This window comes from Capricornis sumatraensis, chromosome 18, assembly GCF_032405125.1.
Source record: "Capricornis sumatraensis isolate serow.1 chromosome 18, serow.2, whole genome shotgun sequence".
NCBI lineage: Eukaryota > Metazoa > Chordata > Mammalia > Artiodactyla > Bovidae > Capricornis > Capricornis sumatraensis.
This window is the reverse complement of record NC_091086.1, coordinates 28,858,035-29,002,213: the sequence shown is the minus strand read 5'-3', so window position 1 is coordinate 29,002,213 and position 144,179 is coordinate 28,858,035. Positions and strand designations below refer to the sequence as shown.

Below are 144,179 nucleotides of genomic sequence, written 5' to 3'. Positions count from 1 at the left end.
TGTCCCTTACAAGATCAAGAAGGAATGTTATCTTCTAAGGAGTTATTTTGTTGGAACTGCGAGAATGTTGCTCCTTATGGTTGAGAAAGTATTCTTGCTGATGGGAAAGAAGGTCTGGTTGATACTTAAAATGCAAACACACACTGTATAGTGGGAGAAAGGAGGCCAAAGGGCAGAGAACTTTATGTTTAAATTTTTTCTTGTCATGCCATAAAATATGAGTTTATTTCACATAAAGTTTAAACAGGTATAGCTAAGCTGTGGTGTTAAAGTCAAGAGATTACTTTGCAGGGTAATTGGGAAGGAATATGAGAGGGGCTTCTAGGCTGTTAGCAATATTCACTTTTTTGACCTGGAAGATGGTCAACTTTCTTTTGTGATAATCCAATAAACTGTTCTCTGATGGCTTGTACATTTTTCTGTATTTATTATTTCAAAAATATTTTTAATTTTTAAAAGCAACTTCATTAAGAAATAATTAGCACACAATAGAATCTACCATTCTATTGTTCCTTGACTCAGTTCCTTGAGTTTGAAGAAATATATACAAGTTGTGTAGCTACCATTACAAAATCAAGATACAAAACATATCCATCACTCTCAAAATCTTCTATCAACCCCACCTGCTCCTTGGCTCTGGGCAACAACTGACATGAGATAGATTAGTTTTAGTTTTATGGAACTCCCAGTATGCACCATGTACTCTTTTGTGTCTGGCTTCTTTCACTTAGTATAATGTTTTTGAGATAATCCCATGTGATAGCGTTTTTCAGCAGTTTGGTCCTTTTCACCTCTAGGTAGTATTCCATTGTATGGATGCACCACAATTCATTGATCTTTTGATTTATTGACAGACATTTATTTCCAGTTTGGAGATATTATAAATCAAGATTCTCTGAACCTTTTTACACATCTTTGTGTCAACATATATTTTCATTACTCTTGAGTATATGTTAACTTTTTAAAGTTAAAAATAATAAAAAGTAAAGTAATTCAAGTGTGAAAAGGCACAGAGGGCTAAGAGTGGTGGGAGAGACTTGAACATGTGTAAATGTGGCTGGAGGCAGCCCTCTTTGCATGGAGAGCAGCACCTGTCTCATAAACACTGCTGATATCTCCACTGATTCATCCTGTGACACTTGGTGACATTGGGTCTCAAGTCCCTCCTTTTTGAAATGAGAGTGATAGCAACCCTTGACCTATTCACCCGACAGCTGGAGGAATCAAATAAGTATGAGAAACTGCTGTGGAAATAGAAGGTTTTACAGTGCTACACGAAAGTGTCAAGTTTAGCATCTGTTTTCTTCAGAGGGTTCAAGTATAGAAGCAAAAGCAGGAACAGCTTTGGATGGGAATGCAGAGTATATGTGACCTTTGAGGCCCTGTCGTATCTGTAACTGAGGCCCTGAACCAACAAATTACTTACGTCTGACACAAATTAAAACAGTTTTGACAAAATGTGCGTCAACTAGCAAATGACAAAGCTGTGCTTAATATATTAATACAGTGAATCTAGAGGTAGACTGAGGTCCAAGTATACTCACTCTTTTTGAAAAATTATAAAAAAACCATAGTTCTTATGATTTTTATAAGGTACAGAGCTTAGCAAGCTTTTAAATGTATTTTCATTTTATTCAACCGAAGTTCCACTCTGCTGAACTTTTCTTGATGCAGAAAATGGACTGTGTTGTAGAAAAGGCTATACTGAGAAACTCAAATAAGAGGACTTCCCTCGTGGTCCAGTCGTTAAGAATCTGCCTGCCAATGCAGGGGACTTGGGTTCAATCTCTGGTTGGGGAACTAAGATTCCAGAGGCCAAGGAGCAGCTAAGCCCGAGGGCCACAACTAATGAGCCCGCACTCTACAGCCCATGCTCCGCAACAAGAGAAGCCGCTGCAATGAGAAGCTGGTGCACCGAAAGGAACTAGAGAAACCCCACACGCAGCAGTGAAGACCCAGTGCAACCAAAAATTTAATTAAATACATACATCTTAAAAAAAAAAAAAAGTACTACCAAAACACCAGACTTTCTTATACCCCAGCAAGCAACTGAAATTGCCTTCTTAAGAGTCTGACTTGAGCAAAGCCACCACTGCAGCAAACCCACTCACCTCGGTGTCTTTCTCACAGTTTCAGGAAAGCAATTTATAATCCGTCAGAGCTCATCTGCCCTCTGTGAGAAGTCAGCCCTGGATTCCGGAACTAGCCCAGGTCTGGATGATCGTGGTCACAGGTTTTCTTTAGCAGCGCATTTTCCATTCTCACTGGCGTTTGTCACAAGGTCCCATCCAGCAGGAATGGAACTGGTCTTCCGGATGTTTATCCTCCAAGGCTTCAGTCTAGAGGGTCATGGTCTCTTTTAGAAGCGTCATTCAAAGGGTTTTGCTAGGAATTCAAAATTGGGGATCCACATGTGGTAGACCCAGCCATCCCCTGGAATCTAGGCAGTTGTCCTGGTGGGACCTGCAATCCTGGCTCGAGCGTCCCTCCCATCAGGCAGCAATGCCTGTCTTTGAGTTCAAAACTCCAAAATATTTAAGAACAGGGTGAAATATATGCCTTTTTCCTTCAGGTGACCCCACAGCCAGGGTGCACATATCAGCATGCAGGTATCAGCAGGGGAGATGCCTTTGACCAGAGCTGGGCCACATTGATGAGGAGTCGGTGAGCCAAGATGGGGTGTGGAGGGGCACTTGACCTTGTGCCCGGAAACACTTAACAGGGGTTGTGGGGGAGGAGACATGTGACCCTGAGATTGGAGGCCAGGCAAGCTTGTGACCTTGGAAGCGGGGGAAGCGTGCTCTGGCGCACATGTGCCTATGTGTGTAGGGGGGCGTGAGTGGGGATGTCATGTGCCCCAAGGCCAGGGAGGCACGTGACCCTCAGAGAGGGGTGGAGGGTACATGACCTGGAGGCAGGGGTGGCGCGCGTGACCGGGATGCTACGTGGAATGTAATCCTGAGACGGGCATGGGGAGCACGTGACCTGGAAGTTGGAGGTGGAGGAGTAATCTGGAGGCCAAGGGGCCTGTGACCCGGATATAGGAGTGTGGAAGTACACAACTCCTGGAGATTGGAATCACGTAACACAGACCCCAGGGGTACATGACCCGGAGATCGGGGTGTGGGTGCACATGACCTAGAGACCAGGGAAGCACATGACCAGGAGAACCAGGTGAGCATGCAATCCCGGAGCGAGCAGACCTGATTGGGTGGGGGCATGAAGGTGAGCCGCACTGGGGATGGAAGCGTTTAAACTTCGATTCTCCCCCAAGAAGTCCAGGAGCTGGGATATTTATTATGTGGAAAAATGAGTGAATGAATGAAGAATGAATGAAGAATGTCACTCCTTTTTAGGATGTGACTGTTATGCTCCAAGCCCGTATCTCCGAACCGACCGAGAGAGCAAGTCCACCACAGTATTGCATACGCAAGAAGGGAGTTTGTTTATTCCTAGCGCGCTAGGGCCCAAGTCTCATCCCATACAAGGGAATCTGACAAGAGCCACGAACAAAGGAGTATGGCAGCTTATATACAGGCAGTTCTTTGTCTCAGTTACAGGAGTAGCTGGCGTTACATGATTGGCCAGGCAGGATGAGCGCATATCCTGTCTCTTTCTGGTAAACATGACTCAGGTCCTAGAGACCGTCGTTTGGTCCCTAACAGTGACATCTCCCAAATTGCTATTGAGTCTAGTAAAGAAGTCAAAAATTGAAGGGGTGATGATAACCACCTTGATTCATAATGAATTTGATTTCATTTCTGTTCCTGATGGCAAGTTTATGAACACTTTGCAGTGGTATGAGAAGTAATGCGATATACAGTTATCCTTCAGTTTATGCCACTTAGTACAGATTTTCGATAACTGAAAGAAATCCGATGACAATTTCCTTTTACATGAAAAAAAATAAAAAAAGACAAAAATAGCATTCAGCGTTTGCTTTGTGGCAAGCAGTGCGCCCCCAGCAGCTAGAGTGACACCACCAGACTCATTCCCGGGAGCTTACATTCATCATCTCAGCATCAAGCCGCCCTAGCTTTGAACTGTGTCTGTGAGCATCTTTGCTTTTTCTCCACTTATTTTGTGCATCCTTTAGCAAGATGTGAAGTAAGGTAATTGCTTCTTCACTTTATGCCATTTCAATTTAGGAAAAGCTTCATAGGAACTCTCTACTTGTGGATAGCAAGAGAAACTTGTACACAGGAAGGAAATCAGTGCTTGTTTTATGATTGCTTGGCTAAGACAATTGCCTGTCTGGAAAGAGAGATGCTCTGGGTCTCAGCTTCAGTCTGGGCTTTGAAGCCTTCTCATCTGTCTTTTCTCCCTGAATTGTCTCAGTCCTGCCAGTGTTTCCAATTATAACCTTTACATGGATATGCCCCTCTCTATGAAGTCACTAACTTCATCTACTCTCTGAGCTATAGACTTAATGTCACAAATAACCTCCTGATTATAGGGTGACCAACTATCGCATTTTGCCCAGGAATGAGGGGACTTCCAGGACATAAATTTTCATTGGTAAAACTAGGCAAGATCCAAGCAAACTAAGATAAGTTGGTCACCTTACTATTAAATAACTCGAATGACTTTGGAGGCACCTAATACTTAACATCAGAGAAGGCAGTGGCAACCCACTCCAGTACTCTTGCCTGGAAAATCCCATGGACGGAGGAGCCTGGTAGGCTGCAGTCCATGGGGTCGCTAAGAGTCAGGCACGACTAAGCGACTTCACTTTCACTTTTCACTTTCATGCATTGGAGAAGGAAATGGCAACCCACTCCAGTGTTCTTGCCTGGAGAATCCCAGGGATGGGGGGCCTGGTAGGCTGCAGTCTATGGGGTTGCACAGAGTTGGACACAACTGGAGCGACTTAGCAGCAGCAGCAGCAGCAGCAATACTCAACATAGCTGAAATTCATTGATCTTCCTCTTCAATATGATTTCTTCCAGTATTCTTTCTAGCAGTGTGCAGCATCATTGTCCACACTGACTACCATGTCAGAAACTTCGGGGAGTCCACAATCTTTCTCATTTACCTCTCCCACTAAATGGAGTCCTCTTTATGGCTATTTTAGAAACTGTATCTTTTTAGTTGGTTTAACTTCATCATCTCTTTCACGGACTCTTGCAAAGGTCTCCTATTATGAAATGATACCAAAAATATTCTCCCTAGCACATCTCATTACTTATATTATTTGATTGTGTTTATTAATAAAAATTATTAATATATCTTGATTTCAATGAAAAGTTGAAGAAGTGTTCCAGAGTAATGTGACAGGACAGAATTCTAGATTGGGGGAGAGGGGAGTTGCTATTAAGGATAATATTGAAACAGTCAGCATAAAGTGAATATGGACATATATTAGATAATAGTATTTTATCAACATTAAAATTTCTTGAGTTAGATCATCACCCTGCAGTTATTTTTAAGTGTTTAGATTTTTTTCCCCAGTTAATTAATTTATTAACTGCAACACACAGAATCTTTGTTGGTCATGCCAGATCTTTGGTTGCTGGATACAGACTCTCTAATTGTGGCACAAAGGCTCAGTAGTTGCAAGTTAAGGGCTTAGATGCTCCAAGGCATGCAGGATCTTAGTTCCCCGACCAGAAATCGAACCCATGTCCCCTGCATTGTAAGGCGGATTCTCAACCACTGAACCACCAGGGAAGTCCCCACTCTGCAGTTTTGTATCTGAATGTTCTTGTTCTTGAGATTTACTATCAGTGGGAGGAGGGGATAAGTCAGGAGTTTGGGTTTAAAATATACACACTACTCCAGAGTGTAGATAGCTGATGAGGACCTACTGTATAGCACAGGAACTATATCAGTATCTTGTAATAACCTATAATGGAAAAGAACCTAAAAAAGAATATATCTATTCATATAGTAAAAGAATCTATATGTGGCTAAATCACTTTACTGTATACTTGAAACTAATCCAACATTGTAAATCAACTATATTTTAATAAAAAAAATTTATGAAGATATACTAGCTGAGTGACAGGCCATGATCTCAGCAACTTACTCTCATATTTCTAGCAAAATAATAATAATAATTGGAATAAGAAAGGAATAAAATAGAAAAGGGTATCTTTGGTGTGTGTAAGTGCTTGGCGACATGGGTGAAACATTAATCACAAACTAGTTAGTGCCCAAATGTCTTGTGTCAGGCAGTGTGTTCAGAGGTCTCACTCGTGGCAAATGCAGTGAAGATCTGAGGTCTAGTGCCAGATCAGCATAAGTGATAAAGTCAGAGGTATACCATAAGGCTTTCCTGGCCTAAATGGGGATGTTGGGGGTCCCATGAGCCAAAGTTCTGTGGAAGAACAAAGGGATTTGCCAAGTAAGTGCTTACCAAAGTGAAGCTTAGAAGGATAAAATAAAGGCAGAAGTGGCAGATGTTGTCTGTTGCAACACTGCCTTCCACTTCCTATTGCATCCATTCACCATTGCAACCCAACTTACTGCTTTCTGAATTTTTTTAGAATCTTCGACACTAAGAAGTGAAATCTTAAAAGGGTGAATCTAACATATAGGGTCAACTGGCTTTATGTCTTAAAGAAACCAGAGCAGACAACCTTGCTAATAATACAGCACCCCTGAATCACTGAACCATTGACTAGAGATCAGTTCTCATGGGGCTGACCCATGAGAAAAGTACCTGTTTTGTGAATCTGAGGCCTTGAACAACTTCCTGCACAGAGAGTCACTTTCTAAGATGTGGGGCTGGAATGACAATGTGTCATCCTGACACTGCATTTGAGTTTCTCTAAAGCCCAAGTCCAAAACCTAAATGGTCTGCTGCCACATTCAAACTCTGAATAACTCCACTTTGAGCTCTGTCCTATGTCTAATCTCTATGCCTACTATTGCTGCAAATATAGCTTAACTTTCAGCCATATCTAAATACCCTGCCCAACACTTAGCCGTTTATGGCCCCATACTCTTACTGCCACTGGATCACCCTTGTCCACCAGATATGCAAGAAACCTCACTTTGCTTGAAGTTTATCCCAAATACTTTTTGTCTTTGAAATATATTTTTCTTTTTTTTTTTTTGGCTTATTTTTATTTTTTATTGGCCCCACGGTGTGGCACGTGGGATCTCAGTTCCTCAACCATGGATCAAATCCATATCCCCTGCATTGAAAGCGCAGAATCTTAATCACTGAACTGCCAGGGAAGTCCCCTGCTTTTGAAATCTTTACTAAACATTTTTCTAATTCTTCCAAACAGAGGTTGACTCTCTCATACAAAATTTTATACAAACTTTTATTAAAATTTTTCTTTTGTATTATTGTAAGTTTTCATGTCTGCCTCCTTTGATAACTCCTTCAAGGCCCAGACTGGGTCATAGCGATTGTTCGGGTCATTTCCATTCCTCTCCTACAGCACCTTTAACCTCTCATAGCTCTGTCCTTATACTGATACAATGCCAGCTTTCCAGTGTTTTGTCCTGCCCACTTCAATACCCATAGCAGTCCTTTTCAGGGGATTTGTTCTCTTCTTATCCAGATCTGGTGTCTTACTAGCTACTGACCTCCATACACTTAGCGTGAGGGAGAAACAAGTATAACTCCGTCACTCCAGGTAGCCGGGAACCTCCCTGGTGTGTGGTACACTTTCCTTTAGCATCGCTCAGCCTGAAGGTTCTCACAGTTCACTGACTATTGCACCAGGTGTCTGTGGTGCTTAACACCCAAGCTGGTGTGAAACCTACCCATTAGCAGATTGGATACTCTGGGTGTGGGATGGACCCCCTCTGTTAGATGAAGCCATAAACAAGTGCAGAAATGCAAATAGAAGTAGAGACTGTAAGTAAAAGACCATTGTGTAATCAGTTTGACTGCTGGGTATGTACAAAACCATGCATGAGACTGGTTCAATCCGTAGGACAGGAAGATACCCTGGAATAGGAAATGGCAACCCACTCCAGTTTTCTTGCCTGAAAAATCCCATCCGCAGAGGAGCCTGGTGGGCTACAGTCCATGGGTCACAAAGAGTTGGACAGGACTGAGCACAAGCATGAGTCACTGCCGACTGGAAGAGACAAGAGCCATACCAGCCCATCACCCCCACCCCACCCCACCCTCCCACCCCACCACTGCATGTTGCTTGGACTAGACTTGTCCCTCGCTGTCTCTTGCAGTCACTTGAAGGATGGTCCGTGAACCTTATTGTGCAGCTTGAGTTTTCTCCAGAAACAGATTAAAGGGTGGAGCTCTATGGAATGGAAAATACTGGGATATATGCCATGGTTACAGTTAAAGGAGTGTCTGGTTTGGGGAGTAAACTATACGGCAATTCTGCCATGGGTGTATGGATAACCAGTTTTCTTGGCAACAGATGGAAGAAAAGAATAATCAGTTCTTATAGTATACCAACCCTTTGCATTCATGACCTGATTGAATCCTCAAAATAGTCCAACAAACCATGAATTATTTTGATTTCACAGATGTGGAAAGTAAATCTTAGGTCAACTTATTAATTATTCTAACAGCAAATTAGTGATAGAGTCAACACTGAAATTCAGATTCATCTAACTCCAAAATCACCATGATGTAATACCCTGAAACACATATCCAAACATAGTTTATTCATTTATTCAAAATACATTTGTTGTGCTCCCTGCTGGCAGCAGGTACACACTGGGGACTTAATAATAAGGTAAAACGAAACAAAAACATACTTGTCCAAATGAATCTTACAGCCTAGTGGAAGAATACACATTAATCAAATCATCACACAAATAAAAGTATAAAATTACAGCTGTGAATAGTACCAGAGGAAAAGTCCATAATGCCATGAGTGTGTAATAAGATTCTAACCTAACAGAGTAAATGTTTATCTTCACCCCTTCAGCAAGCCCTCTTCTAGAAACTACCCGTCAATTTTCTTCTAGAGAACCTTTCTTCCTCATCTTCCAATGGCACTTCAGGTGGAACTGACCTCAACACTGACTTCACTGATGGTCACATGACCCCGTCCTAACTAATGAAAGTGGAAGTATATCACATTTTAATGCCCTTCACTTTATAGTGCTTCCAGATATTGCATTTTTAATAAACTGAAAACTTGTGGGAACTCAGCATTGTCAGGTGATGGTTAGCATTTTTCAACAATAAAGTATTTTTAAATTAAGGTATGTACATTTTTTTAGACATAATGCTATAGCACACTTAGTAGCCTACAATATGGTATCAGTTCAGTTCAGTTCAGTTCAGTCTCTCAGTGTGTCTCTGCAACCCCATGGACTGCAGCATGCCAGGCCTCCCTGTCCATCACCATCTCCCAGAGCTTGCTCAAACTCATGTCCATTGAGTTGGTGATGCCATCCAGCTATCTCATCCTCTGTCGCCCCCTTCTCCTCCTGCCTTCAGTCATTACCAGCATCAGGGTCTTTCCCAAGGAGTCAGTTCTTCATATCAGGTGGCCAAAGTATGGTATAAACATAACTTCTATATGCACTAAGAAATCCAAAAATTCACAACTTGCTTTATTGCAATATTTGCTTTATTGTGGAAGTTTAGAACCAGACCTGCAGTGTCTTTCAGGAATGCCTATACTGCACCATGACCACAGTGACTGGTTCAAAAATGCTACATGTGCGCTGTGGTTCATATATACAAAGGAATACTACTCAGCTATAAAAAAAAGAACACATTTGAGTCAGTTCTAATGAGATGGGTGAACCTAGAGCCTATTATACAGAGTGAAGTAAGTCAGAAAGAGAAAAACAAGTACTGTACATTAACACATATATATGGAAATCTAAAGATGGCGCTTATGAACCTATTTGCAGGGCAGCAATTTGCAGAAACACAGACATAGAGAACAGATTTACGGACAAGGGTGGGGGAGAGGAAGGAGAGGGTGAGATGAGTGGAGAGAGTAACACGGACGCATATACACTAACATATGTAAAATAGAGAGCCAGCGGAAATTTGTTGTATGATTCAGGGAACTCAAGCTGGGGCTCTGTGACAACCTAAAGGAAAGGGCACATATGTATCAGTTCAGTTCAGTCGCTCAGTCGTGTCCAACTCTGCGACCCCATGGACTGCAGCACGCCAGGCCTCCCTGTCCATCACCAACTCCCAGAGTTTATTCAAACTCATGTCTGTTGAGTTGGTGATGCCATCCAACCATCTTATCCCCTGTAAATCTGTATGCAGGTCAGGAAGCAACAGTTAGAACTGGACATGGAAAAACAGACTGGTTCCAAATAGGAAAAGGACGTATGTATACCTGTGGCTAATTCATGTTTATGTATGACAAATCAATATTGTAAAACAATCATCAATCAATTAAAAATAAATATAATTTTTTAAAAAATATTTCATGCAACTCAGACCAAGAGCACTGGGACTTTCCCTGGAACCATTAAGAATGAGACTTCTTCAACGACCAGCAATGTTAAAACAAGGCATTCGGGGACGTCTGTGGCCGCCACATGAGGCAAGAAACCTGAACATGAGGCCTAGACCTGAGGATGAAGCTAGCTGAGGAGAGCAGAGCCAAGAAAGTGAGATTCCAAAGATACTAGTTAAACACATCGACCTAGCATCGCATCAGCTACCAATAAAACAATAAGCAGTTTAGTGGTGTGAGCCAACCTATTGCCTTCTTCCTGCTTAAGCCAATTTCACTGAGTGACTGCTCTTTCTTTTTTTCTTTCTCTCTCTCTCTCTCTTTCTTCTTTCCTTCCTTCCTTCCTTTGTTTCTTTTTCTTTTTTTGGCACTTGGAACTGGAAAAGTGAAGACTCCTAACGGGGTAGTCAGGGTGGAACGAAGGAGATCTGATATCTGAGATCTGAAGAAGTAGACATGAATTAGACAAAGAAGAAAAGGAAGAATGTCCCACTCAGAGGAAATACCAAGCTGTGGAGCCTTGAGTAAGGAAGGAGCCTATGATTCAAAGAGATGGAGAGACGGTCAGTGTGGGTGGAATACAGTGAACGTACTGAAATGAAAAGGGACTAAAATGGAAAAGCAGTTTTCTGCACACCATGTTCATTGTTTTTGATCTCTGGATTTACAGCCACAGGACTCACCTGAGGGTTTTGAAGTATTGCAGGAGTAGTGTAGTGGTCATATCTGATTTACATATTTTTAAAAGTCACTTGGATGTTATCTGGAGACTAGCTTACAGGGTATCAAGAGCAGAGTGAAGGTAACATTTCATTTTTATGCTCTTCCCTCAAAGAATAGACACAGTAAAGCAAATTAGAACACCAATATCATCATCGAGTGAAGGGACAGCCTGGACTCGGGGAGTGGCAGTGGAAAACAAATAGGTTTATTTTTAAAGGGACTGATGAAGTAGAATTCATATTTCATGACAAGATGAGAAAAATTTAGGGATAAAAAATTTCTTTGCCTGTTTTGTCCTCCTCTTCCTGTCAGTGTGTATTCTGCATCCACACTAACCAGAGCTGCTTAGGAAATAACATTCCTTCTTAATCTCATCAAGGGTCACAATTCCTTAGGAGATAACCTTCCTTCTTAATCTTCTAAAGGGCCATGATGACCCGTGACCCACTAGCCTCTTTGTACTATAGACCTGGATTATATAAACTGTCAAAAATACATCGTTTAATGTACAGCCCTGTGTTTCAAAAACTTATACAACTGTGCTTTGACCTCTAACAGGCCTGAGCAATTCTTGGAGGTTTCTGAGAGGCTGTTCCCAGATATAATCTAAGTTCAGTTCAGTCGCTCAGTCGTGTCCAACTTTTTGCGACCCCATGGACTGCAGCACACCAGGCTTCTCTCTGCGTCACCAACTCCTGGAGCTTGCTCAAACTCATGTCAATCAGGCAGGTGATGCCATCCAACCATCTCATCCTCTGTCGTCCCCTTCTCCTCCTGCCTTCAATCTTTCCCAGCATCAGGGTATTTTCCAGTGAGTCAGTTCTTCGCATCAGGTGGCCAAAGCATTGGAGTTTAAGCTTCAACATTAGTCCTTCCAATGAACATTCAGGACTGGTTTCCTTGAGGATGGACTGATTGGATCTCCTTGCAGTGCGAGGGACTCTCAAGAGTTTTCTCAATACCACAGTTCAAAAGCATCAATTCTTCGGTGCTCAGCTTTCTTCATGGTCCACTCTCACATCCATGCATGACTACTGGAAAAACCATAGCCTTGATTAGACGGACCTTTGTTGGCAAATTAATATCTCTGCTTTTTAACATGCTGTCTAGGTTGGTTATAACTTTTCTTCCAAGGAGTAAGCGTCTTTTTATTTCATGGCTGCAGTCACCATCTGCAGTGATTTTGGAGCCCCCCAAAATAAAGTTTGCCACTGTTTCCACTGTTTCTCCATCTTTAACTCAAAAATTTCCATTTCTTGGACTAATTAGCTTTTTCATTGACAGTGCTGTTTACAAAGTTGTGGATGTGGGAAAACCCATAAGGGATAGTGTAGTGCTGGTGGCAGCCTGGAGGTGGGTCCCTTATGTATGGAGAACTGAGAGGAGGGAGCATTAACTGGGAGCCAGAGGGGAAAGTCATGTGAAGTTGGCCTCCTTTAGAAAAGCAATGACCTTTAGTGAGGAGCACAGTCAGCTCACCAGGAGGAAATCAAGGGAATCAGTGCCCTGACCCCAGCTCATCCTTTTGTCCTCTTTGGGGTAACCAGTGGCTGAAGCCCAGTGAAAAACAGGCACAGAGCCCATAGTACAGGCCCCATAGGTCTGCCTCCTGGGCACTGAGCAGGGTGGAGAGAGCATCGAGAGGTGCAAGCACAGTATCAAACATGGGCTTCAAGCCTTTAGCATGACCTATGTTATGAGGTTAGAAAGTGAAATAGCTGTCGTGTCCGACTCTTTGCAACCCTGTGGACTGTAGCCTACCAGGCTCTTCCCTCCATGGGATTCTCCAGGCAAGAGTACTGGAGTGGGTTGCCATTTCCTTCTCCAGGGGATCTTCCCAACCCAGGGATCGAATGCGGGTCTCCCGCATCGCAGGCAGATGCTTTAACCTCTAAGCCACCAGGGAAGCCTCTATGTTATGAATTTCACTGCAATCTTGTTACTGAAAGCTCAGCCTCTCTGTATACTGGTGTGGAACTAAACCCTAGAGACAGAATTTTGGGTGAAGTAGAAAAGGACAGTTTTATTGCTTTGCCAGGCAAAGGGAGACATGGGGGCTTCTGCTTTGTAAAACTGTGTCTCACCGCCAAAGAACTTGATGAGGGTTTTTATAACAATGGGTCAAAGGTGGGATCTCTGACAAGATCAGGGCTTGGACTCTAATCTCATCTCAGGTGAAAGTGAAAGTCATTCAGTCCTGTCTGACTCTCTGTGACCTCATGGGCTGTACGGTCCATGGAGTTCTTCTAGGCCAGAACACTGGAGTGGGTAGCCTTTCCCTTCCCCAGGGGATCTTCCCAACTCAGGGATCGAACCCAGGTCTCCCACATTGCAGGCGGACTCTTTACCAGCTGAGCCACAAGGGAAGCCCAAAGATGACCCACCATCTCAGGTGGTTGGTCTTCAAACCTTGATGTTCTTCTCTGGTCCCTCCAGTCTGGCCTCAGGTGGTTTCTTGGTTGTCCTTCCCTTGATTGACAACTGTTCAAACCTGCCCTTTGGAACTCAAGGAGGGTCACGGAGGCCCTTGCCTACAAGAAATGGGGCCAGAAAGGGCTCCATGCCCGGGAGCGCCACAGGGCCCTGCTTGGCTTCCATCTGAATACCATCTATTTGTCTTGCCTCTTCTGGCCTGTCGAATGGGGATGACAAAGGATGTGTGCATGTATGTTAGTCGCTCAGTCATGTCCGACTCTTTGTGACCTCGTGGACTGTAGCCTGCCAGGCTCCTCTATCCATGGGATTCATCAGGCAAGAATACTGGAGTGGTTGCTGTTCCTTCCTCCAGGGGATCTTCCTGACCCAGGCATTGAACCTGAGTCTCCTGCATCTCCAGCATTGGCAGACTGATTCTTTACCACTGAGTCACCTGGGAAGCCAATAACAGGCTATAACAGTGACCGATTCATGACTGCTAATCATACAAGCCTGGCAGGCTACAGTCCATGGGATGGCAAAGAGTCAGACACGACTGAGTGACTAACACACACACACACACACAATCATATCATACAAGAATTAAGCCAGTTAACCTGTATAAAGCATCCAACTTGCCACAGTTCTTGGCAACAATAAGCACTCTAATATATTATCAGCAAACTTTTCTGGACATACTGTCTCTCTGAATTTTTGTTTCTTCCAAAATACCCTAGGAAACAGATCTTTTTTCGTTTTGTTTTGTTATGTTTTGCTTTGATTGATATGACCACCATGCTGAGGCTCCAGTACTTTGGCCACCTGATGGAAAGAACTGACTCATTGGAAAAGACCCTGATGCTAGGAAATATTGAAAGCAAAAGGACAAGTGGGTGACAGAGGATTTGATGGTTAGATAGCATCACTGACTCAGTGGACATGAATTTGAGCAAACTCTGGGAGATAGTGGAGGACAGAGGAGACTATTGCTTCAGTCCATTGGGTCGCAAAGAGTCAGACATAACTACTGAACAACAACCACCACCACCATTTAGCACAGCACCTAAAAGAATAGGTGAACAAATGTTCACTGAACAAGTGTTTGTTCAGTGAATTAATGCTCACTGAGTATCTGTGCAGGCATTTAATCTGCATTATCTCAAAAATCCTATAAGGAAAATGCCATTTGCATTTTACAGATGAAGCTACTAATATTTGAGATTCAGCAATGCTCAAACTTGCCCAAAGCAGATGAGATTCAAAGTCAGGCCAGTCTTACTCCAACAGCCATGCCCTTTGCCCTATGGCCTCTGCACGGAGGGCTTTCTGCACAGAATGACTATGGACCGGTAAAGTGTTACCCTGACCCTCACTCCCCTGTGAATCTCAAAGGATGGGGCAGTGGAAGCCAGGTGACCATATGCTCCTTACCTGACATTAGACTTTTGGGACAGAGGGTGTCAGTCTGAATTATCTTTGGGTCACCCCATTTATTAGGTGCTAATTAATGTCAGTTGAATTAAATAATATAATAAAAGATAGGCCATCTTCTGCTATTGCTGATGCCATTTCCTATGCACTTTGCTCATTCCTGGGGGCCTAGGGAGGTCAGCCTCCAACTCCCAGTCTAGAAGGGCCAGGCCTAACATTCATTTGGGGCTTCTCTGGTGGCTCACATGGAAAGAATCTGCGTGAAATGTGAGAGACCTGGGTTTGATCCCTGGATGAGGAAGATCCCCTGGAAAAAGGAATGGCTACCCACTCTACTATTCTTGCCTGGAGAATTCCATGGACAGAGAAGCAGGGCAGGCTACAGTCCATGGGGTTGCAAAGAGTCAGACATGACTGAGCAATTAACGCTTTCACTAACATTCATTAAGCACTTTCATAGCCGGGCATTGCTCCAGGTGCTTTAGTGGTAACAACTCATTTACTCATCCCGACTAATTTAGAATAAGACTTGTCCTTATCCTTATTTTAAGTTTCAGGAAACTAGTTCAAAAGAGTGAAGTGACCTTGTTCAAGGTTACACAGCTAGAGAGAGAACCAGGATTCTGTATCCAAGCAGACTAATCTAGAACCTGTACCCTTAAATGTTAATAATGAAGAGCTTTCAGTTTTCCTATTGGCATCCTGACCTCTCCTGTGCTGTCCACCTCCTGTAGCTCCACGGCCTCTCATTGCAGGCCTTTGGCACATCCCAGCTCACCATTAGCCTATGGGGCCACCTTCACGTTATCTCTGCTCTCACTTACTGCTCACAGTCAAGAGCAAAACAGAGTAGAAGAATCTTGCCAGCATCTTTGTTGCCCACTTGTTTGACATAGATGAGTCTTCTTCCTTATCTTTGTCAAGCACATTTAGAGATGAAGCTACTGAAAGGGAATTCACTTAATTTTTTTCCCAAAAAAATGTTTGGCCTGGATGCTCCTGGGAACAAACCAAAACCCAAACTTTCATGGCAAAGAGCTGTCGATTGGAGAAAATTGAGGAGAGAAACATAAAGCAAATGGCACAACTGTTAGAATGCTCTGTAAATTTTGCTGAACACAATGTTAATTTTATTGAAATGATCACTGACACACCAAGTTATTTCATGGAACAAAATAGTAACAAACCATTTTAAATTCATGACACTAATTTATGTTCTTTTACAATTCAGTAATCACTACCTATTTTCCCAGTCTATGTCTTCATCTTTCCTTCCTTTTACTCTTTCACTGAATTTATATTACAAAATAAGCATAATTAATGTGGATTTGACATGTCTGTTGTCTGAATGAACGCAGTAAATTTACAATATAATAGTAGCTAATTGACATGGAATCTTTTTCCAGCTGAGTTTCTCAGAAATAGACTCTGTGGCAGAAGTTAGCATGTGATTTCCATGAGGGAGTGCTCTCAGGATCAACACCTGAGGAAAGGAAGGTGGAAAGCAAGATTGGGAAATCTAGCAGATAATCAGGTCCAACAAGGGCGTCAGTGGGCCCTGCAAATTATCCTGTAGCTCGATGGCCCTTGAGGGTTATCCAAAGCTGGGGACAGAGAGTCTGTATGCCCCACATTTCCTAGTCATTGGCTGCAGGGCAGCCCTGAAAGGACAGGTGATCTGAAGAGAGACAGTTTTCTTGAAGTCCCAGCAATCATCAAAGAAGGCTGACAGCCCAGGGCTGACTCCTCCCAACACCCCTGGCAGCTGGGGGAATAGGTCCTTCCTTTCTGAAAGGACTCTTTACGTGTGCATGGCAGTGTCCATTGCAGAAACAATGTAACTCATTGTTTGGTTTCCAAACTCCAAGGAAAATCACACGGCTGCATCTCCTAAGCCACAACACATTTTGTCATTCAAGTCCAGTCAGCCATCATCTTTCAGGCCTGTTCTGAGACCATGGAAGAAGCAAAAATCTTAAGGCGAGGCTCATCCATAAAGCACAGGGAAACGTTTATGACAGTGTCAGGCAAGGCCACTCCCTAAAGAGCCACAGTATAGACAAGGCCAGTTGCTCTTGAGAACAGACAGGAAAAAGATGGATTCTGAATAGAATCCTGGGTTTCTTCTAAAGATGATAGGGTTCATATATATCCTATCACCTTTCGAAGAAGCCCAGAATTCTATTTGCAGGGCAGGAATAGGGATACAAATGTAGAGAAAGGGCTTGTGGACACAGTGGGGGAAGGAGAGGGTGGGACAAATTGAGAGAGTAGCCTGGAAAATCCCATGGACAGAGGAGCCTGGTAGGCTGCAGTCCATGGGGTCGCGAAGAGTCAGACATGACTGAGTGACTTCCCTTTCACTTCTAACTTTCATGCATTGGAGAAGGAAATGGCAACCCACTCCAGTGTTCTTGCCTGGAGAATCCCAGGGACAGGGGAGCCTGGTGGGTTGCCATCTATGGGGTCACACAGAGTCGGACACGACTGAAGTGACTTAGCAGAAGCAGTAGCACCGTTGACTTATATGCACCATCATGTATAAAATAGACAGCCAGTGGGAAGCTGCTGTACAACACAGGGGGCCCGGCCTAGTGCCCTGTGACAAGCTCGAGGAGCAGGATGGGAGATGGGGGCAGCCTCAAGAGGGAGAGAATGTGTATATAGTTACATATATAACTATATCATAACTATATATATATATAGTTAGGACTGATTCCTGTATAGCAGAAACCAACACAACATTGTAAAGCAATCATCCTCCAGTTAACTAAAAAAGATGGCAGGTTTTTGTAGGCAGAAATGAGGGTAGGGAAGGGCATTCCAAGAGAAGGACCAAAGTAAGCACAGCCCTGGGCAGAATGTGAGGGTACATAAAGGGAATGACCATTCTGGCTTTGTCATCGAAGAATATGATATGAGTGCGTTCAGTTAACTGGAGCCTGAAGTGGAGAGGAGGTTGTAAGTAGGACACAGGCCTGACCACAGGGGGGTTAAGTAAGTGAGTGAAGTCGCTCAGTCGTGTTCAACTCTTTGCAGCCCCATGGACGGTAGCCAACCAGGCTCCTCTGTCCATGGGATTTTCCAAGCAAGAACACTGGAGTGGCTGCCATTTCCTTAACTAGGGGATCTTCCTGACCCAGGGATCAAATCCAGGTCTCCCTCATTGTAGGCAGATGCTTTACCATCTGAGCCACCAGGGAAGTTTTTTTAAACCACAGGGGGGTTGCTGCTGCTGCTGCTAAGTCACTTCAGTCATGTCTGACTCTGTGTGACCCCAGAGATGGCAGCCCACCAGGCTCCCCTGTCCCTGGGATTCTCCAGGCAAGAACACTGGAGTGGGTTGCCATTATACCTTTAATTGTGTAACAGGCATGAATCTCAGCCCTTGAACTCACACCTGAAAGATATGTCACAATCCATTAATTTTCATGAATGAATTTAATTATTTCTTCAAGATCAATCATGTTGGGCTGACAAGAAATGAACCTCAGTCGCTCTTTAGTTTCACCTAGGTATATTCAACAAAGAAAGCGCCAACAAAGTCAACACTGCAGAGGTGGAGTAGGGGCCTCTGGTCACTGATTCTCTGTGCACAGACCACAGTGGAGCCGGCCCTTGTTCCTGTCCAAATAGCTTGTTCCCGTCCAGTGGCTTTGTGCAGTCCTGTCACACTTGACATATGGGACTCAGTGGATGATTTTATTTTGGCCCACATAGTGGCATTTAGACATGTGAATGAACTGCAACATTAACAATCAGGAGATTTGTTTTGTAACATCCAGATTTATTGTTTTAATTGAGAGAGATGGTAATTTGGATTCCATATTCTCACATGACAACACTAGGCTGGAGCTAAGTAGTGGCTTCGTGCTTGAGAGCCTTTTGGCTGATTAGTGAAAACTTTTTGGCCTTACAGCTATTTGAGTTTGTAGTCCCTGCCCTACATGTTCCCTGAAATCACTTCTCTTGGAAATCTTACTGCATCCTCTGGAGATGCTGCCTGGGACCACCATGGGGCTCTCTACTACTCAAACAAGCTCCAGAGACGTACCCTCTCTGCCCCGCAGCCTGTGACATCTCTCTGCACCCTGGATGAAGAACCATCTCCTCTCTCAACAGCTTTATCCAAACCCTTTGTCCCACACACTCTTTCCTTTCTACTTCCGGAAAACTCTCAGTTCCTCATGGGATTGATTGAGATTTGGGAGATATACAGGATATCTGATGGGCTTGTGTTTTCTGACCTGTTGCAGAAATGAAGAACCAGCTATCTGCTTGAATGAGGAAAGAACAAGTGGAAAATATGGGGAGAAATTTGAAACCAATATCTCAAAATATTATGAGCTGCCCATATTAAAGAGTTTGGGGACTTCCCTGGTGGTACAGTGATAAGAACCTGCCTACCAATGCAGGGGACATGGGTTCAACCCCTGGTCCAGGAAGATTCTGCATGCCACAGGGCAGCTAAGCCCTTGTACCACAACTATTGAATCCATGCTCTGAAGGCCTGTGCTCTGCAACAGGAGAAGCCTCCACAATGAAGAGCCTACTCACTGCAGCAAAGAGTAGCCCACACTTGCAGCAACAAGAGAAAGCCCACACACAGCAATGAAGGCCCAGTGCAGCCAAAAAATTTGGCTTCTCTGGGGCTTAGTTGCAGCATGTGGGATCTAGTTCCCTGACCAGGGATCAAACCTGGGCTCCCTGCATTGGGAGCGTGGAGTCTCAGCCACTGGACCACCAGTGAAGTCCCTGCTGGCAGCACTAAGTCACTGGAATCAAGGGCCAGGTGAATGTATGTTCCATCACGCCTGATCAGGATGTCAGTTTCAGCCATGTCAATGTTGTGAGGATTTTTCAGAGAATGCTTGATCCAAGGCTTGTTGACCTTGGCAGCTATAGGAAAAACCAGTGTGCTGTTCTCCATCTTTGTGTGTTGTTCCTAGTATATTCCTTGGCTCTTGCGGTTCCTTTAGAGTCACAGTGTGTTATACTTCAAGAAGACCGGTAACTAGTGGCCTTCTGCAGGCTGTGGCTGTCTTTCCATTTGCCTTCTTGGCCTTAAAAGTCCTTGCTTTTGTTTTGATATCATGATAGTCTGTGTTATCCTTTGTCTATGATGTCATCTTTGTATAAAAGCCAGAACTCATTTCAACTTCCATTTAAGATGACTTTCCATTTATGATGTCTTTGCTTTGTTTATAAGAAATGTCCAGTGAGAGAGACAGATGGTGACTGGGGAATAGCCACATATAATGGCCGAACTTTGCTGTGTTCACCACAATCTAGAATTGAGTCCTCAAAAACTCCATCTTTTTGTATATTCCAAGAGAATGAACTTCTCATTCTCCAGGAAATGTACAAAAAGCTAGAACCAGCATCCTAAATGTGCAACTGCCAAATGGAGAATGTATTAATATTGCCTGGACAGAATACTCTGTGTCTTGAAAATATATATGCATAAGTACATATACATATAACTGTTTGAACGTGGTATTAGTAAAAGGGAAATTATATGGTTTTAATATGTATTGTGATCAAGCTGTAAAAAAAACAGATCTGTGAAAGAAAGATACACATATGTATTAAAGACAGATACATCTAGGTATGGAAGACAGGGACAGCAGTCTGCATTATTAGGGGGATCCTCTCAATGGCTAGTGTGCCCTTTTGGCTGCTCAGATATGGAGGCATGATACCCACTTTAGCCCTGAGAAGACAGAATAATTCCCTCTCCAAAGATGTCTATATCTTAATCCCTGGAACCTTTAAGTCCTGTTGTGTTCTATGTAAAAGGGGAATTAAAGATAATAGATGGAATTAAGATTGCTAATCAGTTCAGTTCAGTTCAGTTGCTCAGCCGTGTCTGACTCTTTGTGACCCCATGGACTGCAGCACACCAGGCCTCCCTGTCCATCACCAACTCCTGGAGTTTACTCAAACTCATGTCCGTTGAGTTGGTGATACCATCCAACCATCTCATCCTCTGTCGTCCCCTTCTCCTCTTGCCTTCAATCTTTCCCAGCGTCAGGGTCTTTTCAAATGAGTCAGCTGTTCACATCAGATGGCCAAAGTATTGGAGCTTCAGTTTCAGCATCAGTCCTTCCAATGAATACTCAGGACTGATTTCCTTTAGGATGGACTGGTTGGATCTCCTTGCAGTCCAAGGGACTCTCAAGAATCTTCTCCAACACCACAGTTCAAAAGCATCAATTCTTTGGCGCTCCGGTTTCTTTGTAGTCCAACTCTCACATCCATACATGACTACTGGAGAAACCATAGCTTTGACTGTATGGACCTTTATTGGCAAAGTAATGTCTCTGCTTTTTAATATGCTGTCTAGGTTGATTTTCTTCCAAGGAGCAAGCGTCTTTTAATTTCCTGGCTGCAGTCACCATCTGCAGTGATTTTGGAGCCCCCCAAAATAAAGTCTGTCACTATTTCCACTGTTTCCCCATCTATTTCCAATGAAGTGGTGGGACCAGATGCCATGATCTTCATTTTCTGAATGTTGAGCTTTAAGCCAACTTTTTCACTCTCTGCTTTCACTTTCATCAAGAGGCTCTTTAATTCTTCTTCACTACCTACTATAAGGGTGGTGTCATCTGCATATCTGAGGTTATTGATATTTCTCCCAGCCATCTTGATTCCAGCTTGTCCTTCATCCAGCCCAGCATTTCTCATGATGTACTCTGCATAGAAGTTAAATAAGCAGGGTGACAATATACAGCCTTGACATACTCCTTTTCCTATTTGGAACCAGTCTGTTGTTCTATGTCCAGTTCTAACTGTTGCTTCCTGTCCTGCATACAGAGTTCTCAAAAGGCAGGTTAGGTGGTCTGGTGTTCCCATCTCTTTCAGGATTTTCCAGTTTGTTGTGACCACACAGTCAAAGGCTTTGGCATAGTCAATCAAGCAGAAGTAGATGTGTTTCTGGAACTCTCTTGCTTTTTCAATGATCCAACGGATGTTGGCAATTTGATCTCTGGTTCCTCTGCCTTTTCTAAATCCAGCTTGAACATCTGGAAGTTCACAGTTCACATACTGTTGAAGCTTGGCTTGGAGAATCTTGAGTATTTCTTTACTAGCGCGTGAGATGAGTGCAATTGTGTGGTAGTTTGAGCATTCTTTGGCATTGACCTTTTTTGGGACTGAAATGAAAACTGACCATCTCCAGTCCTGCCGCCACTGCTGAGTTTTCCACATTTGCTGGCATATTGAGTGCAACACTAGTCAGACTGCTAATCAGCAGACCTTAAAAAGAGAGAGAGAGATTATTTCAGATTATCTTGGAGGGCCAATACTCACAGTGTCTTTAAACATGAAAGAGGCAGGTGGAAGTCTCAGTGTCAGAGTGACACAAGGTGAGAAAGACTGAATCAGCCGTTGCTGGATTTGAAGATAAAGGAAGCAGCCACAAGTCAGGGACTGCAAGCAGCTTGTAGAAACTGGAAAAGGCAAGGAAATAGATTCTCCCATGGGGCCTCCAGAGGGAACACAGCCCTGCTAAACATCTTGATTCTGACTCATTTAGACCAATTGGGATTTCTGACCTCCAAAATTTTAAGATAATGTATATGTGTTGTTAAGCCACTAAGTTTATGAAGCAATAGGAAAAAAACCAGTCTCTCTGAACTTTTTTTAACTGATCTTTTATACAGGCAATGCAGACCATTCTGTATATGCTAAATATTTCTTTAGAAAAAAATAAAGCACAATTATACAGCAATAGTGTAAAGTGTCGAACACAACACCTGCACAGGCACTATTAAAAGGTATGTTTCCTTCATTCATTTATTAATTGCACAAACATGAACTGACTTTCTACTGTGTTCCCAGCACCATTCAAGTCACTGAGGTGAGATCCCTGCCCTCACGTAACTTGTGTTCTATAGTGCTTAGCACTATAATTATAATTTATAGCCCATGGCTAGCTGACATATTTTATTTGGCCGAGATAGGCTTCCTTTTTTTTAACTTTTTACTGTAAGAATTTCAAACATACAGAAAAGGAGAAGGGGTATATAGTGAGTCACTGTATGCCCATCACCTAGCTTCTACGTTTGTCAACACTTTGCTCATCTTTGCACAGAATTGTTAAAAGATTTAAATTGGTTAATGATAATTGTCAGGATATTTTAATGAAATTTCAGAGTTAAAAAGTACTAGAGCATTAGACAACACTGGACCCACATTCCTGTACAGCAAAAATTATCTAAACCCAAGAAACCTCTGACGTTAGCTTATCATCAGCTAATACATATGTGTGATTATCTTATTTCTCACTTCTAATTGTCTCTCCTTCACTGAAGTCTACTGACAGGTATAATGTTGTTGTTGTTGCTGCTGTTTTTAATTGTGATAAGATACACAGAACATAAATTTTGTCCTCTTAGCTATTTTTAAGTAGACAGTTTAGCAGTTGGGCAGCTAATCTCCAGAACTCTTTTTATCTTGCCGTTCTGAAACTCTGCACCCATTAAAAACAAGTCCCTGTTATTACTCTCTTCCTCAAGTTCTTGGCAACCACATTATACTTTCTATCTCTATGAGTCTGACTGCTCAAGGTACCTCAAACAAATGCAATGATCCAATATTTACTTTTTGGTGACTGGCTTCTCTTAGCATAGTTTCCTTAAGATTCACCACTGTGGCAGTATGTGTCTGAATTTCCTCCTTTTAAGGCTGAATAATGTTTCATTGTATGCATATACCACATTTTGTTTATCTAGTCACCTGTTGATTGACACCTCGGTTGCCTTCATCTTTTGGCTCTTGTAAATAACGCTGCTATGAACACGGGTGTACAAATATCTTTTGAATGAGTGTGTGTGTGCATGCGTGTTGAGTTGCTAATTCGGGTCTGACTCTTGGAGACCCCATGGACTTAGCCCACCAGGCTCCTCTGTCCATAGGATTTTCCAGGTGATGGTACTGGAGTGGATTGGCATTCCCTCCTCTAGGGGATCTTGCTGACCCAGAGATTGAACCCATGTCTCATGTGTCTCCTGCATTCCAGGGGGATTCTTCATCCTCTGAGCCATCAGGGGCACCCTATCTTTTGAGTGCTGCTGCTAAGTCGCTTCAGTCGTGTCCAACTCTGTGTGACCCTAGAGACGACAGCCCACCAGACTCCCCCGTCTCTAGGATTCTCCAGGCAAGAACACTGGAGTGGGTTGCCATTTCCTTCTGCAATGCATGAAAGTGAAAAGTGAAAGTGAAGTCGCTCAGTCGTGTCCGACCCTTAGCGACCCCATGGACTGCAGCCCACCAGGCTCCTCCGTCCATGGGATTTTCCAGGCAAGAGTACTGGAGTGGGGTGCCATTGCCTTCTCCAATCTTTTGAGTACCTGCTTTCAATTCTTTTGGGTATATACTTACCCAGAAGTGGAATTGCTGAAATCATATGGTAATTCTATTTTGAATTTTTTGATGAGCTATTATATTGTTTTCCACAATGACTCCCCTTTACATTCCTGCCAGCAGTACACAAGAATTCCAATTTCTCCATATCCTTGCCAGCGTTTATTTTCTGCTTCTTAAATAGTAGTCATTCTAATGGGTGTGAAAAACTATCTCAGTGTGGTTTCAATTTACATTTTTGTAACAGTTAGTAATATTGAGTGTTTTTTCATTTACTTATTGGGTTTTTGTAGACATTCTTAGAAATATCTAGTCAAGTTCTTTAAATGAAAGTGAAAGTCGCTCAGTCTTGTTCGACTTTTTGAGACCCCATGGACTATACAGTTCATGGAATTCTCCAGGCTAGGACACTGGAGTGGGTAGCCTTTCCCTTCTCCAGGGTATCTTCCCAACCCAGGATCAAATCCAGGTCTCCCACATTGCAGGCGAATTCTTTAGTAGCTGAGTCACAAGGAAAGCCCAAGTTCTTTAACCATTTTTTTAACTGGATTTTTTGTGTTTTTAAATTATTGTTGAGTTACAGGTTTTTTGTTTGTTTGACCATGCCTCACGGCTTATGGGATCTTAGTTTCCGAGCCAGGGATTGAAACTGGGCCCTCAGCAGTGAGGCCACAGAGTCTTTTTTTTTTTTTCCCCACATTATCTATATGGTGAAATTTTCACTTTTGAACACAAAATGTTATTTCAAGGAAAAAAAGTGTCTCTTTACTTGCTTTAATGTGGCTTCCAGAAGTTTTGAATACACATGAGGCTCTTGTTAGATGCATACTGCACAGCACTGCTCTTACTGCTGCTAAGTCGCTTCAGTCGTGTCCGACTCTGTGCGACCCCATAGACCGCACCCCACCAGGCTCACTGTCCCTGGGATTCTCCGGGCAAGAACACTGAGGTGGGTTGCCATTTCCTTCTCCAACGCATGAAAGTGAAAAGTGAAAGTGAAAAGTGAAAGTGAAATTGCTCAGTCATGTCCGACTCTGAGCAACCCTAATTCTGCCCAATTCCAGAATACACGTGGTGATAGGTTTACAGTACTGGTTTTTCAAAAAGAATGACATTTTATAAGCACATACTGCTGGGATGTCCCTGATATGCCATCCAAATTTACTTTGAGTCTTAGCGAGCTGTAGGGCTCTAATTATCTGCTTCCTTTTGAGTACTTACATAGTCAACTATAACTGTTATCATGTTTTTAGGGCATGAAATGTATATTCTGTCAAGCTAAAAATAGGAAAGGCACCACTCATTCAAGGGTTAATTTAAGACTCCAGAAGAGGCAGCTTCACCATCTGGACCCCAAACCAGAGTCAACCATCCAGGGCCAGACACACCTTCCTCTGGTGAGCCACAAGGGTGATGGTGAAAGTTACACCAAGTCAAAACTTTCTTGTACTTCAAGGAAACAGCATTCACCAATTAACACAAAGTCTGTATACTCCTGAAGATGCTCTTTGCTAAGTTCAAAATGACTTAAGGAAGCACCAGAGTCCTCTGAGGCATTTTATTTGTATGTATTACATCCCTAGAAAAAGAATCCAAGGATTTTCCCTCCTGTATGTTTTCGTCTTGCTACTTCATGGTCCATGATGCCAGCTGAGGTTGTCAGTACAGTGAAACCAAGCTGACAGGATGGCAGCAGGTTATTCTGCCCTTTTTCTAGATCTTTGAGGTGCACATCAAATCTGAGGCTGATACCCCTCCCTTGTTTAGCCTGCCTGTGAGTTTCACAACAATTTTCCCAGCCCTGTGATCATCAATGATTTCAAATTCGCCAATGTAACCATGCTTCTTCATCAGTTAGAAACCTGACGAGGACTTTGGAGCACGGCCTAATAAGGACCTGGCCTTTGCCTCTCTTTTTGGCATTGTTGATACTCTTGAGAGCATCAGCCACCATTCTGGTGGCACAGAAAGATGGCGGAAAGGGGCAGACCACTGGACTGTCAGAGAATTCACAGATTTTTTAAAAACTATATTCTAGATATTAGCCTCATAGAATCTATGGTTTGCAAATATCTCAATCGGTAGGTTGCTATTCTTCAATGACTTTAAAGAATATGAAGCACTTCGTTGCAGCATGTGGGATCTTTAGCTGAGGCATGCAAGCTCTTAGCTGTGGTGTGTGGGATCTAGTTTCTTGACAAGGATGAAATCTGGGCTCCCTGTATTGGGAGCAAGAAGTCTTAGCCACTGGACCACCAAGGAAGCCCCCAGTAGGTTGCTATTTTTTTTAAATTTCATCTTGATTTATATTTATATTAACTGCCTGAGTCTTTATATTCTCTTTGAGTCTTTGAATTTTTGACCCCTAGCTGATATTTTCTGGGTCACAACATTTAACATGCCTTCCTGAAACACAAGACTCTTTGACTGGATTTGGATATTTTCTTAATTCTTCAGTTAATATTAAAGACAATTTCTTTGTTATATCATTTGTACAAGTGGTTGAACTCATCCATTACATTCTTGAATCTACCCAATTTCATTTCTCATTAACTTTAATTTGGGAAGTGCCTTGCTATAATCCCCATGCATATGATATTTTCGCTTCATTGATCTTACTCTACCAGTGCTTTTCATTTTGTTCTAGTTTTTAACCACAGTACTTTCATTTTAATTTTTCTCCCCAAAGGAGAGAGAGATAATTTTCATACTGCAATTTCAGTGATACCTGATACCTGCTCGGTTAAATTTATGTTTATATATTCTTAAGTTATTGGAGAAGGAAACAGCAACCCACTCCAGTATTCTTGCCTGGGAAATCCTAAGGACAGAGGAACCTGGTGGGCTGCCGTCTATGGGGTCGCACAGAGTCGGACACGACTGAAGCGACTTAGCATGCATGCATGCATTGGAGAAGGAAATGGCAACCCATTCCAGTATTCTTGCCTGGAGAATCCCAGGGATGGAGGAGCCTGGTGGGCTGCCATCTACAGGGTCGCACAGAGTCGGACACCACTGAAGGGACTTAGCAGCAGCAGCAGCTGCATTCTTAAATTATAAGCAACTAATTCTTCTGGAAACAAAGCTACATACACAATGGGAAGCTGAAGCCATGAGCTAACAGAACTCTGATGTGCTTTTCATGCTGTCATTTCTCCTTTGAAAAAATTATCTGTGGTATCTGTCCTATAGAAAGCACAGACAAATACACTCACATAGCTCCTGGCCAAAAAGATACAGATTTAAAGCACAATTTGAGGGGGACAAAAACAATTTAGTAGAATAATCAAGGAAAGTAACAAAATTTAAAGAACATTGATTTTGGATCTCATGAGAGATGATAGCATTGGTTCTTTTAATCGTCATAGCAAAGGCATACAAACTTCTTCAGTTGCCAAAATCAGTCTTCAGAACAAAATCCCATTATTAGGACCTTCAGTAGACCTATTTTTTTCCTTTGGAAATAGCCCTAAGAAACACTCTGCATACCATTACAATACTTGCATTCAAGACTGGATTTAAATGAAAGTCTTGGAGTGCCCAAAGATCTTACTTAGATCTCCAGTAAATTTTCCCTCAAGGTATAGCCAATTTATATAGTCATTGTTAGGGCCTGGATTGACAGCAGAAATTGATTTTCTTCACAGGTTGGGCACAGAAGGAAGAAAACCTCTGGGAGAGAATGACTTTCATTCCAACCAACAAAAGGAATAGAGACACTTTGGAGACATTTGTGTTAGGCTGACTAATGATATTTACAGAAAGCAAACCAAAAATACAGTCAAAAATTTTTTCTTAATTTTCTTTGCCTCAGTTTTTCATCTATGAAATTATTATAATGATTATGTCTATTTACAGAGTTATTGGGGGTTCCCTCATAGCTCAGTTGGTAAAGAATCTGCCTGCAATGCAGGAGACCAGGGTTCAATTCCTGGGTCAGGAAGATCCTCTGGAGGAAATGGCAACCCACTCCAGTATCCTCACCTGGAGAATCCCACAGAGAGAGGAGCCTGGCAGGATACAGTCCATGGTATGGCAAGAGTCAGACATGACTTAGCGACTAAATCACCATCACCACAGTTATTGTTAAGAGTGAATGGAACACTACATGTAAATTACTTACACGAGTTGATTTAAAAAAGAAAATATTCTTCAAATTTATTTTGGTACTTATATAAGTTATGGTTCTCACTTAATTTTCACTAGATTATAATCTAGTTGTCTTATGAAATCTTTCTTTCCTTTGCCTTTATTTTGCAATATATTTTTAATTCTATATTTAATTATGGTATGTAATAATGTTCTATTTCTGAAATTTCTATTCACTTATGTGGATCTGTTTTGTGCCATTATATAAATTTTTGTTGTATCATACTATCATTTGCCATCTTGAAAACTACTGTCTTCTCTTTGTTCTTCTTTTTGAAGGTATGTTCTGAGACCTTATGAACTTTCCATCAGCTTTATCTTCTTCTGAGAAAAATCCTATTGGTGTTTTGATTGGAATGATATTAAGCTATAAATTGACTTAGAAAGAATAACATATTTATGGTATTTGTTTGCTTTCTTTTTCCCCCTTCCAAAATCCTTTGGTGCATGTCATCTTTAAATATCCAGTAATGCAGTTTTTCCTAAATATATCTTTACTATGTTTGTTGTAATTATCTATCACTTTTACTGTAATATTTTCAAGGTGGTTATTGCTCAGTAAGCATATGTTTTCATCATTTATCTTCTACTTTCATATTAGACCTCGGTTATAGAAAATTTAATCATACCTCTCAATTCATTGCTTAATATCAACATCATTTATGTAATGGTTATTCCTGGTCTATTTTGTTTTCTTTAACCTCAATCTAAATCCCATGTTCCTCTCCTCACTCTAATGTGTTTAATACAGATTATAAAATATGCATATGTTCTTGTGAAATACATAGTTTTATACAGTATATCTCTGTGTTTTTAATTTACACAAATGATACTTGCTATGTTTTCTGTTCTAGTTCTTTTTTTCCTCAGCATTAATTTTCTATGAGGTACCCATATTGCTGAACATATCTTGCTTCTACCTGCATAGCATTTCAATTCACTACATTTTATGTACCCATCCCCTAGCATACTTCGACCATAAACACTGCAACAAATGTCCCTGGATAACTCTCCTTCAGATCCATGCAAGAATTTCTTTGGTATGTATATTCCCTGAGATAAGTGAGTCTGAGGCATGCACTGACATTTTTACTGAATTCTGCCAGAATGCCTTCCAGAATACCTGCACCAGTTTACATTACTTCTCCGTATCCTTGCCAAACTGATATGCATCTTTTCCAATTTTTGCCAATTTGATGGGTGTAAAATGGTGTATCATTTTTGCTTCAATTTTGATATATCAGCTTACTAGTGATGTTGAGTATCTTTTTATTATTTGTTAGCCCTTTGGGCTTCCTTTACTTCAAATTGCCTATTCATATCTTTTATCTATTTTTATAATCAGTTTCCAATTTTATTCCTGCTGATTTACAGAAACTTTTCGTAGATTCTAGCTTTTCTTTTTTGGCTGCACTGCACAGCGTGTGAGATCATAGTTCCCAACCGGGATTGAACCCATGTCCCTTGCATTGAAAGCGTAGAGTCTTAACCATTGGACCACTGGGGAAATCCCTCTAGCTTTTTTTTTTTTTTTTTCAGTTCTTTTTTTTTTTTTTAATTTTAAAATCTTTAATTCTTACGTGTATTCCCAAACATGAACCCCCCTCCCACCTCCCTCCCCATAACATCTCTGTGGGTCATTCCCATGCACCAGCCCCAAGCATGCTGTATCCTGCGTCAGACATAGACTGGCGATTCAATTCTTACATGATAGTATACATGATAGAATGCCATTCTCCCAAATCATCCCACCCTCTCCCTCTCCCTCTCCCTCTGAGTCCAAAAGTCCGTTATACACAGCTGTGTCTTTTTTCCTGTCTTGCATACAGGGTCGTCATTCCCATCTTTCTAAATTCCATATATATGTGTTAGTATACTGTATTGGTGATTTTCTTTCTGGCTTGCTTCACTCTGTATAATTGGCTCCAGTTTCATCCATCTCATCAGAACTGATTCAAATGAATTCTTTTTAACGGCTGAGTAGTACTCCATTGTGTATATGTACCACAGCTTTCTTATCCATTCATCTGCTGATGGACATCTAGGTTGTTTCCATGTCCTGGCTATTATAAACAGTGCTGCGATGAACATTGGGGTACATGTGTCTCTTTCAATTCTGGTTTCCTCGGTGTGTATGCCCAGCAGTGGGATTGCTGGGTCATAAGGTAGTTCTATTTGCAATTTTTTAAGGAATCTCCACACTGTTCTCCATAGTGGCTGTACTAGTTTGCATTCCCACCAACAGTGTAAGAGGGTTCCCTTTTCTCCACACCCTCTCCAGCATTTATTGCTTGCAGATTTTTGGATCGCAGCCATTCTGACTGGTGTGAAGTGGTACCTCATTGTGGTTTTGATTTGCATTTCTCTGATAATGAGTGATGTTGAGCATCTTTTCATGTGTTTGTTAGCCATCCATATGTCTTCTTTGGAGAAATGTCTATTTAGATCTTTGGCCCATTTTTTGATTGGGTCGTTTATTCTTCTGGAATTGAGCTGCATAAGTTGCTTGTATATTTTTGAGATTAGTTGTTTGTCAGTTGCTTCATTTGCTATTATTTTCTCCCATTCAGAATAGTTTTTTGTTTTTAATTGAAATATTTATGTTAGTTTCAGGTGTATAGCAAAGTGATTCAGTTGTATATGAATGTATCTGTGTGTGTGTGTGTGTGTATATATATATATATATATGCATATATACTTTTATGACGGCTTCCCAGGTGGCTCAGTGGTAAAGAATCTGCCTGCCAGTGCAGGAGACATGAGATGTGGGTTAGATCTCTGGATCAGGAAGATTCCCTGGAGGAGGAAATGGCAACCCACTCCAGTGTTCTTGCCTAGAGAATCCCACTAACAGAGGTGCCTGGTGGGCTGCAGTCTGTGGGGGTCGCAAAGAGTTGGACAGACCTGAAGTGATTTAAAACACACACGCACACACACATATATTTTACAGATTCTTTTCCCTTATAGGTTATTACAAAATATTGAGTATAGTTCACTGTGTATACAGTTGGTCTTTGTTGTTTGTATATTTTAGTTTTAATGCCCTGTAGATTTTAGTCATTGCTGATATCTCCTCTTAGTCATTTGTCTAAGTTTATACTTCATTGAACAGAAATCTTCAAATTTTATGCAGTGACAATAATTGTTTCTTTATCTCATGTTTATATTTTTGGGTCTTGCTTAAAAAGCTTTCCCCCTGGTTCATAGAGTCCTTTCATATTCTATTAGGTTAATAGGTTGTAAAATCCAATTTGAATCCCCTTAGCATATAGTAAGCATGCAGGATCAAGCTCAGTTTGTCTTTGTACAGTGATCCAGCTTTCTCATACTACCTTAGGAACCATCTATCTGTCCATTCCAGATTGCTCTGCGGTGCTGCCTTTGTCAAATGCCACGGTTACATTTTTAAGCTCTCCATTGTCTTCCTCTGCTTTGTCTGTCTGCCTGCACTAATGCTATACTCTCGTTACCATAGATTTCCAGTGAAGTTATGCCACCACTACATTTTCTTTACCCTTGTTGTATTAGGAACACTTTATCTTACGGGGAAGGTAACTGGAGTGATTAGTGTGACTTCTTTAAGAGTAATAGAGAGCAATACGTTTTTTATTTAATGACACTTGTTTTCTCACAAAAGGGAAAAATATTGATTACATCATGAATGTCAGAGAGTCTTCAAATCCATATCAAGCAGCTAGGTTGTTTACTTAAATCCTTTTCACATGGATTTTTCAAGTTTGGGGTTTCTTCCACACCCTTTCTTCTGGCCCCACAACACAGATACCAGGAATATGGATGAGCTTTAACAGGTCCCCAAGGGCAGTCAGCCCTCTGTATCTGTGGATACCGAGGCCAATTGCACTGCAACATTTTATATAAGGGACTTGAGCACCACCAAGTTTTAGTACCCACAGGGGCTCCTGGAACCAATACCCTATGGCTATCAAGTGAAGACTATAATTGCATGGAATTGGTTGATTATCTTACCTATTAGCCTTATTTTGGGGGTCTTGTCTCTACTCTTTCTTTGATCTGCTTTGAGTAAAAGTCTTAGTATGTATTAGTAGTGGTGAAATTGCTCAGTTATGTCGAACTCTTTGTGACCCCACGGACTGTAGCCTACCTCCATCCATGGAATTTTCCAGGCAAGAGTACTGGAGTGGGTTGCCATTTCCTTCTCCAGGGGATCTTCCCAACTAAGGGATCAAACCCATGTCTCCCACATTACAGGCAGACGCTTTACGGTCTGAGCCACCAGGGAAGCCCTTCAGTTCAGTTCAGTCGCTCAGTCGTGTCTGACTCTTTGCAACCCCAGGGAAGCCCTTAGTATCTGTTATTCCCTACAAACTGAATTCCTCTAAGTTTGGGGCTTCCAGACTGAAACTGCCATGTTACTGCAGATACTTTTGTCCAAATGTTAATCTCTTCGCTAGGATGCTCCACTTCTCTCCCAGTGTGTCTTCTTCCCTATTGCTGCTACTGCTAAGTCACTTCAGTCGTGTCCGACTCTGTGCGACCCAATAGATGGCAGCCCACCAGGCTCCCTCATCCCTGGGATTCTCCAGGCAAGAACACTGGAGTGGGTTGCCATTTCCTTCTGCAATGCATGAAAGTGAAAAGTGAAAGTGAAGTCGCTCAGTCGTGTCTGACCCTCAGTGACCCCATGGACTGCAGCCTTCCAAGCTCCTCTGTCCATGGGATTTTCCAGGCAAGAGTACTGGAGTGGGGTGCCATTGCCTTCCCTGTTGCTTCCTACTAAATTTTTCTCACTCTACTTGCCTGGAGCAAAGAAGAAGTAGAAGATTAAATTTACAACCACAATGTAAGAAGGAGAATGTTGTTGTTGTTTAGTTGCTAAGTCGTGTCAGACTCTTTTGCAACCCCATGGACTGCAGCCCCCCAGGCTCCTCGGTCCATGGGATTTTCCAGGCAAGAATACTGGAGTGGGCTGCCATTTCCTTCTCCAGAGGGTCTTCCCAACCCAGGGATCGAATCCACATCTCTGGCATTGGCAGGTGGATTCTTTACCACTGAGCCTCTGGGAAAGCCCAAGAAGGGGAATGGAGCATGGTAAACAAGAACCTTTTTGCTTTGTTGAATATTTCTATAGGTTTGGATATGCAAAAGGGATCTGGACCTTAGCTTGGAAGTAGACCCCAGCCAGAACTGTGTGCTCTGCATAAAGAATAAAGACTTTGCATTGGAGGCTGCAATCCAGGAAGGAGAGGATGCTGAGGAGATAGCACCCAGGGGAGAGGAAGAGAAACAAGCTAGCTAGTGTGTTGCTGAGCCCCTATATGGATGAAAAGCCAATAGAACAATTCCTGGGAAAAGAACTTCTAAGAAGAATCAAGTTTTCAATGGTAGGAGTTCATTAAAATTTTTTTTATATTTTATATTGGACTATAGCTGATTAATAATGTTGTAATAATTTCAGATGGACAGTAGGAGTTCATTTTTGAGCTGTGAATGCTCATACCCCATTTATCACCCTCACTTTGCACTGAATTCTGATAAAAACAAAAATATCTCATGTTAACAGCTATATACACATCTGTGTGTATTGAGGGGGAGAGGGAAATGGTAGTGTTATTAGTATGTATCAACTATGAAAGGGAGCTTCACAGATAGATTTGCCTGGTGCAGAACATGACAACTTGAGTAAGAAATAGTGAAACAATCCGTCATCACAGTAACAAGGGGAAGGATGAAGAAGCAAAAGAGAAGGAGAAAAGAAGATGAAGGAGGGAAATAATGGTCATTTGTAAAATGTGCCAAGATTTGTCCAAATGCTTTGCTTTTCACAGATGAGGGTGACCATGAGAATGTAATACCCAGCACTTGCCTCTTCTCTCCCAGAGATTGCCAGCAATCTCAGAGAGGGATTGGACTTCCCACAGTAAGCAGGCCAATCCTGTCTATTAAATATAGGAGGCCTCAATTAACATCTGGGTCACTTTTAACTAAGCATTAGCCCTTACTTACTCCCAAACATACTCCAAGGGAGCTTGAAGGCCTGGTGCTGTGACAGATCACAACGATCTTCTAAAAGCATCCTCAAACTCATCATTAGAACAAACCTTTGTTGTAATTTCCAGTGTATCATAATGACTGTGAATATTTTTAAAGGAAAACTACTTTATTAAAAAATAGAAAAAGCCAAAAAAAGAACAAGGTTGTGAGTTGATCTGTTCTTCTTGTGGATCTCTTGTACCATCTCTCAGTTGACTTTGATTTAGGCCAGCGACCTTCTGCTTTCTCGCAATCTCACTCTGGGTTACGTGAGCTGGTACCCTAGCTTCCACTACTAACCGTTATTCCTGGTCAAGTCAAGTTGGAGCTCATCAGGCCCCAGACTCTGGGAACTTCCCTAATGGACGAGAGTCTCTTTCACAGTCACCCTCGGTCTCAGCCAAGTCTCTCCTCAGCTCTTGGCTGCCCTCTTCTGGGACAGGTCCCTCAGCCACTGCTGTGGGCCAGAAAGCCCCTTTCTCCCAACTTCCCTCTGACCTGGGACAGGTGGGATAATCACAACCATGTATTTGGACTCTTCTGCTGCCATAAGATCTAACAATGCTATCTTACCTGTATATTCACCTCTTAAATGTTGTAGCTATTTTACCAACAAAGAAGATTTTGTGGAAGAAAAAAAGAAATGCTGAGTCCTCTAAAATAATAAACCATTGTGTGTGTGTGTGTGTGTGTGTGTGAGCATGCTCAGTCATGTCTGGCTCTCTGCGATCCCATGGACTGTAACCTGCTAGGCTCGTCTGTCCGTGGGATTTTCTCGGCAAGGATACAGGAGAGGGTAGCAGTTCCTCCTCCAGGGAATCTTCCCAACCCAGTGATCAAACCTGTGTCTCCTGAGTCTCCTGCATTGGCAGGCAGATTCTTTACCACTGAGCCACCTAGGAATCTCAATAAATATTAAGTGAATTCAATAAAAACAGATAACATTATCTAGTACTATCTGTTATCTCTTCTAAAAATGTCACTTGTAGGTTGCACATCATCACCACTGATAAATATCTGAATGTTTTAAATAAAATAATTTCTTGCATTATTCTAGAATGGCTAATATTTTAAGATTAAATAGGGGAATATGCTCGATGTTTTTAAAGTTCTCAGTTGAGTGGGAACTTTAGAAATATTTGTTCCTAAAGTTAGTTGGCACTATGAGTTATATAATAACACATGAAATACACATGCTCCCTCCATATACACAAACACACTCACTCACACACACAAGTGCACCTTTTCTACATATACACAATGGATTATTACTCAGCTATAAAAAAGAATGCACTTGAGTCAGTTCTAATGAGGTCAATGAAACTGGAGCCTATTATACACAGTGAAATAAGCAGAAAGAAAAACACCAATACAGTATATTAATGCATATAAATGGAATTTAGAAAGATGGTAATGATGAACTTATATGCAAGACAGCAAAAGAGCTACAGATGTAAAGAACGGACTTTTGGACTCTGTGGGAGAAGGTGAGGGTGGAATGATTTGAGAGAATAGCTTTGAAACATGTATATCATCATATGTGAAATAGATGACCAGTGCGAGTTCTGTACATGAAACAGGGCACTCAAAGCTGGTACACTGGGACAACCCAGAAGGATGGGATAGGGAGGTGGGAGGGGGGTTCGGGATGGGGGTATACATGTGCACCCCTGGCTGATTCATGTCAATGTATGGCAAAAACCACCACAATATTGTAAAGTAATTAGCCTCCAATTAAGGTAAATAAATTTTTTAAAAGAAGAATTAAATTGCTTAGGACCCTCAGATTTTCAAATCCTTCTATTCTTAGCCATGTACATAGTTGTTCCTAAATTAAGACCTTTCCTCTCAATTATACGGAAATTATTATGAAGCTGGGGAAGCAAGGAGGCAAAACAAAAGGAAAAATGAAAAGAATTTTTATACATTGCTAGAGTATTTAAAGGAGAAGCCAATGGCACCCCAATCCAGTACTCTTGCCGGGAAAATCCCATGCACGAAGGAGCCTGGCGGGCTGCAGTCCATGGGGTCGCTAAGGGTCGGACACAACTGAGCGACTTCACTTTCACTTTTCTCTTTCATGCATTGGAGAAGGAAATGGCAACCCACTCCAGTGTTCTTGCCTGGAGAATCCCAGGGATGGGGGAGCCTGGTGGGCTGCCGTCTCTGGGTCACACAGAGTCGGACACGACTGGAGCGACTTAGCAGCAGCAGCAGCTTGTGGTGGATCATGGGCTCTAGGCACGTGAACTTCAGCAGTCGTAATGCATGGGCTCTAGAGCCTGGACTCAGTGGTTGTGGCCCAAGGGCTTAGCTGCTCTGTGGCATGCGGAATCTTCCCGTGAGTGAGAGTGAGTGAGTGAAGTCGCTCAGCCTTTGAGACCCCATGGACTGTAGCCCACCAGGCTCCTCCCTCCATGGGATTCTCCAGGCAAGAGTACTGGAGTGGGGTGCCATTTCCTTCTCCAGGGGATCTTCCTGACCCAGGGATCGAACCTGGGTCTCCAGCGTTCCAGGCAGCTGCTTTAACCTCTGAGCCACCAGGGAAGCCCCGGAATCTTCCTGTACCAGGGATCAAACCTATATCCCCTACACTGGCATGCTGTTTACCACTGGACCACCAGGGAAGTCCAAGAGTGTAAAATTATATAACTACTTAGGCAAACTCTGTGGTAATTGCTACTCAAGTACAATATATGCCACTCTATGACACAGTATTTCCCTCTTATGTATTTACCCAGAGAAATGGAAACAAATATCCACACAAAGATTTTTACACAGATGTTCATAGCAGCTTAATTTACAGTAGTTCTAACCTAGAAACAACCCAAACGTCCATTAACACTGGAATGGGTAAACAATTTCTACCTGCAACAGCATGGATGAATCTCAGAAAACATTACGCAGAGCAGACACAAATGAATATACACTATCAGACTCTGTTTTCTCTTTTTCCTTTTTAAAAATAATTTTCTTGCTGTTGTTTTTAATTACTTTTTGTTTCTTTGGTTTTTGTGAAGTTCTAGAAAAGCCAAATAGGCAAAGAACACAAACTTTGAAGAGTGATTGGTGGTTACTGACTGTTAATGGGTACAAGAGAATTTGCTTGGGTGATGGAAACTTTCCATATTGCACCTATACATACATAGTTGGATACATAGGTAAAAAGTCAGTGAACTGTACACTTAAGATCTGTGTTTTGTACTAAATGTCAATGATATTTCAATTTAAACTAGAGAAATAGAATATATAAAGAAACAGAAATTAGAAAATCAAACAGTGACAGGAGTTAAGGGAGAGAGTTGCCAGTTAGCAATATCTAAATTTTTGACCCATAATTCTATTAAATATTCTATCCCATGTTGAAGTAAAATGATTTTAAAAATTTATTTTGATTCCAAATGATGTCCCCAAATATCACAGTAGTTTCCCAGGCTCTTCCTTTTGCTCAGGACCCAGTCAACGTCCTGAGAAGGCTGAATCTGGGCTCTGGAATGAGAGTGGGCTTCCTGGACATACAACCTATACAGTGAAACAGGACAAGGAGCTCAGAAAGAGTTTAATGCTCTGCTGTCACAGTCTTGAAACTCTTAAAAATTTTATCTTTGAACTTGTGTTTTGCAAGAGAAATTTGTTGAGACAATGAAGCCTGTGCATCAACAGAAGAGATATGTACAATAGATGTGTCTGCTACTTGTTGCTGTTCTATTTGCACATACAATTTGTGAGCCCCATGGTCACACAATTTCCGTGGGTTCACAATGTGTGGGAGTTCCATAAGACTCAAACCAAGGGCACAAGATAGCATACTGCATCTATGACTGAGTAAGGAATGAAGCCCTGACAGCCCCCAGGGGCCAGGTTATCTGCTTGAACTGGAGCTAGTTTCCAAAACAGGAAAAAAAAAAAAAAAGGCGGTGTTCTAAGAAACAGTAATCCTTGTATTGTGGTGGTGGTTTAGTCACTAAATCATGTCTGATTCTTTGCAACCCCATGGACTGTAGCCTGCCAGGTTCTTCTGTCCATGGGATTTCCCAGGCAAGAATACTGGAGTGGGTTGCCATTTCCTTCTTCAGGGGATCTTCCCAACCCAGGGACTGAACCCAGAGATTGAACATAAGACAACTCATGTTTTCTTTTCCTTTCCTTCTTAGTCATTCCTTATTTATCAGAAAGCTGCAGGTAGAATGTGTCGATAGACTGTATGCATATCAAGAAGTTAAATAAGGGGCTTGGCTGGTGGTCCAGTGGTTAAGACATCATGCTGCCAGTGCATGGGGTGCAGGTTCAATCCTTGGCTCAGAAACTAAGATCCCACATGCTGAGGGGCATAGCCAAAAGACTAAAAAAAACAATAACAAAAAAATAAAGAAGTTAAATAACTGTGCAGCTAATCTAGTTCTAAGACATTTTTATCATTCCAAAAGAACCTCTGTACTCAGAGAAGTAGTTAGTTAGTAATGACCTCTCTCTTCAGATTCTGCTGTCATTCTGGTTTTTTATGTTCTACAAGATAAAGTTTTATTTTATTTATAACCAGAAAAAAAAAATCAGCAGCACAAAGAGTGGAGGTCATGCTGAAAGTCCACCTGGCGGATTTGAGTCTGTCAGATAAGCATATCATCTCATGCGTCCATTCTGTAACTGTTACTCATTTTATATTACTTGGTAAATTATTAATATAAATGTTATAGATGAACTTAAGATTATAGAAACATGAGTATTATGTTTTTGTCTGCACTTTTCTGTACTTTTACCATCTCAAAGTTAAAAATGAAAACACACAATACCTGTTTATTATTTGAAATCTGGAAGATACAAAATAGTAAAATAATTACTCATAATTTAACCACCTGGAGGTTACTCTTAAATGTCAGTACCCATTTCTTAGTGAAGGGAAAATGGACCAACCATCTAAGCATTTTATGAAGGTTAAAGTGGTGGCATCTGAAAGCAAAATATCAGTACTACACTTGAAAACAAGTGATATCAGATTCTTCAAAGAAAAGTCAGGGACCATAAGTGTACTTCACACAGATGCAGAAGGGTAAAATCTCAGATGAGCAGAACATTACAATACATTGGTTGTAATCTATATGACACTTTTAATTTCATATGACTGTGTTTCAGAACTCTGCCATTCTAGTCAGTAGAACCATTTACCTCAAAAAAAAAAAAATCCATCTCTAATAAGCAATAAGGACCTACTCGTAGCACAAAGAACTACACTCTCAATATTTTGTAATAACCTATAAGGGAAAAGAATCTGAAAAAAAGCATATATGTATATATGTTCTGTATACCTGAAACTAATACCACATTGTAAATCAACTATACTTCAATTAAAAAAAAATCCACTCTCTAAAAATTAAAATACATAAAAATGTGTATATGTATATATATACACACACACACATAAACACTCAAAACAATTTTCCTTTTCCTTTGGGTCTGTAAGTAGCAAAATGATTTTTGCAAATTTATTTATTTACCCAATTTATGAATGATAAAGTTATCTCTAAGAAATTTCTGCCACTTTACTTTCTATTTGGGTTTCTGGTTCTTTCTAGATGGAGGCTTAGAGGTGTCACAAAGAGGAATGAGTGAAATTTGCTGTTAGGTCTGACTCTTTGCTATCCCATGGACCATACAGTTCATGGAATTCTCCAGGCCAGAATAGTGGAGTGAGTAGCCTTTCCCTTCTCCAGGGGATCTTCCCAACCCAGGGATCGAACCCAGGTCTCCCGCATGGGAGGTGGATTCTTTACCAGCTGAGCCACCAGGGAAGCCCAAGAAGAAGGAAAGTGAAAGGGAAGTCGCATCTGACTCGTTGCCACCCCACAGACTGTAGCCTACCAGGCTTCTCCGTCCAAGGTATTTTCCAGGCAAGAGTACCGGAGTGGGTTGCCATTTCCTTCTCCACGATATCTTCCCGACCGAAGGATCGACGCGGGTCTCCCGCATTGCAGGCAGACGCTTTACCCTCTGAGCCACCAGGGAAGGAAGTTTCAAATTGCCTTTGACCAGCTAGCTGGAAGCAGAAGCTGCTGAAAGTTCAGCTCCTGAGGCAAATGCCCTCCAGACCCACTCAGTCCTTGGGCACAGCAACCCTGTCCTAAAACAGGGTAGAGACTGTGGCTTTTGGCTTTAAGATAGGACTCCATTTTCTCTCTCTCCAGTTTCATCCCCTGGAGACCAGACTCAGCTGGGTTGGCATCCTCCTGCTTGGCAGTAGAAATCTTCATTCAGCATTCCACCTTGTCCTCCATAACAGGGTGCCAGGGTGCATGCTACTGTAGAAAGCTGTTGCTTTGGCAGGTGAGAAAAGCAAGGAAATGGAGGGATTATACAACTTTATCTCACTGAGGTAGGAACTTTACCAAGAAACATTCAGCTGACGTTCAGCTGGAGTGATGAATTGGTTAAAGGGTTTGGGGATCAGGGCTGAGGAAAATGAGAGAAGCTGAGAAAATATGCTGCTCCAAGGGACCTGAAATGGAGAGAGGTTAATCTGTAATAAGGTCAGTCAGCATGGTTCTGGGATTTTCTGCAGGAGAGTCCCCAAATAGAGACAGAGAATCTTCTAAAAGCAAAATCACTAAAAAGGGAGGGTTGAGAACCTGAGTGACTTGGGGAGTTTTAGGCTTCCTCTGATGGCTCAGATGGGAAAGTATTTGCCTGCCAGTTTGACCTCTGGGTTGTGACAATCCCTTGGAGAAGGGAATGGCTACCCACTCCAGTATTCTTGCCTGGCAGTCCCATGAACAGAGGAGCCTGGTGGGCTACAGTTCATGGGTCAGACAGGACTGAGGGACCAAGCACACACAGAGCATCTAAAACACAGTCAGGATTTGGCTTTCTGTATAGGATAATCAGATGTCAAGATCTTCTCAATTTTTCTAAAGGAAAAATACTACAAAGTGGTTTCTCTTTAATCCAGAAATTCCCCTTAAACTGGAAAGGTAGGAGGGAGGGGTAGGCAGGAACTGAAAAGGCCGGAGGGAGAAGTGGAAGTAGATGACCTTCGAGGACCCTCCCAGAGCAACAGCACCCAAAGGCAGGATAGTCCCCTGAGGGGGAGCTGGAAATTTGTGAGAGTGTTTTTTGAATGTTGCAAAGGTAGCATTTAGTAAAGCTAAATGTAGTCAATGTTACTTCTTTTAAAAGATAAATACCAAGTATTTCTTGCTTGACTCTAATGTACGTTGAATTTTCTGGGATTGCAGCTACTGAATATACTGAAGGAAAATTGTACCTCCTTTTATGGAGAACTTTACCAAGAAACATTCAGAACTTTTGAAATAATACCAGTAGTAACATGTCAACTAATGTTATTTAAATCAAAATAATACACTTGTTCTAGTCTGCATTTATAGCTTTTGCAGTCAAAAGCTCCACATACAGAAACTGTTAGGAAATTACTGAGCTATATAAAAAATTTTAAGTTTGGGCAAAAAATGCTTAGAATTGGGCAGCATCCAATCTAGCAGATAGAAAGGAGCTCCGAGGAGCTGTACAACATGAAAGATTTATCTGTAGAAGGGTGGAGGAACAAGGAAGTTAGAGGAGGCAAAAAAAAAAAAAAAGAAGAAGCATTTTGTTATTGCAGGGTTACTTTCCTTCAGTTGATGGCAGGAGTCTGTCAAGCAGTTTACCCAACTGGTGCTGATCAGATGATTCTTGATTAGCTAGTTTAAGATTCCGTTTCTGGGAGAACAGAAACTGTAATTAGGTTTTGGTTTGGCAACATGGGCCTTGGCATAACTGATTCCATTTTGGGCCTGTTGTCTTATTTTTTAACACTACAGACATATGACGATTCCATTATGCATTCCAGTAAAACTGTGACTAAGCATTTACACATCCAACTGTGTGTTTTATTACAAATTACTTCCAGTTTTTTTAAGTAAAGGGGGTGACACAGAACATTATTAAAAAAGGGAGGAGGGTGTAGATATGTAGAGCTTAGACCCGTTGGCCTAGGGTAAGTTTTTTTTTTCTTTTTTTTTACTTTGGGATCAATAGACCTTTAAGAGCATCATGAAAACCAGGAGACTTCTTATACATTTACATATAAGCATAAACACTTGCATAAGCACCTTACCCTTTGTATATGCAAATAGATTCAGTCTTAAGGGACATTTGGAAGAGGAGGTACTGGATGAATGTGTGTGAATAGTTTACTAAACTATTAAAATTGGACCAGTGTAAACAGAAAACAACCCTTATTCCTTTGCAGCCTTATGTTTAAACTCTCCTCCTGCTGCGTGCTAGGTCACTTCAGTTGTGTCTGACTCTTTGCGACCCTATGGAGTATAGCCTTTCAGGCTCCTCTGTCCATGAAGATTCCCCAGGCAAGAATATTAGAGTGGGTTGCCATGCCTTCCCCTAAAGGATGTTCCCGACCCAGGGATCTAATCCGCGTCTCTGAAGTCTCCTGCACTGGCAGGCAGTTTCTTTACTAGCACCACCTGGGAAGTCCCTTAAACTCTCTAGAATGGCTCTTGTCTGTCTTAGCATAAAATCTTGGGCATGCTCCGCAGTATTTTCACTGTCACTTTCACATGAGTTTTCACAAAGATTCTCTTCTTGACTACATTTCAGCCAGGCACTTCTGAGCCCTCTCTCGAGTAGGCCTCAACCTTGGCCCGTAAAGATTAGAACAAACACAAACATAGTTTCTAACAGCTCAAGGCCACATCCCTAGGATGAGTCTCACTCCCTTAAAGTGCCTCCCTAGAAAACTCCATGCTGCCAAAAGAATTGACTGTTGCAGCCAACACTTGAAGATAGAGCCTTGCCTCCCTCTCTGTGGGAAGAGAGACTTTGATAAGGGCCAACTAACAAACACAGATGGGATTCACAGGCACCACCCCGCCCTTCTAGCTTTTTATAATTCTTCACTTCCCTGACTCTGCTAAGGCCCTCCCCCTCCCTATTCCATTTTCTCCCCTTTAACTGCCCAGCCACCTCTGCACAAATCCCACTAAAAGTTGGGCTCAGTTTACCCTGGAATCTTCTCCGTATGGCAACAGTGTAGTGCTAACTAAAATCTGTCCTTACCACTTTAGCCAGCATCTGGCTTTGTTTTTCTCTGATAGTTTTTAGGATTCAGGTGACCCACCTTTTTGCTGAAGTCACCCCCCCCTTTCGGGTGATCATCTTGGGCCAAGTCCAGCTCCCTTCCCTACGTCTACATATGGTTTTTGGGTCACTTATGCACCCCCTAACCCACCAAACTTCAGGTTCAGGCCATTCCTAACAGAGTTCTCGTGCTTAACTCTGTTGTCAGAAAAGCAGCTCACCACAACATTGAGACCCTCAGGTCTGAGTCAAGTGTCCTGTCTTCCAAGCTTCCTTCTTGGTTGGTTTCAGAATGGCCTAAGCACCCTCCTGGGATTAGGAGAACATCAACACAATGATACAGTGGACTCTTGCTATTCATTTCTCTTTCCTTCCTACAATCAATTTTTTTAAATTCATCTGGTCTTTATTTAAACTTTTTTCTTCTATGCTTTATTGATATATAATTGATACAGGGTGCTTTGTATGTTTCAGGTGTGCAGCATAATGATTTGAAATGAAAACGAATGTCAGGAAAAGATTACCACAGTAAGTTCAGTGGGCATCCATCATCTCAAATAGAAACAAAAGTAAAGAAATAGATATATTTATAGATGTATAGATATATTTTTCCCTTGTGATGAGAATTCTCAAGATTTACTCTCTTATCAGCTTTTATATATAACGTACTGTTACCAATCCCCGATGGATCAAGGATTCTTTAATTTGGGTCCTTTGCCTGGAGTTGTAAATGCCAATCAAAGGAAACTGACTTTGGTATAGCAGAACAGAAACTTTATTCATTGACCAAGGAATGGAGAAGAGAGAGTTCATGCTCTAAAAACACCTTCTTCCGCAGGAAATTTTAAAGAGTAGGAGGGAGACTTGTCATCAGGGCTCTAATAAAGTGGTGGAGATAGATTTCCTTGAGCAGCCAAGGGCAGCTGGGGCTCACACAGTCTTCCACAATTCTTAGCACATGGTACAAATTGTGCCTAGCAGAGAACAAATCCCTCCTTGGGGAGAGATCTTAGCATGGTAATGAAGCAAAGGTAACTTTTGGATACCTCCAGATCTCATCTGCTCAGGTATGTTTCTGTGGTCAAATCAGAGCCAGCCGGTTCAGAGCAGTTGACCACAGCATTTCTCTTAAAGCACAAGATGGAAAACATCTCTGTCAAATGCCAGGTGCTTTAGAAACAAACAGGGGGATAAATTAACACAAGCATACTTTAGCTCTCAGGGGCTGGTATGGATGACAATGCAGCAGCGTTAATTATGTTTATCATGTTGCACATTACATCGCTAGGACTTATTTACCTTATAACTGGGCGTTTGTTCCTTTTAAGCACCTTCATCCAGTTCACCCTCCCCGCCACCTCCTACCTCTGAAAACCACAAATCTGATCTCTTCTTCTATGAGTCTATTTATTTGTTTTGAAGTACAGTTGACATACAACACTATTTAGTCCCCTGGTATACAACATAGTGATTCTATATTTCTATACATTTCAGTATGATCACCATGACCTTTCTACCATATGAGGACACAGTGAACCAGAAAACAGACTCTCAGCAGACAGTGAAACTTCTGGTATCTTGATCTTGGACTTAGCCTCTAGAACTTGAGTAATACATTTCTGTGGCCTTCTGGGAAGGCCAGCTGGGTGGGCTTCCCTCGTGGCTCAGCTGGTAAAGAATCTGCCTGCAATGCAGGAGAACTGGGTTTGACTGCTGGGTTGGGAAGATCCCTGGAGAAGGGACAGGCTACCCACTCCAGTATTCTGGCCTGAAGAATTCCGTGGACTATATAGTCCACGGGGTTGCAAAGAGTCAGACATGACTGAGCAACTTTCATTTTGACTACTTTCAGTTTATGGTATTTTGTTATAATGACCCAAACAAACTACCGGGATTTCAGGGTTTTTTTGTAATTGTTGAAACTTGCCTGTGATCTAACGCTAAATGCTGAGGATGAGTATATTCAGTTGCTCAGCTGCAGCCCACCAGGCTCCTCTATGGGATTCTCCAGGCAAGAATACTGGAGTGGGCTGTTATTTCCTTCTCCAGGGGATCCAGTGATCAAACTCACTTCTCTTGTATCTCCTGCATTGGCAGGTAAATTCTTTACCACTTAGACACCTGGGAAGACCACTTGATGATTTTTAGTGATGTTCAGTATATGCTTGAAAAGAATGTGTAATACTGCTTTTTTCAGTACAAATTTATATATAAAGATGCATACACAAGTAATCTATTACATATAATAGATCACATAATTATGCATTAAAATACTAGATTATATTATTATACAATATATATTGTATGAAATGTTATATATTACATATAATATGCTGAAAATATCACCACATTAAACTTAGTTAACATCTGTTACTATACACAGATATTACATAATTATCAACTGTATTTCTCACACTGTAAATTTGGTACCCAAGACTTATTTTGTAAGTGGAAGTTTGCACCTCTTAATCTCCCTCATCTATTTCTTTCCTCTCCTCAATCCTGCCTACAATCAAACTTTGATTTTTATAAATATAGAGGGAGTTATGGGTATCTTATTCCTTGTTGCGTCCTCAGCATTTAGCCTCTGCCTAGGTCAGAGTAGGCTTTATAGGACTTTGTTGTTTGTTTTTAATGGATGAATGATTATGGAATTGATATATACATTTTTTGCATGTAAGTTAAGGCAAAGAACAACAAAGAAAATTCTAAATAAGGTTATTTTTCTGTTTCAGTTTTCTTTTTCTCTTATCCAGTTTATTTTCTTATTCCAATTATGCTTTTCTCTCACTCTTTGAGTCACCAACTTTTTCCCCTTAAAGTGACTGCCTTCCTTCACCTATTCATTTTACACACCAGAAGTCTGGCTGAATCCATTCTTTACAGTAGAAAAGAATGCTAACTGTAGGGAGACTTCCCAGAGTCTTTCTCAGATGCCCCTTTCATTCTGTGGAAGTGAAAAGAGTGTCTGCCCTGGGTAATAGAGGAAAATTGGATAGGATAAATTGTTTCCTTTTCAATTTATTTTCCACAAAAGAAATCCTGCTTTAAAGGGAAACTTGTTTATAGATAGGATAAGTGAATTTGATTCTTCTTTGGGTTAGCCACAGTGTTGACACAAAAAGGGAGAAAAACACCGGAATTGTTACACTTACCCCATTGGCTGTTTCAGATGGCCAGTTCCTTTACCAGAAACTGAAGGTCTTTCACAACTGACTTTGGATATCACGGATGAAAGAAAGCATTGCATAGTATCAGCCAGCCTACAGGACAAAGACCCTAAATTCATAGACACTCCTAAACTGAAAGTGACCGAAATGTAACACAAACTAGTAAAGCAATAAAGACAATTTGTTTGCATTACTATAAAGTCCAGGGATGGTCATTATTTCAGGTAGGACTAGATCTAAGGACTGAGAGGACATTAGGGTTCTAACTCTTAGAAGAGCCACATAGTAGGCAGGGTAAGAATTCCAGAGTTTCTGCACTGGAAATTTGCCCTCCCTCCGTTTTTAGTAACCCTAATAGAAAGAGAATGTTTTCTTGATAGTTCCTGTAGAAAAGTCTCAGAGAAGGTTCTGATGAGTCTAGCTTGAGAGTGGTGCCTCAAATCAGCACTGTAGCCATGGAGACAGTATTCCAATTAGTCAGGGATAGGATCCAGCTTTATACCTGTAACTGAGGGGTGGGGTCGGTCCCAAATCATACTACACAGAGTGGGCCCCTTTTGAAACAGGCATTCTAGAAGTTTTCAAAGGAAAGAAGTACTGCCTAGCCCCTACTCTTCCATTAGTATTTTTTTATGGGTCTCCACTTTAAACTTCTTTCAAGTTTGACACTTAAAAGATGGCAATTTCTTAAAAAAATCCTGTTATTAATTCCAATATTTAGTAAATTTTTTTATCAGAAATCATCTCTAGCTCCAATCAAGATTACTCATGCTCTAATTTACTTTTGTGTTGGAATCTTGATAGAGATGTCAAACAGCTATGACAACTTTGTTTTAGTGACTTTATGGCTTGGAAAGAGAGAAAATTAGAAAAAAAAAAAGAAGAGACGCAAATAAAACAGATGCAAAATAACTCCCAAGAGTGCAGCAGCATAGTTATTACTGAGAAAATCGGTAGCCTTAGTTATCACTGGAGTCAGCACAGGAGATCCTGACATTAACTGGGATATAGGGAATTTTATGGAAAGCTAGCTGAGTTCTTATTGCTGTCCGCTGGAGTTTATGATCTGAGATTCAAATTCACAGTAAGTCCCAGTCTGAATTGGGATTCCCATCTTCCACCTAATTTGTTTCTGTGCCTTGATTTCATAACTCAGAAAATGCCACCAGCATCAGCACAGATGACCAAATTAGAAACTAGTTTTTACTTGCCAATCTTCACAAACATATTTAACATAACATTTTCTGCATCCACCCTTGAATCTGTTCGAATCTTTCCCTCTCCATTCACCTACTCCACTCACTCAACTCCTCAAGAAATCTCGAGTCCACTGGGCCAGGTATATATCAAATGAATAGCCATAAAAATAACTTAATAGTTATGATCAGTGCTATAAGGATGAGTACAAGGGGAACAAGGAGTTCAGGGATGACTACCTAAGGAAATGATATTTAAGTTGAAGCTTGAAACCTTGTGAGAACTGGCAGAAAGTGGGAGATCACCTGTGTTCCAGCCAAAAGGAAGTTTGTGTGATGACCATTTACACAGTTGTGATGTATAGAAGGATCATGGAGGAGAATTACGGGGTGTAGGAGAAACTGAAAATGGCCGCAGCAATCTCGAGACATCATTGTCTTTCACCTGGATGATTGCCATAGCATTTTAGCTTTTCTCTTCGTGGACTTTCATTTTCCTAATCTCTTTTTCTTCAGAGGATCACAAGGAGGCTCTTTGTAAAGCATGAATCCAACATGTTTCTTTCTTACTTAAAGACTCTCCAAAGCCTTCGGGATAAACACCTAATCTCCCTAGCACAGAGTCCAGGCCCTTGGGATTTGTCCTCCCGTGTTTTTCTCCTGTTCTCCCTCATGGTTCCTAGCAGTCTGTGTGGTGGCAGTCACTTCATTTGCATCTTTGAAAATGACTTGCGTGTGTTTGTGTGTATGTGTGTTAGTCCCGCAGTTGTATCTAACTCTTTGTAACCCCATTGCTCTGGCTTATTTTCATCTGTGTACCTCTGACTCTGCAACAGATTCTAACTTGAAGGCCCTTCCCTCCTGGAATTATGTTCAACTCATCAGACTGTTTTTTAAAGGTTTCTTCTTGGAAAGCCACCTCACAGCACTCTGCATGCCTCTAACATAACACTTGGCACAAAGTCTTGAGATCCATTCATTTGATAAATATTGAGTGGTTACTATTGCTAGCACTGTTTTAGGCACTAGAGGATACTGTAGTGAACAAAATAGATATTAGGTCAGCTTTACCCCTCAGGTTATGAGAATCTGGAGCACTGATTGTGCCTTAATCATTTCTGTATCCTCAACAGATGTCCAACAGTGCCAAATATAATTAAATCTGAATTGAATTGAGCTAGTATTCAAGTCCAGGTCTGCCTAATTTCAAAGTCCATGATCTTTCCACTACTATGTGGAATCCAGATGAATCCGAGTCTATTAAAGTAAAAATAGTAACACTATTAAAGAAAAATGGCAGCATGGATCATAAGTAACCAAGACCTGGTTCATTTTAAATGCTCAATAAATAATGTTATTTTGCCAAATCGTCCTTTTAAACTACCATCTTTGGCTCTATGAGTCACCCTCTGGCGTATTACCTTAATTTTCCAACACTTCTCTCTCCTTCCTCTCCAGGCACACACTCTAAATTCAGAAACATTTATCACTATACAGTTTAATAGAAGAAAAAATTAGATACAATCTAAATGTTCTTCTATAAGATACTGGTTAAATAAGGTAAATTCTTCCAAAGGATTATTATACAATTCTTAAGTTAGCATTAAGTGCAACTGACAAAGAAAGATGACCATATATTACTAAGTTTAAAAAACAAGTTGCAGAATAATGTGTATAGACCAATTTTATTAAAATATATATATGGATATGATACATACATGAATAAGAAAAAATCTACAAGGATCATAACTGTTCACAAAAGCTGCATTCTGGAGGTATAGTAGGATCTTCTCATTTATATATATTTTTTCAAAACAAACAACTTTTTACTAAAGTATAGCTGATTTACAATGTTGTGTTAGTTTCAAGTATACAGCAAAGTGATTCAGTTATACACATGTGTATATCTGTTCTTTTTCAGATTCTTTTCCATTATAGGTTATTATAAGATATTGAATATAGTTCCTTGTACCATGCAGTAGGTCCTTACTGCTTACATGGTTTATATATAGTAGGGTGTATATGTTAATTTCAAACTCCTAATTTATCCCTCCCCTGTCTTTTCCCCTTTGGTAATTACAAGTTTGTTTTCTATGTCTATAAGTAGGACTGAGATTCTTGGTTTAGAAACACCCCTGACTCACCTAGAGCTTTGTCAGCTGGGCTATGGGGGACTGACTGTGCACCCTCCGACACAGCAGATACCTTTTGCATGTATGTAGAAATGTGCTTTTTCCCCCGGGGATAGTGTACATTATCATCATTAGGTTCTCAGAACGATCCTTAACTTAGGATACATTGAGCCATCTATGCAGAAGATGGATGCTTAGGAAGTCCTCCATGAATGTCTTTTATCTCCATTAGGTTTTTAAATTTTTAAAATGTTTTTTTGAAGTATGGTTGATTTTCAGTTTTTTAAAGTTTTTGGTACATAGCAAAGTGATTCAGTTGGTACGTATATGTATTTTTGGATGTTTTTCCATTACAGTTTATTATGCAGGAGACTCAGCTTTGATCCCTGGGTGGAGAAGATCCCCTGGAGGAGGAAATGGCAACTGGCTCCATATTCTTGCCTGGAGAATCCCATGGACAGAGGAGCCTGATGGGCTACAACAAAGAGTCGGACACGACTGAGTGACTGAGCACAAGATATTGAACATAGTTCTCTGTGTTATATAGTAGGACATGGTTGTTCAATTTATATACTTTTGTATTGTTTGATTTTAGAATAAACTTGTATCATTTTCATAATCAAAAAGGAAGATAAGGGTGAAAATATAAAAGATGCTCTGACAACATAAACTATTACCATATTAATTCCTATGATTTTGTTTTAAGAGCTGGTTAGTTTGAGCACAGCTTCTAGTCTTAGCAAAGTTGAAGTGATCTAGTACTCTTGCCTGGAAACTCCCATGGACGGAGGAGCCTGGTAGGGTTGAAAAGAGTCGGACGCGACTGAGAGACTTCCCTCTCACTTTTCACTTTCATGCATTGCAGAAGGAAATGGCAACCCACTCGTGTTCTTGCCTGGAGAATCCCAGGGACAGAGGAGCCTGGTTGGCTGCTGTCCATGGGGTCGCACAGAGTCGGACACGACTGAATTGACTTAGCAGTATTACTTAATTCTGAAACTTAAATGAGAAACCTTTAGTTTTACTTCCAGATCTGTTTTACTGACTTTTGACCGGCCATTTAGCCTCCAGTCTGTATCCCTATATGTGTATTAGGCAATTAGACTTAGTGTTACAAGTGGCATTAATGCATTTAAGTAGAATTATTTGCCGGGGTGGGGTGGGGTAGGGGGGTGGTGTTGCCACTCATTTTTCCTGGGAAGCTATTGATTCAGTAAACCTTCTAAAGTATGTGATGGATTTCCTTTCACTGAATGAATATTCAGAGCCAAAAGAGGATGGAGCTACCCCAAGATGAACTTGGAAACCTAAGAGGAAAAACACCAGGGAAATTCCATCATGGAGAATGTTCCTAAGCAGTTTCCCACATATTTATTGTACCTAGAGTCAAGAGGTAGCAGAATAGCCCAGCTCTTGACTCAGTTTCTCTCAAGTCACTCAGTCAGTAACAAGGTGCAGGTGATGGTGGCTATTGTATCTCCAGGGCTCCTTATATTTCATTTTCAGAGATCACAGAGGAACATATTGAAATAGATTCCAAGACTTTTAAAAACTCTACAAAGTGTTTTCTTCACTTTATCGTCAGTGATTTACATACATTTACATGCTATAGCTTTAAAATTACAGATACCATGCAAGAAGAGTCTGTGTTTTGAAAGTCACATATTGGAGAGAACATTTAAAAATTTTGTTGACAATTGTGCCCATGCTAATGGTGTTCCTTCATATCTCCTAGAACAAAGAGAGGAACACAGATGTGGAAGTGCCAATTAGCAAAACTGGGCCAACCCATAACTGGAGCCCAGAGAATATCTGTCAATTCACATATATGCTTTGAGTAAGGAGTAAGTGGTCAGTTCTCCAGCAATTAGTTCTATGCTCAGAAACGGCAACCCACTCCAGTATTCTTGCCTGGAGAATCCCAGGGATAGAGGAGCCTAGTGGGCTGTTGTCTATGGGGTCGCACAGAGTCGGACACAACTGAAGCGACTTAGTAGCAGCAGCAGCAGCAGCAGCAGACAAAGAATCTGCCGGACCTGGGTTCGATCCCTGGGTCAGGAAGATCCCCTGGAGGAGGAAATGGCAACCCACTCCAGTATTCTTGCCTGGAGAATTCCATGGATAGAGGAGCCTGGCAGGCTACAGTCCACGGGATAGCAAAAGGTTGGACACGACCGAGTGACGAACACTGTCACAACTGAAAAACTCATCAAAAGGAGAAAATACATGGTAAATTTAAATTTATAATTATAATTTATAATCAAATTTATGAATTGAGTGAAACTTAACAGGAGCAGGAACCTTTTCTAGGGAAAGGTAGGTTAGAAAAGTGGCTCAAAAATAATGGCCATCCTTATTGTGTTAAAATAAACAGATCATAAAGACTAGATATCAAATGTTATGCTAATCCTTAAAATGAACCATAGACAAAAGAATTTTTTAAATGTGGGAAGTTTTGAACATACGGAATAAAAAAGGGATATAAAGGTTAGCTTTACATATACGATGATACAAAGATATACTAAGAACAAGTCCTTGAAAAGAATACATTAATAAAGCTTAAGAGCCATTATTTCTGGGTCGTGGACTACAGGTAATTTTTTTTCTTTATACTCTTCTGTATCTGTCAAACGTTCTGCATGTACAACTTTTGTACTTAAAAACTGTTATTGTGGTGGTTTAGACGCTATGTCGTGTCCAACTCTAGTGACCCCGTGGACTGTAGCCTGCAAGGCTCCTCTGTCCATGGGATTCTCCAGGAAAGAATACTGGAGTGGGTTATAATTTCCTTCTCCAGAGGATCTTCCCAACGCAGGGACTTAATCCGGGTCTTCTGCATTGCAGGCAGATTCTTTACCAAATTAGCTATAAGGGAAGCCCACAAGTATAATAGTATGTGGCAAAAACAAAGAATAAGGCGGGGAAGCCATGCAGTTAACAAATACTTATGCTGTGGCCAAAACTATACTAGTTGCTATGAATAAATATGAAAAACATAATTGCTGCTTTCAGGGACCTTTGAGTTCCGTGGTAGAGACAAGTAAGGAAATCAGCAATTGTAATTACATGTAGAGGGATGATAAGGAATTTCCTAGACACTTTCCAGGATCAAGGTAGAGGTAAAAATGGGTAATCATAGATATGAACACAGGATTGCATAATGGGAACACAGAAAAGGAACACTGGATATAGTTTGGAAAGATTCAAGGTTTCGTACAGAAATATTTTGCTTCCCAACTGCTTTAGATTTTTGGCAATTAAGTTTTAAACATCAAATTATTATAAAATAGTATATTCAAATAGCACAGAAGTGAATAAGACAAAAAAATCTTGATCTAATGAATAGTAAAGTTATTCTTTCATTATTGCTATATAAATATACATACTTTAAAAAAGATTCTGATACTATATGTATATATTGTTTTGTCACATACTTTTACCTCTTAACATATTGAATACCTTTGCATATATTGGCCTACCTTATTCTTAACAGCTATATTCTACTATATGGATGCACATTAATTTTTTAACCAGTACTTGGCTGGTAGGGGCTTCCCAGGTGGCACAGTAGTAAAGAATCCTTCTGCCAGTGCAGGAGATGCAAGAGAGGCAGGTTCATCCCCGAGTTGGGAAGAGACCCTGAAGTAGGAAATGGCAACCAGCTCCAATATTCTTGCCTAGAAAATCCCATGAACAAAGGAGCCTGGTAGGCTACAGTCCCTGGGGTCGCAAAGAGTTGGACACCACTGAGCACTGGGGTCGCAAAGAGTTGACCACTCACACACACTTGGTTGGCAGACATTTAGGTTTTCTGGTTTTCACTGTTACATATAAGTTGGAAATGAATACCTTCATTTACATATCATGTATACTCGAGCTAACATTATTTTGAAGGAAGTTACTTAATCTCTTTATGACTAATATTTATAAAATCACTGAAAGAGTTGTCAAATTTATCATTATTTCTTATATAAAGTGAAGTGTATGTGCATGCTCAGTTGTGTCCAACTCTTTGCAATGCCATGGACTGTATCCTGGCAGGCTCTCTGTCCATTGAATTTTTCAGGGAAGAGTATTAGAATGGGTTAAAATTTCCTACTCCAGGGTAATCTTCCTTACCCAAGGATCACTTTCATCTCCTGCATAGGCAGGCAGATTCTTTACCACTGAGTTACCTGCGAAGCCCTTATTTCTTATACAGTGCTTGGTTAAAAAAGCATTTTTCTAACTATTATGTTATGCTAACTAATAAAATAATCTATTATGTAATAAGTCCTTTGTTTACATTTCACTAAATGAATAAAATAATGGAAACCATATTACTGGTTGAAGACAGATTCTTGTATTTTTTTTCAGTTAGCTTGTTTTTTAATGATTAGAAAAGTAACACAGCCCCTTAACAAGTATAAAGATTCTCTACCTGGAAATAAACATTGGTAACATTTTGATATCTATTCAGTCAGACTTACTTAATCTTTTGATGTAAAGTTTTTCTAGGTGACAGAAAATGGACAATCCTGTAACTGACTTACTTTTCAGTAATGTCTGCTCTGAACATCTTTTCATGTTATCATTTTTTACAAAGAAGTATATCATCATTTTAAATGGCTGTTGTAATGATAAGCAATTTATCAATGGATATCTTTATAAATTGTTGGACACCTTTCCTATTATTTTACTAATAAAAATTCTCAGATGTAGAATAGCTGTTGATACACAAATGCCTATTCCTTATACCTTCATCTAGTTTTTATTCTTTTTAAATCTTTGCCAGTCTGCTAGGTGAAATGTAGTACAGTATGTCACTGTTAGTTTTATTTTCATTTTTTCTGATTTTTAGTGAGGTAGAACATCTTTTCATATAATTACTGACACATACATGAAGTACTTCTTCATGTACTTTGACCTTTTAAGAGTATGGTTGCCTGTTCCTTAATAATTTGTAAGAGCTCCTAATGTATTTATTATGTAAATTAAACATTATTAGATACTTCGGATACTAACCAACTGTATATAAATATTAACACTTTCGTCATCCATGTTACAACTGTTTCTCCATCCACTATTGGGTTTTCAGCTTTATATCTTTTGCCATATGAAAGGTACAATTCGTGTTTTCAAAGCGTCAATATTTTCTTTTGTTTGTTGAATTGACACCATTCTTAGAAATAGAAGCAGCAGCAGGTCTTGTCCCAATACGTGTTATTTCTATAGAAGCAATGTGGTGTGGTGTAAAGAACGTGAATTAAGACCCAAACACATTTGAGTTAGTCTGGTATAGCCAAGTGGCGGCACCCACATTCTATGTTGTGTAACCTGAACCAGTTTCCTCATCTGCAAAAGGACGAAAACACCACTTCAGAGACTAGTATAAGAATTAAGTACTTGGCACAGACAAGGAATCCAGCAAGTGTTAATTCTCATTTCTTTGCACTCACCGAGGCATTATTAATTGCCAAGTGTCCATCTCTCCTACGAAAACGAAAAGATTGGGAGGTGTAATTTTCGGTGAGTTTATATTCAAACATTCTTTCAGGTAGCTTTTAGAAGCAGTTCATTAAACTATGAACCCCATAATGCACATAAAAGAACCATAAAGTTTCCGTGTATGAAATCTTCATGGCTTGGAGGAGGGCGAAGAGCCAAGAATTTTTTCTTCTCTGGTTTTTCCCTCGTTAAGACACCCTTCCCCCACATATTTCCTAAAGAAATACGGTTACTTTTCTTGTGATACCCCTTGAAAGGCTGATTCCACAGGTTTCAACGTTTCAGTTTCAAGGCAAAAAGGTATCGAGATTAGAAAACGCCTACAAAATTCTTTATAACGATTCTTACGAGCTGTGAAGGACCGAGACACCGCTGAAATAATCCTACCGTGCTGTAGATTTAATATAATAAAGAGAAAAACGATAATTAGCACGGTTATATCCAGTAGCCACTTTTATCCCTGAGAATATGGGCTTCGTTCCCAACCAGCGTGTCTCGTCTCCTGTCACTGGCCTCGCGTATATTATTTATGATCGACACTCTAGTATTTGCAAACGACAGTGGATCCACTGCTTCACGGCGCCGGATTAGTCCTGCGCCAACTCCGCCGGCTTCCGCCCGCGCAAGGCTGTGTACCGGCGAGCATGTGATCTCTCAGACTCCCAGGCCTGAGCGAGGTATCTGGCGCATCGCGCCCGCCGCGGCTCCTCAGAACATCCAGCCAGGGTAGACGCCGCGGCGCGAGCCACTCGAGCCGGCGCAGCCGCCTCCCGAATCGGCGTTCCCCTCTCGCCCTCCCGCAGCCCCACCATCCCAGGCTCCCGGGCGGCCGCGGGTGGGGGGAAGGGCGGGAGGAGGGGCTCCTCAGGGAGCAGCGGGGAATTCCCCCTTCCACCGAACGTTCCCGATTGTTCACCATCCTCACGTCAGCAGCAGGGGGTAATCCCCGACTCCAGCTGCTCCTGACGTCACCACGCGGAGCCACCGCCCCCCGCGCGCCCCTGCCTCCGGGACCTCCTCGAAGCCCCTCCCCTCGGCATAACCACGCCCTCTTCCCCTCCCCCAGCCGCTCGACGTAGAGGGCGGGGCTTCTTTGGCCGGGGCGTGAGCGGTTGCTTAGGCCAGAAGGTTCTCTGGTGGAGACGCTCCTCCTGCTGCTCCGCCCAGTAGGTTCGTTCGCACCGCTTCTTCCACACCCTATCTCCCTCCTCCTCCTCCTCGCCCCGCCTTTCCCCTCCCTTCTCCTCAGCCCCTTTAGTTTCTTCCCCGCCTCGCCACCTTCCACGATCTCGCGAGACTTGGCCCAGAACATTGCGGATCGGGTCGGCGCCATTTTGGGACTGAGACTGGTTGTGGGGGAGGGAAAAGCGGCAAAAGGGGATTATTCAAAGTACCGAAAACCTCCTCCCGGGATCGAGCGCAGCGGCACCCCAAGGCCAGGGGCACCTCTGGTGTGGCAGAAGGTAATAGCGTTCTCTGCGCTCTGCGCCAGGGTCTAGGGATGGGAGGGGGTACCCGTGTCGGCGTTGAGGTTTGAGGGGTCGGGAGCGGCGTTGGCGGCGTGAGGTGTGAAGCTGCCCGAGGACGGGGGGAGGGTGGCGGGAGAGCGAGGACAGAGAGGGAAGGACGGCGCGGCGAGGCCCCTCTAGGTATTGACTTGGTCCGGGTGGAGCGGAGGTGGCGGTTGTGGGAGGGGGTGGGTGGCTTAGCCCGGGCGGGTTGAGGGGGGGTGTTGTTTGGCGGAGGCTGGGAATGGGTCCGACGCCTTTCGTGCTCGGTCTTTCTCGCTCTGGCCTCTCGCAGGCGCCCGCCTCCTTTTGCACCGCTGCCACTGTCGGAGGGTTGAGAGAGTCGAGGCCGAGTTGTGGCCTTTGGTTGTTTCTCCGCGCACCCGCTCAGCCCGCCTCTCCAGGTCCGTGGCTGTGGACCGAGGCGAGCGCAGCCTTGCCCCTCTGAGTCCTGTAGGTCTGAGGGGACTCGGTTTGGTTGGGGAGAAAAGCACTCTTAACGTGGTATACGAGAAGGGCTCAGTACCTTCCACCCCCTCAGTGTTGAAAGAAACCTGTTTTCTTAATTCAAGGAAATGGGAACCCTCACATCTCGTGGCTGCCGGGTAAGTCTCACCCTCGGGCGAATTTAAGGAATGTTCTTGTCCCACTTCCCGGCCACTTACCTTCCTACTCTGAATGGGGAAAATGTGCCCCTTTCCTTTGGACATTCTGATTTGGAGGGAGCGTCTTTCTCTTTATATCCCTCATTCGCTTAAGTTGCATTTAGTAATGCTCGGTGGCAGCACACCTGTCTTGGCGTTTTCTTTTGGTAGATTTGAATAGAAAATACGGAAGATCTCTTAGAAGATTGTTTGCTCGTTTGTAACATTTACTCAAAGTATAAGAAGGTTTGCTTATATAATCCCTCTACCTTACATCCGCACACCCTTCCCAGTTGGAATCAGCACTTGTCTTCCATAATACCATCTCCCACCGATTTTTCTCCCCCTCAACATATTTTGAAGTCCTTTTCATACAGTAGACCTTCTTTGGGTGCGGAACTGCATTTCTCTCCAGAGGTTGACTGTTGAGGATGGGGATTAATTTTTAGTTCAAAATTAAAATTCAGTGTGTAATTTAAATTTTTTTATAACTTTTACAGGTGATTGAATTACTCAGATATGAAGATCATCTTCTAGGTTTTGTGTAAAAGGCCCCGGATATTTCAAGTGGCCATTTTGGAATTACAATGTTTTTTGGATAATTTTATCCCAGAAGTTTATTAAAATTGGCAAGAATCATCTCTGAAGTGAATTGATAGTAGTGAACAATTCTGCAAGCTACTTAAAAAGAGATCCAGGCATTTCTTCAGTATTTTGGTTCAAACGGATTATATAACTGGTTTAAAGTGTTTCAGCTGGTGGTATTTTTTGCCTCCCCCCCAACCCCTCCCCTGTGTTCTTCAGCCAAAACTGTAAGATATGTTTGATTTGTGTACTGAGTAGTTTCGGCAGTTTCGAATTACTGTTTAAATATTGCTGAAGTTTCATGGCAGTTTATTTTTACCTTTATTAAAAGTTTTAGGAATTTTTGATCTCAGTCCTTTTCATGTCACAATGGGACAGCTTTTCTAAATGAAGACATTGAATGAATATAGAGTTTTTTTGCTTTTATCTTTTATTTACGTGGAAATTTAAGATGTGGCAGTTTCACAGCAGCATGGTAGTATTGAGATAGCTGTGTCTCTCGTTTATGCTGATGTTTAGGAATGCTCTTCAGATGTGAAATTTTCTTTTTGTTTTTTCTTTTCGACTCATAAATTGGATTATTTCATCTGGAGTGGATAACAGTGACAAGTACATGGAATAATAAAGAAGACTTTAAAATCTTAAAATCCAAGGAACTTGGCTAATTCTGGCGATAGCCATATGAAAACTTTAAAACAGAAGTATGGGTAGCTGACTGAAGTAACTCTATGTCAAATAGCCATAGGTTAAGTGTCTTCAAAGAACTTGGATATTATTTCAGAGGATACAAAATAAAAAAACAAACTGGAAAACATAAAGATTACAGAGACAAAGCCAACACCTTCCTGTGCAGTCCTGTTGGAATTTGTAAGTACTATATGGTGAGCAAATCAAATGTTCATTTGTAAACTGTAATCAGTCAACTTTATCCTATGTTATTCTTTGGAAGCCTTTCAGTTTCTTGCAGTAAGAATCTTTGGCTTCAGTTTCCTGGGCAATCTGAAAAGAACTGTTAGATAAATTGAAATGCAGAAAGAATTGTTAAGAATATTTCAGATGATATTGTTCACATTTGAGGTTTTTGTGCTTCTGAAATAGACAAATCCATACGGTCAGTATGACTTTATGGATTAATAGAAAGGTAGGAAAAAACTCAACAAATAGCCAATTTACTTCCTAAATATGAGTTTAGATTACATTCTGAATGCAGTTTATAGTGTTCCAGTGTAGAATTAGGTAGCTGTTTAAACAAATTACAGGGCTTGACTTTTAATCTGGTCTTTCATGAAGTAAATTGTTTTAAGGGATAACAATTCCTATCCATTATAGAAATTTTTTGAAACAAATTTTGAAGTGGCTTTGTATTTCAGATTGTTCGTTAAGTTCCAGAAAGTTTCAAAAAGTCATTACTAGGACTAGAAACTGAGAGGAAGAGAAGGTACACTAAGAACCTTTAACTTTAAAAAAAAAGAGTATACATTTCTGCCTCCAGAAGGTAATGTTGCCTTAAGTTATAAAGAAATCTTGGTTAAAAAAAAAGGTTGTGAATATTAATTGCTGTAATAAAAATCCTTTGACAAAAGAGTATCATCTTTTAATTGTTTATTTGAGGATTGACTAGTATTATGATTTGTTACTGCATTTAATTTTTTTTAGTGAGTCATAGGCATTCAGTAGAAGTGTTTGTTTTTAAAAAATTGACTAAAATTTATTTTTGAAGCAGTTTATATTAACAGACGAATGTAGCTAAAGTTAAGAGTGTTATTTTTTTTCACTTAATTATCTGAGATTAAAAAATACCGTAATATTTGCACACTTTGCCAGGAAAGCCTAATAACTGGTCATCTGGCTCATTTATTGTTTTGTTGTTGTTATTCTGTTGAATCCTGTTAGCTCCCTTAAAGCAGGAGAGGTAGGAGAGTCCAAAAGATGGTAGGTATTTAAACATACGGGGTATTTTATTTTCTGATACAAAATTGAGATTAGAGTTAAATAAATCTGTCAGAAAAGGATAGGATATTTCTTGTGTTCTCTCTCAGAACTTTGTGTTTTACTTCTAATTGAGTTTCCACCTTGATTTATATAAACCTGTGATGAGAACAACCCGCCTTCTGCCCTTTTCTTTGCTTCAGAGAGCCTGTATTTTATATATTCCTTAAACTTAGTGGGTTTTCAAGGTACTTATCTAAGAACATGCATTTTGAATGTGATTAGGAATTTGAACTGGAACTGAATGGCCTTTTTTATAGAAAAGAACCACATAAGATTTACTGTTTGTGATTATTTTTCTTTAAATTTCTCCTGTTGCTCCAAGCAGTAGTATCAGGATAAAGATGACTCTAGTGACCAGGGTTTTTAACAATTAACTTTAATCCTTGAATAGTAATATTTGCTTACAGTAGTTGTTCAAGGGCAGCTTTATTCAACTTGAGTGTTTGCATAAATATTTCATTATTTTTTTGGCATTGAAATATACAGTACCAGAGTAATTGAAATAATGGCTGGGTTCTCCCCACCCCCCCAAAATACCTCTATCTCCCTTTAACCCATTTTTTTCCCCACTTCTGTGCCTGAACAATATATAGGTCTAAAATAACAATTAAAATGATTATCATTTATAGATGATGATTGTGTGGTACATAGTAGTATATCGTAGAGAAAACTACTGTTAGTTGTATAGGTGAGAAATTAAAAATTTTAGGGAGACTGAGACTGATGTAGGAATCTTGACCAAGTCTCCAAGTCGAACTAGAGAGACCCAAACTTAATCACTAGCTATGTTTAATACTGTCTTCATGTGGATTTTACGTTTATTAATTCAGTTTGAACATTATCACTGATTTTTTTTCTTCTCATTTACTGCTTTTCTTTGGTTAATAATGATTACTAGTGGAGCTTGGAGACCAGCTAAAAGAAGAAAAACCACTGTTTTACTGTTTGTTAGTAGCTATTTGAGTGCTAACTTTGGTTAGCTAAAAATTAAAGTATGGTTTCAGATTATGAAATGAACAGAAGAGAGAAGAAAATAAAATTCAACAAGGGAAGGGAATAAGGATGGGAACCTTTAATCTGAAAGTAAAATTACAACTGAGGATAGAACCTAAACAGGCCAGATTATCTAATTGTCTTTGACGCAACCACTTTTTAATAAAACCGTTTAGATAATTTAGATCCAGTTAGGGGTAGTGATGTAGGAAAAGGTAGTTTTGGGGAGTTAGGAGATTTTTGGTCTAGGATTTGGAATATTAGAAAAGGGTCTTTGTGACCTTGCATATTTACTTAAGGGCTTCCCAGGTGATGCTAGTGGTAAAGAACCTGCCTGTCAGTCAGGAGACCTAAGAGATGGAGGTTCGATTCCTAGACAGGAAAGATTCCCTAGAGGAGGACATGACGATCCACTCCAGCGTTCTTGCCTGGAGAATCCCATGGACAGAGGAGCCTGGCAGGCTATAATCCTTTGAGTTGTAAAGAGTCAGACATGAGTGAAGCGACTTGGCATGCACGCACGTTTACTTAAGCTCTTTTGGCTTTACTTTTTTCATAAAAATGATGGAAATAATGTATGTGAAGGCTTTTTTGTTAATTGTGAGATGTAAAATATAGGTAAAGTTTTATTGTATATGTTACATTTTAAAATTCTGTTTAATATGTTTTACATGTTAAAACTAATATTATGGTCTCTGAAATTATTTCTGTCTCTTGTTTCTGTTAATGGCATTACCTGCATCCTAGTCACACTTTCCTCCTCATTTCCAGTTTAATCTATCGTCCTAGCTTGATCTTTGGCTAAGGAAATACCCTACTTTAGTTGAGTTTGTGTGTGTGTGCTTAGTTGCTCAGTTGTGTCCGACTGTTTTCAAACCCATGGACTGTAGCCCACAAGGCTCCTTTGTCCTTGGGGATTATCCAGGCAAGAATACTGGAGTGGGTTGCCATGCCCTCTTCCAGAGAATCTTCCCAACCTAGGGGTCGAATCCAGGTTCCCCCCATTGCAGGCAGATTTTTTACAGTCTGAGCCACCAAGGAGGTCCTTAGTTGAGTGTACGTCTCTACAAAGTCTTTTCTTGTGGCCAGAGAAATCTCCCTAAATTACAGTTCTTGGTTTTGTTACTTTAGCAGCCTTTCAGCTCATGTCTTTGGAATATTTCGGAAAGAGCAAGTTGCAGAGAGAGGGTTATCTTATGTCCTCCCCTCTTTTAATGTTTCATGTGTGAGGGGCTCCTAACTTGAATTCTTTTTGGCTATGTGGATGGGAGACTGATTTGAGAAGTCTCTGAAATAGATGTATTTGAAGGTGCTTTCATGTATTTTTTTGGAGAGCAGTTTCAACAGCAGGATCATGAGACACAAAATGTTATAATTACTGATAAGACCTTTTATGATTGGATCTCCTTTTCAGTTTTACCTGCCTGCTTTCCCCCTTTTGTTAGCTGCCCCACCCAGCAGAATACTTACAAGCTTTTGTGCTGTATCTTAAAGTAATTGCTGTTTTCTGCATCTTTTTATATAAGAGATGATACTCAGTTTCTTTTAAAAAATTTTATTTGTTTATTTTTGGCTGTGCTGGTCTTAGTTGCTGTGTGCAGATTTTTTCTGGTTGTGTTGCTTGGACTCCAGAGCACTGGTTCAGTAGCTGCGCTCCTGCTGTGAGGCATGTGGGATCCTCCCAGGCCAGGGATCAAACCCAAACCCATGTCCCGTGCATTGGCAGGTGGACCACTGGACCACCAGGAGAGCCCCAGTTTCTTTAGTCATCTTTCTGTTCACAACTTGGGCAGTGCATTGTTTTCATCTTCATTTCTTACCGTTAATTCAGTTTCCAGGTTATGTATTTTTAAAACCGTATTTAGAAGTTGTTCCATACTTTTTTTTTTTAAGCAAGAATCTTAAAAATTCTAGTTAAACGGATTGTTTTGGTTGCACCTCGCAGATACCTTTAGAAAATTACTCAACAAAATTGTCATCTTTTATCTTTACGTATGTATGTATACTAGTAAAAACAAGTTAGCTTTCAGTGAACATGAATAACACAGTTGACTCTTGAATGATACGGGTCTTATAGGCATCTACCTTTGAATTGGAAGATTTGCATATAGTAGGCCAAACGTCTATATCTGAGGTTTCTTAGTATCTGCAGTTTTGCGTGCACAGATTCAACCAGTTTTGGATAGTGTAGTAGTATAGTATTTAATATTGATAAAAATCCACGTGTAAGTGGGCCTGCACAGTTCCAATGACTATGTTGTTTAAGGGTCAACTGTATGTTCTTTTTTTTTTTTCTAGTGGCAAAACTTTTTTTTTTTTGCTTAAAACTGTATTCTTTAAACAGGGGAGTTAAAAGAATACTATTGCACATGGATTTTCTTTGGGTCAGAAATTTGGTAGTTTAGCTGAGTTCTGGCTTCTTTTGTCTTTCATAAAAATCTCAAAGGTTGCTGTCATTTGAAGGCTTGACTTGTGCCTAGAGGATCTCCTTCTAAGAAGGTGTTTTCTTTGGGCTAGCAGGTTGCTGCTGGCTGTTGTCTAGAGGGCTCAATTTCCTTAGCATATGTAGATCTTCAGCTGTTTGCATGGCAGCTGCATTTCCAGAGGAAGTGATCTGAGAAGGTAGGTAGAAGTGTGCAGTGCCTTTTATGACCTAGTCTCAGAAGTCACTTTTTGCCACTATCTTTTCATTAGAAGCAAGCTATTAAGTCTAGCCCATAGGCAAGGAGTGAGAAGTTGGGCTCCACCTTTTGTCAAAAGATTTTGTGGACATAGTTAAAAAAACTAGGGGGTAATTCTTTACAACCTGTTGTTGTCAACATGGGGGCTTTCAGGAGGCTCAGTGGTAAAGAAATCTGCCTGCCAGTGCAAGAGGCGGAGGTGGGTTGGTTGATTCCTGGGTTGGGAAGATTCCCCTGGAGTAGGAAATGGCGGTCCACTCCAGCATTCTTGCCTGGAAAATTCCATGAACCGAGAATTCTGCAGTCCATGGGGTTGCAAAGAGTTGGACATTACTGAATGACCGAGGACACCCACACGTTGTCAATATAATTAGCTAAATAAAGTCTTCACCCCCACAAATAGGTTGTTTTAAGTTTAGAGAAGAAAATAGACTCTAAATTTGTATCAGTTTAGCAGATATAAAGTCTTTTCTGCCTTTTTAGCCACTGTATAACAGAGAGAAGTAAAATCTTCGGCCCCCCTTTGCACTCATCTCCCAATCTGTAATGAGGAACTTTTCTATTATGGTAAAATAAACATAAAATCTACCATTTTAGCCATTTTTGAGTGTACAGTTCAGTGACCTGAGTACCTTCACATTGTGCAATTATCACCACCATCCATCTCCAGAACGTGGTTTTATCTTCTCAAATTGAAACGCTACCCATTAACTCTCCATTTTCCCTTCTCCCAAGCCCCTGGCAAGCACTGTTGTATTTTCTATGAATTTGACTACTCTGGGTACCTCTTACCTATTGATACTGTACTCTTTGAAACACTTCTTAAATATTTTGAAGGATATTTTCAAGGAAATTAGATATATTTATAATACAATAGACTTTTTGGTTCTAATGAATGATTTGTGGCAAAATACGCATAACATGAAATTCAGCATTTCAGTTATTTTTAAGTGTATAGTTGTGTGGCATTTCGGTACATTGATGTTGTTACGCAGTCATTACCAGCACTCACCTCCAGAGCTTTTCATTTTGTAAAACTGAACCTCTGTACTCATTAAACCATAACTATTCCTTGCTCCTCCCAACCCTTGGAAATCACCACTCTCCTTATGTTTCTATGAACTTAACTACTTTGAAGTGAAGTGAAGTCGCTCAGTCGTGTCTGACTTTTTGCAACCCCCTGGACTACATGTAGCCTACCAGGCTCCTCTGTCCATGGGATTTTCCAGGCAGTAGTACTGGAGTGGATTGCCATTTCCTTCTCCAGGAGATCTTCCCGACCCAGAGATTGAACCCGGGTCTCCCGCATTGTAGACAGACGCTTAACTGTATGAGCCACCAGGGAAGTCAGGTACCTCATATAAGTGGAGTCATGCAGATTTATCCAAAGGCTTATTTCCTTTGAACATCTTTGAGGTTCATCCATGTTGTACCATGGGTCAATCAGAATACCCTTTTTTTTAAGACACAATAAATTATCCTTTATATGTATATGTACCACATTTTGTTTATCCATTCCTCTGTTAATGGACACTTGGGTTGTTTCCACCTTTTGACTGTTGTAAATAATGCTGTGTGAACATGGAAGTACAAATATTTGTCTGCATCTTTGCTTTCAATTCTTTTGGCTAGATACCTGGAAGTGGAACTGCTGATCATACGGTAATTCTATTTTTAATTGAGGAACCCCCATATTGTTTTCCATAGTGGCTGCACCGTTTCTTATTTCTACCAGCAATGCACAGGGGTCCCAATTTCTTCAAATTTTTCTCAGCATTTGTTGTTTTCTGTGTATTGTGTTCTAATGGTTGTGAAGTGGTATTGTTATGGTTTTGGCTTGGATTTCCCTAATGATTAGTAATGTGATAAGTGATGTCTGGTGTGCTTATTGGTCATTTGTATGCTTTGGAGAAACACCTATTCAAGCCTTTGGCCCATTTTAAAACCAGATCGTTTTTGTTGTTGAGTTATAGGAGTTCTTTATTTTTGATATCAACATCTACCATAATGAGTGGGTTAATCCATGTTAATGCTTACCGTGTTTCAAGCAGTATTCAAAGCTTTTTAACTGTGTTAACTAATTTGATCCTCATAGGTACAGCTTTTGGGAAGGTTCTATTCTCATTTTATAGAAATGAGAGTCAGAGGTTTTAAATTGCTTATTAAGGTTACACAGCCAGTAAGTGAGATTTCTGAATCCATACATTCTGCATCCAGAACCCAGAACTCCCAACCATTATGGCTTATAGTTAGTTTTAGGATGACAGTAGGAAGAAAGTCAAATTCTATTCTATTTCAGGAATTTAGAAACTTTATTCTTAACCAGCAACTAAATTTTATTTTCCTTAATGTGATACAGTTGTGACTTGTTAATGAAATGCTCACATAAGTTATTTTTCAGGAATATTTTCCTTTAGAATCACCTCATTACTAATGTTTATATAGCAATTTAATTTAGAAAGTGTTTTCCCCAATTATCATGTAAAATAAATGGTATTTCCGTTCAGTGGTTTAAGAAAGTCAGTCTGAAATTAAATAATTTATGCAAGCTTCTCAGTAAGTGAAGGAACCATAATTTGGATTATTTGCATTCTTCTGTTACGTTTAGCTTCCTTAGCATTCCAAGGTTCTAAGTAGTAGGTCTTAAGCAGTGCTATCCAACAAAACTTTGTGAAAAGGTGTAAGACTCTGTGTCTATTCTTTCAGTATAATAATCACTAGCTATATATGTCATTGGAGAAGGAAATGGCAACCCACTCCAGTAATCCTTGTCTGGAAAATCGAATGGACAGAGAAGCCTGGTGGGCTGCAGTCCATGGGGTTGCAAAGAGTTGGGCACGACTGAGCAACTAACACTTCAAGACTTAATATGTCATTATGGAGATGTGGATTTGAATTTTAAGATTTGTTTAATTTTTGTTTAAATTACAGCCTATGGCCACTAGCTGCCATATTGGACAGCACTGCTCTAGAGTAGTGGTATAGAATTCTGTCAGATTCCTAACTGTTTGTGACAAATACTTTTTAAAGTGCTCCATACTATCCTGAAATAAAATAGCCTATGAATATAGTAAGATCACAGTGTTATACATCTGTAATAAGAAAATAGACATTTATGATAATGTATTTGAATATATAATAGCATAAGTATGATCAGATACCCTCTTCTCTGCCCCCTAATTTCCAGACCATACTCTACAGGTTATTTGCCCTTAAAAAGAAGCAGATGATCTAATAAAAATATTCTTGTCCTTTAAGGAGGAAAAGTTCCTCAAGTTGATTAATTTTTCCTTTAATAGTATTTACTGCTAGGGTAGTTGAGTGGGCAGTTAGCCAACATTAAAGCTATCATACAGTGTAGTGACATGATAAGCATCTTTTAATGTGCTTTGGTGAAGTGTCTATTCAAGTCTTTGATCCATTAAAAGATTAGCTTGTTTTATTGTTAGAGTTCTTTATTTTGGCTATAAGTGTATTAGATCATGTACTTCGCAAATTTCTCCCATCTCTGGTTTGTCTTCATTTTCTTAACTGTGTTTTGGAGATCAGACATTTTAAAACTTGTAGTAAAATTGGTTATTTTTCTTTCATGATTTGTGCTTTTTTGTGTCATAATAAATTTTTACTTAACCCGAATTCATAGGATTTTCTCCTGATTTTTAGCTTTCTTCTGAAAGTTTTGTAGTTTATATTTTTATATCTGTGAACCATTTGGAGTGAGTTTTTTTTTTTTTTTTTTGCATGTGAAAGGGTTGAGGTTCATTTCTTTCTTTTATAAATAGGATGTCCTACTCTCCTAATTCTGTTTGTTAAAAAGATTTTGTTTCCCACTGAATGATGCTGATTGAAATACTTCTGTTGAATGTCAGTTGACCTTATACGTGTGGAACTATTTGTGGCTTCTTTGATATATGTCAGTTCCACAAAGCAGTAGTTGATAAATACAAATGGTAGCTTTTGACTTTTTTTTCTGCTTTATTTTAAAACCTGATTGACATCTTTTATAGGAAGTTTGGATTAAAAGGGGAAATTGTTTTTGTGGGGATATGAAATATGACCTCTTGCACAATAATGCCATCTTGAATTCATGGAGCAATTGTTTTTTGAATGGCTTGCGATGTTAGATATTATCTAATTTATACATAAGCGTACTTGAAAAATAAATGACAACATTTTTATGTTGCAAATGAGAAAGTAAGATACAGGCATATCATCTTATTTATGGTAAAATATTGGCTCAACAGTGGATCTGGGATTTTTATTTCTTGAGTATTAGTGTGTGCTAGAGATGTTTATTGCCTGGTAGATGTTTGTTATGTGCCTGTGCTTTGATTGGTGCTGGGCATTTAGTAGCAAACCAGGTAATAATATAAGATTCCTAAACTCATGTAGTTTGTCTTGTCTGAAGTTCTGTGAATATAGAGTAAACACAGTCGTTAAATTTGAATGCTGATTTCATATCATCTAGTGAATAATAGCTATTTAATGTTGGCCAGGCCAGCCTTTTTAAGACTTTATTTTCTGCTCAGGTAAAACTAGTTTTTTTTCCTGCTTCGCAAAGTTATCATTACAATCAAGTGAAATAATGTTAAATGCTTTGAAATTGTAAAATGATGGCAACAGTAGTAGTAGTATTGTTATGGCTGGGCCATATAGCTCTTAGCATTTGAGGATCATGTGATCAGCCAGGAGGGAGATTTTAGATAAGGGAAAGCAGGGAACTGAGCAGAAACCAGGTATATTTAGATTGCATTTATGACCTGTTTAAAATTGTTGAACCATAGTGGTTACACTCTTCTGAGGTAATTGCTTAATTTGCAATATGGTACCATATTTTTAAATGGCATCTTTATGCAAAAGATCTCAAATTTAAATCTCCAGTCCAGGCCTCCTCCCCATATTCTAGGCTTGTAATTTAACCGACCTTGACTTCTTTATTTCATTTACAAATTTAACATATCCAAAACTGAACTTGTCTTTGAGTCTTTCCCAGCCTCTTTGTCTTTGCTTCTATTGCTCAATAAATGGATACCGTATCCGCCTATTCAGACTAGTCAAGTCTCATTTTGATTTCTTTTTTCCTCCCATCTAGTCAATTAGTAAGTCTCTTTGCTCTCCCAAATATATCCATTTCTGCTCCACTGTTACGCCCTGATTTTCTCTTACTTGAACTATTTGTTGTAGCCTTGTAATTTTATAATTGTGTCATTCTTCCATTCTTATAGTTCGTTATTCCCAGAGCATGGTCTTGTCATTGGACCTAAGAATAACATGCAGACTCTGTAGCCTACAAGCAACTTCTTTGTCCCTTCTTTTTCTCTGCAACATTGGTTACTGTCATCCTAGACCATTGACTTTCCGCGTTTTTTTCCTCAAATACACCAGGCATTTTCCTTCCTGTCTTTGGGCCTTTATGCTCTGTCTCTTTTTCCTTTTTTAGCTCAGTTTTGGCTCATATGTTATATTCTGAATGCCTTTCTCTAATCATTCTGTGTGAAGTGGACAACCCTCTTCGTATAACCTTTGATTTCTTTTGTTACTGTATTACGTTCAGATCAGTCTTAATTATCTCCTCTCAGCTATCTTTATTGCATAAATTTCTGAGGACAGGTACCTTGTCTCATTTGTTTATTGTTATATGCTCTGTGTGTTAATGTGGCACAAAGACATCTTAGATAATGTAATCCATCCCCCACCTGCACCACCACCCTAGGTATTTTATTGTGGAACTTCTATTTAACTGCCTGGGGGCTAGGTAAAGTTTGTTAGGGGATTATTTACAGGTGAATTTCTTTGTTGTCTGATCATTTAGAAGCGGTTTTATCTGCCTGAGAGTGTTAGTTGGTTAGTGGTGTCTGACTCTGCAACCCTATGGACTATATATAGCCCACCAGGCTACTCTGTCCCTGGAATTCTCCAGGCAAGAATACCAGAGTGGGTTGCCATTTCCTTCTCCAGGGAATCTTCTGGACCGATGAATCAAACTCAGGTCTCCTGCATTGCAGGCAGATTCTTTTTGGTCTGAGCCACCAGCAAAGTTCTTTATGTGCCTAGACTTAAATAACTGTTACATGAACTTCTAGTCTGTTTGCTAGATTCAAGGCTAACTTTGGGTTTGCTGTAACCTTTCTGAAGGGACTGCTTGATAAAGACTTCTTTTTATTATAACCCTGGCCTTTTAAAAAATTTCCATAGTTTTGAAATGTTCAGTCAGAGGAATTGAAATTCAGTGGAATTGCCCTCTCAGGCTTAAAAAGATAAAACACTTTACATTTCAAGGAGTGACCTTGAAATATGTGGGTGGCTGATTTTAGGCTCATTTTCAGAAATCAGGAAGGCCATGACAATTCATTTATATTAACTGATGTCTTTATTTAAGGAGGAAACATAATCCTTTTATGTTTCCTTCTCAGAGATGGCAAATGCAGATTTATGTCCATAGAGCTTTAATTATTTATGGTATTGCAGATTTTCTCAGTTTGGTTTTGGCTTTGAATCTTTTAGATCCCTTCCAAGGGGGCTTATTTAATAAAACTCTGGTAGGATGGTAAACTTAAGGCTGCTGTAGCAGGTATCATTAGGTGAGTAATGAAATCATTGCTTCATGAACACTAGCTAGGTTGAAAACTACTTGATTATCAAGATGTCTTAAGGACTTTTCCTATGCAAGCTTAGTTGCCTTAGGTTTTTTTTTAATTCATAGTTTAGATTTTTCACATTATGTACTCTTTGATCTACATCTAAAATGAGTTCCTTTTATAGGTACTTTGTGGAAATGGGGAGAAGTGAGTAAAAATGTTTTCACCTTAGTACTTTAAATTAGGGCCTTCCAAGGATTGAATTTGATGAGAGAACGAGTCTTATTTGAAGATAAAGTTGGCTAGGTTAGTGGAAAGCAAGTTGTGACTCTTGTGGTTATAAAGCTATAAACTCAAGATGGTGCCTGACAGGTAAGGCAGAAACTTAAAACTCAAAAAATAGAGACTGACTTAACCTACTTGTTAAAGTTAAAGCTAATATTTTATATAACACATGGTCTCTACCTAATGTACCCTGGGTTATTTACAGTATGTGTAGTGGTTCCAAATAGGAAAAGGAGTACGTCAAGGCTGTATATTGTCACCCTGCTTATTTAACTTTATATGCAGAGTACATCATGAGAAACGCTGGGCTGGAAGAACCACAAGCTGGAATCAAGATTGCCGGGAAAAATATCAATAACCTCAGATATGCAGATGACACCACCCTTATGGCAGAAAGTGAAGAGGAACTCAAAAGCCTCTTGATGAAAGTGACAGAGGAGAGTGGAAAAAGTTGGCTTAAAGCTCAACATTCAGAAAACGAAGATCATGGCATCTGGTCCCATCACTTCATGGCAAATAGATGGGGAAACAGTGGAAACAGTGTCAGACTTTATTTTTGGGGGCTCCAAAATCACTGCAGATGGTGATTGCAGCCATGAAATTAAAACGCTTACTCCTTGGAAGGAAAGTTATGACCAACCTAGATAGCATATTGAAAAGTAGAGACATTACTTTGCCAACAAAGGTCCATCTAGTCAAGGCTATGGTTTTTCCAGTAGTCATGTATGGATGCTAGAGTTGGACTGTGAAGAAGGCTGAGCACTGAAGAATTGATGCTTTTGAACTGTGGTGTTGGCGAAGACTCCTGAGAGTCCCTTGGACTGCAAGGAGATCCAACCAGTCCATTCTGAAGGAGAACAGTCCTGGATGTTCTTTGGAAGGAATGATGCTGGAGCTGAAGTTCCAGTACTTTGGCCACCTCATGCGAAGAGTTGACTCATTGGAAAAGACCCTGATGCTGGGAGGGATTGGGGGCAGGAGGAGAAGGGGATGACAGGATGAGATGGCTGGATGGCTTCACCGAGTCGATGGACGTGAGTTTGAGTGAACTTCGGGAGTTGGTGATGGACGGGGAGGTCTGGTGTGCTGCGATTCATGGGGTCGCAAAGAGTCGGACACGACTGAGCGACTGAACTGAACTGAGGGTGTGTATAGAGATTAAGAATTTGAGCTACCACTGATTAGTACTGTGACCCTGGGAATTTCAAAATGTATTTCACATCTAAAAATCTGTTGTTCTTGTTTGAAGAAAAGATAATATCAATCTCCTGGGGATAGTGAGAACTAAATGAGATAATACTTGTAAAATCCTAAGCAGATTGCCTAACAAATAGTGTGTGCGTGTGAATATAGTATATTTTGTCTTCATAACCATTTAGTTCCTTTAAAAAGTTTCCTGAATTGTTTTCTAAAAACTTACTTTAATTTTTTTACTTTTAGCCATGTTGTGTGGCCTGAGGGGTCTTGGTTCCCTGAGATTGCCCTCAGCAGTGGAAGCAGAGTCCTAACCACTAGACCGCCAGGGAATTCCCCAGATCTTTAAATTAAAGATGGATTATGTTAAAGTGTTTGAGGAGTCAAGAATTGGTAAAGCTGAGTCAGACTTAAGAGTATTTAAAATTATTTTGAATACATGCACCTAGTGCAAATTACAAATAGTACATGGGTTTTTTTTTTTTTTTAATAGAAAAGTCACCTCCTTTTGTCCAGCTATAGTTCTTGTCTGAAGAAACTGTTTTCTGTGAATTTTTCTAGAGATCTTATGGATATATAAGCACATGATATTTTTCTTTTTAATACAAGTAGTAACATGATGTCCACTTTGCTGTTTTTTTTTTTTTTTGGTCTGAGTTGGGTTTCATTGTGGTGTGTGCCTTTAGTTGTGCTGCAGCATGTGGGATCCTAGTTCCTAGACCAGGGGTTGCACCTGTGTCTCCTGCATTTCAAGATGGATTCTTAACCATTGGACCACTAGGGAAAGTCCCTCCATCTTGCTATCTAACCTTTTTTACTTAAGGAATTATCTTGGAAGATTATTCCATATTAATACCAGTAGACCATGAGGAAACTCCTGAGAATGAAAATTTTATATATAAGATCTTTTTCTGTGAACTCTTTATATCCTTTTCTCATTTTTCTCTCTTTTCTATTAGTTCTTTTTCTGTTGATTTATAGGAACATTTGTGTATGAAGGTAAAAGACCTTTATATATGCTTTGTGTGACAAGTATTCCCTGCCCTCCCCCAGTATAATGATGTTTGACATTGTGATTTTCATCAAATAGAATGCCTTTTGAGTTTATATGTAAATATGTTTTATTCTCTTCTTTTGTGTCATACTTAGAAAGGCCTTCCTTCCCTTTTCTGAGATAAATAAAAATTTACTTTTTCTGTAATGACTTTGACTTTTTTCTCCTTTAAATCGTTAATCTGTTTTATTATTTTGAGTAAACTTTGAAGTAGGAGAGTTGTCCAGACTTCCTCTTATACTAAATTTCTGTATGTGTTGTCTATGTGGACTTTTCTTTCTTTCACTGAGGTTTCTTTCTGTTCACATATTAATGTTATGGTGCCTTAAAGTCACTGTGACTTTTAAAGTTGGGTTATGTTAAATAAAAAAGGAGTTAAAAAGCCATTTAATCTGTAATTGAGGAACTACATATTTAACGTTTAATTTATTATTTCCTAATTTTAGAAAATTGGTTTGCCTTTGAAATGCAAATTATCAGGCCCATTGTTCTCTAAACAGGACATGAATTCTTCCCTCCCTCTCTCGTGTTCTCCATCCAGTTCTTCATTCATTCCGTTCGAGTATGTGTTCTTTTGAAGGATGTTCTTTTAGAGTTGGTTTGGACTCCCTAGATTTCATTTTTGTTATACAGAAAACAACTAGGTCAGATATTTCTTTATGGGAACCTTAGTTGTTTAATAGAATAGCATATATTTATGCTGAATCTTTTGATAAATAACTTGTGAAATGATTCAAGTTTTTCTTATGAAAAATTTTTATGCCTTTAATCTTTTTTAAGTTTTGTTGAGATATAAATTGACATATATAATTTGTGTAAGTTCAAAGTGTACAGCAGGATGTTTTCACTTAAAATATATTGTGAAATGATTACCACAGTAAGTTTAGTTAGCATCCATTTTCTCATGCTGTACATAACATCCTGAGTACTTACCTTGTAACTGGGAGTTTGTACCTTTTGATTATGCTTCTCCATTGGGTTCCTCACTCCAGCTCTGTAACCACAAATCTGATCTCGTTCTAGTTTGTTTTTTTTAAAACAGATTCCACATAAAAGTAAGATCATATAGTGTATGTCTATCCTTGACTTATTTCACTTAGCATAATGCCCTCAAGGTCTACTCTTTTTGTCACAAATGGCAAGATTTCCTTTTTTTTGGTACCACAGCTGCTTTATCCATTCATCCGTGGATGGAAGTTTCTTGGAGATAATAGTTGTTTATCACATTGAGTTAAATTTTGAATATTTGATATTTAAAGCACAATTTAAATTATAAACCAGTCTTAATGTATATTTATTTACTTTGCAGTACTGTAGAGTTCATATTGATAACTTCCAGTTCAAGTTTAGGACTACTGGGTTTTTGTTTATTGCCTTCTGTCTTACATGTGTATTTTCCTTTTTTCAACGTTTAGAATCTTGGTTCTCAAGAACACTTTAGTCTGGATTTTTGGTTTTTTTTGGTAATGGGATGCTTTCATGGTAATTTGTTTAGATTTTCTCTTTACTGGCGATATTCTTAGTAAATTGTGTTTTTCTAAAAATTGTCCATTTCTATATTTTCAGCTTTAATTACACAGAGTCCAGATGGTTTATGATTTTAAATGTTGTCATTTTTTATTTTATATATTTGTGCTAGTAGCTTCTCTATTGATCTGTCCCTTCCCCCACCCCACAGCAGTTTTGGATTTATAGTTCTTCAGCTTTTCCAATTTATTAACTATTGGTTTTGTGACTTTGCTTCTTTTCATTTATTTTGTTTAAAAATTGCATGTGGAAGAGGCTTGATTTTGTTATTTTTAGTTTAATTGAATTGTGGTCGGGTAATGTCATTTGTAGGTATGTTTGACATTTATAAAAGATTTCTTGGTGGCCTGAGATGGGTGCTTGAAAAGAAGATATACTTTCTGTGTTTAGGGGTTTAGCATTTGATACATAAAATCTGTTAAAATTTAAATGAGTATGGTTTAAATCTTCTATATGCTTACTAATTTTTTATTCACTAGGTTTGTATTGGAGTGAGCAAGATGTGTTCAAGTCTTCTGTATTTTTCTTGTATCACCTGTATTTTATGCTTTATGAAAGTGTATCACTGTTACTGGGACCATAAATATTAGAATTACCTTGTTATTGTACATTTCAGTTATAAAGTCTGTCTTTGTCTACTTTAATGCTTTATAGTTTGAATGCTACCCTGTTAGTACACTTACTGATCATTTTCTTGTGCATTATCTAATCTGCTGTTAATCCTATACAGTGTTTTTCACTTTTTATTTCTAGAAGTATTATTTTATGTTCTCTATTTTTCCTTTATGTTCCTATTTTCCTTGTCCTTAAACATTTTTATAATGGTTTAATGTTTTTGTCTGCTAATGCTGTCATATGCATCATATCTCACTGTCTCTTTAAGTAGATTCTTCCTCTTGTTATTGGTAGTATTTTCCTGTACAGGAGCGCCCCCCCCCCCCTTTTTGCGTGACAGATACTTTTAATTATTTTTGTTTTGTTTATTTGGCTTCTCTGGGTCTTCGTTGCTGCAAGCAGACCTCTGGTTGTGGAGAGCTGGGGCTAGTCTAGTTGCGGTGCGGTGGCTTTTCATCACGGTGGCTTCTCTTGTTGCGGAACACAGGCTGTAGGTGTGCAGGTTTCAGTAACTGCAGCGTGTGGGCTCCAGAGTGCAGTCTCAGTAGTTGTGACGCACAGGTTCAGTTGCCCCACGGCATATGAAGTCATTTTAGACCAGGGAGTAAACCTGTGTCCCCTGCATTGGCAGGTAGATTCTTTACTACTGGACCACCAGGGATGTCTTGCGTGACTGATAATTTTTGATTGAATGCTAAAGATTATGAATTTCATATTGTTAAGTGTTAGGTTTTGTCATTGGACTTTGCTTTGGGAAACAAGCTGGAATTGGATCCTTTCAAGAAAAATTATATGAGGAAATTTATACAAGTAAAACTTTAAATTTCATGAAAATCCTGTAATAGTAAAATTGAATTGACATGCAGTTTTAAAATTCTGGCTATGACAGAGTAACAGACAACCAGATAACCAGATTTACCCACTCATCTTAGAAATTTAAAAAGCCAGACAAAAGGTGTGTTACAGGCTTTTAGACATTGGAGAACAGGAGGTGGTCAGTCTTAATAAAAGCCCTCGTTGTTTGAAGAAAAGTAATAGGTTATAGCACAGGGCGGGGGAGTGATGGGGTGAATTCAAACAGTCTGGTAGTCTTACTAAAAGTTGAGGAGACAGCTGAAAATTTGGAAAGATTAAAGTAGATAGAATTTGTGGGGCAAAGTAATAGGAAACTGTTGAGTGGAGAGAGAACCCAGAAGAATCTACTCAAGGCTTGTGACTTAAAACTGGACCTGCATGTGCATGTTTGGAAGTGACTGAAGCCAGGGAATAGAACCACCAGAAAGGAGTAGGTGAACCAATTCCAAAGATTTACGTAGGGTCAGGAAAAGTTTTTGTTTACATCAGCTTCAGTGGAAAACCCACCTAAGATTTGGAGCGTAGGCAGTAAGTAGAATATAGGCAAAATCTTCAAAAGGATTAGCTCCAATTAGTGGGGCAAAATTAACTCTAGACTACAAACTTTTTTGGACTCACCGTAACAAAGAGTTTTGTTAAGTTTGGTAGCTGAGTAGTTCCAGTATTTTAATTTGTTATGAAAATAGCTGGACATTTTTGCCATCTAATACTTTTTTCTTTTTTAATTTGCCTCGGGTTTTTAATTGCAACATGCAGGATCTTTGTTGCATTGTATGTGATTTTTGTTGTTGTGGTGCCTGGGTTTTCTAGTTGTATGTGGCTCAAGGCTTCCAGGAGTCTTGAGCCACTCTCATTCTTTAGAAGTTGTGGCACTTGGCCGCTCTAGTTGTGGCACACGGGCTCCATAGTGGACCAGCTCCATAGTTGTGGTGTCTGGGAGCTTAGTTGCTCCACAGCATGTGGGATCTTAGTTTCCTGACCAGGGATTGAACGTGCATCCCCTGCATTTCCAGACAAATTTCTTAACCATTCTACCACCAGAGAAGCCCCTAATGGTTAATTTTATTTTATGAACTGTCCATAAAGTGACTAGAAAATGTTGGTCACTGATCTTAGTCTGTTTTTCTTTTGGCTGTGCCACACTGCATGTGGGGTCTTAGTTCCTCTATCAGGGATCAAACCTGCACCCCGTGCAGTTGGAAGTCTTAACCACTGGATAGCCAGGGAAGTCCCTCGTGTCTTTTTCTTTCCTCCTGGTTGTTAGGAACTGCTTGTCTAAGAATGTATTTATCTGCTTCACTTTTGATACTTTGAGTATGGCTTTCATGATTCAAAATACTTTTTCCCTCAGCACCTTCACTGCTATTTTGTTGTCTTATAGCATGAGATGTTTAAGAAGTTTGATGCAGTATGATTTTTTTCCCCCTTCATGTGGAGATGTTTTGTTTTTATCTCTCAAGAAGTTGTTCTGTATTTTGGGGGTTCTGAAAATTCCATTTTGCTAGTTATTTCTTGAATTATGTTTCCTTTGTGTTCATGGTTTTTAGTGGTCTCTTTGCTGTTGCCACTTCCCTTAAAATGTTTGGTTACTACTTCACATTTAAAAATGATTAAAAAGCTCTTTGGGACTTTATGTATGTGAGCAGTGCTTTTTGAATGGCTGTTATGTTGAAGGACTCTGAAAAGCCAAATATCTGTGATGGTAGTGCCCATTTTAGCTTTTTATTTGGAGAATCTACCCCCAACTCTGTTCTTTTCTTTTTGAGTACTGCTAGATACTCTGTGTACATTCATATACCAAGCAGCAAGCAGTTCTCCAGTTCTTTTTGTGGATTCTCAACTGGGTTTTCTACAGTTGAATTCAGTTCAGATTTTCTGACACTTATTACCTGGAGTTAGTTTAGACTGTACAGGTTAAGGGCTCAGTCCCATAGGACTGCCTTTCTGGTCCCACTTCCGATATGAATCTCAAGTAGTAGATTTTCAGGTTACCCACACTTCTTTCTGATTTGGCTTTAAATTAGAGATGCCCATGGACACCCCTTCCACCACTACCACCAGTTCCCCCGTCACCCCCCAGGTTCCATATTTTTCTGTAGTGGTTCACGGAATGCAACAAAACACTACTGTTACTGGTTTATTGTAAAGGATATTCTAGAAGACACAACTGAACGGCCAAATGAAGCAGTACCTAGGGTGCTATCTGGAATAGTCCCTTTGGAGTTTGGGGTATACCACTCCCTCAGCAAGTAGGCACATTCAGCAACCTGGAAGCTCTGCAAACCCATTCTTTTAGGGTTTTTACAGAGGTTCTAGTACCTAGGAGTGAGTGATTAAATCACTGGCCTTTAGTGATTTGCTGCAAGTTGCCCAGTACTTGAAAATTCTGTTTCTGGTTTTCTGTCAGTAAAAAGTTTTCATTTGTGACACACATGCACTAATGGACACTGCACACAAATTTTAAGTATGCAGTGTGTTCACAAAGTGAACACCCCATATTAACACCGTTTACTAGCACCCCCAAATGTTTGCGTCCTTCTCATTTTCTAACTTTGAAATGTTTTTCATCTTCCGTTTCTGTCTCCTTACGTCTTCACATCCAATCCTTTGCAATCACCCGCCTGTAGATTGTGTTTCTGCAGTCTCCCTGTCTCCCCTCCTCCACATCATTTTCATCATTACTACCCCCTTATTATTTTCTTTTTTTTGTTGTTTTTTTCTTTACTTGAAGTATAGTTGGTTTATACCCTTGTTGTTTATTTTATATATGGTGGTGTGCATCTTTTAATACCATAATCCCAGTTTATGCCTCCCATTCACCTTTGATCACTGTAAGTTTTATGAGTCTGTTTTGTAGTAAATTCATTTGTACTACTGTTTTTTAGATTCTACATATAAATGATATATAATATTTGTCTTTCTCTCACTTATGTCACTTAGTTTGATAATGTCTGGGTCCATCCATATTGCTGCAAATGGTATTTCATTCTTTATGGTTGAATAATATTCCTGTGTGTGTGTGTGTGTGTGTGTATGTATGTATGTACATGTTCTTTATCCTTTCATCTGTATGGATAAATGTCCATGGTTGCTTCCATGTCTTGGCTATTGTAAATAATCCTTCTGCGAACATTAGAGTGCATGTGCCTTTTGGAATTACAGTTTTTGTGTTTTTCAGATGGATGCCCAGGAGAGGGATTTGCTGGTCATACAGTTAACTCTCTTTCAGTTTTTAAAGGAGCATCCATACTGTTTTCCACAGTGGCTGCACCAATTTGTATTCCCAGCACCAATTTGTATTCCCAGCAACAGTGTAGGAAGGTTTACTTTTCTCCACAACTTCTCACAGCATTTGTTATTTCTGTACTCTCTAATGATGGCCATTCTGACCAAGTGAGGTTGATAACTCATTGTTTTGGTTTGCATTTCTCTAAGAATTATTGATATTGGGCATTTGTTGATGTGCTTTTTGGCTATTTGTATATCTTCTTTTGAGAAGAATATCTCCAGATATGGAGGAGAAATATCTATTTAGGTCTTCTGCCCATTTTTTGTTTGGGTTTGTTTTATGTTATTGAATTGTATAAGATGTTGGTGTATTTTGGAAATTAAGCTCTTGTTGGTCACATTGTTTGCAAATATTTTCTCCAGTCTGTATGGTTTCCTTTGTTGTATAGAAGCTTATAAGTTTTATCAGGTCCCTTTTGTTTATTTTTGCTTTTATTTCTATTGTCTTGGGAGACTGGCCTAAGAAAACACTGGTACAATTTATGTCAGAATGTTTTGTTTATGATCTTTTCTAGGAGTTTTACGGTGTCATGTATTATATTTGTCTATAAGCTATTTTGAGTTCGTTATTGTGTGTGGTACGAGAGTGTTCTGACTTCATTTATTTGCATGTACTAACTCCTTATTCTTGCTCTTTACTTCCATTCTTTATAAGAGAGCTTTCAGTTTGGCTTTTATATTACAGTTTTTAGAAAATTGAAGGAAGCTTGCTCTTTTCCACTGAAATTGGAGTTTTTTAAGTAACACAACTTTTGAAAACTGTTACGAGTGAGTGGTAATGGGAACCAATACCTTTCCTCTCAAGGTGATTTTCTGAATCCTTCCTGCTCCCTTTATTTTACAACAAACTATACCAGATTTATTTTTTCTAAGCACATTTCCAGACATACAGTTGTAACTTTAAAACTTCTGGGTGCTTCCCTTGCCTGCTGAATTTAGTTCGGATTTCTCATTTCTGTGTGCTGTTCAAGGCAGTACGTAGTGTCCCCAGAGTACTTTCTCTACTTGGTTTTAGATATACTGGCATGTTGCGTGATGTTGGTTGACATGTTCATTACTGGGTTGATGCGTTGAGAGTCTGTTGGCTAGATTTATTAGTTTAAAGAAGTTTGTAACAGAATGACTTAGTACCATTGAGAAAGGAAACCCCCAGTAGTAGTAGTAGTTTTTTAAATACTTATTTTTGGTTATGCTGAACCTTCGTTGCTGCTCGTGAGCTTTTGATAGTTGTGGCGAGCCGGGGGCAACTCTTTGTTGCACTGCTCAGGCTTCTCATTGTGGTAGATTCTCTTGTTGAGGAGCACAGGCTCTGGCATGTGGCCTTCAGTAGTTTCAGCACTCGGTCTCAGTGGTTGTGGCCCACAGGGTTAGTTGCCTGCATCATGTGGAATCTTCCTGGACCAGGGATCAAACTCATGTCACCTGCAGTGGCAGGCAGATTCCTATCCACTCTACCACCAGGGAAGTCCCCCAGTGGTTTTGAGACCTATATAGAAATATTCTGTGCTTACTCTAAATTATTCACACAAAATGATTCCTTCAGGTTTTTTATTTTTTAGGATTATGTTACTGGCCAAGGTGTGGGGACAGACAAGCAGAAACAGTGATAAATTCCATTTCCTTTCTGTGTCAGTGCCAGAGAGTGTAATTTTGTTTTCTGCTTTCTGCTTAGTTGAAACAAGACATTAAACATTATGGTTTTGTGTCTTGGGCTAAATAAGTTTGAACATTTTAAATAACAAGATCTTCAAGTCTTAAGGGATGGTAATTTAGAAGCTTCTTGGTAATTATTCTAATTTATAATACTGTGTTTTTAAAAAAACATTCTATATTATATGAAACATTGTCAGTTGTATCTAAGATATATATATATATTTATTTAACCATAGTCATACATCTTTCTGTTTTTTCCCTCATGTTTATATTCCAGTTGAACTAAGTCATCTCTGGAATTTTACCTTGTTATAGCAGTGTTTTCTCAAACACACGATTTAAGAAACCTTAAGGTAAACCAGTCACCTCTGATTCAAGGTTATTTTACTTGAATAATTTAAAATTTCTTATATTGAAACATATAAAGTACAGTGCAGAAATTTCATGAATTTGTACAATAGGACTTGAGGAAGAGTTGTTTTGGTTACTTTATGAAAATACATTTTGGAGGGGGTAGGTTTGTTAACTTTGTAAGTAACTTCTGTGGGAAAAAGTTTGAGAAATATACTGATAATGAACAATGAGCATCGTTTTGAGGCAGGAAGATTTGAGTTCATATCATAACAGGCTCTGTAGTTTGTTGTTGTTTAGTTGCTAAATTGTGTCTGACTCTGTGACCCCATGGACTGTATAGCCTGCCATACTCCTCTGTCCGTGGGATTTCCCAGGCAAGAATACTGGAGTGGGTTGCCATTTCCTTCTCCAGTGGTTCTTCTGACCCCCAGGGATCAAACCTGCTTTCTCTTGCATTGGCAATCGTTTACCATTGAACCACCTGGGAAGGGCCTAGTCTGGGGGTAAATTATCTCTTCCTATTCTGTGCCCCACCCCACCCCTTTCAGAGAATGTATATAAGCTGATGTCACATTTATTTTTTAAAATGTATCTGTTTACTTTATTTGAACTGTGATAATATTGGGATTTTCTTATTGGCAAAACATCATTTTTTTTTTCTTAAACTGTATATTCTTTTAACAAGGGAGTTAAAATACTTTTGCACATGAATTTTCTGTGGGCCAGAAATTTTGGTGTTTAGCTGAGTGGTTCTGGCTTTTTCCATGTTTTTCATAAAAATCTCAAAAGTTGCTGTCATTTGAAGGCTTGACTGGTGCCTAGAGGATCTCCTTCTAAGAAGATGTTCCTCTTTGGACTAGCAGGTTGCTTCTGGCTGTTGCCTAGAGGACTCAATTTCCTTTGCATATGTAGATCTTCAGCTGTTTGCATGGCAGCTGCTTTTCCAGAGGAAGTGATCTGAGAAGAAAAGTAGGTAGAAGTGTGCAGTGCCTTTTATGACCTAGTCTCAGAAGTCACTTCTGCCACATTCTTTTCATTAGAAGCAAGCTAGTAAGACTAGTCCACAGTCAAGGGGTAACCTGGGTTGGGAAGATTCCCCTGGAATAGAAAGTGGTAACCCACTCCAGTATTCTTGCCTGGAAAATTCCGTGCTACAGTCCGTGGGGTTGCAAAGAGTTGGATGGGGCTGAGTGACGGAGTGCACGCTCGCGGGTTGTGCTTTTTTTTGGTTAAATACTTCAGATGGATAATTTGTTTATACCTTAACTTATGAAGGATATGAGACAGCAACTTTTTTTTCCATTTGTTAGCTTGTTAGCTGTTAAAGAGGGAAGACTGACCTTTTAAATCTAGTACCTTCAGCAGTGTTTAGTGCTGTTTGTTTTTGCTTACATTGGCTGTTTAATAAATGAGCTGATTTGAATTAAATTTTGTCCTATGTAGACCAAATTGTTTGCAGTGTAATTCTAAATTAAAATGTATCTTTACCAGCCCTTAAAAAAAGACCTCATTCAAGGATGACTTAAACTGTTTAGTATTGTGAGCTTGAAAGAGAAGCTCAGTGAGTAAAAATTTGTTTATAGAGTAAGGGTTATTTTTTTGTAGTGGTACATTTTGTATGAAAATTGTTAGCTCATTATAAGTTTTGGAGTACTTAAGTTATATTTTGTGTATTAAGCCTTTAGTAATCTAAAATCTCAAGAATTGAAAGCATGCTGTTTCCAGTAAATTTTTTTTTCTCCTTAAATAGACTTCTTTTTGTAGGGGTGAAAGTAGCAATTTTCACATGTAGCAGTTTAACAAATAACAATTCTCATAAAATTCCTCCATTTTTTATTTTTATATGTAAGCAAAACAGAAAGGTTCTGAACAGCTTAATAAGAGATAAGCTGAGGAGGGTAGGGGACCTAACAAAATTCAAGGTTAAGTAAGCCAATAATATGAAACTTTTTAAAGGATGGAAATTTCTAATACTCTAGATCTCTCGTGAAATTTGCTGATGTTTTATATTTGAGAGTCTAATCTGTAATTGAGAGTTTGATAACTAAGAAAAGATATTAGACACTTTGTTTCATAACTGAAACTGCAAAAAACAGAGCAGTAGATTGTTTTCCTATGTTTAGAGGCCATGTTCCTTAGGCAAGAGTTTTTTTCTTAGTAAATATTACAGTATTTACCATTTTTTCCTGATTGTTATTACTTTAAGTACTCATTTAAGAATAGAATTCTCAGCCTTAAGACCCGTTGAGTCAGAATCTATAGCGGAAGGACCTTTTACTTTTTACTAGGGAAACTGGAAATCACCTAGAGCTTACTAAATGTTAATCAGACTTCATTAGTGGTATTGCAGTAGTAAAGCAGACACAACAGTGGAATAAAATGTCAGAGTATACTTTTCAAAAGTTAAAAACATGAAACTTCCCTGGTGGTCCAGTGGCTAAGACTTCACCTTCCAAAGAAGGGAGGGTTCAGGTTCCATCCCTGGGTTGGGAGCTAAGATCCCACATGCCTTAGGGCCAAAAAGCCAAAACATAAAACAGAAACAATATTGTGACATTCAATAAAGATTTTAAGAATGGTCCACATCCAAAAAAAAGCTTTAAAAAATGTTAAAAACATGACTCAAATATATAGAATAAACATATCACAGCCTCCTCATTTTTAAAAAATGATAAAAAAAACCTTGATTCTTGAAGATTTTGAGCTAATTCTTAGAGTACATATAATATAATGTCTCATATAATGTCACCAGCTCCAGGAGTTGTTGATGGACAGGGAAGCCTGGCATGCTGCAGTCCGTGGGGTCTCAGAGAGTCAGACATGACTTAGCAAGTAAACTGAACTGAATGTGTCTCAAGTTAGCGCCTCTCCTGTTGAAGACAGGCTGTGCTTTGGTTAGGATATTACAGAAGTGAAATGGTGCCCTGACTTGCTCATTGGCACACAATTTCAGTTTGTTCTTTTACTGATGATATTCACTTTGATCTGTTGATTAAGGATTTCCCAGGCTATGTGCCAGGCCATTTCATTGCAAAACTGTAGTAACTTTTTTTTTTTTTTTGAGAGTCTTAGAAATTGTATAACCTCTTTCTTCTAAAATTTTTCAGTTGTATATATATTTATCTGGATTCATAGTGTTTTATTCAAGGGATTATAATATAGTACATTTATTTATTTTTATGGGGTGAAAGCCACGTTACATGAAATTAACCATTTAAAAATGTATAATTCAGTGTCATTTAATACATTCACAATGATGTGAAACCAAGTTCAAGAACATTTTCATTACCCTCTAAGAAAAATCTAAATCCATTTAGCAGCCAGTCCCATTCCTCCTTCCCAGCAGTCCCTGGTTAGGTCTCAGCTTTTCATCTCTGTGGATTTGTCTGTTCTGGATATTTCATAAAAATTGGGATTGTACAGCATGTGATCTGGCTTCTGGATGTGTTTGGCGGCTTAGCATATTTTCATGGTTAATCGTAATAGAATATGTCTTCTATTGAATACATACACGGTTGGTTTTTTATTCATTTATCTATAGGTGGACATTGAGATGTTTCCACCTCTTGGCTGTTGTGAATAGATTTGTTGTGTACATCAGCATTCAAGTATTTAAGTATCCACTTTCAATTATTTTGAATGCAGTGGTATTGCTGAGTCATATGCTATATGTTTTTAGCTTTCTGAGGAATTATCAAACTCTTTTCCTCAGCACTTGGATCAGTTTACCTTCCCATTAACAATGTACCAGGGTACCAGTTTCTTAATACATTTGACAACACTTGTTATTTTTTAATATACTTTTAAATTTCATTTTAATATTATTTATATATATTTAAATTTATTTAAATTGGAGGCTAATTACAATATTGTAGTGGTTTTTGCCATACATTGACATGAATCAACCATGGGTGTACAGACACTTATTTTTTTTTAAATTTAATTTGTGGCTGTGCTGGGTCTTTTCTGCACTTGGGCTTTCTGTAGTTGCTGCAAGGTGGGGCTACTCTTGCTGCAGTGGGCAGGCTTCTCATTGCAGTGACTTCTCTTGCATTGTGGAGCACAGGCTCTAGGCATGCAGGTTTCAATAGTTGTGGCACATGAGCTTAGTTGTCCTGTGGCATGTGAAATCTTCCTGGACCAGGGATCAAACCCATGTTGCCTGCATTGGCAAGAGGATTCTTAACCACTGGAACACCAGGGTTGTCTAACATTTACTGTTTTACTCTTTTGTTTTCTTTCCCCTTTCTTGGAGGGAGGCTGAGAAATGTCTGTTCAAGTCCTTTGCCCATTTTTACATTGTCTTCAAGAATTCTTTATATATATATATTCTGAACACTGGACACCTGTTAGATTAAATTTGCAAATATTTTCTTCCATTCTGTTGTCTTTCCACTTTCTAGATGATATCCTTTGTATAGAAGTTTTAAATTTTAGTAAAATCCAAAGGTACTGTATCTAAAATTCCATTGCCAAATCCAAATTAGTGAAACTTTACTTCTGTTTTCTTCTTCTAGTTTATAATTTTAGCTTTTGTAGGTCTTTGATCCATTTTGAGTTATAGATATCAATAGGAGTCTTTTGGGTATCCACTTGTTGAAGTCCATTCGTTGTGGTCTTAGCAGTTTGGTTAAAAAAAAAAGTCAATTGGCCATACATGTATAACTTTTTCTGGATTCTCAGTTCTGTTCCATTGGTTTATATATCTAACCCTTACACTATACCAGTAAAAAATTGTTTTGATCATTATAGCTTTATATTAAGGTTCAAAATAGGGATATGTGAGTCCTGTAACTGTGTTCTCCTTTTACAGTAGTGTTTTGGTTATTTGGGGTTCCTTGCAGTTCCAAATGAATTGAGAATGGCTTTTCTGTTCCTGAAAAAAGGGTTGTTGGAATTTTAATAGAGGTTATGTTGAATCTGTTATTACTATCTTAACAATACTTAAGTTTCTCAGTCCTTGAACAAAGCATGTCTTTATATTAATTTAGATCTTTAAAATTTTCCTGTAGCAATGGTTTGTAGTTTTTAGTGAACAAATCTTAAACCTTCTTGGTTAAATTTATTTCTGGATAATTTTTGAATAGACTTGATTATTCATTTCCTTTTGGATTGTTATTGCTAATATATAGAGATGCTACTGAATTTTCTTTGTTGATCTTGTATCCTACAGTATTGCTGAGTTTATTAGCTCTAATAGTTTTCCCCACAGATACAGAAATCAGGGTTGATTTCCTTTAGGATTGACTGGTTTGATCTCCCTGCAGTCCAAGGGACTCTCAAGAGTCTTCTCCAACACCACAGTTCAAAAGCATTAATTCTTTGGCGCTCAGCCTTTTTCACAGTCCAACTCTCGCGTCCATACATGACTACTGGAAAAACCATAGCTTTGACTAGATGGTTATGTGTCTTGGTGTGAATCTTTTTTGTGTTTATCTTTCTTGGAGTTCAGTTAACTTCTTGGACATGTATATTTTGTGTCTTTAGCTAATTTGCTAAGTATTTAGCCATTATTTCTTGATTTCTTTTTCTGTCCCCCTTCTTTTCTCTCCTGAAACTTTTGTTACATGTATGTTGGTATGCTCGATGATGTCCCACAGGTCTTTGTTCAGTTTTTTTTTCTTCGAGCTCCTTAATCTGGTAATTTTAATTAACCTCTTCACTCTTTCTGATTCTTCTTTCTGCTGGCTCAAATCTGCTATTAAACTGTGTAGTGAAATTTTCATTTCAGTTAGCGTACTTTTTAGTTCTCAGAATTTGTTTGGTTCTTTTCTGTATTTCTTATCTCTTTATGATACTCTGTTTGTTGAGACATTGTTCTGGTTTCCTTTAGCCCTTTGTATTTAAGACAATTGATGTCTGTTTCTCATCAGTGGCAGTTTCTGCTAATGTCACAGCTCCCCCCCACCCCCCCCGTGGGCTGTACTGTATTGTTTCTTTGCATGCTTTGTAATGTTTGTTAGAAAATCAAGCATTTTGAATACTGAATCAATAAGTTGGAGACTCTAGGAGTCAAATATTTTTTTCTTCCCATCGTTGGAGTTGGTTACTATTGGGTTGTGGTTGTGTGTTCATTAAGTGACTTTTCTAAACTATTTCTGAAAGTCTGTATTCTTTGTTTTGGGTAGTTTCTGAAGTCTCTGTCCCTCAGATTGTAATCACCTAGTGTTTTGTTGTTTGAGAGAAATAATATTTTAATAAAGTTTAATGCAAAAAGTCCATGGTGAATAAGTTATCAGGCTCAGTATATTGTCTAAAGGTTGTAAATCCTTCACACATAGGCAAGCAAGAAATCAACTTAGTGCTCATAGCACAGCTGAGACAAGTTGCAGCCTTTAATAAGACTTTACTAAAGGTTTTTCAAGGCAATATAATAGTTTTATTTCAGTTGTCTGTAGATACGGCTGTTCTCAGAGCTCTTCAAACAAGAGCCATCGTTACCTTGTCCAACTTGTGTTTTGTTGCAGATATGTGTCTGGAGCCTAAAGGGAATAAAAACGAAAGAAAAGAAATAAGAACTCTTCCAGTCTTTGTTTTATTGGATCTGTGTTAGGGTATTCTGTCTTTCCTTTAAATATTTATTTTTGGCCGCATTGGGTCTTAGTTGTGCCAGGCGGGATCTTTCTTTGTGGTGCCTGGGCTCTTATTTGTGGTATGCGGACTCAGTAGTTGTGACTGCAGGCTTAGTTGCCCTGCAGCATGTGGCATCTTAGTTCCTCTGTTGTTCAGCCGCTAAGTTGTGTCTGACTCTTTGCAACCCTATAGACTGTAGCCTGCCAGGCTCCTCTCTCCATGGGATTTTCTGGGCAAGAATACTGGAGTGGGTTGCTGAGCCTGCCACCAAGGGATCTTCCCTGACCCAGGGATCAAACCCGTGTCTCTTTCATCTTCTGCATTGCAGGCGGATTCTTTTACCCCTCAGCCACCAGGGAAAAATTTCTTTTCTCTGTTCCTGTGTTCTCTGGCTGGGGCTCTGTAAATTAAACTGAAGAAAGACATATTAACAAGAGAAAACAAGTTTATTAGCACGCAGTCACCTGGCAGTACCTCTCACTGTGAGTAACTCGAAAGAGGATGAGTAGAATTTGGAATCTGTATACCTAACTTCACAGGGGGAAAGAATACTTAGTAGAAAAAAGCAAATAATTTTTGAGACAAAATGGATAACGGGGTCCGTAGGCATTTGTGGCAGTGTCTGAGTGTGGTGCTGAATTTTTCTTTTTTTTTCTCCCCAAAAGAGATGAGTTGCTCCAGGAGAGGGGATTAAGAAATTCTTTTGGCAGGCTCTGCATTTAGGTTGATAAGGAATTTTAGGAACTCGCATGCCTTCAGCTCAATTTTTCTTAGATCAAAATGGCTTATTTTGGGGATGGCACATCCTGATCTCGTCACACACTTCTGTAAATGTGATGTTAACTAGTATTGCTCTTTACCTTTTTTCAGAACAGGAAAACTTATGCCATTAGCTATCTATGCTTTATTCTTTAAGAATTGATTTAAATTATAATTCATAAAGACACACAGAGTTAATAGTGGTGGTTTGTCTCTTAGGAATAAGTTTTAGTGTTTAACTTACCATTTAATCTATGGTTCCCGGGGCTACTCTGTAGTTGCCGTGCGTAGGCTTGGTATTGTGGTGGCTTCTCTGTTGCGTTACGCAGGCTCTAGGGTATGCAGGCTCAGTACTTGCAGCATGCAGGCTTAGTTGCCTTGTGGCATATGGGATTTTCGAGGACCAGGGATCAAACCAGTGTACCCTGCATTGACAGGCGAATTCTTAACTACTGGACCAACAGCGAAGCCCTGCTCATTTAATTATGTAAACATTGTCATTGCCTTAGTGAGTTAACCAGTTTCTGTTTATCATATCTGACGTTTGCTGACCTTTCCTCCGCCCCTTCCCCTTTCCAGTACATTGGATAGTAGAAGTGGAGTTTTTGTGTAGTATCTTGAGAATTTTTATTTTAGGAAATACTTTGGTATGACTTAAATTCTGCCATAGCACTTATATTTGAAAGAATTTTGAAAAAGGATGATTAGCAGTGGTATTGATAATTTTGCTTTTTAAAATTTCCCTTTTGAGATTATTCTGCAGTTGTAAATATAAGACATTAGTAAATTTAGACATTAATGTTCAGGAAATTTGATTTCTTCATTGACTAATTTCTGAGCTCTATATTGAAATGAGTACAGTTGCCCAGTTGGCTTCTTCCCCATTTTAAAAAAATCTGTGAATTTACTGTGTTTAGATTGCACTGGTGACTTGACATTTTTGATGCAATCGAGAGAGCCTTCCAAAACGTTAAATTTAGAATGTAGAAGAGTCGTGGATGCCCATTGTGATGATTGTAATTTAAAAAATCATTAATTGTGGAAATTTTCAAACATACATTAAGTAGAGAGACTACTTAGGCACCTCCCTGTACTAACATTTATAAACACATGGATAACCTTTTTCAGTAACTTCCATATTCCTTGTTTATTGCCCCAAAGCAAGTCCAGATACATGGATTTAATTGCAAAGACTTCAGTACATGTCCTTTTATATACAGTGTTGACCCTTGAATAGCATAGAGGTTGGGGTACTGTCCATCCACGCAGTTCAAAAGTCTGACTTGAGAAGTCAAAAAATCTTTACAGTTGGCTCTCTCCACTTGCTGCTCCACATCTTTGGATCCAACCAACCTCAGGTCATGTAGTGCTGTATTACATATTTAGTGAAAAAAAATCTGTATATAAGTATCTCAAACCATGGCAGTTTGAGACCTTATTGTTGAAGGGTCCACTGTACCATCATTGCACTAACAGTTACATCTACAGTGACTAATATTTTCTTAAAAGTCATTTAATATTCAGCTCATGTTCAAATTTTGGACTGTTTCATAATTTTCACTTTTTGAATTTAGTTGGAATAAGGATCTATGTAAGGTCCACATGTATTTGATTGATCTGTCTGTGAAATCCATGTATTTGTTGAAGAAGCCAGGACATTTGACCTGTAAAATATCTTGTGATCTCCATTTGATGGGATTACTTCCCTCAGTTGTCCTTTAATTTATTATCTGTATTGAATTTCCTGCAAATTGGTAGTGAGATCAGAATTCAGATTCTGTGTGGGGCAGGGGGAAGAATACATGCTCTGTGCATCATATTGTGTCACATCAGGAGACACTTTATAACTAGTCCGTGTTAAGACTATTGTAATTTCAAAACTGAGCTTCATTGAGGTAGTTTATAATAAAATTATCCAGTTTTAAGTGCATAATTTGGTTTTAACAAGTGTCTACATTTGTATAATAACCTTCACCGCAATTAAGATAAATACCCAGTTACCCTTGAAAATTTCTTTCTTCCCTTTGTAGTCATTTCCTTTCTCTCCAGGCCCTTTACCCTCCACTGTGCTGATCTGGTTTGTCACTATATTTTTGCCTTTTCTAGAATTATAATTGAAATCTTATAGTACTCAGATCATTGTAATTTAAAGGAGGTATAAGATAACTTTGGCCAGGAACTATATAGATCTAATGCTTTCCACTTTTGTATGACAGGGACTTGCCATGAGGTGTTGAAACCTTGTTTCGCTGAGTTGGAGAGACTGGACCTAAATGGCGCAGCATGACTTTGCTCCAGCCTGGCTTAATTTTCCTACCCCACCATCATCAACAAAGGTATTCTTTTCTTGCATCTCTTCTTTTTGTCTATCTGCTTTTATTTAGTTCATGTTCTACACAGATGTAGTTAAACTAAAGCTTAATGTTTTGCAGAGAAACACCTAAACTTTCTAAGTTATTTCATATTTAATGTGTTGGTTTATCTATATATGTCAATTTTCAGTATACCATCAACATTCTAAACCATTTACTTCAAAAGTTGTCTTTTGTGCTAAAGTTTTACATTTTAAAATTCAAGCCAGTTAAATACATTGCACATTACTTTTGCAGCTTACCTCACTCTGTACTATTCTTCTGATAACTAACTTTGCTTACTTTGCTATAGATAACGTTAAAAATAATCAGAAGTTTTTTAAGTCTTTTCTTACAACTGGAAGACTTCTTTTTCAAATAAATGAGACTTTGGCATATTACTCAGTTTTAGGAGTTATGAGAACTTTATAGTGTTGCTACATATCAGATGACTCACTGATTTTAAAATGTTCATTTTATATAACTGAAACAATTTAGTGTATAAGACATGCTTGACATTGAAATTGTCATCTGCTTATAAGCGTTGCTGAGAGGGATGTTGAAATTGATTAGAATCAATCTATCTGGCTTCATACTATCTTCCACTTTGTTTTTTCCATAGTGCAAAGGAATCGAGGGAGGTCTTAATCATCTGCTTATCTGTTAATCAGTTTCTACCATGCTAAGGCATTCATCTAGGACCGTTTGGGGGTCCAAGTAGTTCTTATAGAACAGTTAGCCGAGACAGCTTTTATGGGAACAATTTTATAATTTGCAGAGTTGTTCCCCAGTAAGGACTTGTCCGATCATAATATATTGGAAAAGTTGCACTGGAGACACAGCATGTGAACTGACTTTATTATGGCTCATTGACTTGCCTGTTTTCATATAATTAGTGTGAGCCTAGACTAGAATCTAGGATGCATTTTCTATTTTGTAGTATTTTCATTTGTGCATTTTTTAAAATGATTAAAACATTTTATTTCATAGATTATAAAATGGGATCACAGTTGTTAGGAAATGGGAAAACCATTTCTTAGTTACAGACTCTGTTTGCCTGCCTTTCCTCTTCTATTTAGGTCTCTGAAATTTGCTTTGCTCTTGTTGTTTATGTCTACCCTACCCCCCTGGTTGCTGTCAGCTATGCTTCTCCTGGATTCAGTTTTTCCCAGACCTACTTCAGAGCCTGGAAGTACATGAATTTCTTGCTCCTCTGTTTGTTTCCCTTTTCTCTTTGAAATGAGTTAAGATTTGTTTTCATTTTTAAACATATCAATAAAAATTATCAGCACCTGGAAAATTAGTTACAAACATTATTGAGGGTAATTCTTGTCGTCTTTGAAGTGTTGATTAAGGTTGAGTAAGATTGACTTTGTTATGTGTGGTGGAATTCTTAATGCTTTCTAGAACCAGACATTTGATCTGGATATAGGCCCTCATGAAATGAAGTCTTGATTTTGCCAATTCTAAATTTTCAATTAATTGTAATTTATTTTAGATTACCTACAGAAAATAATGTCACTTTGAACTCTTAACTAGCAATATTTGAAATTATCTTCTTAGACCTTTCTCAAAGTGGTTTTAACAAACAAATAAATACACACATCATTTAGTATAATGACTTACACTGTCTGTATCGCTCAAAATCACTATTCCTGGGTTTTCAGTTATAATTCTTGTTTTCTGACAGAGCCCTTTTAATCTTATCCTGAATAAATGGGATAGTCATAAATAACTGTTGGGTTCTTTTTTTCAACTTTGTGTTAAGTCTTTTCTTTTATTCTTTGAAGAGATGAAAAGAGTACTTGAATTAAGGGTTAACAGTGTTTTCAACACTGCACCTGAGTTTTCTAAGGTGTGCAGAATTTTAGCCCCATCATGTGGTGAAATTTTAAACTGCATGTTTTTGTTTCTATACTGGCATTTGAACTGTTCATTAGGACCCAGTAAGAAATTTTACATCATGTTTTCATATGCACATAGCTGTAACTAAAAAGTCATTTACCTGTGTTCTTCTTTCTCTTGGGGTCTTTTTATTCCAGTCAAAAAAAAATGCTTAAAAAAAAACAAATTGTTCTAATTATGTGTCTTTTATAATGAGACCTCACGTGCAGTTTGAAAAATAGAATTATAATTACTTTCCTTCAATAGTATAAGTATCAGTTTGCATTGAAACTGTGCTTTTTAAACTTTAGGCTAAGAAAGGATGAGAAAATTTAGACTGGTAGCTGAATTCATTGAAACTTCATGTTTACTAAGTAGTTGTTAACTGTTGATTCACATATTCTAGGAGTCAGAAAATTATGATATTATTTTTAAAAATTCAGAAAAAGATTTAAAATGTGGTAACTAATATTTCTCGAGTCATTACTACATACCAGTCACTGTGTAAAGCACTTTATAAGAAGGCAAACAAAAGCATAAAAGGTAAAATACTGTTCTGCTCTTCCAGCACCACTCGCCCCAACCCATGTAAACAGATGGGGGACTGAGGTTGAGAGAAACAAGTAACTTGACCCAAAGTACTTGAGTTAGCATAGGAACATATGTGTGCTTGACTTTAAATGTTTATGTTTAATAACTTTCTTTTTTTGATTAAGAAGTAGACTAATTTTCTGAAGTGAAATACTGGGATGTTTTAATATATATATCAGAATATAATTTTATCTTGGATTGGATAAGCAAATGAAATTGCTTTTTTTTTCCTTCAAGGATAGCATCTCCAATAATCTATTTCTGTAGTTAGTACATGGGTGTCTTTACTCTGCAGTGGCTGTGTACAGTTGACCCTTGAACAATATGGGTTTGGGCAATTTATGTCCACTTATGTGGATTTTTCCTCCCCAATAAGTAATGTACTGTAGAACTGCGTGATCTGTGGATACTGATTTTGATCATACATAAGAGTCGGCACCCCTAACTCCCTGCATTTTTCAACTGTCAACCTTAATCTTTTATTGAGTGAATCTACATAGATTAATTGGACCTCATAATGGACGAAGTTGCAGGAATGCTTGGGCATCTCTTGAATGTATTTGTAGGGGAAATTCCTAGCAGTAGAATCTGAATTAGGAAGTTTATACCTTTTGGTAAATAGTGCCTAATTGCTGTCTGGAAAGGTTGTACCAGTTTGTAATCCTATAAAAATTTTATGGAGAGGGGCAGATTTTTCACTATTGGCAATGCTGGCTGTTGTCCCATTTTTTCATATTTGTGAAATTCAATGAAAAATGACACTTCATTGTTTTGATTTGCATTTTATGACAGAACATTTTTGTCTTAAGAAATGTTATTCATGTAATTTATTTCTTAGTGATTTATTTGTAATAGCTCTTTTCATATTGAGGGGTTGCATATTCTGAATATATTTTCGTACAGTATATTTGTCTTAATAATTCTAAAAGAACCATGTGGATAGTTCTAAAGAAATATTTAAACGTACAGAGAAGCATGGAGAATAAGTCACATCATTACATTTTGCAGTTTTATCTGTGTGTCTCTTATGGAAATAAACAATTGAAGTCTGCTGTTCACTTCTTCACAGTCCTTTTTCTGTTTTCGTTTTTTCCCCAGAGATATTCTCAGTATGTGTTTTTATATTGTTACTCAGTTCAGTTCAGTCGCTCAGTCGTGTCCGACTCTTTGCGACCCCATGGATCACAGCACGCCAGGCCTCCCTTTTCATCACCATCTCCCGGAGTTCACTCAGACTCACGTCCGTCGAGTCGGTGATGCCATCCAGCCGTCTCATCCTCTGTCATCCCCTTTTCCTCCTGCCCCCAATCCCTCCCAGCATCAGAGTTTTTTCCAGTGAGTCAACTCTTCAAATGAGGTGGCCAAAGTACTGGAGTTTCAGCTTTAGCATCATTCCTTCCAAAGAAATCCCAGGGTTGATCTCCTTCAGAATGGACTGGTTGGATCTCCTTGCAGTCCAAGGGACTCTCAGGAGTCTTCTCCAACACCACAGTTCAAAAGCATCAATTCTTCGGCGCTCAGCCTTCTTCACAGTCCAACTCTCACATCCATACATGACCACAGGAAAAACCATAGCCTTGACTAGACGGACCTTAGTCGGCAAAGTAATGTCTCTGCTTTTGAATGTGCTATCTAGGTTGGTCATAACTGTTCTTCCAAGGAGTAAGCGTCTTTTAATTTCATGGCTGCAATCACCACCTGCGGTGATTCTGGAGCCCCCAAAAATAAAGTCTGACACTGTTTCCACTGTTTCTCCATCTATTTCCTGTGAAGTGATGGGACCAGATGCCATGATCTTCGTTTTCTGAATGTTGAGCTTTAGGCCAACTTTTTCGCTCTCTTTCACTTTCATGAAGAGGCTTTTTAGTTCCTCTTCACTTTCTGCCGTAAGGGTGGTGTCATGTGCATATCTGAGGTTATTGATATTTGTCCCGGCAATCTTGATTCCAGCTTGTGTTTCTTCCAGTCCAGCGTTTCTCATGATGTACTCTGCTGGATATCAAAAGAGTTTTCTGTACATATAGAACATTAATATAAATGATTAACATTCATATTCTGAACCTATTTTTATATTTGTTATTTATATCTTTTAGATTTCCCCCCATGTTGATATCTGCAGATTTGCTGTAATTACCTTAAAAACTGTTCCCGAGTCTCTTGCATTTCAGGTGGATTCTTCAGTCTGAACCACCAGGGGATCCTCAAAACTCTGTATTCTATTTTTTGCCTCTGTATCACACTGTGTTTGTCTCATTAAGTTGAGATTGTTTATATCACTAGGAAAGATTGAGGACAGGAGGAGAAGGGGATGACAGGAAAAGATGGTTGGATGACATCACCGACTCAACGGACATGGGTTTGGATGGACTCCGGGAGTTGGTGATGGACAGGGAGGCCTGGCGTGCTGCAGTTCATGGGGTCACAAAGAGTCGGACACGACTGAGCGACTGAACTCTATAATGAATACTGCATTGACTATTCTTTTACTGTCTCCTTGCATACATGGATAAGAATTCTTTAGACTCCTGCTTCTCAGACTTCAATGGCTATGAAAGTAACCTGGGAATTGTGTTAAAATGCAGATTCTAATTTAAGTAAATTTCTAATGGGGTCCTAGTCCTGACAGTCTTCAAAGTATTGTTGATTCTGCTTGTCTCTGGACCACATTTTGAATGGCAAGGCTCTGCTGCTGCTGCTAAGTCACTTCAGTCATGTCCGACTCTGTGCGACCCCATAGGTGGCAGCCCACCAGGCTCCCCCGTCCCTGGGATTCTCCAGGCAAGAACACTGGAGTTGGTTGCCATTTCCTTCTCCACTGCATGAAAGTGAAAAGTGAAAGTGAAGTCGCTTAGTCGTGTCTAACTCCTAGCGATCCCATGGACTGCATGCAGCCTACCAGGCTCCTCCGTCCATGGGATTTTCCAGGCAAGAGTACTGGAGTGGGTTGCCATTGCCTTCTCTGGCAAGGCTCTGACCTGTAGTTAGAAGAAAAATTGCTGGAATTCAGTTCCATACTGCCAAATTTCTTTTCCATCTGGTATACTGATTTATACTCCTGTATGCTGTACATAACTATTCTTTTTACTTTGTACTCTTGCTCTCTTGCCAAGACTGTCAGATTATCAGAGTTAACATTTTTGCCAGTCTTTGTTATGAAATGTATTTTTACTGTTTCTTGGACATTGGGTTATATTTCTGTGAATTGCCTATTTACATTCTTTGTTTATTATTTCTTCTGGGCTGCCTTTCTTGGGGGAGTACTGGTTTGGCGGGGGAGAGAAAGAGAGAGAGAGAGAGAGAGAGAATGAGTGTGTGTGTGTGTGTCTGTGTGTGTGTGTCTGTGTGTGATCTTTAACTGTTCTACATAGAGTTGCCTGGGTGCCCTGCTTTGGGAGCATGGAGTCTTAGCCACTGGACCACCAGGGAGGTTCCTGTTTGTTGCTACCTTAAATGCTATTTTAAAAAGCTTTCTTATTAAGTCTTTTTAGCGTATATATTGTATCTTGAAGTAGTAATGTTGTTTCTAGCAACATTGATTAATTTTTCCTCTGATGTCTTTTGGAATTTTTAATGTGGAAAATCAATCATTCACAAATAATATCAGTTTTCTTTCTATATTTTGAATCCTGTTACTTGTGTTTCTTATTCAATATTTTACTATGCTGGCTATATGTCAGAGTCTGAAAGGTCTGAAATTTTACCCTGCATTCAAGATAACTGTAATAAGCTAGCTTGTTACTGTTTCATGGATGCTGGCAGAGATGAGACTTCCAGGTCTCATGAGACAAAGTGCATTATTATTACTAGCACAGCAGGCAGCATAAGCATGATTTTGGTACTGGTTCTTCCTGTCCCTTAAAACCTCTGGGAGTTGACATGGAGCAGCTCAGGTATATGCCTCCCTTGTATATCTGCCACATTTATAAGAATCCTGTTCTTTGTCCCGGAGTAGGACATTACCTGACCCTCAGTATTCCTTACGAACATAACCCTGAGAAAAGGGCCATAGAAAGAGCTGTCAAGGCCTTGTGTTCTTGGCATGCAAATAAGAACATGGAGGGATGCTCAGTATCATATCTTTTTACCTTTTCATACTGTTCATGGGGTTCTTAAGGGAAGAATACAGACGTGGTTGCCATTCCCTTTTCCAGTAGACCACATTTTGTCAGAATTCTCCACCATGACCTGTCCGTCTTGGGTGGCCCTACATGGCATGGCCCATAGTTTCATTGAGTTAGTCAAGGCTGTGGTTCATATGATCAGTTTGATTAGTTTTCTGTGGTTGTGGTTTTTATTTTCTCTGCCCTCTGATAAGGATAAGAAGCTTCCTGACTGACTGGGGGAAACTGGGTCTTGCTCTGATGGGCGGGGCCATGCTCAGTAAACCTTTAATCCAATTTTCTGTTGATGAGTGGGGCTGTGTTTCAAATCCTAAAAGATGATGCTCTTAAAGGGCCACATTCAATATGGCAGCAAATGTGGAAAACTCAGCAGTGGCCACAGGACTGGAAAAGGTCAGTTTCCATTCCAGTCCTAAAGAAAAGCAATGCCAAAGAAGGTTCAAACTGCTGCACAATTGCACTCATCTCACACACTAGCAAAGTAATGCTCAAAATTCTCCAAGCAAGGCTACAACAGTATATGAATTGAGAACTTCCATATGTTCAAGCTGGATTTAGAAAAGGCAGAACCAGAAATCAAGCTCCCAACATCCATTGGATCATAGAAAAAGCAAGAGGTTCCAGAGGAACATCTACTTCTGCTTTATTGACTATGCCAAAGCCTTTGACTGTGTGGATCATAACAAAGTGTGGAAATTCTTCAAGAGATGGGAATACCAGACCACCTTACCTGCCTCCTAAGGAATCTGTATGCAGGTCAAGAAGCAACAGTTAGAACTGGACAGGGAACAACAGACTGGTTCCAAATTGGGAAAACAGTACGTCAGAGCTGTATATTGTCACCTTGCTTGTTTAACTTATATGCTGAGTACATCATGTGAAATGCCAGGCTGGATGAAGCACAAGCTGGAATCAAGATTGCCAGGTGAAACATCAATAACCTTAGATGTGCAGATGACAACACCTTTATGGCAGAAAGCAAAGAAGAACAAAAGAGCCTCTTGATGAAAGTGAAAGAGGAGAATGAAAAAATTGTCTTAAATCTCAACATTTAAAAAACGTAGATAGATCATGGCATCCGGTCACATTACTTCATGGCAAATAGATGGGGAAACAATGGAAACAGTGACAAACTTTCTTTTGTAGTGCCAAGATCACTGCAGATGGTGATTACAGCCATGAAATTAAAAGATGCTTGCTCCTTGAAGGAAAGCTATGACCAACTTAGGTAGCATATTAAAAAGCAGAGACATTAACTTTGCTGACAAAGGAAGTGTGGTGTTGGAGAAGACTCTGGAGAGTCCCTTGGACTGCAAGGAGATCAAACCAGTCAATCCTCAAGGAAATCAGTCCTGAATATTCATTGGAAGGACTGATGCTGAAGCTGATACTCCAATACTTTGGCCACTGGATGTGAAAAACTGACTCACTGGAAAAGACCCTGATGCTGGGAAAGATTGAATGCAGGAGGAGAAGGGGATGACAGAGGATGAGATGGTTGGATGGCATCACTGACTCGATGGACATGAGTTTGAGCAAGCTCCAGGAGTTGGTGATGGACAAGGAAGCCTGGTGTGCTGCAGTCCATGGGGTTGCAAAGAGTTGGTCATGACTGAGCGACTAAACTGAGGGATGCTCAGGGTCCATGATGATTGCCTGTCCCAACAGTCCATACATGTTGCAGCCAAACTTGAATTTCGCATGATTGTAGCACTCTCAGCTACTCTGATTAATCTGACAGAGACCAGAACCAAATCCATTTAATTGTCTTACACAGCAGTTAAGGCTACTACCAGTGTCCCAAGCAGCAGTGAGTGAGACCAGGATTTAGGCAGTTGTGAATAGCTTAAGGGGCACTAGTAAATGATTTTTCTCAGCCAACCAATATATGGTCTAAGGCCACTCTGTTATCCTTTAAAATCCACTCAAGGGAGGGACTTCCCTGGTGGTCCAGTGGTTAAACTGCATACTTGCACCACAAGGGGCATGGGTTCGATCTCTGATCACGGAACTAAGTCTCCTCCTGCCCCCACCAAAAAAAATTTGGTATTATTATTACCTACAATTACAGAGGCAATACAGTGGGTCAAAAAGCAACCCTTATCCTCAATAGAAAACATTCTGTGGCTTATTCCCTCCCCCCCATACAAAGTGATTGATTCAATTTTCCTGATATGTAACCATTCAGAGATTTGAATAGTTCTGCCCCTGTGGTGTTGGTTGGCAACATCAGTGTACATAGCATATCCTCATGCATATCCTGGTGAAAAACAGATCACTCAAAAACAAGCATTGTTGCCTTGTTCATGTCGGTAGACTCACGTCACCCTGGATTGCTTACTCTGGTGACTCTCTAATCCTAACAACTGGGTCTCAGTATCTTCTGCTGTTTCATCAGTTTGTCTAGTTATGGTGCTAGCTGAAAGAGGAGCACATGCTACCTTTTGGGCTGCAGCCTTCCTGAAAGTCCAAGACAGTTGTCGTTAGCAGCAGGCAGAATCAGCTCTTCATTAACAATAAAGGCCTTCTTAGCTTTAGCAATTTTTAGTTAGCTACTAAAAATGATGCTCTCAGTGCAGACATGTTTGATGAAGTGGAGGCCTTCAATAATTGCTTCTGTTCTTCATGTTCATGTCTTTTTCTTTTGAAAAACTCCAGAGGCTTGTCTTTTAATGCAGGGTGCTTGGTCTCCATCTGGTGAAGCAGTTTTGAAGGTTTCATGGCTTCATTGGGTCAGCACATATTATACAAGGTAGACTTGGAGAATGTGAATCACCTGTTGCAGCGTACTTGTAATTTAAGTAGGATTCTTAAGTGCAGCTTTCTTTTTTGTTGGCAGTCTTAAGAGTCTTCTGCTGTTTCACCTGGGTCTTTGCCCACTTTTCAAAGAAGTGCTCCAGCAGTGTTTGTTTTTTTACTCATTTTGGCTAGGGTTATCTTTTGTGGGGCTTCCCTGGTAACTCAGCTGGTAAAGAATCTGCCTGCAGTGCAGGACCCTGGTTCGATCCCTGGGTTGGGAAGATCGCCTGGAGAAGGGCAAAGCCACCCACTGCAGTATTCTTGTGTGGAGAATCCAAGGACAGAGAAGTCTGGCTGTCTGTAGTCCATGGGGTCACAAAGAGTCGGACACGATTGAGTGACTAAACACAGCACAGCTTTTGTGGGCCTACCGAAAAAGCTGTGACCCAGACAAATGTGCGGGGTGGGAAGGAAGGACGGATGGAAGTGGTAAATAAAATAATGGGCAGCCTACACATAGACTAAAATAAGTGTTGGATTCTAACTTAAAGGTTTTCACCAGATGCAGCTGTACAGTTGAAGGACATCAACTCATTTGCCACTATAAAGCATGCCATCAGATGCAGCCCTGTTGTGACTTGACAGTCACTGATAGGGTTTTGATGATAACCTGCAAGCAGTTGATTTATTACGGTCTCTGTGCAGTCAGAAGTCCATACCTTGTGGCTCAGCTGGCAAAGAATCCACCTGCAATGTGGGGACCTGGGTTCGATCCCTGGGTTGGGAAAATCCCCTGGAGAAGGGAAAGGCTACTCACTCCGGTATTCTGGCCTGGAGAATTCCATGGACTGTACAGTCCGTGTGGGGTCACAAAGAGTTGGACAGGACTGAGTGACTTTCACTGTGCAGTCAGACCTCTCTGCTAATGGTAATCTGTATTTGCAGCTGCTCCCCAGTGCTAGCATCACCATCTCAGCGCCACCTCAGATCATCAGGCATTAGATTCTCATAAGGAGTGTGAAACTTAGGTTCGTTCTGTGCATGGTTCATGGTAGGGTTTGCAATCCTATGAGAATTTAATATTTTCACTGATCTGACAGGAGGTGGAACTCAGGCAGTAATGTGAATGATGGGGAGCAGCTGTAAATACAGTTGAAGCTTCTCTCACTCACCCACTGCTCACCTGCTTGTGGCTTGGTTCCTGACAAGCTACGGACCTGTAGAGGTCCATGGCCTGGCATGTTGGGGACCCTTGTTCCAGGGGATAAGGAGATCATTAATTGTTCTCCTTTGTACCTGTGCTTTCTGGTGTTAAAGATGTTTCTTCTCCCAATTGCTAGGGTTTTTGCTCTCCCTCTTTAGCCATGTAACCTGTATGCAGTGTCCCATTCCCATAGCTCTAACTTCACTTTAAAACTCTTCTTGTACCTAGATATTTTAATCTAGAGGAACTGGGTGTGAGTGGGACAGGGGCATTTATAAATAATTTTCAGAGGCCCCATTTTAAAGATATCTCACCCTCACCTTGGTCTACTTTGGATACTGTAGGCGACGATTCCGTGAGAAGTGTACACAAGCAAATGGCTGTTGTCTACATGTCTAGGACCATGCCAGTTCAACAGGAGAATCCAGATGGCCAAACTAGATTTGTTTGAATTCCTTTTTGGTTAGCCATCACCCTGTGGGGTGGCCTGGCCTGTAGTTGTTCTTGGGGGAAAGAAAGAAACATATCTAGGGATAATCAGAGCAGAATTTTTAGTGTAAGTCTGTACTGTCATAACTCTTCCACTTCTGTCATCCTGATTACTACATAAGAAGTGGCCAAGAGAAGATGATCCCCTTTTGGTTATGCTGCATTCATTCATCTTACTAAGATGTGGGACGAGATGAGGGGTATAGAGGTGTAGTGTAAATGGTTCTGAGTTGAATTTTGAGGAGACTGTTAAAATGCTTGTCTATACTTGTGAATGATAGAGAGTATGAAACGTCCATTGAGTACTTTGAATATTGATTCATTGGAGGATGACCTTTTTGACAAAAGATGTACTGTTTAATGGACTGTTCCTGGTCTAGAATATACCCATTACATGAATTAATTTCAGGAGACACAGTACTGTGACCAGAGTTAGCCCATCAGACTGCAGCAGTACTAATGTAACCTGAAAAAATTCAGTAGTGATCCAGCTCCGTTGAGGACTCCATGAAGAAGTCAAATCTTTGATGTAGTTCTGTGTGATGTGGTGTTCTTTACAGTGAGACAGATGGACCAGCTTTTGGCAGGAGTCACAAGCTGGCATATGGTAGAGGTTTCTGCATCAGAAAGATAAAAGTCCTTTCTTTTGTAACTAGTCTGTGATAGTGGGTGTGTTCCATGTCTGGTGTGATAATGGGTCTAGGTGGTATGCTGAAGATTTGATCAGCATTCTGATTTCAGTCACTCTCAATGCCATTCACTTTCATCAGATAGCAAGCCTTACTGAATCAACATGAATGACTCAGATTGTCTCAGCAGCAGCTGCAATTTCCCATCATGTGTGACCCCAAGAGATGTTTTTAATTGGCTAGTCTATAGTTTTTCAGTGATAGATGATGAGGCCATTGGCAACAATACAAGAGTTAGAAAAATAGAGAATGTCTTGTCCTTAAGAATATCTAAGGCAAGGATCATAGCTTTTATTCCATTGAGGTGATTGGCACTTACCCATTTGGTTTTCCAGAGTTGTTGGGGCTGGGTGGCTACTGTGTGTACCATCATCTTTTAACTTAACTGAACTATCAGTGAACCAGGCTCAGTCATTTAGGGGAACTTTTCTGATTTGAGAGCCTTATTGAAACACTGGCTTGTCATGGTGGCAGGAAGGGGAATAAAGTATACTGCGAATTTATGGCTGGTACTTGAAGGGTGAGGCCAGGTGTGTTGTTGAACACATGATTTCCATTTGATCAAGAGCCCTCTTGGGTTCTTTTATTGGTTAGTCCTTAGTTTAAGTTTGCTTTCAGTAAGAGCTCAGCATTATGGCAGGAGCCACATTCTTTTTTTGGCTGACTAGGGATTGAACACTGAACCTTGGCCATGGCAGTGAAAGCCTGGAATCCTAACCACTAGGCTACCAGGGGGACTCAATTTTTAAAAGGAGTGTGTACTTGGTGTTTGTGTCAGGCAGATAACATTGCTGTACTGGAAAATAGTCTTTCTGAATACTGCAGAGCCAAGTCTTCAGCCGCATATGATTTTATTTTCTTTCCTTCTGGAAGCTGTACTTTTTATTAGACCATTTTGAAGGGGATGGGAATCATCTGTCAACCTGTGACATTTCCTGAATGGGAGAATCTAGAGCATTTTTAGTACAAGCATGTAACGTTAGCATCAACTATGAAACACACTGGTACTGAATTGGCCTAGTGGCTCCAACTGCAGGATCACTTTAATTTCCCACTCTTACTGCTGAGATTTTTCCAAATTTTTATCAGCCATGTTGGGATACTAGGGTCCATTCCCACCATGGGCACACAGACTAAGGAGTTTGTTTATTTTTCTAAAATTAATTTATTTAATTGGAGGCGAATTACTTTACAATATTTAGTGGTTTTGGCCATACATTGACATGAATCAGCCATGGGTGTACATGTGTTCCCCAAACTGAACCCCCCTCCCAACCCCTCCCCATCCCATCCCTCAGGGTCATCCCAGTGCTCCGGCCCTGAGCATCCTGTCTCATGCATCAAACCTGGACTGGCGATTGCCGGGAGCCAGCATGGGCCATCCCACCCATGACAAGGTTGTGTGGAAGAGAACTGTTAAGCAACGCTTCAGGACTCAAGGGGCTCCCTAGACCAGCTCGAGCATCTACCCCAAAACCAGAATCTGTCTGTCTTACTGTTTTGCGCCTTTCACCAACTCTCCTGACATACAGGGGGCTATCCCCGACCACCTTTCTCTGGAGAAAATCAACTTAGGGCTCTAGCTAATAAGTCTCCTGGACATGAGAGGAATATTTCAAATCAAACCCCCTCTGTTAGCATTCTAGCTTGCTTGACAGGTTTATCCAGACTCTTGGAGCTACGCATGTGATTATTTGCAGCCTCCCAACTGTGAGAGGCACGGGAAGCCTAAAACATAGAGCTTTTCAAAGAGTTAAAAGTGTAGTGCTGGTATAGGATTTCATTATTGGGCCAATGCTTGTTGCTAAGTTCCCATATCTCTTATCCACTGTGCACCTGGGAGTGCATTAGTTAACATAGTTGGAATGTAAGAAAAACAAGTGTAGCCTTGAATTTAACCACATCAGACCTTTGAGCTAATTGGTTCTTTCTTGTAACTCACTGCACCTTTGCTCTGTGAGAAATGTAACTCTGTTTAGCATTTTCTGAGGCTGACATAGATTAGAAATATAAAGAAAAAACACTTTGCGGGAAAATAAGTTTTCTGGTTGAGCAGCCTTTATCAAAAGAGGGTCATAAAATGTTTACAGGCCTCCAAGGCCAGAAGATAATGTACACAACATCATTTGTCGGAAAGGTTTGCAGAAAAAAATCCTGGTTTCAATAAGGGCAAAACTGCTGGAATGTTTGGGCTGACTGTATGACCTTGCATCTTTCATTTCCCTCTATGTACAAGTTAAGGTATAAAAAAGTCTCTTTTGAAAATAAAGTAACGGGCCTCACTTGAAGAAGCTTGGTCACCCCTTGTCTTTTTTTTTTTCTTTTTTCTTTCTCTCTCTCACTCTCTTTTTCAGGCTGATCCCTTGGAGCGTAGAGGCTCCCTGCGTTCACTTATCTGCCCGGGTTTCTAAGACCTGAACGGGAAGAAGTTCTGCGTCTTCACTCCCTTGGGAGACCGGGAGGGCACCTGTGGCCTCCATGAACAGGGCGAGCCCCTTGTCTCAGGGCTTTATTGGCTTTCTGTGTAAACCAAGGAATATCAGCCTTTTTCTCTCCTCTATTCCTCTCTCATTCATTCATTTGCCAACGCTGTTTCTCCTTCGGGTTCCCCTGGATCCTACAGGGGCTGGACCCTGACAGGCGATCTGTTTCACATATAGTCATATACATGTTTCAATGCTATTCTCTCAAATCATCTCACCCTCGCCTTCTCCCACAGAGTCCAAGAGTCTGTTCTTTACATCTGTGTCTCTTTTGCTGTCTCACATATAGGGTCATCGTTATCATCTTTCTAAATTATATATATATGTGTTAATATACTGTATTGATGTTTTTCTTTCTGACTTACTTCACTCTGTATAATAGGCTCCAGTTTCATCCACCTCATCAGAACTGAATCAAATGTATTCTTAATAACTGAGTAATACTCCATTGTGTATGTGTACCACAGCTTTCTTATCCACTTGTCTGCCGATGGATATCTAGGTTGCTTCCATGTCCTGGCTATTATAAACAATGCTGCGATGAACATTGGGGTACACGTGTCTCTTTCAATTTTGGTTTCCTCGGTGTGTATGACCAGTATGGCAGTTCTATTTCCAGTGTTATAAGGGACTCTCCACACTGTTCTCCATAGTGGCTGTACTAATTTGCATTCCCTTTTCTCCACACCTTCTCCAGCATTTATTGTTTATAGGCTTTTTGATAACAGCCATTCTGACTGGTGTGAGACGGTACCTCATTGTGGTTTTGATTTGCATTTCTCTGATAATGAGTGATGTTGAGCATCTTTTCATGTGTTTGTTAACCATCTGTAGGTCTTTGGAGAAGTGTCTGTTTAGTTCTTTGGCCCATTTTTTGATTGGGTTGTTTATTTTTCTGGAATTGAGCTACATGAGTTGCCTGTATATTTTTGAGGTTAATTCTTTGTCAGTTGCTTTGTTTGCTATTATTTTCTCCCATTCTGAAGGCTGTCTTTTCACCTTGCTTATGGTTTCCTTCGTTGTGCAAAAGCTTTTAAGTTTAATTAGGTCCCATTTGTTTATTTTTGCATTTATTTCCATTACTCTGGGAGGTGGGTCAAAGAGGATCTTGCTGTGATTTATGTCACAGAGTGTTTTGCTTATGTTTTCCTCTAGGAGTTTTATAGTTCTGGTCTTGCATTTAGATCTTTATTCCATTTTGAGTTTATTTTTGTGTATGGTGTTAGAAAGTGTTCTAGTTTCATTCTTTTACAAGTGGTTGACCAGTTTTCCCAGCACCACCTGTTAAAGAGATTGTCTTTTCTCTGTTGTATATTCTTGCCTAGACTAAGGAGTTTAGTATGTATGTGCATATCAGAGTTACAGTCTAAGCTTTTAGGACAGCTCATGATTTCTTTAGCAGGGAATGTGGGAAAGTTCAGGGTGGAGGGGGAGACTGTTCCTTTGGGGGTGGCATGGGTGGCCTGGAGGCTTTTTCTCTTGTGGCTTCTCAAGCCAGGATTGGTGTTGATTTCTCTTCTGTGTACCTCCTGGCCCCAGGAAACACCCCAGGCTGGTACCTTTCATGCCCCCATGTACCACAATGCCATGGCTTTGCCCTGTACGGAAAAGTTTGAGTTACTCTTGTGCTTAATGCTGTCTCCCCTCCATGGGAGTGGGTAGGATGGTAACTTGGGTACCTGTGTGAAGCAGAACTATAAGAGTTTGTTTCTTTCTTGCCTTAAGTTCTGGTGCACACTGACTTTCTTGTTAAAGCAGCTGAGTTTGATGTGGGGAAGAAAGGAGTCAGAAAGTACAAAGAGCACAGAATACATCCACTCCAGAAAGCTAGGCTTTGCATTTTTGTTTCCAGTGTCAGTAGCAGTTTGGCCTTAACAAATTTACTTCTAATGTTTTCAGTCTTTCCCAAACTCTCTATTCTCATTGCTGTTCAGCTTTGGTGACCTCTTGACTTTAGTGGCTGCAGCCATATTGCCTTTCAGATGGGACCCCATCTCATGATAATACATCTCTTCCTTCTACTCAGAGGAGAATTTCAGCATTAAAGCAGTATTTGGACATCTTGCTTCAGTCCTGCCCCTTGCCACTTAGTTGCTAAACAGTGAGGAACCTTTACTTCCACCCATCATTTGGATGAGAACAATTGTTGCCAGGTCCTGAAGAATCTTATCCTGTGCCCCCGTCTGGCCTAAGAGACCCTACCCTTGTTTTTCTAGAAAGTTTTAGCTTTGAGAGCATGGTATCTTCATCACCATAATTGGTAGGGTTGTGAAGTGTTTGGGTTTTTACCCTACTTAAAATTAAAAGCTTAGCAAGCTGGGTTGTCACTGTTTCGTAGATGCTGGTGGAAGACAGAGGAAGGGCTTTGTCCTTCATGCATAGAAGCAGCATGAGAATGAAGCCAGGAGCAGTAGAGGAACTTGCACTATTAAGTCCCACAGTGGCCATGTGGAGGAGCCTAGTTAAATGAAAAGTGTGTGTGCAGTGTGTTTGTATTAAAACTGAGGAGCTTTTCTATTTGTCCTGGAGAGAATTGTAATAATTGTTTTTACAACATTCTTCCTTTGACAGGTTTTTTTTAAGACACTTGTTTTGGGGAAGAGTTTGGAAATAAATCTGTAGAGAACTTAAAATAGAACTATAGCTTCATTTGCCATAATTTTCTAATTTTGAAGAAAACCTTGAGCTATTTAAATCAAAGAATGTGAAATACACGATACTATGTTTTATTTTAAAAGAAGTGTACTATATTTGTCTTGACGCCTTTACAGTGGCTTTACCTTTAAAGTTTTTGGGTGAATATAGTTGTTAAACTCTTTAAGAATGGTGCTCTCATTTATCTTAGGTAGAAAAAATAGATGAACAGTGGAATCCCTCATAAGTTTTCAGTTACCAAACACATTGAAATAATTATAAAATATTCTTCTTAACCATTTAAAATTCTTGGGAATAAATGAAGCCAGTGTATTACTAGTTTCTAAAGTTAGTCAAATTTTATATGTATGTTTATCTGTATGCTTATAATTTGTTTCAGTCGTCATTGAATTTTGAAAAGCATTCTGAAAACTTTTCATGGACAGAAAATCGTTATGATGTGAACCGCCGACGACACAACTCTTCAGATGGCTTTGATTCTGGTATTGGACGTCCTAATGGAGGTAAAGTTGCTGAGAAATCGAATTTAAGAAGAGTTTTCTTCACATTCTTGCAATAATTGTTTTGATTGTGATTGAGTCTTTAAGCATAACCATCTTTGAATTTGTAATACTTTGCCGTTATTTTTAAAAGGTAACTTTGGAAGGAAAGAAAAAAATGGATGGCGTACACATGGAAGAAATGGTACTGAAAACATAAATCATCGAGGGGGATACCATGGTGGAAGTTCCCGTTCTCGTAGCAGTATTTTCCATTCTGGAAAAAGCCAAGGACTACATGAAAACAACATACCTGACAGTGAAACAGGGAGGAAAGAAGACAAGAGAGAACGCAAGCAGTTTGAGGCTGAGGATTTTGTAAGTTGCTTGTAATTTTAATATGAATGAGGTTTCTACAAGTGCTATTTAAGCATCAAATCTCTCAGGAGATTTTATCATTACATATCATTTTCTCCAGAGATCACACTTGACAGGTTCAATTATTTTTTAATGTTTATTTATTTTGGTTCAGTTATCTTTAGTCTTTACATTTCGTGAGACTTTCTGTAGATAACTGTTTCCTAAGAAAGGATGATTTCTCATATTGATGCAAAGACTGCATTCTCCTGCATTTGCTTTCCTTTTTTTTTTTTAACACTTTTTCTTCACATAGTTGAGGATGAGGAGAATATTTAAAGACACCTTTGTTTTCTTCAACTTAGCGTGAGTATAGATATTAACCATTTTAATTGTTACAATAAGTAGAAAGTAAGATTTATGAATAATTAGTGTTTAGTTGTTAAGAGTTCATTATGTCAGATTTGTCAGTATATTCTTGAGATTACTTTTAAAAGGAATTTTTTTCTTAAATATGATTAGTTTAAACATTTGTTCTTTTTATTCCATCTTTTTTTTTTTTCCAGCCATCTCTAAATCCTGAATATGAGAGAGAACCAAATCAGAATAAATCTTTAGCTGCAGGTGTATGGGGTAAGTAATTTTTGATCTATCGTTGAGGGGTATAAAATGTTATTTTTAGGTTTCAGATTTGTGTTTTTTAAAATAGTAGGCTAGAATTAAACTTTATCTTTTAAATACCTGTTTTTGATGTGCTAAGCTATAAAAAAAAGGTAGCACTTTAAAAAAACAAGATATTGGGGACAGAAGAAAAGCTTGATTTGGATAATTATTTACACATATTAGTACCATTAAATATATTCAGGTATGAGTTTTTAAAGTAAGTTAAATGTAATGAATTGATATCATTTGGAGAGCAGCTTGATAATCTGTTGAAACAAAAAATTTAGTTTAACTCAATTTATAGTTTTTCAAAGTTGAAAACTTAACTGGAAAGATAAGTACTTTTAATCATAGTATGCTATAAAAATAATTTTTTTACTTAATGAAAATGGTTCTACATAGACAGTTTTAAAAGTAATTGTATAAATTTTGCCTAGAACTAGTCTATGTTTGAAATTATTTGCCTTTTTGGTTGTCAAATCTTGACAGTGTTTCTGGTAATGACTCCCTTTTCTTTAAAACTGCTGAAAGTTTAATTTGATAGCATCTACAGATAAAACTGCACTTAGAGTAACTTAATTAGCTTTTTAAAGATTCAAGTGAAGTTTAAAATAATGGAATAATTTAAAATATGAAGATTTGATATCTGAAAAATAAATTTAATTATTTGATACCAAATTCAGAGGCGATGTATCCGCTTTGGAACTTGTACACACGTTCTTGTGTTTGTCTATTGAAAATAAGAAATTTACCAAAACAAAAGGATCGTGGCTTATGACAGCATAATAGTCCTAACGATAAAGGCATTATTTTAAACTTTGCCACTTCCTGTGCTGTTCTTTATTGTATTTGGGGGTGATACGCTGGGGGAATTATTTTGTTTCTTTTGATCTCCCAATTTATTTAAGGGCTTCTTGAGGGTGGGGGTGGGGGTGGTCAGACACTTTTGTTAGAACCATGTGAATGGCATTGTTTTTTCTGTATTGCAAATTAGTATTTCTACCACTCTCCCCAGGCCTACACGCCCAGACACACACATACCCAACCAAAAAAATCTCCCAAGCTCCTCTCTTAGGTATGTTTCCTTATTATTCAGTTTTTCTGGGAACAGCTGATTGCATAAGAATGTAGAACCACCTGCAAGGTGTTAAATAAAATCTCTTAAGAAATTAGGAATAATTTGGATTTGATTAAAATGAAAGTAAATAAAATCAAGAATGTTAGTGAGCATTTGTCATATAAAACTACCTGTAGATACTACTGGTACTGATCCTTGGTTAATAATTTTAGAAATGATTTAGAAATACATTTTTGAAAATATTGAGCATAAAATGTATTAATATAAAGATTTTGGTTCTACTGTTTCAGGGTTGGTCTAAGGATTTTGAGCATTAGTTGAAAAGATGTTTAAAAGGACGATGTACTCTTTACTGTGTCTTAGGTAAACTAAAAAGTGTGTCTGCATTAGGAAAAAAAAACTGTGACTTGATTGTTAAATTCCCAGTACTTCCCATAGGAATACAATGAGACTTTCACTGTGTTACACTTCACTATTCCTTTCTTAATTTATGCCCTGGGTTCCCAAATATTGTTATCCCATTGCAACATTTAAAATAGCTATGTTCCTGAGGAAGACAGAGAATTTTCAGTAGAACTTTTCTAGTGCTACTTCCTTTCAGGTAAGTCAAAATTTAATAATGGAAATGTAATATATATTAAAAAACAAATACCACCAGTTTGTCCCTGAAACTGTCCTTTTGTAAATCAAAAATTGCAAGAGTCTAAACATAATATCCCAATTAAAAAAATAGTTTGAATGAAGAATTAATAGTTAAGCTGTTTAAACCTGTTGTTAAATATGTTTAATTCTACCTAGAACTTAGTTTTATTGGAAACTCCTTGTAGTTTGTAACTGACTTTTGTAGTGTTTTTATCCTATCCAGGATTACTGTTGCTTGATTCATACTAAATTTATCTCCTATATCTAGCAATTTAAATCTAAAACAACAAATCAAGGCACTTCAGTGTTTCTGTGAGAATTTTTAAATAATTTAGCTGGGTGATTTGAGTAATGAGAAAGAGAGAAAATGATATGCGTTTGTATGCAGTTTGAGACATTGCTGCTGTCGCTTTGGTCGTGTCCGACTCTGTGCAACCCCAGAGACGGCAGCCTACCAGGCTCGCCCATCCCTGGGATTCTCCAGGCAAGAACACTGGAGTGGGTTGCCGTTTCCTTCTTTAATGCGTGAAAGTGAAGTCGCTCAGTTGTGTCCGGACTCTTAGCAACCCCATGGACTGCAGCCTACCAGGCTCCTCCGTCCATGGGATTTTCCAGGCAAGAGTACTGGAGTGGGGTGCCATTGCCTTCTCCGGTTTGAGACATTAGTAACTATCAAATTGACTTGTGTTTTTAGAAGTCCTACTGGCTATTCTGTGTTGACATGATATGTCAGCAACATAGTATTAACAGAGCCTAACATTTTGTGCTTAAGATACTAAGTAATGAAAACCTTTGCTGCTGCTGCTGCTGCTAAGTCGCTTCAGTCGTGTCCGACTCTGTGCGACCCCATGGACGACAGCCCACCAGGCTCCGCCGTTCCTGGGATTCTCCAGGCAAGAACACTGGAGTGGGTTGCCATTTCCTTCTCCAATGCATGAAAATGAAAAGTGAAAGTGAGGTTGCTGAGTCATGTCCGACTCTTCGCGACCCCATGGACTGTAGCCTACCAGGCTTTGCCGTCCATGGGATTTTCCAGGCAAGAGTACTGGAGTGGGATGCCATCGCCTTCTCCGATGAAAACCTTTAGTCACTATTAATTAGTTTTGTTTCAACTCAGCATTTACATTTGTGTTTATCCCTTGATAATTTGATGAACTTCCTAATTTTTGCTTGTATTTGATATAGTACTATGAACTTTATTTGTTTAGCCTTCTAAATTAAAGCAAATTGGTGACCAGTTCTTAAAGATGGATTATTATCTAGAGAATTCTAATGATACTAGTCACTAGCATACAGGTTGAGTGACATGATAACACTAAATGAGGTTTTAGGTCATGAAAACAAGTGAAGTGTTTTAAGGTGACTTTGTAAAGGGATTAAGAGAAGGGAATAATCTTTATCAGATGGCTTTATATAAAAGTATTCTGTAGGTAGATTATTTATATATTGGTATGAGTCTGTGTTCCTTCAGTGTCTCAAGTGAAAACAGTTGCTAACATAACAGTAAGAAAAAGGTAATACAACACGTGTTCAAAGTTGAGAAGGGAAAATTAAGAGTTTGATTAGATGACTTGACATAAGTAAGAGAGTTAGAAATAGTGTTCATCAATTAAATTGTTTTTGTTTTAGAAAGCCTGCTCTTTTTCGTATGAGTAATGTGGGTACCTTGTTAAAGGAAAGAATATCATGCCCCTTCTTTGACATTATGTCAGTGAAACTCATGTGACTAAAAGTCTCATACTACTGTAAAACAAAATATTTTTACATTATCTAAAATATCAAAAATAGCAATATTCAAATAATATCAATCATAGAAAATAATCTTGAAAATATTTCTGTCCTTTAAAATTAGTGTTCAGATGGCTTTATTGCTATGGTACCGATTCTTTGCTTCTGATATTTGTATGTTGTTATGTCTTATGTGATTGAGTTTCCTCTTCAAATTAGTGTGAAAACAAAATACTATTTATCCTTCACTTGACTATTATTCACACAGTAAAGTTGCCTCTTATATCATGATGAGGAAACGAAACTAATAATTGTCATCACTGTGATGAGGGGAAGGGTGGACCCTGACTTGGTAGTGTACACTTTTAAACCTCCTATTTTGACCATTCAGTATAGGCTTATAGTAGTATTTTAGTTGAGAATGGTATACATTTTGAACTGTCTGACCTAGCCAATACTCTAATCCATTTTCTCCAGTAATATAATATAGTGGTTAAGTGCATTATCAGATAGTTTTGGGCGCTGACATTAGGTCTTCTACTCTTTAGTTATTTAGACTTTGGGAAGGTTACTTAATCTCAGTGAATTTTCTTGTCTCTGAGATGAAGATGGAGCGCTATGCTAATACTAATGAGAAAAGCATTGTTAATAGTAAGTTGTCTGTTAAATTGGTATCCTTGATCATGTTACAGCTGTTTAATATGAGCTAGCTAATTAAGTTCAAAACCAGTAAGTGAGGAAGATTCTGATAGATTTACAAAAAGACAAAAAGTGATAGATTCAAAAATAAAAGGGAAAACTGATTGACTCAGAATATAAGCCAGCTGTATGGAGAGCATGAAAACAGAAAAGAGAATATGGAATCGAGATGTCAGCTCTGACTTATGCATGTGGCCAACTTACTTTGTATTATACGTGGCAGTGTTTTAATTCTAATTTTTCTTCAGAAGATTGAGCCTCTCCCCTCCACTATTGGCTTTGTATTTAAGGAACAAAACTTACTACAGCATTCAAAGATACTGGGAGATCATGAAATAACAAGATGATAAAACAATATTTAAAGCCAGGTATCATCGGATTACAGTTGTTTGTGAGGATAGAAGAAAATAATGATATGAAAATCCACAACTCATTTTGCTTTTAGGTATTTTGAAGGCAATTTGAATATCTGCTTTATATGAAATAATAAGCATGTATGATTTGTAGAAGGAAGTTACCGAAATCACTAATTCTTCTTTATAAGTGTTCATGTCTTTCATCAATGCATACATTTTCTCTTAAAAAAAAAAAGAGCAGTTTGAATCTTTTTCAGGAAGTTTACCAGTTGATAAAGTGAAGAAAGTATGGAAAGAGTCATTGGATACTGTTTGAATCCAACAGATTCAACACCTAGCTCAGAAGGTTCATGTCAGGAGAATTTGCAGAGACAATCTATGAATAGATAAACCAGTTTATAAGTAATAGAAATGATGCAGATTTAAGTTACTAGTGCTGCCATCACCTTTGCCATTGCTTAGATGTGATTATTACCATCAAGAACCAGCTTTCCCACCCTGCCTCTTTCCCTTCTCCCTTCCCTCTCCCCCTTCCTCAGACCTCTTCCTCACTCGTCTTTTTGGTTCCTGTGTTCTTGTATTGATATTTAACACATTAATTTGAGCACTTAGCTAGAATGTCTCTATGAAAAAGTAGGGATTCTGAAGTCCAAGTTCTCAATTTTGGTCAGCCAGTCTCATGATACCAGCAGTTCAATAACCTGCATCTGCTGCTCTTGGAGAGTCTCCCAGAGCAGCAGGGAAGGCCGGTAGGAATTGCCTGCAGCTCACCCTGAGGACACAGACACCGGTGGCACACACAGTTGGGAACACGTCACCAGGTGAACACCACTATTTTCGGCCGCCATGCCATCCTGGCCCATCAGACTAGGAACACATTTCTTGTTAAACAGGCAGGTTTGTATAGTGTGTTCAGCATAGATAATATATGATATAGGTTAGTCTTTATTTTGTTTATTTCTGTTGTAATTTTTCTCATCTTCTATACTCTTGTGGTTGTTCAATTTAAATTTTAGGTTTAAAATTCTTCAAAAAGACACCTTTAATTTGAAATACAGTTACCTATTACAGTGGAAAGAACATTTCACTGTAATTCCGAGACAAGAACTGTTTTCATTTTATAGATGAGATTAACTAGTGATGTTGGAGCAAGTATCAAAATTCTGTAAATCTGGTACGAAAGCACATGGTTTTAATTTCTATACTATTTGAATATGAATGCTTATGTAAGTCAGTCAGCACTGTGTCTGCTTTCTTTTTCCTCCCAGTCCCTTTAATCATCTTTTAGGTACCTTTATTATCTTTTACTTTATTACCTCTTGTCTGTGACTGATTTCTTGGGCTTCATCTTTCTTTGTAGGATTTTCTTTCATTCTTTGCACCAGAGACCTCTTTGAGGAAACTGTGAAAGTATTTCTTAGGTATCTGGAAATCCAGTTTTAGGAAAGATGAACTTTGTAGTCAGAAATTACATTGAGACTTAATCATCCCTGTGTGTTTATCTGTTCTCCTCTTCTGTCTTCTAGTTTTGATCAGTGATGACTGATCATCTACTTCAGTAGATTTACTTTCCTTGGTGATTAATTTTTATCTGAAAAGATTTCATTTCTGTCTTGTGCTTTATATGGCATTTCCAAGTCCCACTCTACAATCCAGGATTCTATATAGTCCCCTCCTCAGCTGTTGGGTTTCTTTGTACGCACACTAAGCTGAAGTTTCTTTCTTTACTTTATTTACTCTCTAGAAATACGGGTTGATACCATTCATTGTTGAGGAACCTCCTCCTGTTCTTTATTGCTGTATTTGTTTACTCCTTCATTATAGTTTGAGGAAGCCATCTGGTAGCTCAGATGGTAAAGAACCTGCCTGCAAGCAATGTAGGAGACCTGGGTTAGATCTCTGGGTCAGGAAAATCTCCTGGAGAAGGGAGTGGCAACTCACTCCAGTATTCTTGCCTGGAGAATCCCGTGGACAGACGAGCCTAGCGGGCTACAGTCCTTGGGATTGCAAAGAGTCAGATGTGACTGAGCGACTAACCCTCATTATGGTAATTTTAACACAAGGATCTAAAAGGGAAGGAAGGTAAACTTGTGTGCTTAATTGATGATATTGGAATAGAAGTCTCTGCCAGTTATGTATGAACTTATTGTGGTGCACAGATAAAACCGCCTCCTACTTCAGCACTTGGATTTTTCTGAGATCAGACCGTAGAGACTCTTAGACTTTTTGCATTTCCCAGCATCAGTCAGTCATCCCTCAGATTCCTGAGGTTCATTAACTTAGATTTTGAGTACCAGACTATTATCTCTTATATTCTAATTTAAAGAATTGGTAATTTCAGGAGTCTTTTTATTAATTTTATTTATGCTGTCACCTTCTGCTTACCAGAAGTAATTGTAAAACTTAAAATTGTTTAGCACTATTTCTAATGTTCTTCATTGGATCTCTGTGTAAGGTCATTATTCTTCATTTTCGTTTTGACTTCAGTGTGTTCTTCAGAAAAACTATATATTGGTGATGTAATTAGTGTCCTTGTGTGCCTGAAAATATTTTTCTTAGCCTTCCTATCCTGGGCCTTTGTGGGTAGCTGAGAAGTTGGAATGTTTGCCCTAGTAGATACACTTTCAATGTTTAACTTTCAGAAAGATGAATATTTTCTCAGTTTGCTTTAGGTTCTTGAGTGGTCTGTATTTTCATTTGTTTGCTCGTTTTTGCTACACCACAGGGCTTGTGCAGTGAAAGCACTGAGTCCTAACCACTGGACCACCAGGGAATTAATTCTCAGGTTCTTGTTCTTTTATTTTTTTTTTTTTAGCATTACAATAAATGAACTACTTTATCAGCTCTATAGTTTGAAGAGTTTAAGTTTCAGAGGGACTTTGAGAATGCCTCTGTATCCCTAGTAGTCGTTGTTTAGTTTCTGAGATAAATCAATAGAAAGTTTGGTTTGTTTGATGCAGGCCATCATTATATACGTATGTACTACTCACTGTCTTATAGGATCATATCTTAAACTAATTTTAATTTACATTTTCTGCAGTTTTGTTTCCAGTTAATTCTTTTCTTTGAAACTCTTCAGTGGTGAAACTGATGGCTTTCAGAGTTTTTTCTATAGGAAGAAAGACATGTCACTGCCATTGTTGGGAACATGCTCATTGTAACACCTGTTTAATTACACATTAACTGTTTGGTTACAGATTAGCTGATTAAACTCTAGAAGTTATATTTCATATTTTAGCAAATTCAGTTGTTTTGAGAAAAACTTTGTAGTATAATCTTCAGAAGCAAAGATTGAGTTGGATCCCCTACAGCTTGCACAATGCCTTCAGTTTACTTTAGATGGCCAGTAAATATTTGAATGAACTGGTATTGTGAAAACACAGTTCCCCTTTGCATTAGTCATAAATTAAGCAGGAATTTAGAAATAGAGGGACTGTAGATCCTTTCTTATTGGTAATAATTTTATGAATGAAATAAAAAGAATTCGTAAAACTCTTTTCAAAATGGAAAAGAGGAAAATGTATCTTGTATTTGAAGTCTTAAGAGCTGTTAGGATGAAATTTATAATTGAAAAATATACTCGAATGTAATTAATTTTGGCTTGGTCATAGTTAGCATTCTAGGTCACTGTCTAACTGAATTCATCTCAGAATGTTACTTGACATTGCTCAGTTCCTTGCTATGGTCTGATGATTGTTGAAGCTTTATTTCTCAAGCAAGAATACAGTTCATACTTACATAGCTTAGCCATTTTATCCAAGAAGCAGCTGTTATTTTTAAATATAGTAAAGTTTGGAATATGCTTTTCTTTGGTGATTTAATTTTATGCTAAAATCTAAACTATATAACTGTTGCTCGTGCTTTATTTATACAGAATATCCCCCGAATCCTAAATCTAGAACTCAAAGGATGCTGGTCATTAAGAAAGGTAATACAAAAGACTTACAACTATCTGGATTCCCAGTAGTAGGAAATCTTCAGTCACAGCCAGTTAAGAATGGGACTGGTCCAAGTGTTTATAAAGGCTTAGTTCCTAAGCCTGCTGCTCCACCTACAAAAGTAAGTTCTAAATTGTTTAACATGCAAGTTCCAAGTTGATATCAACTGAATTACTTTGGCCAAAAAAATGTTGAAAAATTCACATCGAAGTAGGGAGGGTATTGGTGGGCTGCTGATTTCTAAGTGGAAAGTGTTGGGCCAGTGTGTATCCTTAAATTATCTTTTAAGTGGTTTGTGTGTTTGTCTGTGTATGTTTTCTTGTTTTAATAGTCAGTAGTAAATGAAATCTGTAAATACTTGTTTGCCAGATGCGTCTGTGATATATTTGCTTAATAAAGGTATAAAATGCTGTACTTAATCTTTAGTTTTAGGCTTTTGAAACTCTCACTTGTGTTTTCTTGGTATTAGGCAAAAGAAACCTAACTTAAGATAAAACTTGGAAAAAAAGCAAGGTAGTTAAATGTTTTATCTGAATACCAGATTTTGATTTTATTTGTTAAAAAAAAAAAGAGAACCATGTAGAAATGATTAAGATACAATACAAAATAATTTTTTAAGTCATATTTAGTTATTTTATAGTATTCACTTTGTTCTCTCTTTCCTCTATGTAATCTGTTTAGATACACATTAATTAATGTTTGTGTGTTTTTTCTTTAGCCTACACAGTGGAAAAGCCAAACTAAAGAAAATAAAGTTGGGACTTCTTTCCCTCATGAGTCTACATATGGTGTTGGCAACTTTAATGCTTTTAAATCAACTGCCAAGAATTTTAGTCCATCAACAACTTCAGTGAAAGAGGTATGGCATTTAATAAAAGTACTCCTGAGGAGCCAAATGTATCTCAATCATGATAATTTAATTAACAGTGAACAAAAGGCATAGATTCATTGAACAAATTCATTAAGAGACTTTAGTTCTTCCAGAATTCAGATACTTCTCTCTGTTTGGTAACTAAATTTGCAATTTAAGGAGGGCTAATTTTAAAAATTACTAACACAATGTCCAAATAACCTAAAGTATAGAAAATTCTACCGTAAAATAAACATGTGTAACCCATTAACCAGAAGGAGTAGTTAAAAAAAAATTATTTGTTTTTGGTTCTGCTGGGTCTTCGTTGCTGTACAGGCTTTCCTTGAGTTTTGGCAAGCGGGGCCTACTGTCTAGTTGCAGTGCCTGGGTTTCCCTTGTGGAGCACGGGCTCTAGGGTGCTTAGGCATCAGTGGTTGCAGCATATGGGCTCAGTAGTTGGAACTCCTGGGCTCTTGATCACAGGTTCAATAGTTGTGGTGCACAAGTTTAGTTGCTCTTCAGCATGTGGAATCTTCTGGATCAGGGGTGGAACCTGTGTCTCCTGCTAAGTCTGTGTCCAACTCTTTGTGACCCTATAGATGTAGCCCACCAGACTCCTCTGTCCATGGGATTTCCCAGGCAAAGATATTGGAGTGGTTTGCCATTTCCTCTTCCAGGGGATCTTACTGACCCAGAGATTGAACCCATGTCTCCTGCTTGGCAGGCAGGTTCTTTACCACTGAGCCACCAGGGAAGCCCCAGAAAGAGTAATTTTTAAGAAAAGAATTATGAAAACAGATGTTTTTACTTTTGTCATAAAGTTATGCTATGATATAGGATTAAACCTTGACTAAAAAATCAGGATTTATATACTCTTCTTTTGGGGATGATGGACATTTTATTGGTATTAACACTCAGGACAGAGGAGGAAGAAGAGAGAAAGATGCATGTTTACTGACTTTGAATACTTAATAGCTTACACATTTCTTTCTCATTTGGCCAGCTTTGTGAAACTTCTAGATGAGGGACTTCCCTGACCAGTTCAGGGACAAAAGACGCTTGTGACTATATTGTAATAACTGAGATTGTTCTGGGTACTATATTGGAATATTATAACCCCCTCATTGACTAGTTCTCAGTCATAGAATTTTAGAGCTGTGCTAGAAGGACCAGCATTCCCAGCTGGTTAATTGTGGCTTCAATTCATTATAGTCTGCAGATGTTACTGCTAAGTTAAGCATTTTGATTTATTCCCAAGGCTTAAAATTCCTGTGACACAGAATTCCAACATTCTCTTTCCTTCTGTAGTCCACTCTCAATATATGAAAAATCAAAAGACTCCAGTACATGTCCCTTTACCACGCTCCTCTGCTCTTCCACAAAACTTCCCTTGTGAAATTCTATATGATAAACCCTTAGTGTACCTGTGCATAAATAATTATACTAGTTCATTTTGGAAACTATTATTAGAACCTTCAAACTCTGTGGAACACAGTTTTAAAAACTGCTTTAAAAAATATCTATATATAAATATTTAAACAATTCCAGGATCCATTTTATAAAATAATATTTAAAACTCCTAATTTAGAATCATAGATCTTAGTATTATCAGACTTTGTTTCTCGGATAAGAAATATCATTCAGTGAGATAGATTAAAAATAACAAGGATAGTAGAAAATAGAATTTAAAATCAATTTTGTTGTATATTGTGAAGAAAGTGAAATAGAAAGTCATTATAGTTGTGAACTTTATGTTGATATTAGTTCTCTATGTATTTATCAACATTCTAAATTTTTTTCTTAGTGTAATCGCTCAAATTCTTCTTCACCTGTTGACAAACTTAATCAGCAGCCTCGTCTAACCAAACTGACACGAATGCGCACAGATAAAAAGAGTGAGTTTTTGAAAGCATTGAAAAGGGACAGAGTGGAAGAGGAACATGAAGATGAAAGCCATGTGGGCTCAGAAAAGGTAATTGAACGTGTAGTGTAATTCTTGGGCTTGACATTAGCATGTCATTGGAATAGTTGGACAGATATTATTTAGAATCTTTGAATATTTTCATATTTCTGAAAGCAAGGCTAGTTAGCTATTTGCATAAATAATGAATTCCTTTCTGAACAGATTTTTCTTACTCTAGTTGCTGTTCAAAAATGAAATTTAAAAGATTCCTGTTCATATTTGTACTTTTGGTTTTCCCCATCTTGCCTCCTTTTAATTTTTGGTTGAATAGATGTGAATACTTGAAGTTAATAAGTTCCCTTCACAACTTAGTTTTACATCTTATGAAACTGTTTTCTACATGATTATATAAACATCACAGTTATGTTTTATCCATGAAGATCTAACCAGGATCTATTAAAGTTTCCTTTTTTAATAACTATTCTCTAATTTTTTTTTTTAACTCTTCAAAAATCAGGACGACGACTCATTTAATTTGCATAACAGCAACAGTACTCACCAAGAAAGGGATATAAACCGAAACTTCGATGAAAATGAAATTCCACAAGAGAATGGCAATGCCTCAGTAATTTCCCAACAGATCATTCGGTCTTCAACCTTCCCACAGACTGATGTTCTTTCTAGTTCACTTGAAGCAGAACACAGGTCGGTGTTTTTACTTTTTTCTCTACCCAAAATTTTGATTTTACATGGAAAATTGATTTCTTTTTTAACAACTTAATCGAGATATAATTTATATACACTCTTAATTTTTTTACTCGGTTCGTTAATTTTGGGTGTATTTGAAGTTGTGTAGCTGTCACCACAGTCAGAACATTTCTTTCACTCCATAAAGAAACCCCATGGTCATTTACAGTTACTCATTGTTACTCTCTTTCCTGGGTAACCACCAGTCTACTTTCAGTAATACTTTCAAGGTACATCCATATTGTAGCATGTGTTTCTCTGAAAATTGAGTACTATTATTTTCCATGGCTTCAGATTTTCTGTAAATCTCTTCGGCGGGGAGCGGGGGGAGGGCTGTGGGATCTGTTTCCCGACCTGGGAGCGAACCCAGCCCACAATAGTGAAAGCATTAATCCTAACCACTAGACCACTAGGGACCTCCCTGTAAACTTTCTTAAGTTAACATACATACTTAAGTACTCATGTAGCTTGATTTAAAAAGTTAGGTATCAGTGATACAGTTCTCAAGGATGACTTTTTTTGTTCAAATGTGTTAATTAAAATTTAAAATGAAATAATTTGGCATATATATTACTAGTTATCAAGTTTCAGTAATACCATCACAATATTGAGGATAGTTTCAACATCAGAGAGGTAATTGTTACCTTGTCTAAGCACCAAATGAATTAATAGAAATGAGTTCCAGAGAAATTCAGAGGGATTTGGGGTTAGATAGCATTATGGCTTGAGTACCAGTTAGAAAGTTTTAATTGGGACCTAAATTAAATCTTAAAGGGTGAGACAATACAGGCAAGGGTACTGGGTAGTCATTTTGAAATGAGGGTATGAAAAGATGTTTAGAATAGAATACACGCATGGTTTGTTTTAGGGCTGATGTATAGCATAACTTGACAATAGTGTGGAGTCCTAAATGGAGTTAGAGATACATTGCAAAGGCAGGGTCTTAGAGATCTAGTCAAACTATCTGAATGCTTTAGATGAAGAAGGAGCTCTGTCTTATACCTGGTTTTTGAGTAGGATTTGTGACTCAGGTCTTCCACTTCTAGTGCTGTGCTTTTTCTAATGTAAGGAATTTGAAGTTGTGGTCATTGTGTGTTATGGAGTTTGCTCTTTCAGGTATTGGGAAGCTGTTGAAAATATTTGGCAGAGGGTGGTAATTGTGAAAGTGATTTTAGAGTGATTTGATAATAGTTTGAAAGAGAATGAGAAGAAATGCTAATGAAAAGGCAAAGTGCAGATCACTGTTATGATCTGTTCCTAATTGTGGGTTTAGTCCAGAGGCCACAGAGTTTGGTGCAGTGTATAACTGGGGAGGCAGAAAACCAGAATTCTGCTTCGTTGCTATCAAGTAGGCAAAATTTTTTACTTACATGATCATGGTTCTTCATCTGTAAAATGTGGGTATAGTGTTTTGTTGTTCAGTTGCCAGGTCATGTCCGAGTTCGCAACCCCATGGACTGCAGCACTCTAGGCTTCCTTGTCCTTCACTGTCTCCTGGAGTTTGCTCAAACTCACGTCCTTTGAGTCAGTGATGCCATCCAACCATGTCATCGTCTGGTGCCCCCTTCTCCTGCTTTCACTCTTTCCCAGCATCAGGCAGGGTCTTTTCTAATGAGTTGGCTGTTCCCATCAGGTAGCCAAAGTATTGGAGCTTAGCAGTAGTTCTTCCAATGAGTATTCAGGGTTGATTTCCTTTAAAATTGACTGGCTTGATCTCCTTGCTGTCCAAGGGACTCTCAAGAAAATTAATTATCTAGCACCACAATTTGAAGGCATCAGTTCTTCGCCACTGCCTTTATGGTCCAGCTCTCACATCCATGCATGACTGCCAGAAAGACCATAATCTTGACTATATGGACCTTATCAGCAAAGTGATGTCTTTGCTTTTTACTGTACTATCTAGGTTTGTCATAGCTTTCCTGCCAAGAAGCAGTCATCTTTTAATTTCATGGCTGCAGTCACCATCCACAGTGATTTTACAGCCCAAGAAGAGGAAATCTGGTATTGCTTCCACCTTTTACCCTTCCGCTTACCATAAAGGGATGGGACCAGATGCCATGATCTTAATTCTTGTAATACTGAGTTTTAAGCCAGCTTTTTCACTCTCCTTTACCTTCATCAAGAGGTTCTGTAGTTCTTCGCTTTCTGCCATTAGGCTGGTATCATTCGCATATCTGAGGTTTCTATTTCTCCTGGCAGTCTTGATTCTAGCTTGTAACTCGTCCAGCCTGCCATTTTGCATGATGTTCTCTGTGTATAAGTTAAATAAACAGGATGACGATAAACAGCCTTGTTGTACTCCTTTCTTAATCCTGAACAAGTCAATTGTTCCATAAATAGGTTCTAACTGTTGCTTCTTGACCTGCATACAGGTTTCTCAAGAAACAGGTAAGATGGTCTGGTATTCCCATCTCTTTAAGAGTTTTCTACAGTTTGTGATGCTCCACACAGTCAAAGGCTTTAGGTGAAATTATGGGTATATTTCAAGTCTCTGAGCACTGATTTTTTATGAGATTGTTTTACAGTGTGTAAAGATCTACAGAGTAGTCAATTTGTGACAGGTTCAGTTTGAAAAATGAGTTAGGTATAAAAAGGAGTAACAAGTGCTTAAGGGATGTAATTATTAAAAAAAAAAAAAAAAAGAAAAACAGAAGTAGAAAACCTAGTGAATAGCTAAGAACATGATGAACTATAGTGGCCCTAAAGAAGATGGGGAAGTGTATTGCTTCTACTTTTAGTATAAGAATTTAGCAAATTTTCTTCAGTTTTTAGCCTAAAGAACCTTTTGCAGGTTTCCAGCCTTAGAACCTCTTACAGCAAAGATAAAGTAATTAGGCATTTCATTCTGATCTTATTATTTAAAACAGTTTATTGGGCATAATCTTACCTATTTCATTTTCAGAAAGATATTTAAAGCATAAACCCTAACATCTTTTGTGCAGACTTTGTATAATGGATCATGTTTTCTTGCACATAATATAAAAGGACTTAATTTGGGTGAAATTCTAAATTAAATGTATTCATTTCCATCCCTTTCCAGATTGTTAAAGGAGATGGGTTGGCAAGAAGACAGTGAAAATGATGAAACATGTGCACCCTTAACTGAGGATGAAATGAGAGAATTCCAAGTTATTAGTGAACAGGTAAGAACTGAATGATGTAAGCTCACTTTAAAAATAGCCCTTCCTTAATCAGAACAACATATAACTAAGCATTTTTAAGGGGTGAGATAGAAGTTTTATTTAGGGATTTGTTGAGCATCACATTATAGGTCAGATTTGCCTTTGTTTTAAATAGGTTTTCAAGGCCGATTTCTTTAAATCCGTGGATCTGCAGTGCTTAGAAATTAGTGTAAAGAATGTGTCTGATTTATCATTTTCTAGGCATTTAAAAAATGACTTGGTGATAAGTAGAAAACAACAGTAGCTTTCTTAAATGTAATTTCATCTTTTATCCTTTTCTTGGCACAGGAATTTTGATATCCTGTAACATCTTAAATAAATATATTTTTAATGTCTTCATAGTTGCTCTTTTGAAAGAGTTGTTGTTTAGTCACTAAGTCGTGTCCAACTCTTGACCCAGTGAACTATAGCTGTTCTGGCTCCTCTGTCCATGCGATTTCCCAGGCAGTAATACAGGAGTGGGTTGCTATTTCCTTCTCCAGGTCATTTTCCCAACCCAGGGATCAAACCTGATCTACTATGTTGGCAGGTGAATTCTGTACCACTGAGCCACCAGGGAGTATTTCTTAGAAGATGAGGGAAATCTCAGGGAGTTTTTCAGTTTTTTTTTTCAAATCCATTATACTTTTTGAAAATAGTTCTGGTCATATAGAAGTGATTTTCTATATAGAAGTATTATCAATGTTAATAATCTTCAAGATACTTTTCACATGGTTTGAATGAAATTTTTGAGGAAATTAGTTATATTTACTTAATAGATTTGTCATCCTAAAAACAAAATTTGTGCCAAAATGCAAATAGCATAAAATTTACCATTTAGATCATTTTTAAGCATACAGTTCTGTGGCGTTTAGGTACATTCACATTGTTATGCAGACATTACCACCACTCACCTCCAGAGGTCTTTTCGTTTCGTAAAATTGAACCTCTGTACCTATTAAACCATAACTCTATTCCTTGTTTCTCCCAACCCTTGGAAACCAGCACTCTGGTTTCTGTCTCTGAATTTCACTGCCATAGCCCCTTATGTAAGTGAAATCATGCAGTATTTGTCCTTTTGTGAATGGCTTATTTCACTTAGCAGAATGTCTTCGAGGTTCACCTGTGTTGTAGCATGGGTCAATCAGAGTATCTTTTTTCAGAGACACAATAACCCACTGTATGTGTATGTGCCACATTTTGTTTATCCATTCGTCCATTGATGGACACTTGGGGTGCTTCCACCTTTGGCTGTTGTAGATAATGCTGTGTGAATATGGGTGTATAGATACCTATCTATCTGCATGGGTATAGATTGATAAGTAGTATCTCTTTCTTTGTCTGTCTCTCTCTGTGTGTATATATATATATATACACACACACACACCCCCCAAAACATTAGAATATATATGTGTATATATGTAAATGGTTTGGTATGCTGTAAATGCAGCTCTCCCAAGAGTAGTGATTTATTCCTAGGAAATATTTTGTTATATTGGTTTGATCTATAGTTACCTATACAGCTAGTTTTTCGGAAATGATACTGTAATCTGTGGAGTTTTTTTACCTTTAATGTGTTCTTGGTAACATTTAATTTCTAGAGCATTCTTAGTTTGTAGTAACTCTTGGAGGATAATTTATTTATTTAGTTTACTTCTGTTGATATTTTAGTTACAGAAGAATGGTCTGAGGAAAAATGGTATTTTGAAAAATGGCCTGATCTGTGACTTCAAGTTTGGACCCTGGAAAAACAGCACTTTCAAACCCACTATTGAGAATGACGACACAGAGACAAGTAGCAGTGACACATCAGATGATGACGATGTGTGAAAGATTTCCTAACAGCTTTAGAAATTTTAGTGTGATACATCTCTCATACAGTTTGGGGTGAATTGTAAAAATGAAGAACTATAATTTATGTAGTAAAATACCCCATTAGAAGATGATTTTTTGGGGGACTTCAATATGAAGAAAACCAAGAATGTTGTGTTGGGCTGTGTTGAACATTATTTCCTTGTAAATGAATGTTGTAGAAATGAGGACTTTGGTTGATCCAACATTGACTTTCTTCATCACTGCAGCATTTCTCTGACTAGCAATGTGACGATGTAACAAATGAGAGTTTCTCATTTAATAATAAAAAAATTGTGTAATGTTTTGCAAAGCTTCTGTCTTAAAATGTCCAGGTCTTAAGAAAAAAGGCAGCTTACACTGTTCTGCTTGCAGAGTCATACCTTTTCGTACAATGGAAATCCTCAAGTCCACTTAGTGTGGCACTGTCCCCAGCCTTCCCCCTCCAAAAAAGGACAATGTAGCATGTTGGCTAAAACTGGAGCAAAGTGCACTAAAACGTTAATTTCCTGAACTCAACTGTTGTGCTAGTCACGTTTTAAAACATAAATTGCTCTTTAGCCGTTTGTAGTTCAGTAAATATAACAGGAAAGACTTGCCACACTTTCTTCCAAATTTAAGGAGGTGATTTTCAAGAGCTTTATTTGGGTATATTGTAAGACCAGGATTTTCCGAGTTGATGGAAAAGAGTCTTGTGGGAAAACTTATTTTGATAAATTATTACACATGCAGAAAAACTGATCACACTGACTGGATCTGTCCACGTGGAAAATAAACTGGATTTTCAGAATATTGTCGTTCTCTGTAGTGTTCAAGATATTGGTCTCTAAACACATTGTGGTTTATTCACTTTTTAAAACAAAGTTATACTTTATTTATTCCTTTATGGTGATTACTTTTGAGTTTAGAAAAAAAACTACTTAAAATAGCCCTTTTATTATCAACTGCTTAACAAGTTTATTGAACGAATGGTAAAAAACCACTTTTTCATTTGCACATTAATTATAGAATTTTCTCTTTACTGCTCACTGTAAGAGTAATTTTGCTTTCTCTTTTTAGTATTTTTGATTGTTCTGATTTTGTTTACCCACATTTCTTTTAGCTTCTTCCATCCCACTTCATGTTTAAATATATTCTGATTGTAAAGAGCATAATCTTAAAGCAAAAATGTTTAAGTTAACATCCTCAAGATGTTTTCTCAGAAAGCTGGAATGTTTTTGCTGTTTTCCATTTTAGAAATCCTATACAGGATCCCCAGCTTTCACCAGAAGCCAGATTTTTTGGTTCACATTGAGACTGCTGGTGATGGGGAAATTTAAACAAAACACAAATTTCACCCCCACAAAACTTCTGAGGATGAATTAAAGTGGATATTAGTATTAAATGTATCTTAAAATTTATCTTTTATAATAGGCTTTTATTATATAATATGCCAAAAACCAGTCTAATCACTTACAGTGAAAGGTAGCATTAGCCGCAGGGAAACTGAAGCAAAGCTCTGTCAGTATCATATTGAATGTTTTTGGAACTCTTAGATTGCACTGTTTGGTTTATGGCTTAATAAAGTTATCAGATGCAAATTGTATTTGCTAGCACAAGCTCAGAGGGATCTGAAAAATGTGGTTTACGTTTGAAATTAATTTATTGTGTTTTCTAAATAGCTTTTAGAAAAGATTCTTATAATTTTCAATTTTTTGTTGTTTTCTGCTTTCAGATAATTTTGCCTTAAGTCTCATTTTTCAGCAGTTACTGTTTATTGTGCGTTCACATATTGTGATATTGAATGTTGCCATTGTGGTAAGATACAATGGTATGGTTATTCTATGTATTTAATGATAGCATTAACCAGTTCGGCTACTGAGTAGATGGAGCCATATGGATGTATTTTATTTTGATAGAATGTTTAAAGCGTAGTATGATTTTAACTTGCTCTTGAAATATGGGCAGCTGGTAAGAGTTTGGACTGTATTGTTTGAAAGAGAGCCCATAAGTATTATGGAAACTAGTTAAATTGTACATCTAGTGTGAAATTGTCAAACCCAGGACATGGAGGCCTGGGGGGAAAAGTTACTGCTTTTAATTGCTTCAAACTGTTTCTCTGCAGCAAGTTCTTTTTTACAACCACTTTATTGTGGTATAAATTGGCATAAACTACATATTTGAAGCATATATTTTATCTTTGCCTTGTGGAAACCATTGCTGGAGTCAGGGTAGTGAAAATATATGTCACACTGAGAAGTTTAATGTTTCCTTCTTTGTAATCTTCCCCTTTTAACTACTACTACTACCCCCTCTTCCCAGCCTTTTTTTAATGAGCAAAATTCTTATGGTAATGGGTTTTAAATAGCATTTCCAAAATTATATCTTGTATTATATTCAGGATTAGGGTAACTTATTTCCATAAATATATTTTTATTAAAGTTGAAATAAATATAGAAATGTTAATCTAAAAAAATGAGATTTGAAAGCATCAGGTATACCTTATTAAAATTCAGTGTGTTGAAGGGCTTGGTATCTATAAACATTTTAAATTTCTTCGCTTGTGTTTGTACTGTTAGAATAAGATTACATAAGCATTTTAAACTTACTTAGGGATAAGTTTAAATACTAATGTCCTAAATAACTTCAGTTGCTCAGTTGTGTCCGACTCTGCAACCCCATGAACCGCAACACTCCAGGCCTCCCTGTCCATCACCAACTCCTGGAGTTTAACCAAACCCATGTCCATTTAGTCAGTGATACCATCTAATCCTCTGTCATCCCCTTCTCCTCCTGCCTTCAATCTTTCCCAACATCAGGGTTTTTCCAAATGAGTCAGCTCTTTGCATCAGGAGGCCAAATACTGGAGTTTCAGCTTCAACATCACTCCTAATGAACACCCAGGCCTGATTTCCTTTAGGATGGACTGGTTGACTCTCCTTGCAGTCCAAGGGACTCCCAAGAGTCTTCAAAACCACAGTTCAGAAGCATCAATTCTTTGGTGCTTAGCTTTCTTCACAGTCCGCATCCATACATGACTACTGGAAAAACCATAGCCTTGACTAGACGGACCTTTGTTGACAAAGTAATGGTTCTGCTTTTTAATATGCTGTCTAGGTTGGTCATAACTTTTCCTTCCAAGAAATAAGCATCTTTTAATTTCATGGCTGCAGTCACCATCTGCAGTGATTTTGGAGCCCCCCAAAATAAAGTCAGCCACTGTTTCCACTGTTTCCCCATCTATTTGCCATGAAGTGATGGGACTGGATGCCATGATCTTCGTTTTCTGAATGTTGAGCTTTAAGCCAACGTTTTCACTCTCCTCTTGCACTGTCATCAAGAAGCTCTTTAGTTCCTCTTCACTTCTGCCATAAGGGTGGTGTCATCTGCGTATCTGAGGTTATTGATATTTCTCACGGCAGTCTCGATTCCAGCTTGTGCTTCTTCCAGCCCAGTGTTTCTCATGATGTACTCTGCATATAAATTAAATAAGCAGGGTGACAATATACAGCCTTGACGTACTCCTTTTGGAACCAGTCTGTTGTTCCATGTCCATTTCTCACTGTTGCTTCCTGACCTGCATATAGGTTTCTCAAGAGGCAGGTCAGGTGGTCTGGTATTCCCGTGTTTCTGAATTTTTCACAGTTTACTGTGATCCACACAGTTAAAGGCTTTGGCGTAGTCAATAAAGCAGTAATAGATGTTTCTCTGGAACTCTGTTGCTTTTTCGATGATCCAGCGAATGTTGACAATTTGAATCCCGGTTTCTCTGCCTTTTCTAAAACCAGCTTGAACATCTGGAAATTCATGGTTCACGTATTGCTAAAGCCTGGCTTGGAGAATTTTGAGCATTACTTCACTAGCATGTGAGATGAGTACAATTGTGTGGTAGTTTGCGCATTCTTTGGCATTGCCTTTCTTTGGGACTGGAATGAAAACTGACGTCTTCCAGTCCTGTGGCCACTGCTGAGTTTTCCAAATTTGCTGACATTGAGTGCAGCACTTTCAACAGCATCATCTTATAGGATTTGAAATAGCTCAACTGGAATTCCATCACCTCCACTAGCTTTGTTTGAAGTGATACTTCCTAAGCCCTACTTGACTTCACATTCCAGGATTTCTGGCTCTAAGTGAGTGATCACACCATTGTGATTATCTGGGTCGTGAAGGTCTTTTTTGTATAGTTCTGTGTATTCTTGCCACCGCTTCTTAATATATTTGCTTCTATTAGGTCCATACCATTTCTGTCGTTTACTGAGCCATCTTTGCATGAAGTATTCCCTTGGTATCTGTAATTTTCTTGAAGAGATCTCTAGTCTTTGCTAGTCTGTTGTTTTCTCTATTTCTTTGCATTGATGACTGAGGAAGGCTTTCTTAGCTCTCCTTGCTATTCTTTGGAACTCTGCATTCAAATGGGTATATCTTTCCTTTTCTCCTTTGCTTTTCGCTTCCCTTCTTTTCATAGCTATTTGTAAGGCCTCCTCAGACAGCCATTTTGGTTTTTTGCATTTCTTTTTCTTGGGGATGGTCTTGATCCTGTCTCCTCTACAGTGTCACGAACCTCTGTCCATAGTTCTTCAGGCACTCTATCAGGGCTAGTCCCTTAAATCTATTTCTCACTTCCACTCTGTAATCATAAGGAATTTGATTTATCCTTTATGATTATACAGTGGAAGTGTATATTACTGACTCCCCCCCCAAAAAAACAACTAACCTTGACCTGACTTCGTATTCTGCCTGAATGGTTCATTATCCCTTACTCTAAAACTTTGTAAAAGATGTTTTTTTAAATGTGCTTTATTAGAATTCAGCTACCTGGATTAGAAAAGGTACTTGTGAAATTTTTCTTTACAGTGAGGTTTTTATTTTGCCATATAAATTTAGGAATATATTGCTTCTGCTGCTAAGTTGCCTCAGTCATGTCCAACTCTTTGCAGCCCTGTGGACTATAGCCTGCCAGGCTCCTTTGTCTGTGGGATTCTCCAGGCAAGAATACTGGAGTGTGTTGCCATGCCCTCCTCCAGGGCATCTTCCTGATTGGATTGAACCTGCGTCTCTCTATGTCTCCTGCATTGGCAGGCAGGTTATGACCACTTGCACCACCTGCTCATGGGATTCTCCAGACAAGAATACTGGTTGCCATGCCCTCCTCCAGGGGATCTTCATGACCGGATTGAATCCACGTCTCTTATGTCTGCTGTATTGGCAGGCGGGTTCTTTACCACTCGCGCCACCTGGGAAGGCCTAGGAATATATCGCTAGGTTTTTAAATAAGAATATCACTAACTGTGAGAGGTGGGTATTATGACGTTTTCTTTTGAAAACAGTACATTTCTGAAGGTTAGGATCATTACTTGGCTCTTCAGGAGTGAGTGAGCAGGACATTTCAAGAATTAGCAAAATCCATAAAAATCTCCGAGGGCTGTAGAGAAGTTTCCATTATTCTATTTTGCTACTTAATGTAAATTTGCCTTAGGGCTGAATGCTAGAATTTAGAAAAATGATGGGTCTCCCAAGAGAACTTTGATTACTTTAGTAGATAATTTTGTTTGCTGACACATGGACCCAAAGTGTTATTACTTAAGGGCTTGAGAATATGTGTAATCCACTTATCTACTTTAAAAGGTTTTCTAATTGAAATTCTCTCCTTATGAGATATAACGTGCAGTTAATCACTACTTGTGCAGTTCATCACTTGCTGACATTTAATTTATCCTGTAGATTTCACTGTACCTATCCATTTATAATCTTTGTTTTGTAGAAACCTAATCTGAAACTGATTGAAATTTATAATGTTAAATCATCTTAGAAGGACATTACTGTAGCATGTTTAATGGCAGCAGTGTCCCTACCCTTGGGTATACATAAGACTCGCTGTAGTAGTAGTTCTCAAATTTCTCTACACGTTAGTGTTACTAGAGAACTTAAAAAAAGATTCTAATGTATTGACATGCAGTATGGTAGAGTAGTCACACTTGGATTTGAAACCTGGCTTTACCCTTTATGTGAGCTTTGATCTTAATCGAGATAGTTAATTTCTTGAGATGTTAATATCTCTTCTGTAGAATTACTGTAAGGATGAAGAGAATCACTAACACCTAGTGTAAATCCTGGGCACACAGTAGGTGTTCATGAATTTTAGCTGTTAATCACTACTGTTAATACCATGTAATTGAACAGGAACTCCCAGTAGCATGTAGTTCAGTTGCTCAGTTGGTGTCCAACTCTGCAACCCCATGGGCTGCAGCATGCAGGGCTTCCCTGTCCATCACCAAATCCCCAGAACTTGGGCAAACTCTTGTCCATCGAGTCGGTGATGCCATCCAACCATCTGACCCTTTGTCGTCCCCTTCTCCTACCTTCAATCTTTCCCAGCATCAGGGTCTTTTTACATGAGTAAGTTCTTCACATCAGGTAGCCAAAGTATTGGGAGTTTCAAGTTCAGCATGAGTCCTTCCAATGAATATTCAGGACTGATTTCCTTTAGGATTGGTTGGATCCCCTTGCAGCCCAAGGTACTCTCAAGAGTCTTCTCCAACACTACAGTTCAAAAGCATCAATTCTTCAGCACTCAGCTTTCTTTATAGTCCAACTCTCACATCCATACATGACTACTGGAAAAACCATAGCTTTGACTAGATGGACTTTTGTTGGCAAAGTAACGTGTCTGCTTTTTAATATGCTGTCTAGATTGGTCATAGCTTTGCTCCCAAGGAGCAAGCATCTTTTAATTTCATGGCTGCAATCACCATCTGCAGTGATTTTGAAGCATGTAGTACATATTTTTAAAAGTTACATGTTAGATTAAACAAACTATTCTAAGTGGTTATATGTAGTGTAAAACAACTGGTTGAGTTCTTACTAAACTGACTTGTTTCTTTTCCACTTCATTTTATGCTCAGTTATGAACTAAACTTGATGTTTTTTTTTCACTCTAAGGAGAAGTTTACTAGTTTTCTGAAATGCAGTCATTAAACTTTAGTGGTAAATCATATTCTTGTCAACTAATTACAAAGGGCTTCAGTGCTTTCAAGTTTTTAGAAATAGAATTGCATTTAATAGTGACATTTTTTGTAGAAATAATTCTAAGCTGGAGTTTATTTCTCTCAAGGTTTTATCCTTTTTCTAGGATGCCCTGGAGAAGGAAATGGCAACCCACTCCAGTGTTCTTGCCTGGAGAATCCCATGGACAGAGGAACCTTGCAGGCTACAGTCCATGGGGTCGCAAGAGTCAGACACGACTGAGTGACTTTCACTAAAGGTGATCAGAGATAATCTGGAGAATTTTGATGAGAGGAATATGACTTTTTAAAAGCTGTTTATCCTTAAATGGACACTAGATCATGGGACAAGCTTACTAGGTCTGGGTCACAAGAAAATTAGATTATAGGTATCAACTTTTAAGAAGTTTATGATTTTGTAATATTTAAAAAGTTTTTATTGGAGTGTAGTTGATTTACAGTGTGTTTCTGCTGAATAGAAAAGTGAATCAGTTACACATCCACTTTTTATATCAATCCCAACCTTCCAGTTTTACCTTCCCAACTCTCCTGCCTCCCCCCTTGGTAACCATAAATTAGTTTTCTACATCTGTGACTTTCTGTTTTGTAAATAGGTTCATTTGTACCATTTTCTTAGATTCCACATATAAGCGATATATTTATTTTTTTTGCACTCAGTATGACAATCTCTAGGTCCATCATGTCACTGCAAATGCCATTATTTCATTCTCTTTTTTATGACTAATATTCCATTGTGTGTGTATGTATGTATCTAGATAAAATCTATATATTTAGATCTAAATCTGTATCTAAATATATCGATACCTATCTAGATTGAGGGCAGGAAGAGAAGGGACCAACAGGATGAGATAATTAGATGGCCTCTGACACAATGAACATGAATCAGAGCAAACTATGGGAGTTCATGAAGGATAGGAAAGTCTGGTGTGCTGCAGTCCATGGGGTTGCAAAGAGTTGGACATGACATAGCAACTAAGCAGCAACACACACAAAGTGGAGTGGACACACACACATAAACACACAGACATGCACACGCACTCTGGTTCCAGTCTCTTAGAGTATCTTCCTGAATCTGGTTCTCCTACAGGCAGATTCTTTATTGTCTGAGCTACAGGGAAGACCTATGTATATGTACTTACCATATACATTTACGATGTGTTTCTGCTGAATAGAAAAGTGAATCAGTTACACACATATCCACTTTTTTTTTATATTCCCATATAAGTCATTACAGAGCCTTGAGTAGAGAACCTATAAATGGATTTTATAGGTTTTAAAATCCATTCTTTTGCCAGTGGACATTTAGTTTGCTTCCTGGCTATTGTAAATAGTGCTGCAGTGAACATTGGGGTACATGTATCTTTTTGAGTTGTGGTATTCCCCAAATATATGCCCATGAGTGGAATTGCTGGATCATATGGTAGCTCTTGTTTTTAGTTTCTTAAGGGGCCTCCATGCTTTCTCCCTAGTGGCTGTACCGATTGGGATTCCCAACAGTGTAGTAAGTTTCCCTTGTAATGACATTTTAGGAATTAGAGTATTTTTTTCAGTAGGGAATTTACTTTTGTTGTTACAACTTTAATGCAGCTTTAACATGGTTTTGTAATGCTCAAAATTCTCCAAGTCAGGCTTCAGCAATACGTGAACCGTGAACTTCCAGATGTTCAAGCTGGTTTTAGAACAGGCAGAGGAACCAGAGATCAAATTGCCAACATCCGCTGGATCATGGAAAAAGCAAGAGAGTTCCAGAAAAACATCTATTTCTGCTTTATTGACCATGCCAAAGCCTTTGATTGTGTGGATCACAATAAACTGTGGGAAATTCTGATAGAAATGGGAATATCAGACCACCCGACCTGCCTCTTGAGAAACCTATATGCAGGTCAGGAAGCAACAGTTAGAACTGGTTCTGAATAGGCAAAGGAGTATGTCAAGGCTGTATATTGTCACCCTGCTTATTTAACTTCTATGCAGAGTACATCATGGGAAACGCTGGGCTGGATGAAGTACAAGGTGGAATCAAGATTGCTGGGAGAAATATCAATAACCTCAGATATGCAGATGACACCACCCTTATGGCAGAAAGTGAAGAGGAACTAAAAAGCCTCTTGAAAGAGGAGAGTGAACAAGTTGGCTGAAAGCTCAACATTCAGAAAACGAAGATCATGGCATCTGGTCCCATCACTTCATGGGAAATAGATGGGGAAACAGTGGAAACAATGGCAAGACTATTTTTTGGGTCTCCAAAATCACTGCAGATGGTGATTGCAGCAATGAAATTAAAAGATGCTTACTCCTTGGAAGGAAAGTTATGACCAACCTAGACAGCATATTAAAAAGCAGAACCATTACTTTGCCAAGAAAGGTTTATCTAGGTAAGGCTATGGTTTTTCCAGTGGTTATGTATGGATGTGAGAGTTGGACTGTGAAGAAAGCTGAGCACCAAAGAATTGATGCTTTTGAACTGTGGTGTTGGAGAAGACTCTTGCAAGTCCCTTGGACTGCAAGGAGATCCAACCAGTCCATCCTAAAGGAGATCAGTCCTGGGTGTTCATTGGAAGGACTGATGGCTGAAGCTGAAACTCCAGTACTTTGGCCACCTCATTTGAAGAGTTGACTCATTGGAAAAGACTCTGATGCTGGGAGGGATTGGGGGCAGGAGGAGAAGGGGACGACCGAGGATGAGATGGCTGGATGGCATCACCGACTCGATGGACATGAGTTTGGTTAAACTCCAGGAGTTGGTGATGGACAGGGAGGCCTGGTGTGCTGCGATTCATGGGCTCACAAAAGAGTCGGACACGACTGAGTGACTGAACTGAACTGAACGTGGTTTTCTTTAAAGAGAAATTTGCAGACTAGCAATTAACTGGTATTTTCCCTGGTGGTTCAAATGGTGAAGAGTCAGTCTTCTGCAATGCAGAAAATCCAGGTTTGATTCCTGGGTTGGGACGATCCCCTGAAGAAGGAAATAGCAGCCCACTCCAGTATTCTTTCCTGGAGAATCCCATGGACAGAGGAGTCTGGTGGGCTGTAGTCCCCAGGGTTGCAAAGAATCCAGCACAACTGACAGACTAAACACACTTTAAATGCCTCCTTCAGTTAGTCTGGGTACTGAAATAGTAGTAGTTGCTTTATAAGAAGCTGATTTGGTGAGGTGAAAAAGTATTTTATTTGGAATTAGTACTTTCTCCTCAAAATTGAGCTTAAATGTCGTGACAATGGCACTGATATTTTTGGTGAAGTGAGTTGTAGAGCAGAGAGTCATTTGGCAGAATAGATAAAACCTGTGTACTGAGAAGTAAGGCATATAGGACCCATCTTTATGCCCAAATAGAGATGTAAAGGCTTCATGCCACCCATTAAGATGTCTATAATTTCCTTCTGGGGGATTTTTTTTTTTAAGACTTTCTATAAAACAGCAGATGATAAATATTTTAGGCCATATAATCTGTTGAGAAAGTGTTAAGTCGCTCAGTCATGTCCGACTCTGTGATCCCATCGACTGTAGCCTGCCAGCCTCCTCTGTCCATGGAATTCTCCAGGGAAGAATATCGGAATGGGTAGCCATTCGCTTCTCCAGGGGATCTGACCCAGAGATTCATTCTGTGTCTCCTACATTGTAAGTGGATTCTTTACCATCTGAGCCACCAGGGAAGCCCCATATGGTCTGTTGCAGCTACTCAAATTTGCCATTATAGCATGAAAGCAATCAGAAAATACCTGAATGAATGGATGTGTCCTGTGTTCCAATAAAACTAGCTATCTAAGGGCAGTAGTTTGCTAGATTGAGAGCAGGAGGAGAAGGGGGTGACAGGATGGGATGGTTGGATGGCATCACTGACTCAATGGATACAAGGTTGAGCAAACTCCAGGAGATAGTGAAGGAAAAGGAATCCATCTGGCGTGCTGCAGGCCTTGAGGTCACAGAGTTGGATATAACTTAGTGACTGCACAACAAATCCTCAGTCTTAAGGACCAGACCTTTGGAAATGAGTAAAATTTGGATTGTGGTATTTGATCTTTGCACCATTACCTAGATGATTTTTTGTCTTGTTAAAAAAACCTTTAAAATATTTTTCCTGTTTTTGTAAAGATGATTGTAGTAATATATCTATGCAGGATAAAATACATTGCATCCTGAATCACATCAAAAGAAATGGAGATTTATCAACAACATATAAGTAGAGACTACTGAGAAAATGGAGAAACTTTAGTAACACGTGGAGAGTTTTAGAAATATAAACTTTTTTTCCTCCCCTAAAAGCGCAGTAATTTCTTTCCTGACTTCTGTTACTCTGCCAGCATTCTGGACTTCATGTGTTTATAAACATAGAAAGGAATTTTTTTTCATTTTTTATTTTGTTAACAGTAATATGAACCATTTATTTTAAAGGAAAAGCCTTTAGGCAAAGCCTTTGGTAGAAATTAGAATTTTTCTCTGAAGCGGCACCGTTTATGGTGAAGAATAGTTTATCTGTTAAACATGAGAGAAGCAACTCTGTTTGGTACTGGAAGTTACTATTCCATCACATCAGGTTCCCATTAGATTTTTGGTCCCTTCATTTGAAGTATGGTGGCTCTTAGACGACTGCCTAGATAATAACTTGGATAATCTCTCAGTAGTGCATGTTCAGACCAGCAGTTAGGCACAGAGAAGAGGACAGTACAAAATTATTCCTCAAGTTGGAGTGAGGGAAGGATCTCAGGTCTCTTAACAGGGAAAAAGGTAAAACTAGTGTATTGAATCTGAACCCGGAAACTCATGATAGGAAACAGTGTCCTCAGCTAGTAAAGCTGCGAAACAGTGCAGTTAGGCCACCGCACAGATACTGCATGGGATCCAAATCCATAGGAAAGAGTAAGGACAAAGTTCCTGCAGCAATGACTGAACCCAGCCCTAACTCACAAGGGACAGGACTAAACAGTCTCTAACTGGCTCCAGGTTTAAATACTCTGTCATCCAACCTAGATAAGAAGGGATTTGATCTAAAATGGAGAATGAAAAAATGTGGAGATAATAACTCTTGTTAGCTTACATTTAAATTTGATCAGTGACTTATTTAGCAGTAAATACTCCTTATATCTGGAACTTCCCAAGTTAAATAGAAAAGTCAGTAAAAGGAGGGCCTGCCAGGCTAGGCCCTGTGCTGAAAGTACAAAGAATAAAGATAACCCCTGTGTTGAAATTGATCATGGCTTTGTAGGATAAATTAATGTAAATGAGTTTTCAAAATATGTGCAGTGTGTAGAGTTAGGGGTAGTGTAAGAGGTCTCAGGGGAGGCCTTCCAGAAGATGTCTTAGCTTGGTATTAACGAATAATAATTTATAAGGCACACAGAAGACAGAAGGGAATTTTAGGTGAATTATGGGAATTGGCCCATACTGAGTTCAGGAAACCTTACGGGGTTCAGTGTAAGTTTGAACTTTAAGTCTTTTTACGTCAAGGTTCATATGTATGCTTTCTTAAAACTCAGGGACAGGTAGGAGGGAAAAGTTGCCAATGTGTCATGCAGGTTTGAGTACATAAAGTCATCTAGGTTGAGGGGTACATGTTAGCAATAGAAGAGGCAAACTAAAAGTGGCATGTTGGGGGAAAGGTTGAACAAGGGTCTGATCTGCACAAGAGAAGATCCCCCAGGCAGCCCATCAGTAATACCATGTTAGGTAATGACCCCACAAAAATGAGGTTCTAATGAATGATTTTTCTCTTTCAATAAGTAAACTTCTCTCTCCTTTGTCAGTTCAGTTCAGTCACTGAGTCGTGTCTGACTTTGCAACCCCATAGACTGCAGCACACCAGGCTTCCCTGTCCATCACCAACTCCTGGAGTTTACTCAAACTCATGTCCATTGAGTCGGTGATGCCATCCAACCATCTGATCCTCTGTCGTCCTCTTCTCCTCCTGCTCCCAATCCCTCCCAGCATCAGGGTCTTTTCAAATGAGTCAGTTCTTCGCATCAGGTGGCCAAAGTATTGGAGCTTCAGCTTCAACATCAGTCCTTCCAATGAATATTCAGGACTGATTTCCTTGAGAATGGACTGGTTGGATCTCCTTGCTGTCCCAGGGACTCTCAAGAGTCTTCTCCAACACCACAGTTCAAAAGCATCAATTCTTCGGCACTCAGCTTTCTTTATAGTCCAACTGTCACATCCATATGTGACCACTGGGAAAACCATAGCCTTGACTAGACAGACCTTTGTTGGCAAAGTAATGTCTCTGCTTTTTAATATACTGTCTAGGTTGGTCATAACTTTTCCTTCCAAGGAGTAAGCGTCTTTTAATTTCATGGCTGCAGTCACCATCTGCAGTGATTCTGGAGCCCCCCCAAAATAAAGTCTGTCACTATTTCCACTGTTTCCCCATCTATTTCCCATGAAGTGATGGGACCAGATGCCATGATCTTAGTTTTCTGAATGTTGAGCTTTAAGCCAACTTTTTCACTCTCCTTTTTCATCAAGAGGCTCTTTAGTTCTTCTTCACTTTCTGCCATAAGGGTGGTGTCATTTGCATATCTGAGGTTACTGATATTTCTCCCGGCAATCTTGATTCCAGCTTGTGCTTCTTCCAGCCCAGTGTTTCTCATGATGTACTCTGCATAGAAGTTAAATAAGCAGGGTGACAATATACAGCCTTGACGTACTCCTTTTCCTATTTGGAACCAGTCTGTTGTTCCATGTCCAGTTCTAACTGTAGCTTCTTAACCTGCATCACATTTCTCAAGAGGCAGGTCAGGTAGTCTGGTATTCACATCTCTTTCAGAATTTTCCACAGTTTATTGTGGTCCACACAGTCAAGGGCTTTGGTATAGTCAATAAAACAGAAATAGATATTTTTTCTGGAACTCTCTTGCTTTTTTGATGATTCAACCAATGTTGGCAATTTGATCTCTGGCTCCTCTGCTTTTTCTAAAACCAGCTTAAACATCTGGAAGTTCACAGTTCACATATTGTTAAAGCCTGGCTTGGAGAATTTTGAGCACTACTTTACTAGCGTGTGGGCTTCCCTGGCGGCTCAGAGGTTAAAGTGTTTGCCTTCAATGTGGGAGACCTGGGTTCAATCCCTGGGTCAGGACGATCCCTTGGAGAAGGAAATGGCAACCCACTCCAGTACTCTTGCCTGGAGAATCCCATGGACAGAGGAGCTTGGTGGGTTACAGTCCACGGGGTTGCAAAGAGTCGGACACAACTGAGCGACTTCACTTCACTTACTAGTGTGTGAGATGAGTGCAATTGTGCGGTAGTTTGAGCATTCTTTGGCGCTGCTTTTCTTTGGGATTGAAATGAGAACTGACCTTTTCCAGTCCTGTGGCCACTGCTGAGTTTTCCACATTTGCTGGCATATTGAGTACAGCACTTTCACAGAATCATCTTTTAGGATTTGAAATAGTTCGACTGGAATTCCATCACCTCCACTATCTTTGTAGTGATGCTTCCTAAGATCCACTTGACTTCACATTCCAGGATGTCTGGCTCTAGGTGAGTGATCACAGCATCATGATTATCTGGGTCGTGAAGATGTTTTTCATACAGTTCTTCTGTGTATTCTTGCCACCACTTCTTAATATCTTCTGCTTCTATTAGGTCCATACCATTTCTGTCCTTTATCGACCTCATCTTTGCATGAAATGTTCCCTTGGTATCTTTAATTTTCTTGAAGAGATCTCTAGTCTTTCCTATTCTATTGTTTTCCTCTGTTTCTTTGCTTTGATCGCTGAGGAAGGCTTTCTTATCTCTCCTTGCTATTCTTTGGAACTCTGCATTCAAATGGGCGTATCTTTCCTTTTCTCCTTTGCTTTTTGCTTCTCTTCTTTTCACAGCTATTTGTAAGGCCTCCTCCTCAGACAGCCATTTTGATTTTTTGCATTTCTTTTTTGGCATTTCTTGGTTTTGATCCTGTCTCCTGTACAATGTCAGGAACTTCCGTCCATAGTTCATCAGGCATGCTGTCCTTCAGATCTAGTCCCTTAAATCTGTTTCTCACTTTCACTGTATAATCGTTAGGGATTTGATTTAGGTCATACCTGAATGGTCTAGTGGTTTTCCCTACTTTCTTCAGTTTAAGTCCGAATTTGGCAATAAGGAGTTCATGATCTGAGCCACAGTCAGCTCCTGGTAGTCCAAAGTAACTCATACTAAAAAGCAAATAGTTGAAAATTATTTGACAATTACCATAAACAAAATGTAGGATTAGTGAATGAGGAGACTCAACATATAAAGATGTGATCCTTCCTCGAGAGACATGCTCTTTTTACCTAAATATCTGTATTTTTAAGACCAGAGAAGAAAAGTCTGATTCTTTGTACATCTTACCTAGATACATTCTTAGTATCTGAAAGTTTGTTTTAAAAAAATCTCTTTGAATAGGTATTTTTGTTATTTCCAAAAATAAATTGAATTTACACTTAAAGCTTGTTCAAATTCTTCATATGTTGTATATAATTTTCTGTGGTTTATTTCACAATTGAGAGGAAGAAATTCACAATGTGCTAAGCAGTATCCTCTAAGACCAAGAAGTGCTCCTATCAAAGATTATTTTAAATAAATACGTCTTGACTTTGGAGGACAGAACCAAAAGAATTCCAAAAATGGTCTAAGTAATGGCAATATCACCAAAATTATTTGCACATCTAAGCAACTTCGGTGTGCCCAACTCTTCTCCTGAGTCTTCGGAAGTGTACAGCCTACCAATGTGATTACTCTGAAATAATAGTCATTTGGATGGTCCAGTTCCAGTGTGCTTGTTAAAAAAAATAAAAATCACATATTTTATAAGATATAATGTTAATAAAAAATTCCTAGAGTATTACTTGTTTGCCTTGAATTTTAGCTACTGATTTGGTAGACAGGAGTTTTGCTGAAATTGCAGTTGCTAACTTTGGCAAATTTCCAATCTGTTATTTTTGACTTGGAGATAATTATGAAGAGAGGTTAGATTTTCCTATCATATCTCTCAGTGCAGGCTGGGTGGCTCTTCACAGGCATTCATTCATCTTGTTGAATCTAATTAGCACAGGCATCCTTGGGTCTCAGAAGGTCCATCTATCAATTGCTTAGACTCTGGGCTATTTTGAGGAAAAGATAAATGTGTGTGCACGGGTCCCCCAAAGATGAGGCAAGTAGAGAGCAAGTAAGAAGACTGGTTTTAAGAGTTTGCAGGACTCTTAGAAAAAGAGGGATTAATTAGATAGTTTTTGTGTGATGTTGGTTCAGTTACCTAACTTGTGTATACCTCAGTTTCCTTAGGTAAAAAATTGGATGCTATTTGGAGCTATCTTATAAAATTTGGGGGAAGACGAACAAAACCTCTCAAACATGTAAAGCCCTTTTAAGAGCTTGGCAGGTAGTCAACAACCAGCAATATTAGCTTTTGCTATTATTTTTCTTCTATGTAGCTTATTGAAGAGAAATCTAGCAAATATTTTTCTAAATAAATGTGTCATATGAGTAAACATTATTTTTATGTTTAGCAAGTTGTTTTAAACATATTCTTTACTGGTCCTTACACCAGTTGCTGGAGTGTAGTTGAAAAGACTAAGTACTCTTATTTTTACAAACTGAAATCCAAGGAGATTACTAATTTGCCTAAAGTCACCCTCCTAGCACGTTGGTACACTGGAAATTATGAATGAGGCCGTCTAATTTCCTAACTCAGTGTGCTTTCTACTAGGTCAAGCTACCTTAAGGGCCAGTCCGAGAATGTTGGATGAGGGATGGAGGTTTTAGCTCACTGAATGAAAAATCTTCCTACTAGAGTTCTTACAAAGTGGTTTCTTTGAGAGGGTATGAGCAGTGACAGTAGTCAAGCAGGAGCTGGGTGACCAATTTTGATAGATTGATATTAAGGGCTTTTAATATTTGGGAAAATCTTGACCTAGATAACTGAAACGGCCCTTTTGACTTAGATTGTATGGTCTCATGTAGGGGAAATTTGTTAACTCATGCTTTTTAAATTGTCATTTTTTATTGTGTCTCATCACAAGGTAATAAATAACTTCAGCTGCTTCTCCCTTGGATGTTCTGTGTAATTCATTTGCCTCATGCTTTCTAATAACACTATATGACTAACATGACCTGGAATATTTAGCCTTAGGTGTGTGTCCATTTGCATCACACAGAATATTAAAAAGACATATATTCAAGAATTGAAATCTGGTAAACATAACTTTTTGTTTTATGCAGAACATTTTAAAAGGAAGCTGGTGTTTTATTTTGTTTTGTTTTCCTTTACTGTTAGTACCTGGGAGTGAAGAGATACAATGATTACTAATGTTTGATGCCTCCACCTCAATTCATGCTAAGTACCATTGGTGTACACATTCAACACAATTGTTCCAGTATGAACTATATATTTTAAAGAAATTATTCAGTGCTTTGACTGTTTAAGCACTGAATAACTTGTTTGTTGGCAAGCATTTACATAAAAGAAGAAGATATTCTTTGGTAATTAATTGATATTGATACCAGGTGAATATAAGCAAAACAATAAAAAAAATCCCAAATTCAGTCATTTACATGGCAAGTACAATTTTAAAGATAAGCTATTAGTGCAGTCTCCGGGTTTGCAGCTAAAATTTTAATTCAACAAATTACCATATCATTGGAAAATGGCACTCTTGTGATTTCTTTACTGAATTTTCAGGCATTCCATAGTGATCTGTTCTATCAGGGCTTGAAATTAAATGCCTCTCAGCTAAAGTGTGGGTTTCTCTAGTTAGTGGAATACAAAAGCCTGTAAGATGCTTTGATGACCTTTTCATTTCCAGTTTGGAAGTGCCTAAAACTATTTTGGCTTTTAAAGAGCTCATCATGTCCATGTTAAAAATAATAGGGCTGCTATAAC

At 39.1% G+C, this 144,179-nt stretch overlaps 1 protein-coding gene across 2 annotated transcripts; it reads left to right on the top strand.

The window, feature by feature from the left end:
• Window positions 1-56,875: 56,875 nt before the first annotated feature.
• Window positions 56,876-127,045, top strand: GPBP1 (GC-rich promoter binding protein 1). Of its 2 annotated transcripts, XM_068990465.1 has the most exons (13): window positions 56,876-57,001; window positions 58,191-59,142; window positions 90,893-91,012; window positions 108,262-108,385; window positions 108,516-108,739; window positions 109,285-109,351; window positions 110,397-110,456; window positions 117,759-117,943; window positions 118,541-118,681; window positions 120,477-120,644; window positions 121,093-121,280; window positions 124,363-124,465; window positions 126,155-127,045. In XM_068990465.1, the coding sequence occupies exons 3-13, from the start codon at window positions 90,950-90,952 to the stop codon at window positions 126,311-126,313; spliced, it is 1,482 nt and encodes a 493-aa protein (XP_068846566.1). In that variant the 5' UTR covers window positions 56,876-57,001; window positions 58,191-59,142; window positions 90,893-90,949; the 3' UTR covers window positions 126,314-127,045. The 2 variants fall into 2 exon arrangements, with proteins under 2 accessions (XP_068846566.1, XP_068846567.1); XM_068990466.1 differs by lacking the exon at window positions 110,397-110,456.
• Window positions 127,046-144,179: the final 17,134 nt, after the last annotated feature.

What these genes read in the sequence shown, in the direction of transcription:
- GPBP1 (XM_068990465.1), top strand. Translation starts at nt 90,950, where the DNA reads ATGGCGCAGCATGACTTTGCTCCAGCCTGGCTTAATTTTCCTACCCCA. An exon ending in CAACAACTTCAGTGAAAGAG is followed by an intron (nt 118,682 to 120,476) that starts GTATGGCATTTA and finishes TTTTTTTCTTAG; the next exon opens with TGTAATCGCTCAAATTCTTC. An exon ending in GCCATGTGGGCTCAGAAAAG is followed by an intron (nt 120,645 to 121,092) that starts GTAATTGAACGT and finishes TTCAAAAATCAG; the next exon opens with GACGACGACTCATTTAATTT.